The sequence below is a fragment of the Corythoichthys intestinalis genome, chromosome 21 (genome assembly GCF_030265065.1).
Source record: "Corythoichthys intestinalis isolate RoL2023-P3 chromosome 21, ASM3026506v1, whole genome shotgun sequence".
In the NCBI taxonomy this organism is placed as follows: Eukaryota; Metazoa; Chordata; class Actinopteri; order Syngnathiformes; family Syngnathidae; genus Corythoichthys; species Corythoichthys intestinalis.
Window position 1 is genome coordinate 8,652,682 of NC_080415.1, and position 116,726 is coordinate 8,769,407.

General features: G+C 39.1%; 3 protein-coding genes across 4 annotated transcripts; 1 reads left to right on the forward strand and 2 right to left on the reverse strand.

The window, feature by feature from the left end:
* Positions 1-18,311: 18,311 nt before the first annotated feature.
* si:dkey-191m6.4 (rho GTPase-activating protein 22) lies at positions 18,312-111,674 on the reverse strand. Of its 2 annotated transcripts, XM_057826270.1 has the most exons (10): positions 111,512-111,674; positions 77,015-77,214; positions 64,278-64,365; positions 34,847-34,975; positions 23,600-23,807; positions 23,372-23,504; positions 23,225-23,298; positions 23,031-23,152; positions 21,968-22,946; positions 18,312-19,765 (listed from the first exon to the last, which is right to left on the reverse strand). In XM_057826270.1, the coding sequence occupies exons 1-10, from the start codon at positions 111,552-111,554 to the stop codon at positions 19,543-19,545; spliced, it is 2,199 nt and encodes a 732-aa protein (XP_057682253.1). In that variant the 5' UTR covers positions 111,555-111,674; the 3' UTR covers positions 18,312-19,542. The 2 variants fall into 2 exon arrangements, with proteins under 2 accessions (XP_057682253.1, XP_057682254.1); XM_057826271.1 differs by lacking the exons at positions 64,278-64,365; positions 77,015-77,214; positions 111,512-111,674 and adding an exon at positions 46,007-46,982.
* Positions 55,076-57,315, forward strand: LOC130909596 (uncharacterized). The gene is made up of 3 exons (XM_057826272.1): positions 55,076-55,508; positions 55,790-55,999; positions 56,179-57,315. The coding sequence occupies exons 1-3, from the start codon at positions 55,255-55,257 to the stop codon at positions 56,336-56,338; spliced, it is 624 nt and encodes a 207-aa protein (XP_057682255.1). The 5' UTR covers positions 55,076-55,254; the 3' UTR covers positions 56,339-57,315.
* Positions 56,618-61,228, reverse strand: LOC130909594 (uncharacterized). The gene is made up of 9 exons (XM_057826269.1): positions 60,655-61,228; positions 60,135-60,245; positions 59,825-59,912; positions 58,394-59,139; positions 58,118-58,301; positions 57,791-58,048; positions 57,523-57,694; positions 57,217-57,365; positions 56,618-56,993 (listed from the first exon to the last, which is right to left on the reverse strand). The coding sequence occupies exons 1-9, from the start codon at positions 61,030-61,032 to the stop codon at positions 56,806-56,808; spliced, it is 2,274 nt and encodes a 757-aa protein (XP_057682252.1). The 5' UTR covers positions 61,033-61,228; the 3' UTR covers positions 56,618-56,805.
* Positions 111,675-116,726: the final 5,052 nt, after the last annotated feature.

Here is a 116,726-nt window from a genome sequence, read left to right on the forward strand (position 1 = left end):
AAACGTTTGACCTATGTAATTCTAAACAAAGGCTACTGTACCAGATACTAACATTGATTTTTCTCAATGTTCAAATACTTATTGGCAGCAGTTTAATACAAATAAATTGTTTTTTAAAAATCATACACTGTGAATTCTGGATTTTTTTCAGATATGCTCTCACAGTGACAAGCACCTACCATTAATATTTCAAACCCGCCCATCATTTCTAAGTGGGAGAACTTGCAAAATCGCAGGGTGTTCAAATACTTATTTTCCTCACTATATATATTTAAAAATAATATAAATAATAATAAACATATTGTTCATATAAGAGCTTTTTTTTTTTTTTAATGATTTTTAGAAAATGGGGTAAAGATTAAAATATAGGTAATGTCTATAAAAGCATCATGCATTCTAGCAATTTTTCTTCAGTTGGAGTTGGGGCCTTAAAATAATGTGGAGGAAACTGAACAGTTTTAAATGTCAGTGTTGGCACAAAACCTCCACTCAGCCTTATAATAGAACAAAAAAAGCACAATTCATCTCAGTCCAGTGTGTCTTAACATGGGTTGAAAGTCAGGAGTTTCGTGAGTAAGTCATAGGATTTTGGCTAAGGTTAAGACACACAGGGACCTTTTCTAATATGCTGACTAAAGGCAAAGTGTCGTTTTAGAGTAGATTTTGGACTGGTTTGCCCCAAATTTAAAGGATTTACTCCATTTCGTTCAACAGCTAGCCCTCTATTAGGGGGAGAAACTTATTTGCTCAGTGCAAGGTTGACAAAAACATTTGTCTCACATTTTATGCCATGAAAATAGTATGTGATGCAAGAATGCGAAATTAAAATGAGAATCGACACACATTCTAAAAACAAAAAAAGGAACAACGTGCAATGGAACGAGTTTCATTTAGCAACGTGAAAATCTATCTTCTTTGTGTTAAATTTGACATTTGAAGAAATTTGAACGGGAATTCACTTGGATATTAGCTTGGTAACTTGGTCATCGGTTTTGAATTTGAAAAGAAAAGATGCTTTTTTTTTTTGTTAAATTCTCTGAGGATTAGTACCTTTAGTGAGGCATAGACTTCACCATCAGTTGACACGACAGCTCACACGCTGCATTTGAATGCTGGATTTTGGTGGGAAAAGGACAAACGTTTTACTGCATACAAGCAGGCAGGAGTGTCTCCAAAGTGATTTGGTCAAGGATTCAAACTAATTATTATATGAAATAGCCCCATGCATCCACTTTGAAACGTTGTGAAAAAAAATGCATGGAAAAAACTTGCTCGATTTACGTAAAATGAATGATAACTGCCAGTGTTTTGCTTTTAACCAAGAATCTAGGCTGTTCTATGTTCATACCTATAAAAATTCAGGGATGTATACATTTAATTACAAAAGATTTCGACTTAAAAAGCTCCGTTTCGTGATAGCGGCCACATTGGATTTACACAATACCGTAATTTTAGCTCGAAATGTTTATGTAAAAGTATAATAACTAATAATTACCAATAATTTTTTTTTTTTTTTTTTTTTTTGCTTTTAACCAAGATTCTAGACTGTTCTATGTTCATATCTATAGAAATTGCAGTATGTACGCATTTATTTACAAGAAGGTTTAACTTAAAAACCTTTTGATTCGTGATGGCCGCCATGTTGTATCCATACACAGTAGTGTAAGTTTACATTTAAATGATTAGGTAATTTTCGGCCAACTGCCAATTTTTTGGCAAAATAAGTAGTAATTTAGACAGACATTGCTGCGTCCATACAAAAAAATCACTTTTTATGTGTTTTATTTTATGTAACTTTTAAATCTAAAAACGACGAAGGCCAGACGTGCCTCCATAGTGAGTCTATAGTAACATCAATATTCAACCTAAATAAGTTGTGATTGTATATAGAAAAATGCAACTTTTATTGAGTAAAATTAAGATGATTTTGCATGCTTTCCTCAAGTATTAAGTTTCTGATGTGAAAATTGATGTATTAGCTGTTGAAAGCTTGCGCTAAATTAAAAAAAAAAATAAAAAAAAAATGCTATTTTGTCGTGAAAATATAGGTGATTATCTCTGCATTTGGTGATTTTGTACATCTAGCGTGAAGTTTGAGAATTTTATAGCCGTTTTAAGTTTTGCTATACTTGTACAACCCCTGGGAAAAAGGAACGGAATCACCAGTCTCTGACGAGGACTCACTCAGACATTTTATCATGTAGAACAAACTTGGATAAAAAGCTTGAAAAAATAATGAATTAGTTCAAAAGTGCAACTCTTCAGCATTCAGAAACACTAAAAGAAATGAATAAAAAACATTGTGGTGGTCAGTAAATGTTAATTTTATAGAGCAAGTGCAGGGAAATATATATGGAATCACTCCATTCTGATGAAAAAAATATGATATCATGAGAAACAAACAAACAAATAACAATCAAAACACATCCGTCAAGAATCTGCATTGGACAAGGTGATGATGCTGGAACTTGTTTGGTGCTGTTCCAGTGAGATTTACAAAGATGACTTGCCTGAAGAAGACATCAAAATACCCTCAGTCCTTGGTGATATGGGGCTGCATGTCAGGCAAAGGCACTGGGGAGATGGCTGTGGTTAAATCTTCAATAAATGTAAAGTATCTAAAGTTTACATTGAAATTTTAGACAGCTTTTTTATCCCTTCAATTGAAAATATGTTTGTCATTTTCCAAGATGACAATGCATCATGCCACAGATGTAAAACTTTTGAAGCATTGCTTGGAAAAAGACTCATCCTGTCAATGTCATGGCCTGCAAATAGCCCAGCTCTCAACCCTCTTGATAACCTGTGGCGGAAATTGAAAAAAATGGTCCACAGCAAGGCTTCCACCTGCAAGGATGGTCTGGCAACTGCAATCAAAGAGAGTTGTCACAAAATGGATGAAGAATACTCATCAAGTCCATGCCTCAGAGACTGCAAGCTGTCATAAAAGCCAGAGGTGGTGCTACTAAATACTAGAGATGTGTTTTGACTGTTATTTCTTAGTTTGTTTCTCATGATTCCATATTTTTTTCCTCAGAATGGAGTGATTCCATATATATTTCCCTGCACTTGCTCTCTAGAATTAACATTTACTGACCACCACAATGCTTTTTATACTAGGGCTGTCAAACGATTAAAATTTTTAATCGAGTTAATAACAGATTAAAAATTAATTAATCGTAATTAATCGCAATTCAAACCATCTCTAAAATATGCCATATTTTTCTGTAAATTATTGTTGGAATGGAAAGATAAGACTGATATATACATTCAACATACTGTACATAAGTACTGTATTTGTTTATTATACCAATAAATCACCAAGATGGCATTAACATTATTAACATTCTTTCTGTGAAAGGAATCCACTGATAGAAAGACTTGTAATTCTTAAAGGATAAATGTGAGTTTGTATATTGTGACTAAATATTGTCATCTAGTGTATTTTTTGAGCTTTCAGTAAATGATACCGTAGCGACTTAATTGTTCTGCCCAAATGCATGATGGGAAGTAGTGCAACCATGACTGTGTGTGGTGGCTGCAAATGCTATCTCTGCGTTAGGTACAATACAGGGTGATAAGAAAAAGATCAACTCCTGTCATTCGTCCCCACGTCGCTTCCCACAATATAGTTGTTGTGGGAGAGATGTTAAAGCTTCTGCCAATTAAAAGCACGGCCCCAATGAATGCTTGTATTGTACTTGACACTCCCTCTTAGCTCTGTATATAAGTAAATCGGCACCATTATAGGCTATCTGCGGCAATGCGTGAGTGGGTTGTGCCGCGCGTGCGTTAATTGCGTTAAATATTTTAAAGTGATTAATTTAAAAAATTACTGCCCGTTAACGCGATAAATTTGACAGCCCTATTTTATTCATTTCTTTTAGTGTTTCTGAATGCTAAAGAGTTGCAGTTTTGAACTAATTCATTATTTTTTTCAAGCTTTTTATCTGAGTTTGTTCTACATTATAAAATTTCTGAGTGAGTGCTCATCCGAAACTGGTGGTTCCATACTTTTTGCTGGGAGTTGTATAAAAAAAAATATTAATCTTGATTTTATTAGGGAAAGACTTTGAATTTCTTGATGTCGCTGCTCATGGAGACTCATATATGCCTAAGTGAGGTGCCTGTTTTGGTTTTAGGTCGCTAGCGGCTTTGGTTTTGAAAATATTTGAATTTATAATGATAAGTTTTTGAAAATAGGCCCTCTACGGATCGGCCCCGAGCCCTGTGTCCTGTCAACAGAAAGTGAAGTCTATGAGTGAGGTTATGAACCACTGTCTGAGGCCATGTCTACACCTAGCAGGTTTTTTTTTTTTTTTTTCCAAAATGAGGATCCTGCCATAATACGTCAGAAAAAAATAAAGCTTCCACGGCCAACTGCATTCATTCATTTTTAAGTACATTCATGACCATGTGTGACAAATAATTGTCCATAATACCCCCATCCTTTGCATGACATTTTTTGTTCATTACCATTCAGAAGTCCTTAGTGTTGTGGTCAGTGGTATAATTGCTTAGCCCAGTTGGTTACTGTAATTTCACTAGTCACTAATTGCAAGTCTTTCAGTTTGAGTGGCGCAACCCAAGTTGAAGTTCACATTTCCTACAAGTAATCTTGCTGTCAAATCCAAGTCTGCTAGGCTTTTTTTGCTCCTTATCGCTTTAATATTTAATTTCAAGCAAGACAGCAATTGCATTTTCCCCCAAATTGCCTCCAAACTAAACAACATAATTTTAAAAGTGCTCTTAATTTCCCCTCACAGCTTTTAAGTGTAAATCCAATTGGGTTTCTGGTCTCCGCTTCATCCGGATCAATTATCTTTTGGCTTTGATGAACTACCTCACGCTGAATTTCTGACACTTCGCCGTCACTTGCCTGCATGACAAGACATGTGAATAACAGATTCCATTATTATTTATTTGACTGAGGAAAAAGGTATATTCTGTGTTGCGTTCAACAGATTTTGTACATAATGTAAAAATGACCTACTAGTGGAGGGGAATCCTGTGTATTTTCTTGTTGTTTTCAAACTTAATGTGCAATACCTTCACTTCAGCAAAGTTTGCTCTGTTAATGTTGCCTGAAGGTAATCAAAAGTGTTGGTACTGTCAATCCCCATTTTTGTTTTTGGTATGATTAAGATCTATTTTAAGTCTTCGGCTTTACCCGCCTAACAGATTTAAGGCTGCGGTAAGAACAATGATGTTAATAATAATAATCATATCATATGTATGGTGCTGGTTTGGACATGTTTGAAGAGTGATACCAGCCAAGAAAGCAAAGTAGTTCCAAGAATTCCCAAGTAGAAAAAGATGCACTGGGATCTCACGTTGCCTCCTCTACAACTCAATACAATGGAAGAACAAAACAATGTGTACTACGAATAAATGAATACACTTTGATCACTGGTTGTCTTTTTTCTCACCCCATTTACCCTATTATTTGCTATTTACACAAGAAATGTTGCTGATCTGATCAAATAATCGGAAATTGGGCCAGATAATTTTCAGAAGATCGGTTGATAAAGGTCGGGTTTTGAAAATGTATGTTTTTTTAAGTATTAACTCGGTGACTGCCATCAGTGTTGTTTTCGTCAACGAAAGTATTTCATCAACGAACAGTTTGTCATGATGAGTGTCATGTGCATTCATGTGCTAGCATATTGCATCACTCATGCATCACAAAGGTTTCCATCATAAGGACTGTGTGCTCCTTAATATAACACAAAGAACAACTGAGAACAGGTTAACAAGCTAAAAAAGTTATTTGGTAGACTAAAACATAGCGAGACAAATGCCAGTTTTCGTCTGACGAGAATGCATGGACAATGCACAATATTTTCCGTCACATGTTCACAATGACATTTTATGTGTAGTTAGCCTGCATTGTAGCAGTATCTGGTTGTGTCACTCGTGATGTGCTGCACCCTGCCCCTTTCCCGACTCGCCAGTGTGTCGTCTCCATGCAGGCTTGCACACACAGTAAGATCCTCAAGGACCGCCCACATTCTGGTTTCCAGCTGTTTGAACTGCTCCCCTCTGGGAGACGCTATAGGTGTTTAAAAGCAAGAACCAACAGACTGAGGAAAAGTTTCTTTGCTAAAGCCATCTCCACCCTGAACTGCCGTATGTAACACCACATAACCCATTGTCCAACATTCATTTACCTGCAATATTCTATGTGCAATACTTACTCACGTGCAATATTCAATGCCTTCACTGTCAAACTGCTGCTACTTCTATTCACACACACACACACACACACAAACACTACCGTTCCAAAGTTTGGAGTGACTTACACCCCAAACTTTGGAACGGTAGTGTATTCTATGTGCAATACGTACTTTCGTGCAATATTCAATGCCTTCACTGTCAAACTGCTGCTACTTCACTTCGATTAATTGCACTGGCTAAACATACACATTTAAATTTATATTCATTTAGACTTTATACTTTTATACTTGCAGGTCACTTTTGAGATTTTAACTTATCCTCCACTGTAAAGGCAAATGCTCCAAAATTTCATTGTACAACTGTATAATGACAATAACGGGCTATTCTATTCTACTTGTTTTGTTCGTTTAGCATAGCATTAGCCTAATGCGAATGCTAACGGCCAGCATCATGTAAAACTCTCGGACAACTTTTTTTTTTTTTTTACTTACAGTTCGTGGTGTTCAGGTGGGTGTAATTAATTGAAAATAATGTACTGTTTTCCTATTGAGTGTGTATTATCCCCAAGTTAGCATTGTCCTTGTAGACCAGGGGTCGGCAACCTATGACACGCGTGTCAGCGCTGGCACGCGATGGGTTAACCAGTGACACGCGAGCGCATGGCAAAATATTATTATCATTTTTTTTTTTTTTACCTGAAATTAAGACATTTTTAGTTGCACGCCCTGTTATTTAGGGCTTTACAGGAGCGTCCCTCCCGACCCCTCTGCCTATAGCGTTATTTGCAACAATTATGGATTTTGAGCACACTTCCAGCTCTTCAATTTCTCGATTCCTGCGCTCGTCGTTTTTTTCCCCCCTCTGCGCACTCAATTCTGCGCGCTCAGTTCAGCACCCGCTACTAACGTGTCACGAAGCCAACCAGTCAGAGAGCTGGCGGAAGTACACATTGTCACCAATCTGCACTTTTTAGTGCTGTTACTCCAAACCCCAGCGTGGAGGCCGGCGGGCTAGTAAGCGAGTAGACAGCCGGCGAATCGCCGGCGTCCGCGCCGGGCTTTGAATTGAGATCCCGATGTCACACACTCGCCCCGGCGCGGAGGCCGGTCGCTTAAGATACGGGACTGTACACCCCTGTCCCGGCGCATCGCAACACTCCGGTTGGACCCCGATTGCCAGCTGTCAGGTCAGGGCAGCGGGTGAAGCGATGCTTGCACTTTAGTATGGAGTGAACCGGCGATTAAAGTGGCTCGTTGCAGTCGATTCGTCCGGTGCTTACTTCGGAGAGGTGGCAATGTGTATAAAAACACTGTGACGCGTTGGATGGCGTTTTACTGGAGACTTTTATTAAACAAAACAAAAACCAGCGGGGGACACAGCCTCTTCTCTCCTTTTCACGGCGCTCTCCGCTCTCTCTCAACACCTTCCTTTGCTCCTCCCTCTCTTTTTCTCGCACAGACGCCCAATTCCTCTTCTACGCTTAACTAGTAAGCCGATCATATTGTAGGGGACAGCGGCTCCTTGGGGATACCGGTAACAACTGGTTGCCTGGTTACTTCCGGTAGCTCTTTTTGTGCATTATGCCTCGAGAGTGGTGTGTGTCGCACAACAAGTGTCAAACGCCACTACGAGACAAAACATGAAAATTCATAGAAAACAGGGCCAAGGAACACATTAAAGTGGGCATCTTTTATATGTGTAATATAAAATATAAAATTGTGCATATAATTCACTGTTTAAGCTAGTGAACAAGACAAAATGTAAGAGTCGGCTGTTCTGACTTTGAAGGCTCTCTGTACTGTGGGAGACCTGCACTGAGAATCACACCTGTTCCCCTTTGCGTGCTGGGGTGTGTGTGTGTGTGTGTGTGTGTGATATGTTTGCATAAAATGGTACAGCTGTACAGCTGTTATTACTGTTGCACTTATTTTCAAGTTTTGATATTTTCTACAATATGCATTAGTTTTTAGTTAATTGATGAAGACGAATGGTAGTTATACAAATTAAATGTATGTCCATGTTTTTTTTATTTGGAGTAAAATTACAGCTCTGCCGGATATAAAAATTCAGATGCGCGTCATTAATCTTGGGGTGGCACACTGATTGACAAGAAAATTTGAAAGTGGCACTCCACACCAAAAAGGTTGCTGACCCCTGTTGTAGACAGACGCTACAATATGTGCTCATCTGTCAATATTCATTCGAAATAGTTGGAAACTTTATTTTTGGAGGAAAATTTATTAATAATACCGACAAAAACATTTTTAGAAAACGTCGACTAAAACTAGTCGAACACATTTTGAGATGAATAAAATATGACTAACAGTAATACATATTATCGTCCAAAAGACTAAGACGAAAATTACTAGTAAATGGGCTCCCAAAAACATTGGCTGCCATTGACAGTGATAGACATCCAATCCAATTTGACTGGGAAGAACTTTTCATTCTCTTCTCCCAGTCAAAATGGATTGGATGTCTAATGCATCAATGCCAGTGAAAAATGATCACTCAATACCAGGCTTCCCAGTTCAAATAAATTTAACATCCATACTTATTCGTCTTTGTGATATTTAGTCATTTCACAATGTGTTCATCTTTGTCTAGTTTTTGTCAACAATTACTCAAAATATTTTCGTCTGTAAACATCAAAAGTTTTAGTCCATGATTAAATAAATAAAAGGTTTGCAAAAATTTTGAATGAAAGCATTGACAAACGAGTACATAATTGGAGTCTACAAGGACATCACCAACTTTGTAATGATAATACACACTCAGCAGGAAAACAGTACATTATTTTAATTAATTAAACTCACCTGGGCGCCACGAGCTGTAAAGTTTTCCAAGAGTTTAAGACGACTTTCCATGTTAATGCTAACGCTATAAGTTACTTTTTAGTGTGTGATGATTACTCAGCGCAGACCTTTAAAGGCTAAAGCAGCATTGCATATTCTCTCTTGCCAAAACAAGAAAAATATTTACCGTGTTTCCAAGCAAGTAAGATGGAGCGCAGACTAGCTTGAGACACATCCTAAACTCCGGTGAGAAGAGTGAGGTAGCGGTGCAGCACATCTCACATGAGTGACACAGCCCAAACACTGCTCCGATGCAAGCTGACGTACTCCACGTACAAAATGAAAATGTCACGCATTGTGAACATATGAGAGAAATTACAGTGGGGCAAATAAGTATGTAGTCAACCACCAATTGTGCAAGTTCTCCTACTTGAAAGGTTTAGAGAGGCCTGTAATTGTCAACATGGGTAAACCTCAACCACAAGAGAATGTGGAGAAAAAAAAACAATCACATTGTTGGATTTTTAAAGAATTTATTTCCAAATTAGAGTGGAAAATAAGTATTTGGTCACCAACGAACAAGCAAGATTTCTTGCTGTCAAAGAGGTCTAACTTCTAATGAGGTCTAACGAGCCTCCACTCGTTACTTGTATGAATGGCACCTGTTTTAACTCATCGGTATAAAAGACACCTGTCCACAACTTCAGTCAGTCACACTCCAAACTCCACTATGGCCAAGACCAAAGAGCTGTCGAAGGACACCAGAGACAAAATTGTAGACCTGCACCAGGCTGGGAAGACTGAATCTGCAATAGGTAAAACGCTTGGTATAAAGAAATCAACCGTGGGAGCAATTATTAGAAAATGGAAGACATACAAGACCACTGATAATCTCCCTCGATCTGGGGCTCCATGCAAGATCTCACCCCGTGGCGTCAAAATGATAAGTACGGTCAGCAAAAATCCCAGAAACACACGGGGGGACCTAGTGAATGACCTACAGAGAGCTGGGACCACAGTAAAAAAAGCTACTATCAGTAACACAATGCACCACCAGGGACTCAAATCCTGCACAGCCAGACTTGTCCCCCTGCTAAAGAAAGTACACGTCCAGGCCCGTCTGCATTTCGCTAGAGAGCATTTGGATGATCCAGAAGAGGACTGGGAGAATGTGTTATGGTCAGATGAAACCAAAAATAGAACTTTTTGATAGAAACACAGGTTCCCGTGTATGAATACTGAATTGCATCCGAAGAACACCATACCCACTGTGAAGCATGGGGGTGGAAACATGATGCTTTGGGGCTGTTTTTCTCCAAAGGAAAGAATGAATGAGGCCATGTATCGAGAAATTTTGAGTGAAGATCACCTTCCATCAGCAAGGGCATTGAAGATGAGACGTGGCTGGTTCTTTCAGCATGACAATGATCCCAAACACACAGTCAGGGCAACAAAGGAGTGGCTTCGTAAGAAGCATTTCAAGGTACTGGAGTGGCCTGGCCAAGAGCCCCAAAACATCATTGCTCTGGAGGAGATCTGCACGGAGGAATGGGCCAAAATACCAGCAACAGTGTGTGAAAAGCTTGTCAAGAGTTACAGAAAATGTTTGGCCTCCGTTATTGCCAACAAAGGGTACATAACAAAGTATTGAGATGAACTTTTGGTATTGACCAAATACTTATTTTCCACCATGATTTGCAAATATTCTTTAAAAATCAAACAATGTGATTTTCTGTTTTTTTTTTTTTTTTCCCACATTGTCTCTCATGGTTGAGGTTTACCCATGTTGACAATTACAGGCCTCTGTAATATTTTCAAGTGGGAGAACTTGCACAATAAGTGGTTGACTAAATACTTATTTGCCCCACTGCATTTCGCATTTTCATCTCATTGTTGGCTCATTAGACGAAAACTGGCATTCGTCTCGTTATGTTCTAGTATTCAAAGCCACCTTTTTAGCTCCTCATCGACATGAAAGAATTGTTCGTCGATGAAATATTTTCATTATCGTCATTGTTGATGAAACCAACACTGGGGCAGAGCCTCAAAATCAAGTGACTCGAACTCGGGTGCAAAAATATACTGGACTGTCTCAGAAAATTAGAATACACAATATTCTAATTTTCTGAGACAGTCCTATACATTAATCCACCATTTAAAGCAGGGGTGTCCAAACTTTTTGCAAAGGGGACCAGATTTGGCGTGGTAAAAATGTGGGGGGCCAACCTTGGCTGACGTCCTTTACATAGAACAATATACAGGACTGTCTCAGAAAATTAGAATATTGTGTATTCTAATTTTCTGAGACAGTCTAGTATTATCTCAACAACGCTAATTCACACTAATCAAACAAATCGACATTTTAGATTGTTTTCATCTTTATTCTCGTACATGTCCATTCTTTACAATCATGTATATCCTAATAAATAAAAAGCACCATTGATGACCCTTGAAGACATTTAGACTTAGGTGTTACATACCTGTACATACACTTACATACATACATACATAAGAGTGAAATAAATGTTTCTATTGGACTGCTGTGATAACTTGATGGTGCTTGGTAGTAAGTAGTCTTCCTACATCTGCTTAGAAAATGCAGTATATTTAAAATAATAAAGTATTAAAGCACATTTCTATTGTTGGGCCCTTTTGTTGAAGTCATTTTTCATCAGCATGCAGTTGCTCCATGAACAAATATGCACAAGATTTTTTTACTTCCTAAGAGAGTCAAAGACACAAAATGGAGGAAATGCTGACCAGTGCATTTCCTCTCAGGCTGGCTTCGTCAAACACCATTACATTCACTACAAGAAGAATAGACCCCCCCCCCATTCAAAATCACAAAATCACTTTCACAATAATTGGCACCTATATTGGTCATCAGCACTTTTGTCGACATATCAATAAATGCAACAACAGGTTACGTTCGTGGACCAGGCAAGCGATTGCTTTTTCATTTTAATATTCAAAAGGACTTCCTTAAAGGCACAAGCAGGAAATACCATTGTTTCTTTAAGGGCAGTGTTGAGCTTCAAGCGCCAAAGTCAGCATGGCCCCCAGGTAGGACGTACTTTGAACTGGTCGTCATGTAACCACAACACATATGCAGGAGAGACCTGGAAGTCATGTGACTGGAGAGGCACTGTGAGGGCCTAAGGGCAAATGCAGAAAAGGCCAGCTGACTGTCTAAACATGATACAACTGTGTCTCGTTTTCAAATTTCAGTTTTATCTTACTGACAACTTAGTACAATAGTCATTTTTTACCTTGAATGATAGTGTTTGAATTGTATATACGGTGGTATGAAAAAGTATTTGAGCTTTTTGGAATTTCTCAGATTTCTGCATACAATCACCATTAAATGTGCCATCTGATCTTTGTCAAAATCACACGGATGAAAAAACTGCTTTAACTGAAACCACCCAAACATTTATAGGTTTTCATATTTTAATGAGGATGTATGCAAACAACGAAAGAAGGGGGAAAATAAGTAAGTGAACCATAGCATTTAATATTTCGTGCCCCCCCCTTTGGCAGCAATAACTTCAACCAGAAACTTCCTGTAGCTGCAAATCAGTCTGGCATATCGATCAGGACTAATCTTGGCCCGTTCTTCTCTACAACACTGCTGTAGTTCAGTCAGTTTCTAGGGATGTCTGGCATGAATTGCTGTCTTTAGGTCATGCCACAGCATCTCAATGGTATTTGAAGGGAATTTTCTTGTAGTTACCATTTAACTGTATTAATCTAAAATCCTCAACATGATAAAAAGGCATTTAATCATAGCTGAGGGAAAAAAGCAGACTATATTTGACTGAACGTGGGCTGACAAAACAGCCCGATGCAGATGAGGAACAGTTGCAGGACATAACCTCACCCTGACCAGAGAAGATGGACATCAAGAACGTGGTGATACCTATGGCTGAATGGGCGAGATTAACACCGACGCGCGCTTCACACAGCAGAGGGCCGAACCCGCCACCTCGGTTGCCAAATTGAACATAGGGTTAGTTAGGGTTAGCGAACAACGAACTTTACCGCATAATCTGCAACAAAAGATTAACCTAAACACCCAGCCACATCTTTATTTTGGCCCACCGCCCACCTCACTGCAGCCTTTAAAAAGACTGAAAACTTAGCTAACAATTGTCGAATCTCGGGGACATTCCTGCGTGCTCGTTGCTGACCCTGGACGATGGAGTCCGGTGAGCCTCCTCGCCTAGGACGGTCGCTCTAGGTCTGTCTTTTGCTCTCTCTCTGTACTGTATGATTGCTGCCGACTTGGAATAAATTATCAAATTGTGTTTCGAACCCTCTTTCCAGCTTTTAAAATGGAGTCAGTACAACAGGTTAAAACTATGGTGAACGCGCAGTTTGGCCTTTTGGCTGGGTTGTCGGAATTTTGCCGGCTGGAATTGCGTCTATTATTATCATTAAGGTTATGCCGGTTCGGCTGGCGTGATTCTGGCAGTCTAGCCAAGAGGTCAGATTCTGAAACCATTCTGAAGTTGATTTACTTCTGTGTTTTGGATCATTGTCTTGTTGCAGCATCCATCCTCTTTTTAGCTTCAACTGTCTGACAGACGGCCTCGCTTCAACTGTCTGACAGACGGCCTCGGATTTTTTGGCAAAACTTTCTCATTCTTCCATTAATGATTGTAAGTTGTCCAGGCCATTAAGAAAACAGGCCAAATCATGATGTTTCCTCCACTATGCTTCACAGTGGGATGAGGTGTTGATGTTGGTGAGCTGTTCCATTTTCCCTCCACACATGACGTTTTGTGTTACTCCCATACAATTCAACCTTGGTTCCATCAGTCCACAACATTTTTTTGCCAAAAGTTCTGTGGAGTCTCCAAGTGCCTTTATGCGAACATTAAATGAGCAACAATGTTTTTTTTAGACAGCAGTGGCTTCCTCCGTGGAGTCCTCCCATGAACACCATTGTTGGCCATAGTTTTACATATATTTGATGTGTGCACAGAGATAATGGACTGTGCCAGTGACTTCTGTAAGTCTTTAGCAGACACTCTAGGGTTCATTTTTACCTCTCTGAGTATTCTGCCCTGAACTCTTGGCGTCATCTTTGGTGGACGGCCACTCCTTTGGAGAGAAGCAACAGTGCCAAACTCACTCCATTTGTAGACAACTTCTCTGACTGTCGATTGATGAACATCCACTTTTAGAGATGGTTTTGCATCACTTCCCAGCTTTATACAAATCAGCAATCCTTGATCGCAGGTCTTCAGACAGCTCTTTTGACCTAGCCATGATGTACATCAGACAATGTTTCTCATCAAGACAACTCTTACCAGGTGTGTTTTATAGTGGACAGGGCAGCTTTAAACCATTCATCGGTGATTGGGCACGCACCTGACTTAAATTGTTGGTAAAAATTGGTTTCAATTGCTCTTTAAGTTTCCTTAGGCAGAGGTTTCACTTACTTATTTTTCCCCCTTCTGTCATTGTTTGCATGCTATCCTCATTAAAATATGAAAACCTATAAATGTTTGGGTGGTTTTAGTTAAAGTAGTCACTGTTTTTACATCTGTGTGATTTTGACAAAGATCAGGTCACATTTCATGGTGATTTTATGCAGAAATATGAGAAATTCCAAAAGGTTCAGATACTTTTTCATACCACTGTACAGGTAATCCCTGGGTTACGACGTACACGACTTACGTGATTTTGGCTTTACAACGCCGTAGTCTCGTCCGCCATTTTGCCGTTTTTTCCCGTTTTTTTTTTTTTTTAAATTCTTAAATAATATTGACTTTTGTGTTGTGATGGTATTACTTCCGCACACGAGTGAGAGCGCATGTACACGCACAAAGAAGAGCGAATTTTCTCCCACGAAGAAGTGCAGCCGAGAGAGAGAGGGGAAAGATTACAGCTGCAAGTCTGCGCCCACATTTGTTGCTTGTGAAGCATCGACATAGGTAACACCTGTTTACATTTTCAACTGTGGTCGAATACTTGGGCTGTGTTTTATGTGATTATTTGCGATTATGTGCGGACGCTAACTGATACATGCTAATCTTTTGTGTGGATTGTTATTGCTGTATCAGCAGCTAGTTATAAATGCGAAATTTGAATTGCTGTTATTGAAGATGAAACTGGTTTAATTTCATTTTTATTTTAGTTTCATTTTTCAAGTGTTGATGTCACGGGCACCTGAATAAACTCAGCAAACCACACGGATGTCTGACATCGTCATTTCGGCGCTCATCTCGCTGTTTAGCTTGGATTTAGCTCCAACGTCATAATGACGTAGGACCGTAGAATGACGTATCATATAACCCCTAGCAAAAAGTATGAAATCACCATTCTTGGACAAGCACTCAGACATTTTATCCTGTAGAAAAAATAATGAACTAGTTCAGAACTCTTTAGTTTTCAGAAACACGAAAAGAAATGAATAAAAAACATTGTGGTGGTCAGTAAATATTACTTTCATAAAGCAAGTGGATGGAAATATGTATAGAATTACTCCATTCTGAGGAAAAAAATATGGAATCTTGAGAAACAAAAAAATAACAAAACACATCTCAAGTATATAGTAGCACCACTTCTGGCTTTTATGACAGCTTGCAGTCTCAGAGGCATGGACTTGATGAGTATTCTTCATCAATTTGGTGCCAATTCTCTTTGTTTGCAGTTGCCAGATCATCCTTGCAGGTGGGAGCCTTGCTGTGGACCATTTTTTGCCCTCCAATTTCCACCACAGGTTTTCAATAGGGTTGAGATCTGGGCTATTTGCAGGCCATGACATTGACTGGATGAGTCTTTCTCCAAGGAATGCTTTAACAGTTTTAGCTGTTATGGTATGATGTATTATTACAGTGCCCTACATAATTATTGGCACCCCTGAAAAAGATGTGTTTTTTTAGCTTCTAATATTTTTTTTAATTTAAATAATATGGGACCTTAATGGAAAAAAAGAGAAAAATCCAACCTTCAGTACAAGTGCATTCATTCAGTGGGGAAAAAAATCCCATATAAAGAAATAATTATTTGACATCAAATAATGTGTGTCACAATTATTAGCACCCCTGGTGTTAATACTTTGTACAACCCCCTTTTGCCAACAAAACAAGGTCTGAGGACTGAGATGGCCATGGGAGGAGCTTGATTTTGTGTCTGGTGAACCATTTCTGTGTAGATTTGGCCATATGTTTAGGGTCATTGTCTTGCTGAAAGACCCAGTGACGACCCATCTTCAGCTTTCGGGCAGAGGGCAACAGATTTTGATTTAAAATGTCCTGGTATTTCAAAGCATTCATGATGCCATCCACCCTAACAAGGTTCCCAGGGCCTTTGGAAGTGAAACAGCCCCACAGCATCACTAACCCACCCTCATAGTTCACAGTGGGTATGAGGTGCTTTTCAGCATGCGCATCTTTCGTGGCACGCCAGTATGGAGTCACAGGAGTGCCAAAATTAAAAATAAATGAATAAATAAATAAATATAAATATAAAGAGAAATAAATATATAAATAAATAAATGAACGAATAAAAAAATATAAAGAGAAATAAATATATAAATAAATACAAATATAACGGTATACTTTGTCATTGACATTTACTTTTGGTCATTAACAACCACAAACGGAAAAAACAATGACAATATTTTTCATTGACTTTTACTTTCTGTCATTGAACACAACAAACGGAAAAAACAATGACAATTGTATTTTTTGCCTTTGCCTTTTCTGTTTGGCTTTCACATTGTCATTGTCATTTGTGGATCGCCTTTCCTCTTTGGGAATGTAAATGGCAAATGTGCAGAGAAACAGTCTGTCAATCAAATGACGTTGGGAGGGGCTTTCCAACCAGGAATAGTAGTCGATAACTGATTATTCCTGGTTTAACTTTCTGCACATGCGCCGTACGGCTGCCCAAGTGCGACTGCGGCTGTTTAGTGTGACAGCACTACGCCACTTCCTCCAATGTCGTCATGATTATAAACACGAAGATTCGGACTTAGAAAATAATTATTCTTTGAATGGTCTGGCATGTGTGTCGAATAATATTCATTCATTTATTCATTTTCCATGCCGCTTCTCCTCACGAGGGTGGCGGAGGTGCTGGAGCCTATCCCAGCTAACTACGGGCAGTAGGCAGGGGACACCCTGAACTGGTTGCCAGCCAATCGCAGGGCACAAGCAGACATACAACCATTCACGCACACACTCATACCTACAGACAATTTAGAGTGTTCAATCAGCCTACCATGCATGTTTTTGGGATGTGGGAGGAAACCGGAGTTCCAGGAGGAAACCCACGAAGGCACGGGGAGAACATGCAAACTCCACACAGGAAGGCCGAAGCCCGGGATTGAACCCTTGATCTCAGAACTGTGAGGCCACCGTGCCACCTGTCGAATAATATATTTTATAATATATTTTTTTTCCGGTCTAGAAAAATGTATTTCTATCGTTGAATCTATCACGTAAAAAGTCTATCCATATCCATATCTATCCAGTCTATCCTATCCATAAAAACCGCACGTGCAACTCGATAACCGACGTCACTTTCCTTCAGGTAAACTAGGAATCATCAGTTATCGACTACTATTCGTGGTTGGAAAGCCCCGCCCAACGTCATTTGATTGACAGACCGTATCTCTGCGCATTTGCCGTTCACATTCCCGAAGAGGAAAGGCGATCGACAAATGACAATGACAATGCAAAAGCCAAACAGAAAAGGCAAAGGCAAAAAATACAATTGTCTTTGTTTTTACCGTTTGTGGTGTTCAATGACAGAAAGTAAAAGTCAATGAAAAATATTGTCATTGTTTTTTCCGTTTGTGGTTGTTAATGACCAAAAGTAAATGTCAATGACAAAGTATACCGTTATATTTTTATTTATTTATATATTTATTTCTCTTTATATTTATTTATTCGTTCATTTATTTACCTATTCATTTATTTATTTATTCATATATTTATTTCTCTTTATATTTATTTATTCATTCATTTATTTATTTATTCATTTATTTATTTATTTTTAATTTTGTCACTCCTGTGACTCCATATGCCAGACCCACTTAGAGTGTTTGTTGCCAAAAAGCTCAATCTTGGTCTCACACAAAAATACACACGGTCCCAGGCTTCAGCTGGGACTGTGTGCTTTGGTCAGATGAGACCCAAGATTGAGCTTTAATATAATATAATATAATGTAATGTAATGTAATGTAATAATTAATATAAAAATATTTTTTCTTTTTGTGGGATTTTTTCCCCACTGAATGAATGCACTTGTATTGAAGGTTGGATTCTTCTCTTTTTTTTTCCATTAAGGTCCCATATTATTTCAATAAAAAAAAACTATTAGAAGCTAAAAAACACATCTTTTTCAGGGGTGCCAATAATTATGGAGGGCACTGTATCTTGGAAAATGACAAACATATTTTCAATTGAAGGGATAAGAAAGTTGTCTAAAATTTCAATGTAAACCTGTGCATTTATTGAAGATTTAACCACAGCCATCTCCCCAGTGCCTTTGCCTGACATGCAGCCCCATATCATAAAGGACTGAAGGAATTTTGATGTTTTCTTCAGGCAGTCATCTTTGTAAATCTTACTGGAACAGCACCAAACAAAAGCATCATCACCTTGTCCAGTGCAAATTCTTGACTCTTGTCACCTTGTCCAGTGCAGATTCTTGACTGTTGACAAGGACTAATTCATTATTTTTTCAAGATTCAAAGTTTGTTCTACATAATAAAATGTCTCATTGAGTGCTCGTCTGAGACTGCTGATTCCTTACTTTTTGCTAGGGGGTGTACATGTTTGAGATTTAGGAGGTATTTTGGGGTATTTATTGGGTTAATTCCGATTAACGCGGAAATTCGGGTTACGTCGCCGGTGTAGGAACGTAACTCGTTCGTAACCCGGGCACTACCAGTATTTCAAACCAACGACAGTGAAGCTTCACATACATGTGCTTCACAGTTTATTTTCCTATTTGTGTTTGCTGAAAATTTGGGTATTTTTGTGCTCTTTCTTGCGCCAAAACCCTGGCTTTTAGTAAAGTAGTAATCAGTGTCAAAGGAAGTATGTCAAAGTGATGCAGCTCACCTTTTGTAAGATGTTGTCTGTTTTTATGGGGTTTGAAATGATAATGGTTTGGAATCATAGATGTGTGTTTACAGTGTAAGCTGACAGACAATTCTATACAATTTGGAGGGATGTTTGTTGCGTCAATTACTCTTCCACGACTCAGTCCCAATTCCCATCAAACAGCAGAGTTTCATGTATCCTAATATTTACCATACATGCGTCAACATGTGAAACAGCAGAGACATTGCATTCATTTATCGTACCTTGCTACAGTTTGGTCACATTGGTCAGTGCTCACTAGTAATGAGGAGTGACTGCATTCAGGTTCCATGTGAAGCATGCTCCACAGTACACCACTTTTCAGCTCAAAATCGGACTCCATTTCCTACTCCGAATCCGAAATTGTCTTCAATGCACACAAACATGGCCGAACGTCATGCTGCATGGAGGATGCCGTGAGCCCTTTTCAAAAAACAAATCCTGATGTCCTCCCATTAGTCAGGTCAAATATCGCTGGTCCTTGTACTCATGGTAAGATCTCCCAGGGTGGAAAAGAAGTCCTCCATCTCCTTCTCCAAAAGTTTGTTACGGTTCTCGGCATCCTCTCGAGCTCGCTCAGAGTTCCGAAGTTTGATCTCCAGCATACGCTGCCTCTTCTTCTCTTGCTCCATCTCCTGCTCCAAACGCTCCATGTGAGCACACAGAGCAGCACTGGAGTCTTCTAACCTGCAGATTGGCATACACAGGCACCGTCACATTTTGACATGTTACTTTTTGGTTACGTACTGATGGATTAAAGTTCTGTGTCATTGTGAAAGAAATCTGTCAGCAGTGGGTGCTGGTGGGTGGTATTGTTTTTGAATCCTGTCATGTTTTTTGTATATTAGGTTTGTTGTGCTGTCACAGCCTTCTGCTAGGTTTTAGCTGCACATGACCGCAACCGTCTACCTACTCCTTCCTTCCTACTGTAACTCCACCCAACAATGTAAAAAAAAAATAAAAATACGATACTGGATAATTTCTTGCGGCACCCCTGACGATCTCTCACGGCACCCCAAATGTTTTATCTCGGCAATATTTATACAGTAGGCTATTAAGTTTATTTTTATTTTTTTAAGTTTTTTAGTTCACTTACAGTGGGGCAAATAAGTATTTAGTCAACCACTAATTGTTCAAGTTCTCCCACTTGAAAATATTAGAGAGGCCTGTAATTGTCAACATGACAGACAGAATGTGGAAAAAGAAACAGAAAATCACATTGTTTGATTTTTAAAGAATTTATTCGCAAATCATGGTGGAAAATAAGTATTTGGTCAATACGAAATACTTATACTGTACATCTCAATACTTTGTTGTGTACCCTTCGTTGGCAATAACGGAGGCCAAACATTTTCTGTAACTCTTTACAAGCTTTTCACACACTGTTGCTGGTATTTTGGCCCATTCCTCCATGCAGATCTCCTCTAACCTCCTAGATCCTGGCATCCACTTATGTGGACATCACATTTTGGTTGTCAAGACTACAATTTGGTTGTCAAGACTACAATGTCAAGACTACAATGTTAAATTTTGTACTACAAGGGCCTGGCGTCCACTAATGAGGACGTTAAACTGCTTTCCTAATTAATAAAATTATTAAGTAGTAGTTAGTAATGACTTATTCCTAGTTACTAACTACTACTTAATTAATTAATTAGCTAATTAATTATTTGTTTTTACACTCATCAGGTCCCAATTAGCCTAAATATCAAAGAGAAAATTAAAAAAAGTGCCTTGCAAGAGTTCGGGTCTTAGGAGGCTAGAGCAGTGATGTTTTGGGGCTGTCGTTGGGCAACACGGACTTTCAACTCCCTCCACAGATTTTCTCTGGGGTTGGGATCTGGAGACTGCCTAGGCCACTTCAGGACCTTGAAATGCTTCTTACGAAACCACTCGTTTGTTGCCCTGGCTGTGTGTTTGGGATCATTGTCATGCTGAAAGACCCATCCACGTCTCATCTTCAATGCCCTTGCTGACGGAAGATTTTCACTTAAAATCTCTCGATACATAGCCCCATTCATTCTTTCCTTTACACGGATCAGTCGTCCTGGTCCCTTTGCAGAAAAACAGCCCCAAAGCATGATGTTTCCACCCCCATGCTTCACAGTGGGTATGGTATTCTTCGGATGCAATTCAGTATTCTTTCTCCTCCAAACACGAGAACCTGTGTTTTTACCAAAAAGTTCTATTTTGGTTTCATCCGACCATAACACATTCTCCCAGTCCTCTTCTGGATCATCCAAATGCTCTCTAGCGAACCGCAGACGGGCCTGGACGTGTACTGGCTTCAGCAGGGGGACACGTCTGGCAGTGCAGGATTTGAGTCCCTGGCGGCGCATTGTGTTACTGATATTAGCCTTTATTAGCCCACAGTTGATTTCTTTACACCAAGTGTTTAACCGATTGCAGATTTAGTCTTCCCAGCCTGGTGCAGGTCTACAATTTTGTCTCTGGTGTCCTTCAACAGCTCTTTGGTCTTGGCCATAGTAGAGTTTGGAGTCTGACTGACTGAGATTGTGGACAGGTGTCTTTTATACCGATCATGAGTTGAAACAGGTGCCATTAATACAGGTAACGAGTGGAGCCTCGTTAGACCTCGTTAAACCTCGTTAGAAGAAGTTAGACCGCTTTGACAGCCAGAAATCTTGCTTGTTTGTAGGTGACCAAATACTTATTTTCCACTCTAATTTGGAAATTAATTCTTTAAATATCAAACAATGTGATTTTCTGTGGGGTTTTTTTCACATTCTGTCTCTCATGGTTAAGGTTTACCCATGTTGACAATTACAGGCCTCTCTAATGTTTTCATGTAGGAGAACTTGCACAATTGGTGGTTGACTAAATACTTATTTGCCCCACTTTAAATTAATGCATACTAGCAATACTCACTTTTGGATCCTTGCCTCATAAGCCGTCTTCTGTTTCCTGAGCTCGTCCTTGAGGTCCTCTACCAGACTGCTCAGCGTGACATTTGTCGTGTCTCCTTCGTCAGACATGATGATGGATGGGACTCCGGCTATCACGCTCACGTTTCCATTCTCGCTGCAGGCTGCGCTGCTGCTGCACAACTCCATTGCCTCACAGCTGTCCTGTTCTGAGCTTGGATCTGTAGTTATTCCACCGTCTGGACATCTGTTGGCTTCCTGCTGACCCTCCGTCCACTCTGCCTTGTCCCCGACTTCCGCGCAGTTTCGGTGGGCCAATGGATCGCCGTTCCCAGAATCTGGAACTGAGATCTCACAGGAGGAGGTGGACCAAGGGGTGCTGCCTACACTCTGAACGCTGCCCATGCTGGAGGAGGAGGTGACATTGTCGTAGGTAGAGAGTCTTTGCGAGGAGCCGGTGGAGTCACGGTCTCGGGTAGACCTTTCGCCTGAGGAGGTGCGTCTGTGCCCTCTCAAGGAGGACAAACCATTCATTAGCCAGTTACTACTTCCTCCCCCACCAGAAGACACAGTATTGGGTTCCACCACCGAGCCACTCTGCTTGGGCTGCGGTTGAGAACGAGGCGTTGAGGAGCTTTTAAAAGAGTACTTCCACGACTGGATGCTCTTGGCTTGTTTACTCGGGCTCACCACTGTCTCCACCTTGGCTGACGAAGACCCCAGTTTTGGGCTAGGGGTCTGCGTAGGAGTGACGGCGGCGCACAGTTTGGCTTCAAGTGAGGAGGCACTGCTGTTCAGTTCTTGTTCTGGATTGGGGATGGGGAAGCTTTGCAGGTCCTCTTCAGAGATCCAGGCACCGAGGCTACGATTAATGAGCTGATGCTCCGTTTGGGGTACAGTGAGGCCTTCCTGGTCCCTCCCTGAGTACAAACACTTGTGTTCCCTGATAAGGACCGTCATTAGGTGCTGGACTAAAGATGTACCTTGAGAATATGAAACACATTTCATGTTTTCACCCTCAAATTATGAATGAAAATGAAATAATGATCATGCTTTATATTGTTTACCTTCCATGATAGTGACTGGGTCTTCCATTTTAGGTCGAAGGATATTAGGCCCAAACACCGTCGCGAGATTCTGGACGCTCATCTTGTTTTCATTACAGTGAGACTGGACTTCATCAAGGAATCTAGAAGGAATTAATAGACGATTCGTTGCAATGTTAGCATCCCAATAAAACTGCACAAGCTGATGAACTTACTTGCATATGTACTTGAGAAGATTGTAGTTCGGCAGAGGTAATATGTTAACCTGTTTTCCTAGCTCCTGAACCCCCTGTTGAATAGCAAACTTTTAAACAAACAGACGATATAAGGACAAAGACAAAAGCAGGGAAGTGCACACATACCTCCGCTTCATCTTTGGCCAAAAGCTGTGCGCATGTTAGGAAGTCTTCATATTTGCAGAAAGGAATGACAGGTTCAGGCAGCTCTCGCAGATACAACTTCAGTAAAGATGCCACAGTGTGCACGTCTGTGTTACTGCGGGGAATTCACAGTAATGTATGCAAATATCTTCAATCAGTGTCTCCCTCAAAACATTGCTCTGATATGTTTGAATCACTCGACATGCCTACCTATCAAAAAGAGGCTTGTCGCCACAGTCGAAGGCCTCCTGTAAATCTTTGACCAAGTTGGCTTGCCCTGGCATTCGAAAGAGACCCTCTTCGTCTAAGCCCCTCTCCCTGATGAAATCCACACACTGCTCTACCAGCAGGGGGGCCAGCCGCGGGCCAAACTTTTTCTCATACTGCACAGTGTCCTCTAACCGTTGGCCAAATATCCCTGGAGAAATGTAATGCACATTACATTGCACATATGTACAGTATATTGTAGTGCAGGGGTCCCCAAACTACGGCCCGCGGGCCGTATACGGCCCGCAGCCACATTTGGTCCGGCCCCCTGAACAACAAAAAAAAAAAAAAAATTGTAAAAAAAAAAAAAAAAAAATTATTTTTTTTTTTTTTTTTTTTTTTCAATAGAGTTATTTATGTCCTGGCTTTTTTCTGTGAAGAACTGAGCAATGGTTATTTGGTTATTATCTATTTAATTAATACAGTATTATTATATTATATTATATTACATGATATTATATTATATTATATTATATTCAGGGGTGCACATAAGTGGTCCGCACATGCGTACTGGACGTAGACAAACGCGCTGGCCCTCAACGGCTTCCATACGCTTTTGCGTACCGATGGCTGACCACTCTATTTGCGGCGGACACGAGAAAATAACTTCTCAAAATGTCGATGAGGCAGGCCACACTGAGTAATTACTTCCGTGTTCCCCCACCCCCGTCAAAAGACAGACAGACGACAGAGATGTCACCGGAGCTACCGAAAAAAAGGACTTTTGCTGAAAAGTGGCTACAGGAGGTACCATGGCTAGAAGCGAATGATGCTCGCACGGAAATGCGGTACAAAATGTGCCGTGAGAATCCCAATGTCGCCGATTAGAGCAACGCATTTTATGTAGGGTCAAAGAATTTCAGCCATCCAAACTTTGAAAAGCACGAAAAAAACAGAGAGCATGTGGCAATTAAGCAAACTATCGATGTCAAACAGGACCCCACTCGCCCTATGGACATGTGGCGGAATAGGGCGGAATAAAGGTAATGAACAGCGACATGCACTGACAAACGTGTTTTTGCTTGCATTTTACAAAGCTAAACATGCACGTTCAATGAGGTCTTATGAGGAGGACATCCCACTTTTAAAAAGGCTTGGAGTTAATGTGGGAGCCGCATAATGCCCTTTATTTTGAATTGGTGCTTTTATGTTTATTTCTTTACATTTCACTTCAAAGTAATGGCAATTTTGTTGTGCCAGTTGATGTTAATCAAGCATTAACTGTTAATATAATTAATCAAAGTTAATTGGCTCTAAGTAAAGCTTGTCATAAATTTATCGCATCAGGTGGGTCGGCTCTCAAGCTCAATGAGGACCAAGTCACATCTCCAGGTCCTCCTCTGAGAACCTGGGCAAAAAAATTATGTGCACCCCTGATTATATTATATTATATTATATTATATTATATTATATTATATCATATTATATTATATTATATTATATTATATTATATTATATTATATTATATTATATTATATTATATTATATTAAGGGCTGTCAAAGTTATCGCGTTAACGGGCGGTAATTAATTTTTTTCATTAATCACGTTAAAATATTTGACGCAATTAACGCATATGCCCCGCTCAAACAGATTAAAATGACAGCAGTGTCATGTCCACTTGTTACTTGTGTTTTTTGTCTCCCTCTGCTGGCGCTTGGGTGCGGCTGATTTTATGCACCATGAGCATTGTGTAATTCTTGACATCAACAATGGTGAGCTACTAGTTAATTTTTTTGATTGAAAATTTTACCAATTTTATTAAAACGAAAACATTAAGAGGGGTTTTAACATAAAATTTCTATAATTTGTACTAAAATCTATCTTTTAAGAACTACAAGTCTTTCTATCCAGGGATTGCTTTGACAGAATATTAATGTTAATGCCATCTTTTTGATTTATTGTTATAATAAACAAATACAGTACTTATGTACAGTATGTTGAATGTATATATCCGTCTTGTGTCTTATCTTTCCATTCCAACAATAATTTACAGAAAAATAAGGCATATTTTAGAGATGTTTGAATTGCGATTAAATCGATTAATTTTTAAGCTGTGATTAACTCGCTTAAAAATTTTAATCGTTTGACAGCCCTATTTATATTATATTATATTATACTATATTATATTATATCATTTTTATTTTATGTACTTTGCTTCCGTGAAGAATCCAGAAAGGGTTATTTGATTGTGGCTTTCTGAAAAACAATACCTTTTTACATTTAGGCACTCCTGCAATCGTCACACTTTTTCTGTTACAAACTGACCCCGGCCCCTCATCAGAGAAGAGAAGGGTTATGTGGCCCTCACAGGAAAAAGTTTGGGGACCCCTGTTGTAGTGTGACATACACATTCATCCACCATAAATGAATCTCTTCATTGTAGTAAAAAACTAGAGGTCGACCGATACGGGATTAAAAAAAAAAAAAAAAAATCGCCGATTGCCAAGATCCAAAGCTGACTTTGCAAGCCGATATTTTGTGCCGATAGACTTTTTTTTAAAGCACGTAGATTAAAAAGGCTTTTTTTTTTAAATGCTTCAACAGCTTCAAATTTACAATGATTATTATCATTCGATAGTTCTGTGGCAAGCTCTGTAATTCACCGCCAAGCCACTAGAGGGGTGTGGCGTTGTGTTTGTACGTTTTGGGGGACTCTTCTTGACTTCCTCTAGTTTTCTTCCGGTTAACCAACAATGCCAACAGAGATGGAACGCTTGAATCTTCAGGTCATCAACATTGAACAACAAATGTTGATCATACTGAAATGTCCGTAACTAAGCGCCGGTCCTTTAAGAGGCAATCAGACTGGGGAGCGGTGACGTAGCGGAAAGCGAGTGGAAAGAACAGGAGAAAGCGAAAGTTAGCGGCCACATGTTGCAGCAGCCCACTATTATTTTGTTATTGATTTTATTGCCACAATAAAGTTGGGAAAGCCATCATCGACTCCTCTGCTTCTTCCCCCCATCTGGGGCTATTACAATACAAATGTTGAGGGACAGGCGGCGCAGAAGACAGTTGCCTGAGGTGGTTTGTCCGACTGTTGATTCTGCACAAAGACTGGCAGGTTACGAATTCTAGCATCGGGTAGAACCCAGCAAGCTGTGCTGTGTCCTACAACCAGCCAGTGGGAAGCCATAGCAGATTTCTGGCTGCTCTGGAACTTCCCAAACTGTGTTAGAAGCCTTGATAGTAAACACGTTATCTCAATCAGTGATGATGTGTCAAGTGTGTGAACTGTCTGTAGTTGAAAATTAAACATCAAAACAAATCTTTTGACACCAAACCTTTGATTTATTCTTCATACCTGTATACTTGAAGTGTAAAAAGTAAATAAGTCACAGACTTACAACAAACAGATGCCTGACTAAAATCCTTTTTTCATTGACTTATTATTATTATTATTTTTTCGTTAATCAGCTGATGGCCGATGCTGGAAAAAAGTCCGTATACCGGTCGACCTCCATTAAAAAAACTAAAGTCTCCCAAAATCCAATGAACCCTTGGATAATTTTCAGCCACTTCTTGCATAGGGTCAAATTAAGAGATGTGATTCTCTAGTTTATCAAAACAAAATTTAGATGGCCACTTGTAATCCGATTTTTTTAATGTATTAAAAATGTTATATATACTGTAGTATATCATAGCATTTAGTTTTGTTGTAAGACTTTAGATTCAACAGTGCCCCACAAAAGAAACAAGTCCATGTGAAGATGTCCAAAATGTGCCAAATTTTAAATTGTGACAATGGTGTTCAACCATTACAAGTTTTCTGCTTTACTGGCCATATGTTAAGACACCTCCAGACTCACAGGGTGTGGCCGACTTGTCTGTCCAAAATAAATCTGTCACCGACCTCAGGAGCTGTCATTAACAGAAGCGCTAAAAAGTCTGCTCACATTCCCCCTGTGCAGTCAGCTGCTCTTCCGTCTGTCAGCAGGACACACTACTTTCTGCTTCTTGGTTTTAAGTGCTTGCAGCAGAACCAGCGGTCTCAAATGGCAGAACTTGAATGGATTATCATGGTAAAAATTTGGCTTGGTGATTGATGTATGAGGAACACTCGCTGTGGTTGTGTGGCCAGTGTTCTGTCACGTACCACGATTACTGCTAGTAGCTGCCAGGTAACAATAATGGATCTGTCAGCTAGTTCAAACATGATCCAACTGATTTAATTTCTAATGTTTGATCTTGTTTTTCTTTATTATTGGAGAAGAAAGTGATTTAATTGCATGCAAACAACAAAAATGAACATTGTTTTACTCATTAAACCAAATATTTCAACAAAAATGCAAATTCTAACTGATGAAAAAGTTAGGCCACCCTACCACCTAATAGCTAGTCTTACCCCCTTTGGCTGAAATAACTTCAATGAGACGCTTTTAGTAGCCATCTACCAGTCTTTGATGTCGGTCTGAAGAAATTTTTCCCCACTCCTCAACGCAGAATACTTCAGCTGTGAGATGTTTGAGGGGTTTCTGCATGTACAGCCCTTTTCAAGTCACCCCGCAGCATCTCAGTGGGATTAAGATCTGGGCTTTGACTTCGCCATTCCAGGACTCTCCATTTCTTCCTTTTCAGCCCGTCCTTAGTGGATTTACTGCTATGTTTTGGGTCATTGCCATGTTGCATGGTCCAGTTTAGTCTCAGCTTTAATTTTTTCACAGATGATATCACATGTTCCTCAAACTCCCTCTGATACACGATAGAATTCATGTTGGATTCTATGACGGTGAGCTGGCCAGGTCCTGCTGTAGCAAAGCATCCCCAAACCATAACACTTCCACCTCCATGCTTCACAGTTGGTATGAGGTTCTTTTCTTGGAATGCTGTATTGGGTTTATGCCAAACATGTCCTCTCTTCTGGTGTCCAAATCATTCAATTTTAGATTCATCTGTCCAAATAACATTATTCCAAAAGTCCTGGTCTTTTTCTTCATTTACTCTGACAAACTTCAGTCTGGCCTTCATGTTCTTCTTGGAGAGCAAAGGTTTCTTCCTTGCGCACCTTTCACGAAGGTTAAACTTGTGAAGTCTCTTTATGATTGCAAAGGCATGCACTTTCACATCAACAGTAGCAAGAGCCTGCTGTATGATGACATTTTAGGGTTCTTGGAGACTTCTTTTAGCATCTTGCGGTCTGCTCTCGAGGGGAACTTGCTTGGGCGGCCAGACCTGGGCATGTTGGCAGTTGTTTTGAATGTCCTCCACTATTTTCTGGACATTGGAATGGCTGATTTTATATTCTTTTGAGGGCTTTTGAAATCCCTTACCAGGCTCATAAGCGTCTACAATCTTCTTTCTGAGGGCCTCAGACAGCTCCTTTGATGTCACCATGGTGTTTTCTCTTACTTCAACAGTCAGGGGCACACCAAACTAAATGTGAGGTTTAAACAAGGCAAGGCCTTCAAAACACTGTATAATGATATTTTACTCGTGCACCTGATGTGATACACTTGTGTGTGATTTTAGGCATTTCAAGTGGGATTGAATGTCAAGAGTGCCCTATTTTCAACAGAAATTGCATTTATTTAAAATTACATTCTACAGAAAGTTATAAAAAATATATTTTTTTCAGTTTGAATTGTTTAGTTCTGTTGCTTGATATTGAATATCCATTAGACCAAATATGTTAGAAAACACACAGGCTTCCAGAGGGTGTCCTAATTTTATCACATGACTGTAACTGCTGTTTAGCTATTGAAAACCAAACATCAATCATTTGTGTGTGTGTGTTTTTTTTTTTTTTTTTTTTTGCACTATTGCTTTTCTAATTCAAATGAAAAGACAGTACTAGTGATTGATTGTTTTGGCTTTGTTTTTTGTTCAGATAAATTAACTGATCCATCCACCCAAAACAAGATTTATAATTTTTGGTGGATTCCTTTATGCAGTGGAAAAACACCACTTTTGTCCCAATATAACTCCTCAGTATTACTATATCATATACTTCTTCAGCATGAAGATGTCACAAGATGGAAAAATATCACAAATAATAACATAGCATAGCATAGGCTAGGTCTGAACCACAAATGAGTGATTGCATCAAAACCAGACACTTGGGTCAAACCTTGAAAAATTAGGTTTTTGGCTATCCTTGTGATCCAAAACTGCAAACATTTACTGTAATAGCACCTTAAAGGGAACCTTGGACTTAAAGACTTGTAGGCTCTATTAAGCCACAATTGTTGTCTTTTACAAAAATATGTTAATAGAAACACAGGAAAATATTATCATTGATTTAAAAATCTATAATATTTATGTTTTGACCTACGAAGGGTGTCATGTTTTATGGACGCTCGGGGTGATTACGTAGATTGTCACTGTCACTCAGTGGCGAGACATCCAACACATGCGCACATCGGTTAAAGCATACTTACTATTTCTGTTTTTATTAGGGCTGTGAAACGATTAAAAATTTTAATCGAGTTAATCACAGCTTAAAAATTCATTAATCGTAATTAATCGGAATTCAAACCATCTCTAAAATATGCCATATTTTTCTGTAAATTATTGTTGGAATGGAAAGATAATACAAGACGGATTTATACATTCAACATACTGTAAATAAGTACTGTATTTGTTTATTATAACAATAAATCCACAAGATGGCATTAACATTATAAACATTCTTTCTGTGAAACGGATCCACGGATAGAAAGACTTGTAATTCTTAAAAGATAAATGTGAGTACAAGTTATAGTAATTTTGATCGTTTGTATATTGTGACTAAATATTGCCATCTAGTGTACTTTTTGAGCTAAACCAAATGTTTGAAAAGAGTTTGACCAAAGTCTGGGTATTATTTTGCATAGCTATTTTGATTGGGGATGCCAGTTCTCTTTGCATTGAGCACTTTTTTTTTTTTTTGGAAGAGATGCCAAAGCTTATAGACCCTACCCACGTGACGTCACAACTCCGCCCTCCTGACTGGTGCCGCCCAATTGTCCGTTAACACATCGTGTTTGCCTGTTACGGCTACCTACATTCCTCCTATTTACGGCGTGTTTTTCTGCTCGTTAACATTAATAATCAAAATGGTGAAGGCGTGTGTGGCGGTCGGTTGCAATAACAGAGAAGATAGACGGAGAGACTTGAAGTTCTACCAGATTCCGAGAGACCCGGAGAGGAGAGAGCGAGATGGGCTGCTGCAATTCGACGAGAAAACTGGGCTCCAAACGATTACCACAGATTACGTAGTAGTCATTTTATATCTGGTAAGATGCATTTAATATATATTTAGAGGGTTTTGGGCTGACAACCACAATTGAGATCATTGCTAATGAACGAATGTATGTAGTGAGAGTGCTATCGCTAAACCATATAAACATTAAAAGCCCTAGCTCCATTGACAAATGACATGAAATACATTAGACTTGACAGTGGATGTTAGCAAGAACAAAAGATTTTGAATTGAAAATTTCGTAACTCACCTTTCCAAGCACAAGATAGATTCCTGCCGAATTTTCGTGGACGAGGACCTGTTTCACCCAACCAGCAACGAAGTATTTATAAGCCTCCAAGCTCTTAAAGTTTTTCAAACTTTCGTGAGAATAGGCTGATTTTGTGTGGACAAGATAGTTGTACATATCAGGGTAGCTAGCAGATGTCAGGCAAATACGGCGGAGACAGCGGGTCAAAAAACATCGATTTAGGCATCAAATATGGATCTGGCGAATGGATAAACTGAAGCTTTTCCACATAACGCCTTTTCTGCAACGCATCAAGTGAGTTTACGGCATCCGAAAGCACCGGGTCTTCCATGAAATGCATTATAAATTGCTCGATCAATTGAGACCATTGATAATACAGACACAAAATGACGGACAAGGGGGCGGAACAATACAGCGATCACGTGATTTTGTGACGTCGGTGGGTAGGGTCTATACCAAGAAATAGCGCGGCTCTAATGAATGCCTGTGTCCACTCCACTTGCTTGTCTCTGCCTCTTAACTCTCAATATACAAAAAAAACGGCACCATTGGAGTCTGTACGCAGCAATGCATGCGTTAAACATTTTAACGTGATTAATTAAAAAAATTAATTACCGCCCGTTAACGCGATAATTTTGACAGTCCTAGTTTTTATTGAATCTTTTATTACATTTTCATTGCTTCAAAATATTTTTGCATGTGTTGCCCTCTCATACATCTAAGCAGAGTGTTTTCGTGTGGTAGCTTTAAAACAGATTGTTGATCTGTTGACCACATTAGTAATGTAGCATATTTAAACCACCCTTAATTTAAAATTACTGCGTTTGAGTATTTTCATAAGGCATCTTTAGTATGTTCTGTCTGTATGCATCTAAAGTAACAAAACAAGCTGAAAGCGCCCGGTAGTACTTTGAGGGTCAAATTTCACTGGTTTAACACATTTTGGTAGAGCTACTCTCGTTACGTCTCATCCCGTCTTTCCTGTTCATTTTGCTTTTGCTGTTCGTTGTGTGAAATATCGACAGTGCTGTCATGCTCATTAATGTTACTCTCGGGTTAAAATTGAAAGTGTTGAACCGATGACATGTTTATGTCGCTAGAGTTATACTCTGGAAGCCCGGCAGAGTAACCATGTGACGTCACCGCCCTGCGAAGTCAACAACAATGGCGACCTACTAGTTAAACTATCGTATTGGCCCGAATATAAGACGGTGTTTTTTGCATTGAAATAAGACTGAAAAAGTGGGGGTCGTCTTATATTCAGGGTCTAGACATTATACACATTCACGACGCTAGATGGCGCTAGATATCACTGAAGCGAATACTGAACTTGAGGAGTAATGTTCTGTCATGACAGATCTCAGCTACTCTCAAGTTTAACCAGTTTGCATTATTTTATTGCAATGTTTTTCCGTATTCAGATTTGTTTCAAGACTACAGTTACAGTGAGACCTCACTTTGATGGTTAATGCAGTTATTGCAATTTTGTTGTTTTATAACAATAGATTTGTTCATTTTCATTTCAAAAACCAGAAGCCATTCATTTACGAATGTGATTGCACACTCAGTCATTTCTGAATATTTTTTCACTTTCAACCACTCAAAATGTTCAGTGGCATCAGACCTATCTACACATATATAGTTTTTTATATTTTTTATTTTTTAATGCCCCCTATGGACAATAATAGCAGCATTATCCTAATAGCAAAAGTAACTATGCTGTATATATATAAAAAACAAAAGTCTAATTTGAATATTCCATATGACATAGTTAGAGGCTTGAATAAGTCCACAAGTCGTAACAACCAAATTTTTTATGCATGCCCAGTTTTTACACAATTGCAGTTTTCTCATTTACTCTAAACCCTTGTGATTTTGTCCAAAAATGGCTTTTCCTTTGAAGTGTGATAACTAAGTCATTTCTGAATATTTTTTCACTTTCAACCACTCACAATATTCAGTGGCATCAGACCTATCTACACATATAAAGTTGTTTTTTTTTTGCCTCCTATGGACAATAATAGCAGCATTATCCTAATAGCAAAACTAACTATGCTATATAGGGTATACATAAATCAAACTAAAGTATTTTATATTACATAATTACATCATTGGATAAGTAAAAGTCGTAACAATAGATTTTTTAAGAACAAGACTGTGACAAAGTGACAACAACTGATTTGATGATAGAATTTATGTTAACAATTTTACAAAACATATATACAATATAACAGTTAACATAATAATAATATACAGAATTCATGATGTGCACTTTGAGATTTGTTTTTTAAATGTAAAGTGCGTTATAAATAAAATGTATTATTATTTATTATTATGTTCGAAGCCCGAAGTGGCTTTGTGCAAAGGCCACATTGTTTGGACGGGGGTCCAGCTCGCTGCTCTCCCAAGCCTTCGGCAAAAGGCGGTGGTTCCCGTTTTAGAACTTCTGGCCGAATTAGAGCCTTGCCAAGTTCCTCAAGAAATAGTCGGCGCTTGTAGCTTTTCTTCACCTTCCACTCAGGGTAGATCTCCGTGAACAGCACAAATGCGCTGAAGAACGAAAAGTCCAGCATGTGAAAAAACTCACACATTGGCCACCTGAGTGCGCGCCGGCGCCAACCGTTTTTATCGCATTAATTTTTTACTAATCTGTATTGAGTTTCGCAAGCAAATTCATATATTGGCCTATGGCTCCAACTAGTGACTTTTGGGTGACAACACACAAATTCCTCTTTTTGCATGTTTTTGACTCGCCAAAGAAGCGATTGCATCAATAATCACGGAAAATGCATTATAACACATCAGGTTTACAGCATATCAAAAATCATGATTTATAATGGGAGTCAATGAGCCAAAAAATGGCAAAATAACAAGAGTTTAGTGCAAATCTTCCCAGCCTGTTTGCAATAAGTTAGAAATTCCCGGATGGTGCCATTTTGAACTTCTACACAATTTAGTATCCTGCAGGAAATATCAGCTCCCTAGTGTATTTTTTCATATGCTTTTTTTCCTTTTAAACACAGAAAAAAACGAAAAAAGCCAAAAAATGGACAAATAACACCCAGGGGTATTAAGATATTAAGATTTGAATGTGGCAAAATAACATGCTTTTTCTCTCAATATATTGTTATAACCATTTGTTTCAGATGTACTTAGATGTAATTATTTTCTGTATAAAAATTAATTTGGTGTTCAAAAAGTCTTTTTTCAAACTTGAGTCTTGAAAAAGAGGTGGTCGCCTTATAATCTGGGCCATTTTATATTCGGGCAAATACGGTAATTTTACAAGTTGTAGAGAAACGAAAACATCAAGAGGGGTTTCAATATCACATTATTTTAACTCATGATAATGTTTATCTTTTAAGAACTACAAGTCTTTCTTTCCGTGGATCCCTTTAAAAACACCTCTTCTGTCACTATTGGAATCAGAGTGACAGTCCCAGTCATATTCAATATATATATATATATTTTTCCCCAGCTGATCCCACTGTTCCGGTTCACACTCAGACAGTCTGAAGATAACCACCTGGGTAACCATCAAGTGCACTTGTGAAAAATGTGTAACTTTCCAACAGGCCTCTACAAGAAATTAAATTACCATACATCAGAAATAGAGCGCTGGCAATTTTTGGCCTTTGTACACTATGTGGTAAATTATGTTAACATATTTCTGAACACACAAAATTTGAATGGATAACTCTACACTCTAATGATTTCTATTGATTTATGAATGAGACCTGCATTCAGTTTTGGCTTTACCTCCTCCAAACGGTGCCCAAATGACCCTCCGTATGGCTTTGACCCAGTCATCCATATCCGTCTGGGAATTAGCCATGAGGAGGAATGATTCATGGCTAATTGGTGCACGGTCCTTCTCCCCTGTTCCACCTGAAAACACATACAGAAAGTAGGTTAATCTGAAAAAAAGTATTATTGAAAACTGATGCTAAATTAGGGTTTTTGTATTTTTAGATTAAAAAAAAAGATTCACTTTCTTGTGTGTTAGTACTGTCATACTAGAAATTCTGTAACAGCATATTCTCTGGCTGTGTCACATTTTGGTTTCAAAATGAATAAATACATTCAACAAAGTCAGACTATGTGCAGAATAATCAATATAAAGCGTTTGAATAGTGTGTATCTGAATGTCTCTAAAACTGATTTGTGTTTTCTACCACTAGATGGCACCATAGCTCAATTAGAATAAATACTGGATTCCTTTTTAACCTACCGATAGAAATGGAGCAGAATGTGCCACATGAACCTGTGCTAAGGTAATTTCAAGAGTAAAAAATATCATAACGTTGCTTAACTGATCAATTTTAAAATGAAAAGAACCTGACAGTACAAACAAACCCGGTATTGGACAGCTTATTCATCTATTTAATTTCAAGCAACAGATAATAGTGATTGACCAGAGTTGGTCATTGTGTTCACAGTCATTTAGCTGTGAGAGGAGAGTCCAAATATAAACAGTGGTGCCATAAAACTAAATGCTATTGTCACCCAGCTTTGCAAACTCACACCAACATGATGAACACACCGGTCTTCCTTTTGATGTGCACTTGAAATGGTCAAATAATATGGAGTTTTTGTCCAAAGATTACAAATAATAACGTGAAATGAATTTGCATGGCAAACAGCCTGTGGGTAAGTCATGAACAATAACTGAGTTACTGCAATATACTCCAGTAGGCAGTAGTACACATATTTTGTTTCCACTCCACAGAATAATCTCCTGATAAGACACACAAGTGCACCCACAGACAGAGATACACAAAATCAATGCAGACACCAAAAACCCACTACAGCATCTCAGCCTGGAGTGAATGGATATAAAGTACAATGATCCCCGTCGGAGCTAATTAAGATAACACTGACAAGAGGCTTTGCAGACATATTTTCCTAGATAGCTTCTTCTTTAAGTGATGAAAATGACTGTGGTGTGTCTACCTGGCGTCAGACAGACATTGACATTTGAGCATGCGGGAAGGCTGAATGATAACGGAGTGTGTAAGGCTGTAGCATTTGAGTGTTTATTGATGATACATCTTCATTTATAACTTTACTTTTGGCCAGACAGTACACTTATAGGCGGTGCTGGCGGGAAGCAGGAAGGCACTATAATGTTTTCTATGCCGGAAATTGGCTCATAATGATCATGAAAAAAAAAAAAAAAAGATTTTGCCAGGAGAGAGGGCAGGGCCGTCACTACCCGGATAGAAAAATAAAACCCCTAGCAAAAAGTATGGAATAACCAGTCTCGGACAAGCACTCACTCAGACATTTTATCATGTAGAACAAACTCAGATAAAAAGCTTGAAAAAATAATGAATTAGTTCAAAAGTGCAATTCTTTAGCATTCAGAAACACTGAAAGAAATGAATAAAAAAACATTGTGGTGGTCAGTAAATGTTACTTTTATAGAGCAAGTGCAGGGAAATATGTATGGAATCACTCCATTCTGAGGAAAAAAATATGGAATCATGAGAAACACAAAGAAATAACAATCAAAACACATATATATATATACATATATATTTAGTAGCACCACCTCTGGCTTTTATGACAGCTTGCAGTCTCTGAGGCATGGACTTGATGAGTATTCATCATCAATTTGGTGCCAACACTCTTTGATTGCAGTTTGATTGTATCACCTTGTCAATAGAGTCAAGAATCTGCATTGGACAAGGTGTCAAGAGTCAATAATCTGCATTGAACAAGGTGATGATGCTGGAACTTTGGTTAGGTGCTGTTCCAGTGAGTTTTACAAAAATAACTGCCTTTTTTATTAATTTCTTTTAGTGTTTCTGAATGCTAAAGAATTGCACTTTTGAACTAATCAGTTTTACAAGCTATTAATCTGAGTTTGTTCTACATGATAAAATGTCTGAGTCAGTGCTCGTCCGAGATTGGTGATTCAATACTTTTTGCTAGGGGTTGTATTTTTCTATCCGGGTAGTGACGCCCTGCACTCTCCCCTTGCAAAATCTTTTTTTTTTTTTTTTGTCAAGATCATTATGAGCTGACAGACATCAAAATTCCCTCAGTCCTTGAAGGTAATTTTGATGTTTTCTTCAGGCAGTCATTTTTGTAAATCTCACTGGAACAGCACCTAACCAAAGTTAGGTGCATCATCACCTAGTTCAATGCAGATTCTTGACTCTTGACAAGGTGATGATGCTGGAATTTTTGTTTGGTGCTGTTCCAGTGAGATTTACAAAGATGACTGCGTGAAGAAGACATCCAAATTACCTCAGTCCTTGATGACATGGGGCTGCATGTAAGGTAAAGGCACTGGGGAGATGGCTGTGGTTAAATCTTCAATAAATGCACAAGTTAACATTGAAATTTTAGACAGCTTTCTTGTCCCTTCAATTGAAAATATGTTTGTCATTTTCCAAGATGACAATGCATCATGCCACTAGAGCAAAAACTGTTAAAGCATTCCTTGGAGAAAGACTCATCCAGTCAAAGTCATGGCCTGCAAATTGCCCAGATCTCAACCCTATTGAAAACCTGTGGTGGAAATTGAAAAAAAAAAAGGTCCACAGCAAGGCTCAGACCTGCAACTGCAATCAAAGAGAGTTGCCACCAAATTGATGTAGAATACTCATCAAGTCCATGTCTCAGAGACTGCAAGCTGTCATAAAAGCCAGAGGTGGTGCTACTAAATACTAGAGATGTGTTTTGATTGTTATTTCTTTGTTTGTTTCTCAAGATTCCACACTCGATGATGGTAAGCTACTACAGTGTTATGAAAAAGTATCTGAAACCTTTTGGAATTTCTCACATTTCTGCATAAAATCACCATCAAATGATCTAGGTCAAAATCACACAGATGAAAAAATAGTGTCTGCTTTCACTAAAACCACCCACACATTTATAGGTTTTCGTATTTTAATGACGATAGTATGCAAACACTGACAGGAGGGGGGAAATGAGTAAATGAACCATCGCAGTTTATATTATGTGCCCCCCCCCCAGCAGCAATAATTTCATTAGACACTTCCTGTAGCTGCAGATCAGTCTGGCACATCCATCAAGACTAATCTTGGCCCATTCTTCTCTACAAAACTGCTGTAGTTCAGTTAGATTCCTGGGATTTCTGGCATGAATCGCTGTCTTTAGGTCATGCCGCAGCATCTCAATGGGGTTCAAGTCTGGACTCTGAAACAATTCTGAAGTTGATTTACTGCTGTGTTTTCGATCATTGTCTTGTTGCAGCATCAATCCTCTTTTTAGCTTCAACTGTCTGACAGACGGCCTCAGATTTTCCTGCAAAACTTCCTGATGAACATTTGAATTCATTCTTCCATTAATGTTGTCACAAGTTGTCCAGGCCCTTAGAAAACAAAGCAGCCCCAAATCATGATGCTCCCTCCACCATGCTTTACGGTGGGGATTGGTGAGCTGTTCCATTTTTCCTCCACACATGACGTTGTGTGTTACTCCCAAACAATTCAACTTTGGTTTCATCAGTCCACAAAATATTTTGCCAAAACTTCTGTGGAGTGTCCAAGTGCCTTTTTGCAAACATTAAACAAGCAACAATGTTTTTTTTTTTTTTGACAGCAGTGGCTTCCTCCGTGTTGTCCTCCCATGAACACCATTCTTGGCCATTGTTTTACTTATAGTATATTTGTGCACAGAGCTATTGGACTGTGCCAGTGATTTCTGTAAGTCTTAAGCAGACACTCTAGGTAGGCTTGCCACCCATCCCTTGAAATAAGGAATCATTTCGAATTTTGAATTAAAATTTGCGTTCCGTATTGAACCAATACGGAATATATACAGTATAGATATATTTCTATGCATTTTACGAGTTTTGGGGATGTCCCTTTTTTATTTCGCCTGTACAGCATTGGGCGTTAAGGGGGCGTCCCGGTATGTGTTTTATGGTGGGCAGGGTAGCTTTAAACCACACGGCACCAGTGATTGGACACACACCTGACTCAAATTCATTGTCAAAAGTCATTGTTTGCATGCTATCCTCATTAAAATATGAAAAAGTATAAAGGTCTGTGTGGTTTCAGTTAGTACAAATCAACAATACTTGATCGCAGGTCTTCAGACAGCTCTTTTGACTGAGCCATGATGCACATCAGGCAATGCTTCTCATCAAGACATTACTTACCAGGTGTGTGTTTTATAGTGGGCAGGGCAGCTTTAAACCACTCATCAGTAGTGATTGGACACACACCTGACTTCAAATGTTTGGTAACAATGGGTTTCAATTGCTCTTTAAGTCTCCTTAGGCACTTACTTATTTTCCCCCCTTCTATCATTGTTTGCATGCTATCCTCATTAAAATATGAAAACCTATAAATGTTTGGGTGGTTTTCGTCAAAGCAGGTGTATTTTCATCTGTGTGATTTTGACAAAGGCCAGACCACATTTGATGGTGATTTTATGCAGAAATGTGAGAAATTCCAAAGGGCTCAGATACTTTTTCATACCACTGTATTATTAGCACAGCTGCACTGACTGGGGCAGTCTGACAGAAGTGAGGCAGCCAATTTGCACCATTGGCCCTTCTGACCACAATCAACCACTCATTCTCACACTACTTTTACACGGGCATGTAGGGTTCAGTATCTTGCCCAAAGATCTAACAGCGGGCACAAGTGGGAGCTGGATTCGAACCCTCGGCCCTTTCAATCAGTGCATGGCCTGCGTCGCCACCGCCTCCAGCCCCAGTTAACATAGACACTATTCTCGTAGAAACTAAGCTTTGGTAGCAACCTGGTTCTTTATCAAACAGTGAAAGTGATTTTTTTCGGTGGGAGCATACCAATAAACTATGGGGTACAAAGTATAACGATATATCACCATATCAATACATTGTCACACGCTAGCCTATCAAGCTGTCAGTGACAAATTTTTCTGCAATGTGAAAATTTACATCAACTATGAACCACGTTGCAATGTCATGACATGTCAAACCCTGCAATCAATATTATGTTTTCAGATACTGATATCTGTTTTATGGTGAAAGCTTCTAAAACAACATTGTTTTCTCAACGTTAATGGATCAGCTTCCTAAAACATACTCGAATGCAATTTTAATATCATGACCTGAAAGGGTGAGGGATTATTCACAAAAAAAGTCCCATCAACATTTGGGAATAGAATACACATATTTCCTCCAGAGTGATGCATATCTCATCTAGACACTATGTGAGATGTGATATGTAACACCTCACAATGCCCCCCCCCCACGTCTATTTGTCACATTAGAGGGAGAGATTGTATGATGGTCAATTGCCAAGTGTGCGTGTGTGAGCCATTGTATCTGTAGCCCCCCCGCACCCAAATAAATGGACAAAATTTACAACTGTCAAAATTCAGTTACACAAAATTGAAAATGAACTTGATATACAGCATTAATCTCAACAATATTGCTATCATGAATGTGTTATACACTATGTACACAGTACATGAATATATGAATTCATCTCCAACCAGCATAACTTGTTGTGGACACAAATTCCTGAAAATATTTCTGCTTTAAAAGGACAAACTAGACTGCGCTGTATACAGTGACATGAAAAAGTATCTGAACCTTTTGGAATTTCTGACATTTCAGCATAAATCACCATCAAATGTGATCCGATCTTTGTTAAAATCACACAGATGAAAATATATCTCCTTTAACAAAAACCACCCAAACATTCATAGGTTTTCATATTTTAATGAGGATTGCATGCAAACAACAACAGAAGTGGGAAAAAATAAGTAAGTACCTAAGGAGACTTAAAGTGCTTGTGACACGAAAAAGCATGTTTATTTCATAATACACGCGGTATTTTATGCTCCTGAATGATATGGACCGCTTGGATGTGTGTGGAAGCGATCGCTATATTTATTTAGTTTTTTGAATCCCGCGCCAGGAAAATGAGTGACTTCCGGCTTCGGTCTCGCATTGAGGAGGAGGGCGCTGTGACGTGTACGGTAGAAGACGTCCTCTTCACGCTACAGTGTACTGTTGTGTATGAGGACGAAGGATTCAGCTGATTTTGCGGATTAATACTTTTATTTTTTGCATCAAGCCAGCCAAACGGCTGCAGAAAAATCATTCTGTATGCGGGTTAGGCGTATGCGCCTTTTTGGAGTTTCAAAAGGTTCCCATTCACCGTGGATATTTACTGTGGGACCATTGGACTTACAAGGAAGTGAGTAAACATCTTGTTTTGTATTATGTCAAATACGAATACAGTGATTACAAAGTAAACACTATAAAATTCCTTTAAATAAAGGACTACTTACGTTTGATCATTGATAGGCATGTAAAAAGCTATCCTCACGCTCATTAGCAGTTAGCTATTAGCACGTTAGCTACACAACAATTCCAGCCACCCTCCTCCAGGGAACGAACTGTAAATTGCTCTCCGCCGGGCGGTTTGCCGATCCGCAAAGAAACTCGACAACCGGGTCGTCATGTCAAATAATCCAGGCTAGTTATGTGTGATTTTCCACTTTGAAGACTTTGAAACATCCCTCGGTTCGGGTTAGCATGTCGGCTAGCTGTCACTCCTTCTGGTCTGTTTACATTCTCCGAAGCCGGGGAAGGGAAATGACATATGTCCGATTTAGGTGTCATAAAATATCGTTCGGCAGGTGTGACAGTAAAGGTAAAGTCGACTGTTTTGACCATTATGGAGTAATTTTGCCATGTCGTCTTGAATAAATGGATTTTTATTATTTTATATTCCATTTAGCACAAGTTATTTGTCATGACCATGCCATTTATTTAGCAATTGGGGAAAGTACTTGGGTAAAAAGAATATCCTGTAAAAATATTGAAGTAAAGAGACAGAAACAATGACATTTTGCCGCTCTCTTCGTCGCGTTTTCCTCATTGTGAATAGTTCCCCCTCGACGGGCTGACTGGTCCTTCTCAAGCCATTTATATAGCTATTGGGGAAAATACTTGGATAAAAAGAATATCCTGTAAAAATATTGGGAGTAGAGAGACTGAAACAATGACATTTTGCAGCTCTCTTCGTCTCGTTTTCCTCGTTCTGAACAATTCCCCATCAATGGGCTGAATAGTAAAACCAATGAGCCTAGTCTACCGCTGACGTCATCCACCTGTTGGGGACGCTAAAGCCCTATAATTGTAGGCGTGGCTAACCGGCAGATTAAAAGACTAATTTCTCGTCATCTGTGCTTTGCTAAATTGTTGTATATGGTCGAATCGTCTCAAAATATGATTCTAATTCACATAATAATGCCATTTAAGACTTTTTTTCTGGTGTCGTATGCTCTTTAAAGAGCAATTGAAACCCATTGTTACCAAACATTTTAAGTCAGGTGTGTGCCCAATCACTTAAGAGTTGTTTAAGCTGCCCTGCCCACCATAATACACACACCTAGTAAGAAATGTCTTGATGAGAAACATTGTCTGATGTGCATCATGGCTCAGTCAAAAGTCTGTCTGAAGACCTGCGATCAAATACTGTTGATTTGTATAAAGCTGGGAAAGGATACAAAACCATCTCTAAAAGTCTGGATGTTCATCAATCGACAGTGAGAGAAGTCGGCGACAAAAGGAGAGAGTTTGGCACTGTTGCTTCTGTCCCAAGGATTGGCCGTCCACCAAAGATGATGCCAAGAATTCAACGCAGAATACTCAGGTAAAAAAGAACCCTAGAGTGACTGCTAAAGACTTACAGAAGTCACTGGGACAATCCAATATCTCTGTGCACACATCAACTTTATGTAAAACTATGGCCATTAATGGTGTTCATGGGAGGACTCCATGGAGGAAGCCACTGCTGTCTAAAAAAATACATTGTTGCTTGTTTAATGTTCGCAAAAAGGCACTTGGATACTCCACAAAAGTTGTGGCAAAATATTTTTTGGATTGATAAAACCAAAGTTGAATTGTTTGGGAGTAACACACAACGTCATGTGTGGAGGAAAAATGAAACAGCTTACGAGCATCAACACCTCATCCCCACTGTGAAGCATGGTGGAGGGAGCATCATGATTTGGGGCTGTTTGCTGCATCAGGGCCTGGAACACTTGCATTCATTAATGGAAGAATGAATTCAAAAGTTCATCAGAATATGTTGCAGGAAAACCTGAGGCCGTCTGTCAGACAGTTAATGCTAAAAAGAGGATGGGTGCTGCAACAAGACAATGATCCAAAACACAGAAGTAAATCAACTTCAGAATGGTTTCAGAAGGACAAAATAAACGTTCTGGAGTGACCAAGTCAAAGTACAGACTTGAACCCCATTGAGATGCTGTGACATGACCTGAAGAAATCCCAGGAATCTCACTGAACTACAGCAGTTTTGGAGCGAAGAATGGTCCAAAATTAGTCCTGATTGATATTCCACATTGAGCTGCAGCTACAGGAAGCGTCTGGTTCTTAGTTCTCCCTTTTCTGTCATTGTTTGCATACCATCCTCATTAAAATATGAACATTTATAAATGTTTGGATGGTTTTAGTTAAAGCACACAGTTTTTTTTTTTATCTGTGTGATTTTGAAAAAGAACACATCACATTTGATGGTAATTTTACTCAGAAATGTGAGAAATTCCAAAAGGTTCAGATATTTTTTCATAGCACTGTATACAGTGTATCACAAAAGTGAGTACACCCCTCGCATTGCTGCAGATATTTAACTATATATTTTTATGGGACAACACTGACAAAATGACACTTTGAAACAATGAAAAGTAGTCTTTGTGCAGCTTATATAATAGAGTTGATTTATTTTCCCCTTAAAATAACTCAAAACATAGCCATCAATGTCTAAACCCCTGGCAACAAAAGTGAGTACACCCCTTAGTGAAAGTTGTCTATATTAACATACAACATGTCAACTGTCAATATTTTGTGTGGCCACCATAGTTATCCAGTACTGCCTTTACTCTCCTGGGCATGGAGTTGACCAGAGCATCTCAGGTTGCCACTGGAATGCTCTTCCACTCCTCCATGACGACGTTGCGGAGCTGCCGGATATTTGAGACTTTGCACACCTCCACCTTCCGCTTGAGGATCCCCCCAAGATGTTCTATTGGGTTCAAGTCTGGAGACATGCTTGGCCAGTCCATCCCCTTTACCTTCAGCCTCTTCAGTAAAGCAGTGGTCATCTTGGAGGTGTGTTTGGGGTCATTGTCATGCTGGAACACTGCCCTGCGACCCAGTTTCTGGAGGGAGGGGATCATGCTCTGCTGCAGTATTACACAATACATTTTGGAGTTCATGTTTCCCTCAATGGAATGTAACTCTCCAACACCTGCAGCACTCATGCAGCCATGACATTCCCACCACCATGCTTGACTATAGGCATGACACACTTATCTTTGTACTCCTCACCTTGTCGCCGCCACACATGCTTGAGACCATCGGAACCAAACAAATTAATCTTCGTCTCATCAGACCATAGGACATGGTTCCAGTAATCCATGTGCTTTGTTGACATTTCTTCAGCAAACTGTTTGCGGGCTTTCTTGTGTACTGTCTTCAAGGCAAGGCAAGGCAAATTTATTTATATAGCACAATTCAACACAAGGCAATTCAAAGTGCTTTACAGAAGACGCTTCCTCCTGGGGTGACAGCCATGCACACCAATTTGATGTACAATGCGGCGTATGGTCTGAGCACTAACAGGCCAACCCCCCACCTCTTCAATCTCTGCAGCAATGCTGACAGCACTCCTGCGACGATCTTTCAAAGAAAGCATTTGGACGTGACGCTCAGCACGTGCGCTCAGCTTCTTTGGACGACCAACCCGAGACCTGTTCTGAGTGGACCCTGCTCTTTTAAAACACTGGATGATTTTAGCCACTGTGCTGCAGCTCAGTTTCAGGGTGTTGGCAATCTTCTTGTAGCCTTGGCCGTCTTCATGTAGCACAACAATATATCTTTTAAGATCCTCAGGGAGTTCTTTGCCATGTGGCGCCATGTTGGAACTTTCAGTGACCAGAGTGTGAGCGCTGCACTACAAATTTGAACACACCTGCTCCCTATGCACACCTGGACCTAGTAACACTAACGAGTCACATGACATTTTGGAGGGAAAATGACAAGCAGTACTCAATTTGGGCATTTAGGGATGTCGTTTCTAAGGGGTGTACTCTATTTTTTTGCAAGGGGTTTGGATATTAATAGCTACATTTTGAGTTATTTTGAGGGGAAAATAAATTAAGTCTATTATATAAGCTGCACACAGACTACTTTTCATTGTGTCAAAGTGTCATTTTGTCAGTGTTGTTCCATGAAAAGATATACTTAAATATCTGCAGAAATGCGAGGGGTGTACTCACTTTTGTGATGCACTGTACCTTTTAATAGAATTATCGGCTGACATTATCGGTTATTGGCTGAAAGGAAAAGGTAATTATTATATATTATTATTATCGTGCATTACTAAAAATATCAAAGATAATCACTTGCGCTATAAAGTCTTAAGACACACAGGGACCGGTTTTGATACGCTGACTAAAGTGTCATTTTAGACTAGTTTTTGGACTGGTTTGCCCCAGATTTACAAGCTATTTTCCATTTTGTTCAACTGCGAGTCCTCTATCTAATGGGAGGAGAAACTGGTTTGCTCAGTGGAAGGTTGACAAAAAACATTTGCATTAACCCTATTTTATGCCATTAAAATAGTATGCGATGTAGTGTTGTTTTTGGCAGCCCTTTTTGTCTTAGTCTTAGTTGCTTAAAGTGTTAACTTTTGACTAGCTGTCAACTATAGTGATCACTGTCCCTGAAAGAGTTAAATTTCTATCAGCAACAACATATCAACATACTTTAATGCAACCAAGAACAAGAGTTAGTTCTTCTCTACTATGTGACCAGGGTGCAAGTTACTTTACATATAGTGAACAGCCCTAATGCCTCTCTCGCCTCTTTACTACTCCAGTTAAAAAGCTCCAGCATCTGCTTCCTGTTACCTTGGTGATGTTGCTTCTTCAGTATATCGGCCGGCTTGCAGCAGACCGGGCCCATGTCTGGGCGAACGGTTCAGACCGGGACTTCTGGTCCTGTTGGCGTGAGATCAGTATGCATGTAGCCCTAATGGCTCGAAGCCGGCAATGATGCCAAACACGAGCAGAATCCATCAAACAAGTCGGACTCCTATAAGCATGTATTCCCTTTTCTAGCCCGGTTTCTTCCCGTCTCGGCCATTGAGCAGTGTAGGCAGTAGGTCCTTTCCCTCAGGCCTCCTGGGAAAAAGTAAATCCCTGCGGAGGAGTGTGACGAGTCTCTCTCTCTCGCTCACTCTCTCTCACTTGTGTGTACGCTCACTGAAAGATGGGTTGCCCTAAAATTTTCGCCAATTAACTTTTATACACACACTAAAGAAAAACAAACAATAGCAGTCAATTTCTATGAGCTACAGTCTGCACGGACATTTGCATATTTGGGTGGACAACATATGCATTTTTCAATACTATTAAGATGAAAGAATCTGTCATTTAAAGGCATAAAGTCAATAAGTAGATTCAGTGTGTAGTTGGACTGCTTAATTTATTGTATCCAGCTTTTCTAACTGCTTCACGCCATCACATCAGAACTTTCCACCCTGAGTCAGCTGTTATTAAATCAAAAAAATTCCAGTAATTCCCGACTTTCCTGTACGCCTCCGGGCTTTAATACAAACAAGTTGAGTCCGAAATTAGCCACATGACTAAAGAATCGGCTTTGTTTAGCTCCTGGGCTTGCTGCAAGCACAGCATATACTGGTAAACAGAAAAAAATGCATTTGTTTTTCTGAAATACCTTAAAGATTTCTTCCCCAGACATGAACTATAATTTGAAAACTTTGTTCTATTATTATGTCTTGGGTCTTATGAGCAATGGTGGATGAAGGACTCAACATTTTTTGTACTTAACTAAAAGTTCAAATACAGGTGCAAAAAATTAAAAGTACAAGTATCTAAGAAAAAAATAATGAAGTAAAAGTACAAAGTACTTGCTGTAAAAATTACCTTACAATGTAATATACGTATATATACAGTGGTATGAAAAAGTATCTGAACCTTTTGAAATTTCTAACATTTCTGCATAAAATCATCATCAAATGTGATCTGATCTTTGTCAAAATCACACAGAGGAAAAAACAGTGTCTTCTTTAACTGAAACAACCTAAACTTTTATATGTTTTCATATTTTAATGATGATAGCATGCAAACAATGACAGAAGGGGGAAAATAAATAAGTTAAACCTCTGCCAAAGGACACTTAAAGATCAATTGAAACCATTTTTTACCAAACAATTTAAGTCAGGTGTGTGCCCAATCACTGATGAGTGGCTTAAAGCTGCGCTGTCCACTATAAAACACACACCTGGTAAGAATTGTCTTGATGAGAAGCATTGTCTAATGTGCATCATGGCTCGGTCAAAAGAACTGCGATCAATAATTGTTGATTATATAAAGATGGGAAGGGATACAAAACCATCTCTTAAAGTCTGGATGTTCATCAATTGACAGTGAGAGAAGTTGTCTACAAATGGAGAGAGTTTGGCACTGTTGCTTCTCTCCCAAGGAGTGGCCGTCTACCAAAGATGACGCCAAGAGTTCAGTGCAGAATACTCAGAGAGGTAAAGAAGAACCCTAGAGTATCTGCTTAAGACTCACAGAAATCACTGGAACAGTCCAATATCTCTGACCTGAAGACAGTGATTCATGCCAGACATCCCAGGAATCTGACTGATCTACAGCAGTTTTGTAGAGGAGAATGGGCCAAGATTAGTCCTGATCGATGTGCCAGACTGATCTGCAGCTACAGGAAGCGTCTGGTTGAAGTTATTGCTGCCAAAGGGGGCCCAAAAAATGTTAAATGTGATTGTTCAGTTACTTTTTTCCCCATTCTTTCATTGTTTGCATACTATCCTCATTAAAATATGAAGACCTATAAATGTTTGGGTGGTTTTAATTAAGGTAGACACTGTTTTTTCATCTGTGTGATTTTGACAAAGATCAGATCACATTTGATGGTGATTTTATGCACAAATTTCAGAAATTACAAAAAGGTTCAGATACTTTTTCATACCACATTTTAAGTAAATATTCAAAGATAGAACCAGAAAATTCATTGACTGCTCAGTTTTATTCAAAACTGCTGAATTGGGAAAAAAAAAACAACAACAACAATAAAATTCACTGCAGAAGCTTATCGAGCTCAAACACTCCAAAACCTAGCTTAATAGCTGATTGCATGCTACTATCAGTTGCATACCACGACCTACTGTACTATAGTGTGGTGTTTTTTTTATTGATCAATATCTTGTTCACTTCCCTAATTTTGCTCGTACTCGTGTTGCTGCCTCTAGTGCTCAGATATGGTATAATTGCACAGGGTTTATTGATTGAGCTGGACGCATGAAAACAAAGCATTAATTCACAATGAGAAAAAACCCCAAACAAAAGTAACGTGTAACACAGGCGGTAATTACAGTAATTTTTGCACTACAAGGCGCACCTGACTATAAGCCGCCACCCACCAAATTTGACACGAAAACGGCATTTGTTCATAGATAAGCTGCACTGGACTATAAGCCACAGCTGCCCTCACTGTATTATGGGATATTTGCACCAACAGATATTAACCGGTAACAACTTTATTTAACAGCGGCAACATAAAACTGTCATAAGAACAAATGAACCACTTTGAATTGCTTGAAGAAGCTTCATTTGGCCATCACTGTTCTCTTGGGGGAAACATTCCACCTCTGCTGCCACCTGCAGTCAACACTGCTGTCGTCCAACATGCCTCCTAGCATGCATTGCAGCGCTACAGAAATATATAATCAAAATTCATGTTCTGTGCTAATTATTTCTTCAATTACTGTCCTAGTTATTTCATTAACTTCTAGTTATGGAATTTGATAACACTTTATTTGACAGTGGTGCCATAAGACTGTCATAAGACCATCATAATCATGTCATGACACTGCCATGAGCATTAATGAATGCTTATGACAGACATTATTCTGTGTCATAAAAATTATCTCACTTTTGAATGGATGTAAAAGATCCGAGCTGGACATAAATGGAGTTAGTGACATTATTTGCCGGACGACACTTAATGATATCTGTCATAAGTATCCATTAATGCCCATGATAATGTCATATCATAATTATGATGGTCTTATGGCAGTTTTATGACGCCGCTGTCAATTAAAGTGTTACCCATTAACCCAAATAAATAAACAAATAAGACGCTAAGGACTATAAACCGCAGGATTCAAAAAACGAGGGATAAAAGTAGAGACTTATAGTCCAGAAATCAAGGTAATCAAAAGTACAGATACCTGCTGTAAAATGTAGTGAATTAAAAGTAAAAAGTACTATTTCAGGTTTGTATGATGCAAAACAATATTTTTAACTCATTTCAGTGTGGATTTCGGCCACAACACAGCACCGGGACCGTGCTTATCAAAGTCCAAATTCAGGGGTGGCCAAATCCGGTCCTCAAGAGCCCCTATCCCGCTTGTTTTCCATGTCTCCCTCTTTGAACACACCTGAATCAAATGATCAGCTCATCAACAAGCTCTGCAGGAGCCTGATAATGATCCTGATTATTTGAGTCAGGTGTGTTGGAGGAGGGAGAAATGGAAAACAAGCTGGGTAGGGGCTCTCGAGGACTGGACTTGAGCACCCCTGTCCTAAATGATAGTATTCGGAATACCTATGCAGGCAAATCGTCTGTTCTGCTACTATTGGATCTCAGCGCCGCATTCGACACGGTTGATCACAACATACTACTCAGCAGATTGAAACAGTGGGTAGGGCTTACTGACACTGTTCTTCAGTGGTTCACATCTTATTTACATGATAGGGATTTCTTTGTGTCAATCGAAAACCATCAGTCAGAACGGACCAAATTCACGTGTAGAGTCCCTCAAGGGTCAATTCTTGGACCACTCTTATTTAACATCTATATGCTTCCCCTAGCTCAGATTATGGAACAGTATGACATTTTCTGTGACACCTATGCAGATGACACACAACTCTACATTTCTGTGTCCCCACATGATTATAGTCTGTTAGACTCCCTGAGTAAATGCATTCATCAAATCAATGAATGGATGTGCCAGAATTTTTTCCAGTTAAATGTGGAGAAGACAGAAGTGATAATTTTTGGGCCAAAAAAGGAAAAGTCAAAGATAATCAGGCACCTTAGCACAATGTCACGGCTACAAATCAAGTCACAAATCTTGGCGTAATTATTGACTTAGACCTTAAATTTGATAGCCATCTAAAGTCCGTCACTAAATCTGTTTATTACCATGTAAAAAATATAGCCAGAATTAAGGGGCTTCTGACTGAACAAGACATGGAAAAACTTATGCGTGCATTCATTTTCAGCAGATTGGACTATTGCAATGGTATATTTACTGGACTTGATAAAAAAATCAGTCAGGAAGCTGCAGCTAGTACAGAATGCTGCAGCCAGAGTCCTCACATATACAAGGAAACTGGACCACATTACACCGGTTTTGAAATTGTTACACTGGCTTCCAGTGAGTCAAAGGATAGACTATAAAATACTATTGCTCGTCTACAAAACACTTAATGGCCTTGGACCAAAAAACATGCTTGATTTGTTAGATTCCTATGAAACATTCTAGACCCTTAAGGTCGTCAGAATCGGTCTCCTGTATGTTCCAAGAACAAGAACCAAGCAGGGTGAGGCAGCATTTAGTTATTATGCCCCTCACCTCTGGACAAGTTACCTGAAGGTCTGAAGTTTGCTCAAACGGTAAGGTCCTTTAAATCAAGGCTAAAAACGCTTTTGTTTAGCACAGCATATCCATAACTGTCTGTATATTTCAATCTATTTGCTTTCTATTCCTCTTGTGATTTATCTCCATTGCTGATTTCAATTATTATTATTAGCAGTAGTATTTTTTTAATTTATTTTTTTATTCTGTTCGTGATTAAATGCGATTTTTATGTATAATTATATTTCCTGTTTCGATTGTCTTTGTTTTTACGTTCAATTGATTCAATGCAATTTTTATGATCTTCATGCGATGTAAAGCACTTTGAATTGCTTTGTGTTGAATTGTGCTATATGAATAAATTTGCCTTGCATTGCCTTCATGTTTGTACTCAAGTATTGTACAGATACACAAAAACGTACTTAAATACAGTAACAAAGTACTTTTACTTCGCTACATTCCACCACTGTTTATGAGGAAGACATTTCGTGGTCCTCTAGGTTCACGGAAGGTCAGTTTTCACACAGATACTTGATAAAATGACAATGACCTTGGAAAGGTACAAACAGGGAGTACAAATAGACAAATGCAATAGAATACATAAACAGACACATGTCAAGGTCACTCTGCTTCTTTGGGAAAAAATCCTCCTCTCCCATCTGCTCCTCATATCATTAATCCATTATCCATTGTCGATTTAGCTTCAGAACATAATTTTACGTTAATTCCATTGGTGACAAATTTTTATTGCAAAAGTAGCTAAAGAGTGTCTCACGACCACATAACCGCAAATTGCTTCATGCATAAACAAACACAACTAAACCATGAACAACAAGCGTATACCATAAATCACAACTCATCCTCAGGAGGCCAGCAAATGGACTGTCTTGTATCGAGTTTCTCTTCTCTTTATGTGCCCCGATTGCTCTAAGATTTACAAGCTAAAATTGAGCAATAATTTAATATTTGACAAATGGTGACCTAGAGATCCATCTGCTTTTAATGAGGCTGTTTAAAACTATTTGTTTGAAAGACGTAAACCATGACCCTGGCATAACACCATTTTTGAAAAAGGGTGAAATTGGTCACAGATGGTGTGGTACTGAATTGAACAATGTTTTGCCTTTGTCATAAATTACTATATTTTAACTGTTAGACCCATGCTGAGCCATTAATTTACTGTAATACAGATATATTGCATTTTAGTAAATCTTAGCTCCTTCCTTCTGGACGGAGCATTATAGTTCCAATAGATAACCGCCTTTCACAATCATTCTCTGCCTAATGACTTTCCACTGGCCTGAGTGCCAATGGTAAGAGGATCATTGAAGTTCCCACCCTTCTGCAATGTTGACCAGCCATAAACAAGACACACAAGACACTCACAAGTTGATCGTCCACTTTAAACACAAGGAGAAATCCTTAAGCAAATACTCTTTGGAGTAAGTGTGGCACAGGGGGCAAGAATGTAAGGAGACATATCCAAGTGCTCTGAAACAAGAACGCATCCTGTGACTGTAAATCACTTAAAAAGCATACAACAGGGTTAAAAAAAGTCTTAAATAGCATTATTATATGAATTAGAATCATATTTTGAGACAATTCGACTATATGCAACAATTTGGCAAAGCGCAGATGACGTGAAATTAGTCTTTGAATCTGCCGGTTAGCCACGCCTACCATTATAGGGCTCTAGCGTCCCCAACAGGTGGATGACGTTGGCAGGAGAATGGTTTCATCTGTTTACTATTCAGCCTTTTGAGAGGGAATTATTCAGAACGAGGAAAATACGACGAAGGGAACCGCTAAATGTAATTGTTTCAGTCTCTCTACTCCAATATTTTTACAGGATATTCTTTTTATCCAAATATTTTTCCGCAATAGCTAAATAAATGACATGGTCATGACAAATAACAGTCTTGTGCTAAATGGAATATGAAATAATTAAAATGCATTTATTCAGTGCTACACAGCAAAATTACTCCATAATGGTCAAAACTGTCGACTTTACCTTTACTGTCGCACCTCCCGAATGATATTTTATGCCACAGTAGTTAGTCATGCTTTTGTCATTTCCCTGCCGGCTTTGACAGCTAGCCGACATGCTAACCCAAACCGAGTGATGTTTCAAAGTCTTCGAAGTGGAAAATCACACAAATCTAGCCCGGGTCATTTCACACGGCGGCGGGCTTGTCGATAGTCTTCACCGATCGGCAACCCGCCCGGCGGCGAGGAAGTTAGAGCTCGTCGTTCCCGTGCTGAGGGCTGAGGACTCTTTTGTGGCGAAGCAGCTGGACAATGACCGCCGGTCAAACCGGCCGACGTCGGAGGAACGTTTAGCTGCCAAATGGTTAACACGAATATGGCAAAATAATGCTTTACTACACGGCGAAGACGTAAACAGCGAGAGAGTCATAAGGAGAGAAGCTGCAGTTGTTATGCAGCTAACATGACAGAATGTGTCTGGCAGTGAGCTTTTCTACATGCCCATCCATGATCGAACGTAAGTAAATTGTCCTTTATTTAAAGAAAGTTTGTATTTTTTACTTTGTAATCGCTGTATTCGCAGCCATTTTTAACACAAAGTTGCAATTTCTGATCGGGTGGAAAATTTGACAGAACACCGGGCACATGGTGAGGGCAATAAACCAAGTATAGTGCTCTCCCGGCAGGGGGATGTGCGACAAGCCGCCGGTCGTCGGCCGAGTGGACAAGGAGCATGTCAGCATTAATGTTATCAGCATTAAAATGATCCCAGTATTTGACATAATACAAAACACAATGTTTACTCACTTGCTCGTGGTCCCACAGCAGTAGGGATTGTTTCGGCCAATATCCGCCGGTGAATGGGAACCCTTTGAAACCCCAAAAAGGCTCACAAACCTCTCCCTAGTGCAGCAACATTTTTCTGCAGCCGTTTGGCTGGAGTGATGCGAAAAATATACGAATTAATCCGCAAAATCAGCTGAATCTGCAGTCCATCTGCATACTATAAAGCAATGCTGTATTTGAACCCGCTGACCCGGGTGACGTCACGTTCGCATTCATCCTAAACACGAGACTGGAGACGGATGTCACTCATTTTCATGGCTTGGGATTCAAAAATTGAATATATAAAACGATTGTTTCCACACACATCCAAGCGGTCCATTTTTTTCAGGAGCATAAAACACTGTGTGGAATATGAAATAAACATGTTTTTTGGTGTCATATGCACTTTAAGTCATACAGCAGTTGTATTGTATCACTAAATGGAGCTTCTGGTGCACAGTTATGATTTTTTTTCTTACATTGTTTGTTTTTATTACGTTCATTTATAAGACATGGGTCTCAAACTTACACTTATCTGGCCAAAAGTATTGGCACCCCTTCGATTCTGTCAGATAATGCTCAATTTCTCGAAGAAATTGATTGCAATTACAAATGCTTTGGTAGTAATATCTTCATTTATTTTGCTTGCAATGAAAAAATGCAATAGAGAATGGACAAAAAAATCATTATCATTTTACACATGAATCCAAAAATGGGCCGGACAAAAGTATTGGCATCCTCAGCCTAATACTTGGTAGCACAACCAATAGACAAAATAACTGCCAACAACCGCTTCCATTATTCATCAGTGAGTTTCTTTCAATGCTCTGCTGGAATTTAAGACCATTCTTCTTTGGCCAATTACTCCAAGTCTCTGAAATTTGAAGGGTGCCTTCTCCAAACTGAAATTTTCAGATCTCTCCACAGGTGTTCTGTGCGATTCAGGTCTGGACTGATTGCTGGACACTTAAGAAGTCTCCAGTGCTTTCTCTCAAACTGTTTTCTAGTGCTTTTTGAAGTATGTTTTGGGCAAGGGTGCAGGTTTGGGTTCAACATTGGTAGGGACAATATAACAGCACAACATGCATGTAGACTTTTTGCTGGGGACGGGGCATTTATAAGACCAAACAGATTGGTTAAACGGGGGTCAGGGCTACATTTCTCACGAATTTGAACCTAATTAATTGATAGGCTAACTGATCATTGCAAAATAAATCTGTATTGAGTTATAAGAGTGCTTCTCAATTGTTTTCTGTTACGCCCCTCATAGGAAGACACTGCGCTAATGCGCTGGTCCTCATGGGAAACGCAGTCCTAAAAAAACTACCACTTTTGTCCACCAGCGTCGCTAAAATCGACCAAAACTGAAAGGTTACCAAGTGTTGCATTAAGACCACATAAACAAAACAAAAATGAAAATTGGGCAGAAGGGGGTAAACCTCTGTTCACTACATTTCTCACAGTTTAGTTAACATTAAAGAGCATATGACACGAGAAAAAAAGTCTTAAATAGCATTATTGTGTGAATTAGAATCATATTTTGAGACGATTCGACTATATACAGCAAATTTGCAAAGCACAGATAACGAGAAATTAGACTTTTAATGTGCTGTTAGGCCCCTCCTCCTGTTAAAGCCCGCTGGCGCCGCCATCTTGCTGATGACGTCAGCGGTAGAACGATTTCAGGCAGCTTTAGCATTGAGCCCAATGGAGGAGGAAACATTTTCCAGCGATTCTGGTTCAAGTTTGGAATTTTCAAACATAATTGGCGATCCAGAGGAAGTATGTGCCATACAGCCATATAGGTTTGAGCCATATTTGGAGGAAAAAGATATGGAATCAGAAAGCAGCGACACAGACGAGACTGAGCCAAACTCCCAGGATGACCACAGCAGACTGGGCAACACTGCATGGTGAGTGGCTGAAAATTAAATCGGTTTTGGTATATTCTGTTTTATTCACATACACAGTGGGGAGAACAAGTATTTGAGACACTGCTAATAGGAAAACCCATTGGCAGTGTCTCAAATACTTGTTCTCCCCACTGTATCTGTTCATTTTTTTATAGTGACATTTTCATTGTTATTAGTTTTAATTTGTGGAGACCTGAGAAAATACATTTTTCTTGCAAGGAGTCTTTCACTACAATCCATGTTCTGCATTTAGATTTAAAATTTCATTTATTTTTCTGAAGGTGTTCATGTGAATGCTGTGCAGTGATGCCCACAGTAGATGAGTGCGTTTGCTGTGGTGAACAGGAGCGAGTCAGGGAGAAGATGGAGGGGGCTGGGGTCCAATGTATTACCCAGCACCCTGGATTTCAGCCCGTGTGCCTGAACGTAGACGTCCTTCAGACAGCCTATTATGCCTACAGGCAAAATTATGAGGACCAGTCAGGAAACAAGTATGTGTCATATTTATGCACTGATCAGAATTTCATAAACCAACCTTTTTTGTGATCGGCAGTGACTTAGGCTAGTTAGCATTGTCTCACAAATTACAATGTAAAATAACGGTTTGCATTACTGTGTTGGTTTTCAAATGGAAAAGGAAATGAATGACCCCATCCTATTGTGCTTTCAGCTGGAAACGTTACACGGCGTATCGCCAGTTTGTGCGCTGGGTGTACGAGTTCCTGGGGCGGAGGATCAGGGTTCCTCTACCAGCCTGTGTGGTCGCGCAGATCAGGACAAGCTTCCCATCACCGGAGTTTGTTGGATACCAACCTTGTAATCCTCCCTAAAACTCCAAGTTGAATAAAATATTGTAATCGTTTCATTATACAGTCATCCTGATGTGATTTTTAAAAGAATATCTCTACTTCAATATTTTTGCAAGCCTCAGTGGTTAGTCTTATTACATATTTGCTAAGTGCAATACAAAAATTATATTTCCATGACAAAGTATTGTACTGAATGGAATATGGAAATATGACAAATGCAAGGACGTTATAAGATACTTATTTCTGACATGCTGATACAAGTAAAAAACAATTGCTACTGTATCAAGCTCAAGACAATGATTTGGAAAAATACACAAAATGGTTTTATTCACCGGAATTTAAGTGTGCCATTATATTTTATATATACCAACATATTTACACAGGGCTCGAACCAATAATACCTTATAAATTCAAAAAACTAGCTCACATTTTCAAAAGATGACAACGAAAGAACTGGGGAACACAATTATACAAAATTAAAGGTTCAATCATGGCACATTAAAACGTGTGACATGATCCCGGACCGCCTGTTCTTTGTCAGGTCGCTGAAAGCTGCTGCTGAGGGATAACCTCCCGGCCTCGGGCACAGCCGGTATCGCCTCCAATTCATCCGGCTCTACATCACTCGCGTCCTGCACAAGCCTCTCCACCGCCGACATCAGCTCGCTAACATACTCTGATAACAAGGGAAGCAAATGGTACTGACAAATGCACAGAGATAATTCCACATGAAATCCATTCCATTTATCTTGCAAATATCAAGCAAAAATGGGACAGATTCTAAAAACACACTTGACACTGTATCCAGTAATAAAGTGTCCAAAGGTTTGTACATTACGATGACACCCAATAATTTACAACAATGAGTTCAATTGACAGGATTAGTAATGCGTACTTACCAAATGTAGGGTTCTCCAAAACTTTGCGCACAACATGGCCGCCTTGTTTTGATTTTGGAAAGTGGATGCTATAAATCCCCACTCCGTCTCGGGTTAAGCTGTGGGCTCTATGGGCGTTTTCATTGAAGTGAAGAGCAGCCACAATCGTCCTTAAAAAAAAAAAAAAAAACATGGATGGAATAGTATTTCCATATTAATATTCATATTGAAAATGTCTTAATCGATCAGATTGTGATTGGGACAACAAAAAACAAAGACATGAGATAATATACTGGATAAATCAGCAGAAAATTGTTACAATAATACCTGCTGAGCATCCCCTCGTAAGAAAAGGCGAACATTTTGGGTGTAAAATGGTTCACCAGACTGTGGAAGGCTTCCAGGTGGGAAGTCTGGTAGACTGGAGACAGCCGGCGAATGTCAGCCAACAGTTTGGAGCCACAGATCAGCTTCTCCAGCTCATTGGTCAACTTGGTGTCTGCAAAATACCAGACAGAATCAAATTTGTACTTGAACAGAGAAGCATTTTGCGAAATAGTATAAGTGTGCTTATTGTAATGGAATGCAAACTTACGAGGCGTGAGCCAAGGCTTTTTCCGTTCCCGACCTTCCAAAGGACCATGGCTGCACCTGGGGAAACTGCCTTTGAAGCCCGAGTGATCATTCTGAACATGGCTCAGTACTGACTCCCACTTGTCGAGGATGAGTCTGGGGTCCCCAGGTCGCGTTGACGCCACGGACCAATATAAATGGTTGATGATACTGCCAATCCAGGGTTTTAGGGCTTCACATCCACGCAGCTTAGAGAGGTTCTGCAACTTTTTCTTCAAACCTTGGAAAGACAATTATGTAGGTGTGTAAAATATGCTATAAATAAAGCTGTGATAATGAATCTTATTACCTTTGCCAATATGCCAGATGTCAAAAAGATGCTCAATGTGTGGGAACTGTTCTCGGACGAGCTTGTTGACAGTCACATGTCGATCTGTCACCAGAGTTCCCACACGCACAAACTCCTCGAGCACACGCAGTGACCGAACCAGTCCTTCGGGCTCCATGTGGTAGCTACCTCCTACCTCGTTACTCTGAGATTTGGGAAAAAACAAAGCAACATACAGTATGATATATAAAGAATTAGGCTTATATCGAACATCTTTTGTTCACAAGTTTAATTTACCTGCACAATCTGCACATCCAAGATGGTTAGCTTCCGCAGTTCCATCATCGTGTAAGTCCCGTATTTTGCACTGTGACCGGGTGAGTCAGCTCGTCCGTCGCCACCACAAACAATTTCCTCTCCCTCAGCTTGTAGATGGCTCAACAGCCAGATTTGCCGCTCGCGCCACACGCTTTTGATGGCTTGGTGAAGGTAGCGTTCTTGATGGCGAAAGTACGACCGAGTGGAGTAAACAGCTACACCCATGTGAGATAACACACGCAGAACTTTGCCCACAGTTGCACCAGCAAATAAAATGGCTGCAGAAAGAAATATGTTTCCAGCAGCAATTCTGCCGACATATGGTTGGGAGTTCCATGTTCCGGTGTGACCACATCCAGGCTCAGCACACTTCAAGGCCAGCACCAACATGGTACCGACCTCAGAAGGGACCCAGTTGACCTTCTTGCAGGCACACGCAGGACAACTGACCCACTGGCTAATGAGCTGAATGAGGGCGACCCAGTAGATTAGATATACCCGGCTGGGAACTGGCGCAGGGTCGGCCGCAGCCATATCAGGACAATCGGACTCGCTGGACTCGCAGTCAGAAGGTGCGGTGGGTAGGTCATACTCAGAATCAGCCTCGCACACCAACATTTCTTCATCCGAGTCCCAGCTGTCGATGGTAACATTCAGCTCTGAGTGAACAACGCAGGTTTGGGTACCCACAGTCATCATGAGGGGCCCGGATGTTGTCTGGACACCTGAAAGATACACACAATAGATCACAATCTTCTTCCCCCTATTGCTATAACATGTTGATGATTGTGTGAGAAACCCAATAAAAATTTTCATTTTAACCGCAGTAGAGTTTAGATTTTATGTAAGCCTGTCAAACAAATGAATTAGAAAACAATCAGACTTGAAAATTATATTATTATTTTTTATTTTATATTACAAAAAATAAAATAAAATAATCAGAGAAAAGGGTGGCTACTTTGAAGATACTAGAATATTATATGTTTTAGTTATATTTCACATTTTTTGGCTGAGTACATAATTGCACATAGTTTTATTACCTTTAGTGAGAATTTACAATGTAAATAGTGACAAAAATAAAGAAAACGCACTAATGAGAGACGGTGTGTCCAAACATTTGGCCTGTGATGTATTTTGGAAGGCAGCTATGACAATGAAAAACTTACACTGGATAAGTTCCAACCTATTATAGGTTAATCATTTAAACATTATAATGATAGTAAACACTTTGCCCTTACTCGGTATTTTATATATATATATATATATATATATTAAAAAAAAAAATGTTTCTTTAATCTGTATTATATTAATTCAATAAACACAAGTCAAATGGATGTTTTGAAAGTTTGTTAATAGCAACGATAGGTAATTCCTTAAATTAGAAGCAACTGAAAATGTACTTCGAATTACCTTTATGTCGTCTTTGAGGTTGCAAAGCAGCACTAACAGCAACAGTCTGACTTGGTGGCAAAAGACAAACCTGACAGGACTCGTCGACCTATGGGTACACAGACAACATCAAGTTTATAGTTATTCATTAGCCTCAAATGTATTGACTATGTAATCATATTTTGATAACTAGATGGCAAAATAAGAATTTTCCCCAAAACCAAAGACAGAAAGGTTTAGGGAATGTTATTATGACACATACACCAGGTGTCAAAAGTCATATTTTGAGTGGAAATGTTTTATAACATTTTGTAAAACACATTACACGTACCGATTTAGGAGCTGGCCCAGCGGCAAATTCTTCCAACTCAGGATTATCCGCGTCTGGATTAACACTTTCGCACTGTGTCTTTGAATGGGCCTGGTATTCTTGTATCATCGACTGAAAAGAAAAGGACACAATTCAATCACTCGAATAAACGCCGCGCGATTACAATTGTAGGAGACGGGCTGCTAGCGCTAGCTAGCGCTAGCTAGCGCTAGTAGCCCGCAGCTAGCGCTAGCGCTAGTAGCCCGCAGCTAGCGCTAGCTAGCGCTAGCAGCCCGCAAAATTCACAAAACGTGATGAGAGAAATCATTTAAAGCATGAAATGAGGTACCATAACCACTAGCCTCTGAGGTCAACAAGACGAATTGTTTGATAGTAAAGCGCGAATAATTCAGCAAATAATTACAGCAGCAACAAATGTGATTTTTTTGTTTGATGGTTTTTAATTAAAGCTAATTTATTGGCAGCACACTGAAATGGGTTTACAGTATTTTACATTATATAAAACACAACGCTTACTTACTTCAACTGCAGCCTTTTTCGTCCGCTTATCAATGGCAGCGGACTTCCTCTTCAGAGATTTGTGAGCGCTTTGCCCACTGCCGCTAGCTCCATGTTGAGGACGGGGGAAAATTGTTGGCACAGCTGTGTCAAGTAGGGTTCTGGCATGTTGCACTGAAAGTCCCATCTCAACTTTCCGCAGAGGAACAGGGTCGAAACAGTCTTCAGTAAAATGATCCGAACACAACGCTGAGGATTTGGATGGTGACCAATTGTCCCTCGTTCGTTGTACTTGCTTTACCCATGCTTCCCGGCGAACGGGATCTCTTGGGAACCGAAAAAGGCTCACATCACTCCCCGTGCCGTTGGAACAAAAGCCTGCAACGCATCGTTTCGGCATGGTGCGAAAAATAAAGGAAATACTCTGCTAAATTAGACGAATCCGCAGTCCTTCTCACACAACAGCACGGGTAGCTAGCGAAGAGGTCTTCTACCGTACACGTCACATCCGCCTTCTTCCTAAATCCGAGATCACAGCCGGAAGTCTGTCATTTTCGTAGCGCGGGATTCAAAAAACTGAATAAATATAACGATCGCTTCCACACACATCCAAGCGGTCTGTTTCATCCAGGAGCATAAAATACCGCGGAAAGTATGAAATAAACATGCTTTTTGGTGTCATGGGCACTTTAACAGCAGAAAATATATACAGAATTGGAGGACACTTCTCTCTAAGGAGCTTCCTACTTGAGTTTTGCAGGTTAGCAAATTCACACAGTTTAATGTTATGCAAACTCTGATGCAGGTTGTAGCAAAATTGTGTTCCCACCTCCATATTACTGATCTTTTTACATTACTTACAGGGGCTGCTGCTGGCTGAAAAAAAACTTCTAATATCCCTGTCTTTGAAGGGGGGGATGAGGCGGCATGTTGGCGACATGTTGTATTTTCGTCGGGTCAGTGCGTGTGTGTGTGTGTGGGGGGGTCAATTCAACAGCCAATCAAATGTGAGTTTGAGGGGGAAAAATGGACTAGCACATTCAGCAAGAGAATAAGGGGTAGTCTAATAAGTCTGAAGACAATGAAAATAATTCACTTAATAATGGTAGGGTCAATTATATCCTTACAACATATTGGAAGGCAATCTAAATTACCTATATAACAGAACTCATTATAAATGGCAAAAAAGGGTGCTTAAAAGGTGGTGGGAAAAATTTGAGCATCCTGAAAAGTTGCTAGTGTTATGTCCCTACCGTCCCTATGCAAACCTACGCGCTTGGTTTTGGGTCATTGTCCTGTTGGAAGACCCATGACCTCTGAGGGACACCCAGCTTTCTCACACTGGGACCGACATTATGCTGCAAAATTTGTTGGTAGTCTTCAGACTTCATAATGCCATGCACACGGTCAAGCAGTCCAGTGCCAGAGGTAGCAAAGCAACCCCAAAACATCAGGGAACATCCGCCACATTTGACTGTGTGTTTTCTTTGAAGGCCTCGTTTTTTTCCTGTAAACTCTATGTTGATGCCTTTTCCCAAAAAGCTCTACTTTTGTCTTATCTGACCAGATAACATTCTCCTAAAACGTTTTTGGCTTTCTTAGGTACGTTTTGGCAAACTCCAGCCTGGCTTTTTTATGTCTCTGGGTCAGAAGTGGGGTCTTCCTGGGTATGCTACCATAGAGTCCCTTTCCCACTGGCCAAAAAACCCATGTCAACCCACTAACAATCGGCTTTTGGTGGCAGTGGGAAAGGTGTGGCGACCTGCCTCGACCCGTGTCAATCAACCCGCCAAGCAACCCGCGTTAAAATCACCTCGGCTCTGATCGTCATGCAGTGTGAAAGCAGAAACCCGGGTCAACAGTCAACACCCTAATCTACGTGGTGATGTAGGTTCTTACGTGATGCGTCATAACAAATTCGACCATTTTGAGGGCAGTAAAAAGCATGAAAACAGAGAACACAAACGGAAAGGAGACTTCCATGTTGCTCTGCATTGTTTACTTCCTTGAACTGAATGAATTCGGTCGCACTTGTGTCGACGCGCATCTAGGCATGGTGACGTCACGTAAACTTACACACAGCTGAGGAGGGGTTGGGGGTTAGACGGGTGAAAAAAAAACAAAAAAAAAGACACGGCTTTTTTTTTGTCAATGGGAAAGGTGCCAAATGCCAATTGCTAGTGGGTTGCATCGGCTTGGAAAAAACGCGCTTTGACCCACTAGTTTCAGCGGGAAAGGGGCAATAGAGTCTCTTTTCATTCAGACGCCGACGGATAGTATGGGTCGACGCTGTTGACACTGTTGCCTCGGACTGCAGGACAGCTTGAACTTGTTAGGATGTTAGTCGAGGTTCTTTATCCACCATTCGCACATTCTTTCGTTGAAATCTATCGTCAATTTTTTTTTTCTCCATCCACGCCAAGGGAGGTTAGCCATAGTGCAATGGGCTTTACACTTATTGATGACACTGCGTACGGTAGAAACAGGAACATTCAGGTCTTTGGAGATTGCCCATGCTTCCTCACAATTTTGCTTCTCAAGTCCTCAGATCGTTCTTTGGTCTTTTTTTTTTCTCCATGCTCAATATAGTACACACAATGACACAGGACAGACGTTGAGTCAACTTTAATCCATTTTGACCGGCTGCAAGTGTGATTTAGTTATCGCGACCACCTGTTATGTGCCACAGGTAAGTAACAGGTGCTGTTAATTACACAAATTAGAGAAGCATCACATGATTTTTCTAAGGGTGCCAATACTTTTGTCCGGCCCATTTTTGGAGTTTTGTGTAAAATGATAATGACTTCATTTTTTTCCTCATTCTCTTTTGTGTTTTTTTCTTTGCAAGCAAAATGAATGAAGATATTACTACTAATGTAAATTTGTAATTGCAGTCATTTTCTGGGAGAAATTGAGCATTATCTGACAGAATTGCAGGGATGCCAATACTTTTGGCCAGCAGCGTACATCCCATTGGCCAATTGTGGCCAGCGGGACCTTTCTCGGGAATTAATAAAGGACATGTTAGACTTATCAGAACACGCTGACGCAGAAAATTTTGACCCTGAGCACATGGCTTACAAAATACAGCAGGTTATCGCGAGAGAGAGCTCATGCAGAACCTCAGCACTCGCTGCCACACTGCCATGTTGGGAAGAAAGGAGCACTAGCTTGACTCCAGAGCCATGTAGCTTGACTTGCTCAACTCAAACCCCGACTCGTTCACGCCCGAGTTTGATGAGCCAATGACGAATACAATTATTTCATTCGGTCCAAGGGAACACGAGTGCAAGAATGAAATAAATAAATAGTGAAATAAATACATTTTGAAATAAATAAAAGAAATAAATGAATAATGAAATAAATTTTAAAAAATGAAATAAACAAATATATAGGAATAAATAAATGTTGAAATAAATAATATAAATGGAAATAAATGTTGAAATAATTAAATATAAATTGCAATAAATAAATACATACTGAAATAAATAATGACACATATAATAATTTATTTGTGTATTTATTTATTTAATTTTGGCACTCCTGGTCCTCCATAGTCATGAGGCATGAAATTTAGAGGTTAACCTGCTAAACAGTGCCTCCTGCTGTTTACGTCACCGCGATCATTCAAGAGCTATTTTTTACCTGGTACAATTTCAAAGAGGTGTCTTCCTGGTTCATCAGGGTTGGCTGTTAACTCATTCACCTGACATCCTAGCAGAGGTATACAGCCCTGAAATACACACAAGAAAACAAAATTAACAATAAACGTTTGTCCTCAATTTTGCTTTGTTTGAGATTTCCTGAACAGGTTATTGTAAAGCTGTTCCTTTTAGGTTTATAAGGAAATTAGTAGGTTGAGTATTCATAGTTTTCATCTACCCCTCCAACTCCTCCTTTTGTTACATCCTGTGTAACTGTAAGAACCTTGTCCTTGTAATTAAGTGGAGACCCAGATTATCAGAATACATTTTCAAAATCAATACCCATTTAGCGCCGACAACTAAGAACAAGTCAGCTGTGAAGAGATGCCAGTGTCTTCTCGGTCGTCCCCGTTAATCTGCTGACTGGCATCCTTCATCAAACAGGCAGCCGAGTCTGCCAGATCGCAAGCCAACATTAGTAGCCATGGCAACAAATGGAAGAGGCGGAGGCTGTGGCTGGTTGAAGCAGGGGAAGCGTTGGAGCCAGGGGGATTGAAGGTTCGGAGGTTGGGGGTGATCCCTAGTGTGTTATGTGCTCAAAACAACACAGGCAGCAGGGGATGAATGATTTACAAAGGGCGTCACGTAACCTCAGATCACATATCATGCCGTTAGAAGAGTACAGACGGTATGAAGCTATCAAAAGTATCATATTTGTAGCTTGTAACAGAATGACACGATAGCATAACATCTAGTTAATGCTGAAAATGAAACCTAGTTATCTTCTTGATTTTCCCGAAATCTGCCTGAGAACATGTTTTAACATCACATAAGCTCTATCTTTTTAATAAAACCTTTACAGCGCTCAGTTACCATGACACTGGAGGCACAGCTCCAACTAGCTGATGTAGACACACCCATCCTAATCAGGTTTGCCTATAAATGCCTATCATCATTCTCTATAGGAAAATCAATTGGGCCCCCCGAAGATTAATTCCCACTTTCCTGTCAAAGGCATCTTTTTTACGCTGTGGCAAAGTAGACACATAGACACTGTTGCACACTGACGTTATGCACTGATAACATTGAACAGTTAATAAGGAGTGTTCACGCAGTCAGAAACTAAAATGCTAAGTGGCGAGACCTTCATTAAAATGCAAAAGTTGAAATTTATTCTAGTCCTATTTGTTGTGACTCGGGTTTGTCCTTTCAGGGGTCACCACAGCTTTTTGATAGTGAGCTGAAATCACATACTGTTTATGTTAGATTTTTTTTTTAGGATGGGTTGGATAGGGGGTTAGAGCAGTACTTCTTAAATAGTAGGACATGCCCTCCCCCAGAGGAGCACAGAGCGATGCCGGGGGTGGCAAATGTGACCTCAGGGAACATACTTTTTTTGCCGTTCTAGAATAAAGAATAAACTGAATTGCACATCCACTCAGCAGGTGGCAATGGTGCTCTCATTTTCAGAGTGTGTGCAGTATTTTTTTAACCAAACAGAAGCACACAGCAAAGAGCATTACTCTGTCCTAACAGTTATTAGTACAGTATCTTGTTATAAGAATAAAGTTATAGAATAAGAATAAGAGAATAAGTTCTAAAAACATATTTATATACACTTTATTTGCATCTACGTGTGTACACTTACACATATGTATCATATGAGATGAGTGAATGAATGTACAGTACATATTATTTATATTTATACATTATTTTATGTATATTATTTATGATAATATTTTATGTACATGTTTCAAACTTTTCTTGAATAATCTAATGATAACATATAACACCTGAATTTTATTTATTTAACATGTGACACAACATACTGTATAAGACATTTATAGAGTTTTATACACGATATTACAGTGATCCCTCATTTTTCGTCGTTAATGGGGACCACAACCTGCCGCGATAAGTGAAAAAAAAAATCAGATTTAGCATTGGAAAGACATACATATAAGACATGTTTTTCACTTTTTTCCCCTAAAATATAATTTAGGAAAAAAACAAAACAAAAAAACAAAAACAAAAACAAAAAAAAAAACAACAAAAGAATAACTGGCTAACTTACATAGTAAAAGTCCGCTAGCTTAAATGCTATAAAATGCTTTTTTTTGTTGTTTTTTTTTTTGTTTTGTTTTGGACAATGCTCTTAACAAATGGTTGAGACACATATTCCCACAAAAAATGGCTTAATATACCTATAAACTAAATTACCAATGCATTAAAAAACATTAGCTCAAACAAAAACTTAGCTTATGTTGGTCTTAACAGGGAGCAGCTGGATTCAGCCATGTGAAATGAGGCAGACTAGAGGGCAGTATATCCACCCAAATCAATAAAACTAAATGCGAACACTTTCAAAACAAACCATTACAACACCACTTTAATTAAACAAATACTCGAAGCATCAAATTTTGATTTGAATCTTTTTTTTTAATTGAATACTCGAGTTAATCGATTAATTGTTGCAGCACTAATGATAAGTTTTAAACATGTTATGTCCCACCGAATTATTTTTAAAAAAGAATAAAGTTGTAGGAAAATGCTTGGCCTTATTAAAGGCTTAATTGTGAGTCTACTCAAATCCTCTCAAGCTGCTCACTTACACACAATGAGTTGCCACAGCAACTGTCTAACGAGTTAAACGATGATTGACGCATGTGGCGCTTTTGAAGTCCGTGGCTCTGGCAAGATCAAACACAAACATCTGTCAACATCGTTGACTTTAATAAACAACTCCAGTGCAGTACCTGACGAACAAAGAGCAGGGAGAGGGTGGAAGGGAGCAAGAGTGAGACTACGCAATCGGCTCTGGATAGCTCATCTGTATTTTGTTGTTTTTGTTTTTTAAATTGAAAAAACAAAAAAAAAAATCCGCGATGGACTGTGGCCGTGAAGTCTGAAGCACAAAGTAGCAAGGGATCACTGTATATGTACACACAAAAAAAAACACTACAGTGGTATGAAAATGTCTGAACCTTTTGGAATTTCTCACATTTCTGCATAAAATCACCATCAAATGTGATCTGATCTTTGTCAAAATTGCACAGATGACAAAACAGTGTCTGCTTTAAAACCACCCAAACATTTATAGTTTTTCATCTTTTAACGAGGATAGCATGCAAACAATGACAAAATGGGGAAAAATAAGTAAGTGAACCCTCTGCCCAAAGAGACTTAAAGGGCAATTGAAACCAATTTTTACCAAATATTTTTTGGCCAGGTGTGTGCCCAATCACTGATGAGTGGTTTAAAGCTGCCCTGCCCACTATAAAACACACACCTGATAAGAATTGTCTTGATGAGAAGCATTGTCTGATATGCGTCATGTCTCGGTCAAAAGAGCTGTCTGAATACCTGCGATCAAGGATTGTTGATTTGTATAAAACTGGGAAAGGATACAAAACCATCTCTAAAGGTCTGGATGTTGAATTCAATTCAACATCAGTCGACAGTCAGAAAAGTTGTCTACGAATGGAGAGAGTTTGGCACTGTTACTTCTCTCCCAAGGAGTGGCCATTCACCATAAAATGACGCCAAGAGTTCAGAGGTAAAAAAGAACCCTAGAGTGTCTGGTAAAGAAAGAAATCACTGGCACAGTCCAATATCTCTGTGCAAGCATCAACTATATGTAAAACTATGGCCAAGAATGGTGGTCATGAGGATTTCACGGAGGAAGCCACTGGTGTCTAAAAAAAAAACTGTTGCTCATTTAATGTTCACAAAAAGGCACTTGGACACGCCACAGAAGTTTTGGAAAAATATTTTCTAGACTGATGAAACCAAAGTTGAATTGTTTGCGAGTGACACACAACGTCATGTGTGGAGGAAAAATGGAACAGCTCACCAACACCTCATCCCCACCATGAAGCACCTTGGAGGAAGCATCGTGATTCGGGGCTGTTTTGCTGCCTCAGGGCCTGGGCGACTTGCAATCATTTATGGAAGAATGAATTCAAAAGTTTATCAGAATATTTTGCTGGAAAACCTGTGGCCGTCGAGAGATGGGAATTGAGAACCGGTTCTTAAAGAGAACCGGATCCGTGTGTTTCAATTCCATGGAATCGTTTGGCAGTTTATCTAACAATTCTCTTATCAATTCCAACCAGCACGAATTACGTCACGTAACTTATCCATTGCTGGAGACACCATAAGTCCAGAAAGATCACGTATCCTTAAAAACAAATCCTGAAAAACAGACATGCTTATTTTTCTGCAAAAGAGTTGTTAAATTTGCACATTTGCACTATGTACTGTTCTGTTTATTTATCTATTTTTCTTTTTTTTATTAATATTTTTGAGTGCTATCAGCTTATATGTCCTTTTAAAAACGAGTATTTTTTATTTTTATTAGAAAAATAAATAAAATGTTACACAGTCTTGTGTATTTGCCACAGTTACATAATGCCAGAGTTAACATTGAGGCTTTGGGCCTCTTTTGACCTTGTCGTGAGTTTGTAAGGTTGTGACTTCTGATTAAACAAACTCGATGCCAATCCAAATGTTTGTTCTTCTTTTCCCCCAAATTATAATTGATAAGAGAATCAATAAAGAATCGAATCGTTCAGCAATATGGAAGCGAAATCGTAAAAATCATATCAATTCCCATCCCTATGGCCATCTGTCAGACAGTTGAAGCTAAAAAGAGGATGGATGCTGCAACAAGACAATGATCCAAAACAAAGAGGTAAATGAACTTCAGAATGTATTCAGAAGAACAAAATACACGTTCTGAAGTGGCCAAGTCAAAGTCCAGACTTGAACCCCATTGAGATGCTGTGGCATAACCTAAAGACGGTGATTCATGCCAGACATCCCAGGAATCTGACTGAACTACAGCAGTTTTGTAAAAAAGAATGGGCCAGGATTAGTCATGATCGATGTGCCAGACTGATCTGCAGCTAAAGGAAGTGTTTGGTTGAAGTTATTGCTGCCAAAGGGGGGGTCCACAAAATACTAACTGTTAAAGTTAAAGTTAAAGCAGACAGTTTTTTCATCTGTGTGATTTTGACCAAAATCACATCATATTTGATGGTGAGTTCATGCACAAATGTGAGAAATTCCAAAAGATTCAGATTCTATTTCATACCAATGTACTTTGTGGTTTTTCACTTGTTTACGCGGTTGGTTCTGGTCCCCATTAAGAGCGATAAGTGAGGGATCACAGTATTCTTATTGCCAGTATTGCCTTTTCTTTCATTACATCATCTTTGTAAGGGGTTATTGTCGCAATAAGCTTACTTGTCCCCCTCCTCCACAGAGCACCACTCCCAGTTTCAAATATCCAATCGATTGGAAGATGTGAGAGAGAATGAAGGCGGCATGACACGTTCTCACACATCCTGTCTTCAGAGGGGGAAGTTGTGTATATGTATGATTGTTCATTTCCCTAAGTACCTGTGAGCATATGCCTATTTAAGTCTTGTGTGCGAAAGGCCTGAACGCATCAGGATTTGCAAATCAATATAGCCGGGATGAGTATTGGCACGGCTTGATTAAAGGCAGTCTTTGGATGCTCTCGGTCATTTGTTCCCTAGCGAATTGGGATTGCAATGAGCTGAAGATGTCACCCAATTTGGTTGCTGTGTGTGTTTTGTGTACGTGTGTGAGCCGAAAGACAGTGACGGCAGATGGCAGCCATTAAATAAACAGCAGTCATCCAGAGTGAAGCCTTGAAAAAAAATCAATACAAGTGTCAAGGTTTCAGTCAGGAAGACTCAGTGATGATTATTGTGTTTCAAATGTGTGTGATGAAGATGGACCTGCTGCCTGTTTTGGTTTTTGGATTACATCACCTCTTCTTCAGCCTATTTAGCTAACCGACTACCAACCCCCTACATGAGGAAGTTCTAGCCCAGTGCCACACCCACTCCATTACTTGTAAGTGGTTAGTAAAGAGGGAAAGGATGAGTAAGCACACAGCCACAAAAGGTGTCTTAAATCGAGGAGGGAATTGAATCAATTAAGCATTTCCGTGCAAATATTTTTAGGTAGATGCACTAATGGAGGAAGAAGCCAAGTGCTGTGTTGTGCGTATACTACAGTATAAACAATTAGATTAAGTCTCTTGGTCATGGAGCCATTATCATAGTGTTAAATCTCATTCATAAGACACTTTATTTAGTGGTGATTGATAATTTTATCGTAGAATTTATTGCAAAAGTTTAACAAGATCATGCGTGTGGTCCATTGGGCTCTCGAAAGCACATTTTTACTTTTCGGTTGGCAGCCATGTTTGATCGTCTATTTTTTTAATTTATAACAAAAAAAAAAAAAGATTGCTCTAGCGTGTTATCTTATGACTAGCCTGCATTTCGTGGTTGTGTTCGTAAATTGATCTGGTTCAACACAGTTTGGATTACAAATAGAGATCGACCGATATGGGATTTTCAAATGCCGATACCAATATAAAAAAAAAAAAAAAAAAGTTTCTGCCGATTGCCGATATCCAAAGCCAATTTTATAAGCCGATATTTAAGGCCAGTATGCTTTTTTTCCCAGAGCACCTAGAGGATTATACACACTCAGCAAAAACAGTACAATATTTTCAAATACAGTATCTAAAACACCAGGACGTCATGACCAGTGTTGTTAATCTTACTTTAAAAAATAATTAATTACAGTTACAAATTACTTCTCCCAAAAAGTAATTCAGTTAGTAACTCAGTGACCTGCATATAAGAGTAATTGGTTACTTGGCAAAGTAACTGGTGTTACCTTTCATGTTTTTATTTTCCATTCCAAAAAAAACCATAGTAACCTTTGCCATGCTTGGAAGTCATTTAATGTTGTGAATCAACCGTTCAAGTTGTTAAAATTGTTCCCGTTATTGCATTACTTCCCTTCTGTCTACTTTAGACATGTGAAAGTTTTAAAACTGTTGCATCATTTAAAGATAGATTCAAGCCAAAATTTTGCCGATTTATGAGTAATTTAGATAAAAAGTTACTTAGGTTCGCTAGGAAGGTTCTCTACAACAGAGCCTTCCTGAGATGTCTACTGCTTTAAGATGGCGGCTGTTTACTAATGCCGGCGAGTCTATCATTTCGCTATACATGTGCAAACACCGCCGTGTCTGTCATTTCGCAGTCAGTTCTATATACATGTGATATCTACCGTAGTGTCATGTGGGCGTAGTTTGTAGGCTATCGGTTACAGTCAGATATTACTGGAGCCACCTAGCATTGCGTTTGTAATGACATCACAACTCCCTTCCCTACTCCCCACTCCCGCTCTGCTCTCTTGTCTCCGTGAGTTCGTGTCTTTGACTTATCTCGCTTCATTCAAACAACGTAATAATGCATAGTAACGCACGCCTTTACATCCTCAGTAACGGTAATGGCGCTGCCAAGATGAGAAAAGTAATTAATTAGATTACTCACTACTGAAAAAAATAACGCCGTTATACTCTAACGCTGTTATTAACAACACTGGTCACGACAAAATGTAAACAAGTAAGAGTGGATGTTGAAGAGGATGCTCATCATGCTAAAGGTAATGCTAACGCGAAGCTACGAGATACATTTAGAGTGTAAGGATCATTCAGTTAACACTTTAAAAGGCTAAAGCAACATTGCATATTCTCTCATGCGAGATTAAAAAAAAAAAAAAAAAAAACCTCTTACAATTTTTATAAAATTATTCAGCTGATGGCTGATGTCCATATAGACCCTACTCACCAACGTCACAGAATGAAGTGTCGCTGTATCCGGCCGCCATATTGTCCGTCATTATTTATCCGTATTCTTAATGGTTTCAATTTGTCGTGCAATTTATAGTGCAATTCATGGAAGCCCCGGTGCTTTCAGATGCTGTAAACTCATTGGATGCGTTTTATAAAAGGCGTTATGTGGAAAAGCTTCAGTCTATCCATTCGCCAGATCCATATCTGATGCCTAAATTGATATTTTTCGACCCGTGTCTTCGCCCTCTCTTCCTGACATCTGCTACCCTGATATCTACAACTATCTTGTCCACACAAAATCAGCCTTTTCTCACGAAAGTTAGAAAAACTTTAAGAGCAGCACTCTAAGCAACATTACCCAGTGTGACCCTTTACTTCCAATTTTCTAAAATGGCGACAATCAATAAAAAAAAAAAAAAGTTGACTGCGATGGCCGACGCGTCAAGGATAGGTGGATATTGGACTATTTCTTCAATAAAACACGCAACAACTGTGTCTGCCTCATTTGCAAAGAGACAGTCGCTGTTTTCAAAGAGTTCGATGTGACGCGATAATGATATTACTGAACAAGACACGCTGACATGTACGACAACATTACAGGGAAGATACGCAGCGAGAAATTACAGCAACTTGAAGCTAGTTTAATTTTACTGCAGCAGTATTTCGCAAGAGCCCGAGTGTCGAAAGAGAACGCCACAAAGACGAGACTGTTGAAATTATGAATTTAAAAAAATAATAAAGCAAATGTGACACACAGAAGGGCTTGCTAAAATTTGTTTAAATATGTTCTATGTAAATCAGCCAAGGTAGCCCCTGCATTTTTACCACACCAAATCTGGCCCCCTTTGGAAAAGGTTTGGACACACCTGTTTAACTGATGATCCCTAGATGAGGCCAGCTTCTTTCACTTGGTACCAGCTAAATATTATTCAAAATGTAATGATGGTGGAAGAAATAGGCATCTTGAATTTGAAACTGTATGTTGTCGGCGATTAGCCTCGCAATGATCTTAATTGTGGTTGTCAGCCCAAAACCCTCTAAATATATATTAAATGCATCTTACCAGATATAAAATGACTACTACATAATCTGTGGTAATTGTTTGGAGCCCAGTTTTCTCGTCGAATTGCCGAAGTTCATCTTGCTCTCCTCTCCGGGTCTATCGGAATACGGTAGAACTTCAAGTCTCTCCGTCTATCTTCTCTGTTATTGCAACCAACCGCCACACACGCCTTCACCATTTTGATTATTAATGTTAACGAGCAGAAAAACACGCCATAATAGGAGGAATTTACGTAGCGGTAATGCGTCAACACGACGAGTTGACGGACAATATGGCGCGGAGGCGTGGTTGTGACGTCATGTGAGTAGGGTCTATACATATAAAAATGTCCATATATCGGCCCGATATATTGGCTAGCCTATATATCGGTCAATCTCTAATTATAAGATTTTATCATTATATAATATGGATTTTATTCTTGTCAAAGTAAAACTAAGCAGAATGTTTTAGCTTGATCTCATTACATTATAAATGAATGAATGAATGAATGAATGAATGAATGAATGAATGAATGAATGAATGAATGAATGAATGAATGAATGAATGAATGAATCATTGTCGACAGAGGCTGTGGGCTTATGGGCCACTTTAAAGCGCCTCATTATTTTATTGTTGTAGGCAGGGAACAATGAATGTGGATAAAAAATAAAAATAATCTTGGATAAAAAATTATAGGATTATACGTTTTGAAAAAAAAAAAAAAAAATTTAAACCCACGTTTTGGTGCGAACGGTCTTTTTTTTTTGGGGGGGGGTCATTCGATTACGGTCATTTCGGTACTTAAATGGTGTCAACTGTCCAGACAGTTTGGGCTGTGTGGCGCGCTGAAGAAACGCCATTAATTAAAACAAAACAAAAAATGAATAACATAGATGTTTGCTTTTGCATTACATGCAAAGCTACTATGGCTGATCGAAATTGGAAAAACTGACACTGCGATTTTTTTTGGGGGGGGGGGGGGTGTTGCGATATATTGCGATGTACAGTATATTGCGATATTAAAACTAGAAGAATTTACACCAGACTTGAATTGCCCTGTTTTGGAAGACTTTGGTTGACTCGTGAGATATCCCATCTGATCACATGATTGGAAATCGGGCCAATCTCGCCATTTCTCAGGGGATTAGAATAATAAAAGGATTGGGATTTTAATTTAAAAAATATATTTAGGTTTTTTTGCTTCATACTCATACAGCCTCTTATGCTCGCTCCTGAAAAGCAGTGCGACTAAACTGTTTTTCTTGCTCACCAGTGCAGCTGGTGTTTGGTACTTAAATTTAACGATGATTGACAGGTTTTTAGCTTTGATCTGGCCAGAGACGCCCCGGTAGCTCTACGATCAAAGGTACAAATGTGTTAACCATCGTTAAGCTTGGTACACAGTCTGAAGTGTGCTGTGGCAACTCATTCATTTTGTAAGTGAGAGGTTGTTTATGGCAGCGTAAAGCCTGAGTTATACTCCTGCGTTGCCGTGACGGCGAAGTGATTACGGCGTCAATGAGCATTCGATAGTTCTGCAGTGAGGGAACGCGTTGCTCTGTAATTCACCGCTAACCCACTAGAGGGGTGTGGCGTTATGTTTGTACAGTTTTGGGGCATGCTTGTTGACTTCCGCTAGTCTAGTTTAACGGAGAAAAAATAAACAATGCCAAATGGAACGCTTGAATGTAAATCTTCTGCTCATCAACATTGAATAAATGTTGATCATATAAATGTTGATGGCAGGCGCCGCAGAAGACTGTTTCAAGGTGGTCTGGCCGACTTTTGATGCCGCACAGAGAGTTCTAGACTCGGGTTGAGACAGCTAGCTGTGGCGGCTAGCTTCAAACAGGCGTCGAGCACTGCTTCCTGCGTTCTGCAAAGCCCTCCAGCCCGATTTGTTTGCCGTGTCCTACAACTAGTGGGAAGCCATAGTAGATTTCTGGCGTCTATGGAACTTCCCAAACTGCGTTGGGAGCCTTGATTTTAACGTTATCATAAAAAGCACCGAGGCACTCTCAATCAGTGATGTTGTATCGTGTGTGAACTGTCTATTATTGAAAATTAAAGATCAAAACAACTCTTTTGACACCAAACCTGTGCTTTTTTCTTCATATACTTGAAGTGTGACACGTAAATAAGTCACAGACTCACAGCAAACATATGTACACAATAAATGATGAAGGGCACCAACCAAAAAATATGACATAAAGTGATAAAACGTTGGCAGTTTTTGACCGACTGGGTCACCGCTTCGTGTGGCCACTCGATTCCGAACACACACGTCTCGGTGGTTCTTCCATTTTTTTTTTTTTCGATCGCCGACCTTGCCATTTGGCAATCATAATAATGTCTTGACGAGACTTGCTCTTCGATGATAGCCCCGTCGACTTGGTGCAGTTTTGCGTGTAGAAAAATAATGTTCACAATGGCGGTGATTTCGCGCCGAACCGGAAACAACAGTCCGAGCGAACCAATCACAGTCCATTTCCCCCACGTCGTATACGTTGACGTGACACTAGGCTGATGCTAGGGTTTGAAAAATCAATAGACCCTACCCACCGACGTCACAAAATCACGTGATCGCTGTATTGTTCCGCCCCATTGTCCGTCATTTTGTGTCTGTATTATCAATGGTCTCAATTGATCGAGCAATTTATAATGCATTTCATGGAAGACCCGGTTCTTTCGGATGCCGTAAACTCACTGGATGCGTTGCATAAAAGGCGTTATGTGGAAAAGCTTCAGTTTATCCATTCGCCAGATCCATATTTCATGCCTAAATCGATGTTTTTCGACCCGCTGTCTTCGCCGTCTTTGCCTGACCCTGATATTTACAACTATCTTGTCCACACAAAATCAGCCTATTCTCACGAAAGTTTGAAAAACTTTAAGAGCTTGGAGGCTTATAAATGCTACGTTGCTGGTTGGGTGAAACAGGTCCTCGTACACGAAAATTCGGCAGGAATCTTGTGCTCGGGAAGGTGAGTTACGAAATTTTCAATTCAAAATCTTTTGTTCTTGCTAACATCCACTGTCAAGTCTAATGTATTTCATGTCATTTGTCAATGGAGCTAGGGCTTTTAATGTTTATATGGTTTAGCGATAGCACTCTCACTACATACATACGTGTATGTTGTCGGCGATTAGCCTAGCAATGATCTTAATTGTGGTTGTCAGCCCAAAACCCTCTAAATATATATTAAATGCATCTTACCAGATATAAAATGACTACTACATAATCTCTGGTAATCGTTTGGAGCCCAGTTTTCTCGTCGAATTGCAGCAGCCAATCTCGCTCTCCTCTCCGGGTCTCTCGGAATCCGGTAGAACTTCAAGTCTCTCCGTCTATCTTCTCTGTTATTGCAACCGACCGCCACACACGCCTTCACCATTTTGATTATTAATGTTAACGAGCAGAAAAACACGCCGTAAATAGGAGGAATGTACGTAGCCGTAACAGGTAAACACGATGTGTTGACGGACAATTGGGCGGCACCAGTCAGGAGGGCGGAGTTGTGACGTCACATGGGTAGGGTCTACAGGAGCGCGTCAGGCTACGGCACAGGGTTGTAAATCGGGTCTTCCTTGACGGCACAGGTCTGACGCGGAAGTATAACTCGGCCTTAAGTGTCAAACCCCCCCCTCCAAAAAAACCAAAAAACTTTTTTCAGTATCTGATCGGGACTCGGTATCGGTAGATTCTCAAAATTAATGTACTTGGGTGCAAAAATATGTGACTGGGACATCCCTTGTATCCATAAAATATCAATAAATCCAGGCTGAAGGGGTTTGATTTATCTGTGAATGATGAAGATTGGTGAGTATAAAAGGCACAATTTGCACTGTTGCTGCTTTTATGGAGAAAAACTAAATGAAGAAAAATCAAAGTTTAAAAAAAAAAAAAAAATTGCACGTCCTGCGATGGGACTATTGCGCATGTGGATATTGTGATGGTGATATTCAAACGACATATTGTGTAGGCCTAAAAGCTACCTTTAATTACCTGTGGTTTGGTTTCCTCCTCGTCCTTGTAGAAGTCGAGCTGCTCTGACCGTAGCACAAACCATCTTAGTTGCCAGTTCTTCATGATGCTGCGCTGCTTCTTCAGCCAGCCGGCCTTCAGTGCCCCCTCCTGGAGACTCGGTGAAGCCGGCTGGCACGAGCCCCGAGTCATTTCGCCCATCACCATGCTCTTTGACCTGGCTGCACACACGCACACACATAAGATGCATTATTTTTTTTCCATATTGATCACGTAGCAAAATACATCATCCACAGCACAGATATGGTAAAAGTCACACCTTAAAAAAACACCATTAGAAGTTGTACAACGTTACATCCAGCAACTGGCGCCTCCTGAATACAGACTAGTCAATAATTGAGTTGACAAAGGCTGGACTACTCCATTATCCCTTTTGGCCTCGTGCCATGTTTTTTTTTTCTTTTTCATCCTATAGCTTTCATTTTGTATGCTGTTCATCACTCTGGAACACACACACGCCAGCCCCGGGCTAAAACACCTCAAGATGAGATACAGCGGGGCAGCAGGCTCAAATAAGAAAATAACACAGATAATGTCAAGACAGTAATAGGGTCCACACAACACACACACACTCCTATAGCCTGGGGTGACAAGGATTGTACGCCCCTCATCTCGTCACCTACCTCGCATTTGGAAGGTCTTTGGGAGAGACTTATTGTCTCGCCACAAGCCAAAAGAAAGGCAAACAGCTTTAGCTTGCGATAATAGGACCACATGGGACTGACTGAATCATTCTCAACAAATGTGTGAAACCTGAGCTCAGTCAAGGGCCATTTCAAACCAAAGGCACTGGCAGAACATCTATGACTTACTGCTGGGTGAGAGTGGGACTCATTTTCAGCCCTGGAGTTTTGTGCCACAGAACAGCCCACTTTATATCATGACCTACCGTATTAAAATAATGAAAGTATAATCGTGCTGTTTAAGCGATTAAGATTTTTAAACACGATTAATCGCATGTTGTCAAGAGTTAACCCGCAATTAATCGCATGCTGTCCATGGTTAACTTGGCTAACTTAATGGCATTTTGTTTTAATGCAAAACATAGACTTCATATTGATATCGATGGGACACAGGGTGCGGGGCCGATTAATAGTGGGCCGGCATTGTTGGCGTGGCCGTCAAAGCTGAACGAGTGGAATCACAGACAAAGAGCTTTTTTCGTTGAAAATTCTTGTGAATAAATGCTTAAATCCCTGAATTCTTTATAGATATGGACGCAAAACAGTCTCGATTCTTGGTTAAAAGCAAAAAAAAAAAAAAAACATGCAGTTAGCATTTTATTTTACGTAAATATGTCGAAGTATGATGCTAGTCTGTTAGTCAATGTGGCGGCTGCCATCTGTAAAACAGAGCTTTTCCGGTGAAGTTTCTTGTGAATAAATGCTTAAATCCTGGAATTCTTTATAGATATGGACGCAAAACTGTCTCAATTCCTGGTTAAAAGCAAAAAAAAAGTGCTGTTAGCTTTCATTTTACGAAAATATGTCGAAGAATGATGCTAGTCTGTTAGCCATTGTGGCAGCCCCTTTATCACAACAAAGAGCTTTTCCGGTGAAAATTCTTGTGAATAAATGCTTAAATCCCCGAATTCTTTATAGATATGAACGTAAAACAGTCTCGATTCTTTTTTAAAAGAGCAAAAAACCTGGCAGTTAGCATTTATTTTACAAAAATATGTCGAAGAATGATGCTAGTCCGTAGCGGTTAATTTTTCCCATTGATTTTTTTCACTTTTCAAAATGCATGCATGGTACGAACAATAGAATCCTCGAACAAATCACTCCTGAGACAATCCTTCCTGTTTTTATGCAGTACCGCTTTTGTACTTTTTCAACCTAAATCCGGCACCCAACATGAATGCGTTGAGCAGTGGCTGACGGATGTGACCTGTCAATACAATTACGAAGTCTATGTGCATAAAAATATTATATACAGTGAAAAATATGATTTTTAAAAACAATTTATTCGTATTATACTGCTGCAAATAAGCGTTTGAACACCTGTCTATTAGCTAAAATTGTGAGCCAGAAATATCCATTAGTCGCCTTTAAAAAGTCCAACGAATAAGTATAGCAGGGCTAGACTTTTTGAGTCTGACTTTTTGACCTGTTTGAGGCGGTTAGCTGCATAAAAACATCTGTCCACCCCATACAATCAGGAAAACTCCAATAACTAACATGGGCAAGACCAAAGAGCTGTTCAAAGACACCAGAGACAGAATTGTAGACCTCTACAAGGCTGGAAAGGGTTACGGGGAAATTGCCAAGCAGCTTGGAGATATAAGATCCACTGTCGGAGCAATTATTAGAAAATAGAAGAAGCCAAACATGACGGTTAAACTCCCTCAGACTGGGGCTCCATGCTAGATCTACCTCTTAGGGCAGGGGTGGGCAAACTATTCCACAAAGGGCCGCAGTGGGTGCGGGTTTTTGTTGCAACCGATTAAGAGGACACCTTTTCACCAATCTGCTGTTTTACAAGTGCAATCAGTCAAGTGCAGTCAGGTCAGGTGCTTCTCATTTCTGCTGAAATCTCATTGGTTCAACTATCTGTGCTTGGTCAGTTGGAACAAAGACCAGGACCCACTGCGGCCCTCGAGGACCGGTTTGCCCACCCCTGTCTTAGGGTCTCAGTGATCTAAGAATGGTGAGGAATCAGCCTAGAACTACACAGTAGGAGCTGCTCAATGACCTGAAAGGAGCTGGGACCACCATTTCCAAGGTTATTGTTGATCATACACTAAGACGTCAGGTTTAAAACATGCATGGAACGGAAAATTCCCCTGCTTAAACCAGCACATGTCCTGACCCATTTTAGGTTTGCCATTGATCATTTGGATGATCCAGAGGAGTCATGAGGGAAATTCATGTGGTCATATGAGATTAAAATAAAAATTTTTTGGTCTTAATTTCACTCATAGTGTTTGGAGGAAGAAGAATTATGAGTACCATCCCAGGAACACCATCCCTACTGTGAAGCATGGGGCTGGTAGCATCATACTTTGGGGGTGTTCTTCTGCACATGGGACTGGACAACTGCACTGTATTAAGGAGAGGATAACCAGGCCCATGTATTGTGAGATTTTGGGCAATAACCTCCTTCCCTCAGTTAAAGCATTGAAAATGGGCCTTGAGTGGGTCTTCCAACATGTCAATGGCCTGCAGCAGACAGCCAGTATTACCAAGAAGTGGCTTCGTAAAAAGCATATCAAGCTTCTGGAGGGGCCAAGCCAGTCTCCAGATCTAAACCAAATAGAAAATCTTGTTGTTTGTTTTATTGCTTTACAACTTTTAGAGACAGCATTTTAACGGCTAAGTCTTTATTTCAAAGGGGAAGTTCAGAATTTTTTACATTAGGCTTTATATTGGAGTCAGCGGGGGTTTAATTAGTCGTTGGAGTTGATTTAAACAAATTTTGTGCAGTTTGTCAGGTATTTGTTAGTTTTAGGGCTCCGGAATGGCTAAGCTAGGGCGAGTCAATGGTGGTCGACTTATTAAACCCCTGCTAACTCAAAGATTAAGCCTTATGTGAAAAGCTCAATTACACGCGATGACACTTTTCTGTTATTTTTATGTTGAGGCAGCAAAAGGAAAAAAATTGGTATAAAGTAACTGATAAGTTACTTTTAAAGTAACTTAGTTACTTTGATAATAAAGTAATCAGTAAAGTAAGTAGATTACTTTTTTGAGGTATAATCAGTAATTAAATTATTTTTTTAAGTAATCCGTGACAACACTGCAAAGCGCTTATACAATTCATCAGTGCATTTCAGGGGCGACCACAACTGTCAATCCACCTTAGAGTGCTATATTTTGGGTTAAAATGCCAAAGTAATTTATCCCAATGAACGTGGATTTCCCCCTAATCCTCCGTGTCTTTGTGCCCAAAAATAGTGAGCATCAGGCAGCCGCGACAAAAGCGTGAAGTGCCTGGAGCCTCCAAGCTGGAGGTTCTCGTGGTGCTCAAAAATGTTTACATTATTTCATTCATTCACAGTGTACCTGTGCACTGCAGCTCAATAAATGACAATAAATGCCACAAACTGCCTATTGCCACCTTTTGGTCCGCGCCGTTTTGAATTCCAAACTACGGGCTGCGGGAACGGCCATAGTTTATCACGTGTTAAAAAAATTAACAATGATAAAGGGGGTTGAGTTAATGCTGTTACTAGTGCGTTTAACTGACAGCTTGTATATTAAAATGTAACGGGATTTGTCCCGGTCCTTCCGATTAGCCATGGACCGAGCTCAGTGTCACATCAGGCTTTTTCCAACCGAGATAACGCACGTCTTCCTTATCTGGAAACAAGTTCACTATAGCCTGTTAAAGGCCACTTTATACGAGGGAAGCAGGGGTTAAACCAGTAAAGTTTCATCCGTAGTGTGCTCAAATCACAAAAAGCATCCAAGCACCTCACCCAGTCACAATAATATTTTGCTGCCAATTCATATTGATTTATTGTACGCAGGTATGAACTCATGGCCCGTATGCTAACAAGGCTATGCAATTTAATGATCATGAATTATTTATCAAATTCAACTGCGCAGACATCCTCCCTGCTTGTGTGCACATGCAAAGATATGATCAACGTTGCATGAAGAGTATGGGCATGGGGAAATGAGCAAAGAAAATCAATTATTTTTCATTGTCTCATTTCCTTTTTATTTATTTATATATTTATTTATTGTACAGCCCGCATGTATAGCTAGGAGGTTTATGTTTTATTCATGCTAACTACTGATAAAAAAAATAAAATAAAAATAAGTGTTGATCCTCAGAGCGGGATGATGAATGTGAAATCCGTTAGTATCTCTTTGACCTTGTCTCCATGGTGGGAAGTATTTGATGTATTCTGTCACTGTCCAATGGCCACCCAGTTGAAATACGCATGATTGAATACAACAACTGCTTTTACAAATGAAAAATACTCACAGCAGAACGGTGTTAAATCAATTCTATGAATTTTTTTTTTTTTTAGTTTGTAGCCGTATATCTGCGCTGCATCACAAAGGTGTTTTAAACAGTTTGCGGTTTGGTAAAATCAGACCACTGATGTCCAATGTACACGTGTCGCAATGAAGAATGCATTAAGAATGCTTGGCATGAATCTTTAAAGAGCAGGCTCACTTGTTGGGAGGTTAAAAGGGTGGGGATGAGAGAGGGGAACTCAACGGGAGCATTTGATCACCTGATTATTTGCTCAGTGGACATTTCAGGCCCTTAGGTATTTAGCTTGAGAGTAACACTGGAATTACTTGGGTGGTATTTTTGGTCAAGTGAGACAGACATTATACTTTCTGCTTTGGTCTTCATAGCAATTGTCAGAGTTACGCTGTCTAACTTTGTCTACTTTAGCCACTAACCTGACCTCCTGCAGGCCAGGCAGCTGATACTGTATATGCTGGTTTGAGATTTCGTGAGCTGTTTCCATAGACTTCATAATATATTGAAGGGACATAGGGTGCAGGGCCGATTAATAGGGGGTCAAAGCTGACTGAGCGGAAATACAGACAATGAGCTTTTTACGTTGAAAATTCTTGTGAATAAATGCTTAAATCCCTGAATTCTTATTAAGAACGATATGATATGGACGCAAAACAGTCTCGATTCTTGGTTAAAAGCAACAACAACAACAACAAAAAAACAGGCAGTTAGCATTGATTTTACGTAAACATGTCGAATGTGCTGCTAGTCTTGAAGCCACTGTGGCGGCGCCGTATCACCACAAAGAGTTTTTTATGTTGAAAATTCTTGTGAATAAATGCTTAAATCCCTGAATTCTTATTAAGGACGATATGATATGGACGTAAAACAGTCTCCATTCTTGGTTGAAAGCAAAAGAAATGGGCAGTTAGTATTTATTTTATGTAAATATGTCAAATGTGCTGCTAGTCTTGAAGCCACTGTGCCGCCGCCTTATCACCACAAATAGCTTTTTACAGGTGGGCAAATAAGTATTTAGTCAACCACTAATTGTGAAAGTTCTCTCAGTTGAAAATATTAGAGAGGCCTGTAATTATCAACATGGGTAAACCTCAACCATGAGAGACAGAATGTGGAAAAAAAAACAGAAAATCACATTGTTTGATTTTTTTAAAAGAATTTATTTGCAAATCATGGTGTAAATAAGTATTTGGTCATTACCAAAAGTTCATTTCAAAACTTTGTTATGTACCCTTTGTTTGGCAATAACGGAGGCCAAATGTTTTCTGTAACTCTTCACAAGCTTTTCACACATTGTTGCTGGTATTATGGCCCATTCCTCCATGCATCTTGCCATTCCAACAACAATTTACAGAAAAATATGGCATATTTTAGAAACGGTTTGTCATTAATTAATTTTCAAACTGCGATTAACTCGATTAAAAATTTTAATCGTTTGACAGCCCTAGTTTTGTAGTGGACTTTTCTGACTACTCACACACACAAAACTATGCAGTTTTACTGTACCAATATTTAGAAAATTTAATTAAAAGTCCTACATGTGTACTTTGATCAGGTTACAGTTCCCTAATTAATGGTTTACTTATATTAGTTTACTGTATCAATGACCTGTTTGCATTAAAATCACTACACAATTTTTAATTGTTTTACTGTAGGCTAATTAAGGGCTCAGGTTATTGTCTGCTATATGATTATTGTCCAAAACAAATGCTGTTTTTTTTTTCTTCTTATAAAGATACGGGTACATGTACTTGTGTTTCCGGTTGGATGGTTTCCAAGACCGTCCATGAAGTGAGCCAGTCTTTCAATGACTATTGGACTACACCCCACACAGTCCACCCCTGATAGCTGGCAGCAATCTTGGGTTGGGTGATCGTGGGTTGGAAACTAGATCTCGAAGAGTACAATTCTTGCATTATCGACACGTTATTTCTTCGCACTCCCCGATACACGGATACTCTCATTGCAGTACAGCGATCCCTCACTACTTCATGCTTCAAACTTCGTGCCCTCAGTCCATCGCGGATATTTTGTCAATAAAAAAAAAAAAAAAAAATACAGATGAGCTGTCCCAAGCCGATCGCATAGTCTCACTCTCGGTCCCTCCATCCCTCTCCCTGCTCTTTGTTCATCAGCCCCTTTACTGGAGTTGCTTATTAAAGTTAACAACGTTGACAAATGTTTGTGTTTGATCTTGCCAGAGCCTTGGGCTTCAAAAGCACCGCATGTGTCAATCATCAAATAACTTGTTAAACAGTTGCTGTGGCAACTCATTTTGTGCAAGGGAGCAGTTTGGGTGGACTCTCTCAATGAAGCATTAAATAAAGCCAAGCATTTTTCTACTACAGTTCAGTACTTTATTCTTGTTTAAAAAATAATTCGGTGGGACAGTAACATGTTTAAAATTTATCATAATTATTACATTTGAAGTGTTTAAAAACCATTTATTAAAATTTTAAATTCTTCTTTGGGTGGGGTGACAAAACATGTCTTATGTGTATCTCTTTCCGATGCTAAATCTGAATAAATACTTTGAACACACAAGTAGCGCTACTTCGCAGTTGTTCAATTATCGCGGCGGGTTCTGATCCCCATTAACCGTGGAAAACCAGGGATCACTGTACTGTATCTGTAACAATAAGTTATCATTTTAGTGCCGTTTCGGTACCGGTTTTGATATTGATCCAACGCTACTTATAAGGCACAACATAGCAATGATGATGATTCACGTCATTGTAAATTAAGTGTACTGTGTGTACCTTGAAAATGTGTATTTTCCAATATTTTTATGTTACTGTATTCAGTTTTTGATGTTTGTCTGGGAAACCAATCTTCACTAAAGGACATTGCTCAAGTCTACATCAAGAACTGAGTTGTAATCAATTCACTCTGGCGGAATGTCAGCTGGTGTCGTATTATATGAACATCAATTCTGTCTGTCATGATATATGTAAATGATTATTTAGGCAGATGTCAGCACCTCATTAAAACACATTGCTTATTTGACTGGCTGCATAATACATAGCTTCAAGGAAGGCATGCAGGCATTGAAACTGTGAATGAAAGCTCTGTAGTGTTGTGACAGATAAATTGACACCATTATTGCTTAGTTGTGAATTGAAAAATAACCTTCAGGCTAGTGTGTTTCCCATGCATTTTGACCAGGGGTGAAAATGGTTGGAATTTCTTGCCGGAACTCCCCGACGTGAAGGTCGTCACAGAGCAAGAAATTGCATTTATTTATTTATATTTTTGGGGGGTTGGGGGGGTGAAAACTACTAAAATGCTAAGGAAACTGTTTTGATCAGTTATTTCTATAACTGATTTCCATTCAAAATTACATTTTTTCAATGATTTGCAAAATAAAAGTTAACAAAAACAGCTATAACTACAACCTCTATCTCCTAATTTTTATTTTCCCTCATTTCCTCACAAACTAAATGCCAAATCTCAATTTTAACTACTTAAGAACATGGGATGTATATTAAAATTGAAGATAATGTAAACATTTACTTATAGTATTTTTTAATAATAAAGATATAAGTAACATACTTAACATACAAATACTTATATTATGCAGAGTGAAATGGAATATATTTTGAAGATCACGCAAACATTGACTTTTTTAAATCAAAAGGAAATGAATTAGAAGCCTAACATAAATGAACAAATATAAGTCCAAAGTGCACATTGACAGCTAAGATGTTCTGAACCTACCCATCAGAGCAAATAAAACTAAATATGATAAATAAGCCTCCCTAACTCTTTGCTTGCGCTGAAAGATTTGATCCATTTTCTGTTGCATTGCCCCCCCCACCCCTTTAAAAATTTTTTTTTTTATTGCTGTTTCAGAAAACATGCACATTTGAACCAATCAGAGCTAACTATCTCTGGTGATCACATGTCAGTATGTCAGCCAATTGAACGGATAAATTAGTCCAGGCGTTTTGCTTTGCTGCGTGCATTCGCATATTGATGTGAGTCGTCATCATCAGACTCGGACACCTGCAGCAGCTGGGTAAACCTCCATGCCATCCGTGGAATAAAATAAATAATATATATTAGTGGAAACGGATTACGCTACATAAGCACTTTGTTACGCTTGTTGTTAACACTTGTGTATGTACAATCTGATGTTGGTAGATTGTTTCCCTCTTGGAGATGAAATGCATACGTGGCAGCATTGTATTTTTTTTACATGGCGTTTTGACAGTTACCGTCATATTTTCGGAATCAAAGCACCGTATACAGGAACAGCGTTCCGGCCCTGAATCTTAAACCGGAACTGCTTTCCTGACCGTTCTGGCCCTGATTTTGACTCAGTCAAATGATCAGATTAAGAACAGACCTCTAAATACAAATTTGTCTCAATCGTCCAAAAGTTTCCTTTTAACGTTGTTAAAATATCCTGTTTCAAACTCTTTAGTTTTCAAACATAAAGGATTCATCAATGAATATTCCAAACCAGTGTTGTTTTTGGCAGCCCTTTTAATTTTTGTTTTAGTCTTAGTCTTTTGGATAAAAAATACTTTTAGTCTTATGCCCCTTTCCCACTGAAACTACCCCCCACCCCTCCTCAGCGGTGCGTAAGATTACGTGACGTCACCAAGGTAAGATGCGCTTCGAAAAGTGCAACCAAATTCATTCAGTTCAAGGAAGTAAACAATGCAGAGCAACATGGAAGCCTCCTTTCCGCTTGTGTTCTCTGTTTTCAAGCTTTTTATTGCCCTCAAAATGGTCGAAATGTAGCAAAGGATCAACACTCTGCTTGTGCTGAGGTAACGTAGGCGACGTAAATTCTTCTTCTACTAGCTTTGTTATGAGCATCGACGTAACTACGGTTGTGCGTGTTAAATGGGAGGCGACTGGCATGCTGTTATGATGCATCACGTAAGAGCCTACGTCACCACGTAGATTAGGGTGTTGACTGTTGACCCGGGGTTTTGCTTTCACACTGCATGACGATCAGAGCCGAGGTGATTTTAACGCTGGTCGCTTGGCGGGTTGATTGACACGGGTCGAGGCACCTTTCCCACTGCCACCAAAAGCCGATTGTTAGTGGGTTGACATGGGTTTTTTGGCCAGTGGGAAAGGGGTATTAGTAATGTTTTAGTCATCTCAAAATGTGTTTGTCTTCCTCTAGTTCTTGTTGATGAAAATTCAAGACTAATTTTGTCTAGTTTTAGTCAAGGTTTATTAATATTTTCCTGTGTAAAATAAAAAAAAAAAAATACTCCAAAAATAAATTTAAAAAAGGTTTTCCAGCTATTTCAAACGAACATTGACAGACGAGCACATATTGTAGCGTCTCTCTTCAAGGACAATGCACACTTGGTGATAATACACACTCAGCAGGAAAGCAATGCATTATTTTCAATTGATTATACCCACTTGGACGCCATGAACTGCAAGTAAAAATAGCTGACTGAGAGTTTACGAGAAAGCTTGCCGTTAGCATTAGCCTAATGCTAAACCGAATGCTATGCTAATGCTACGAGTTACATTTAGTGTGTGATGATTACTGATTGATGATTATTAGCACAGACCTTTAAAGATGAAGGGAAAAGTATCTTTTCTCATATTTATGTTTGACTGTTTGTATTACTCTAACACACCCAATATAAAATAAATAACATTTATATCATGGTTTAAGAAAAACAAGCAGAATATATTAGGGCTGTCAAACGATTAAATTTTTAATCGAGTTAATTACAGCTTAAAAATTAATTAATCGTAATTAATCGCAATTCAAACCATCTATAAAATATGCCATATTTTTCTGTAAATTAGTGTTGGAATGGAAAGATAAGACACAAGATGGATATATACATTCAATATACGGTACATAAGTACTGTATTTGTTTGTTATAACAATAAATCAACAAGATGGCATTAACATTGTTAACATTGTTAAAGCGATCCATGGATAGAAAGACTTGTAGTTCTTAAAAGATAAATGTTAGTACAAGTTATAGAAATGTTATATTAAAACCCCTCTTAATGTTTTCGTTTTAATAAAATTTGTAAAATGTTCAATCAAAAAATAAACTAAAAAGCTGCCATTGTTGATGTCAATAATTACACACTGCTAATGGGTGCTTAATAGGGGTGTAACGGTACACAAAAATCACGTTCGGTTCATTTTCGGAACAGTAAGAAAACAAAATGCAAAATATAAATGTGCTAGTTGTTTATTACACACTTTTGTGCTTTCAACAATAGGAACATTAGCCCAGGCCCGGAGTGACTAATCGGGAGCTTCTGGACGATTCCAGAAGGGCCGGCCGGCCAGATGGGCCGGTCCGCGTTTTATTAAAAAAAAAAAAAAAAAATTACACTGTTATCATTTTTTGTTTGGTATTTATTTATGACAGTGTCACTGAGTATAACTTACATTCTGTTACCGCTGTCCCTGTGGGCCGTCTTAAAAAAAAAAAAAAAAACAGTATTATTTTTTTTTTCCAGACTCATCCTCACGTGTGCAGACGAAAAATACAGCATGCAGCTCCGCCCCCTAATTGTAGTCTGTATTGAGCCAAATTAGCTGCTATCTCGGTGCTCGGATGGATAAAAAGAGCAAGGGTGGCGCTGAAAAATAAGAATTAAAAAGAGAAAAGCACTCGTGAAAGAATCGGCAAAATGCGCGAAAATAGCTAATTTTTTTCATGCAACGACCTTGCTGCCTCAAACTACAGAGGATTACAACGAAAGTGGTAAGGCCAGATGGCGAATAAAATGCAACTTGCACCGTGTGATACGACAATATGTAATTGTGGAAACTTTGGCTTCTTGTAGCACCTCACAAGGGATATGTAGCAGCAAGCATTAGCCATAATGAACACACCACAGGTGCAGAGCTGGAAGGTAGGATTGCCATGTCGTTCAGCGAGTGAACATTAGAATTAATATAATCAATTACGTGGCGTTTTTAAAGTGGAAATGGAAAATGGATAATAGTATCATTAGAAGTTGTTACAATGTGCAATACGTATTCTTTATTTTTCATATTGTTATGTTGCTATGTTTGTTTTATCTGTAAGCACTCATTTTGTTAATATTTGATGTTGCAGAAAAGGTCTTATTTATTCATTTATTTTGGGGCTGCCAAAATTATCGCGTTAACGGGCGGTAATTAATTTTTTTAATGAATCACGTTAAAATATTTGACGCAATTAACGCACATGCCCTGCTCAGACAGATTTAAATGACAGTACAATGACATGCCCACTTGTTAATTGTGCTTTATGGAGTTTTGCCGCCCTCCGCTGGCGTTTGGGTGCGACTGATTTTATAGGCTTCAGCACCCATGAGCATTGTGTAAGTAATTATTGACATCAACAATGGCGGGCTACTAGTTTATTTTTTGATTGAAAATTTTACAAATTTTATTAAAACGAAAACATTAAGAGGGGTTTTAATATAAAATTTCTATGACTTGTACTAACATTTATCTTTTAAGAACTACAAGTCTTTCTATCCATGGATCGCTTTAACAGAATGTTAATAATGTTAATGCCATCTTGTTGATTTATTGTTATAATAAACAAATACAGTCCTTATGTACCTTATGTTGAATGTATATATCCATCTTGTGTCTCATCTTTCCATTCCAACAATAATTTACAGAAAAATATGGCATATTTTATAGATGGTTTGAATTGCGATTAATTACAATTAATTTTTAAGCTGTAATTAACTCGATCAAAAATTTTAATCATTTGACAGGCCTAATTTATTTTTCAAATGTATCATTTAATATAGTTTTTTTTTAAATCCATTTTTAAATTTGTTCAAAATATGTTGTGTTGCACTTGTTAAAATAAAGCCACCTTGTTAAACAACCATGACCTGCACTGAATTGGAATACACAGAATTACAGTACACGGCTTTAGAGAACACTGAACTTAACACGTGTATGCATAATGACATAATTTTAAATGAGTGGGCCGGTCTGAGGCATGAAATTCCAGGGCCGAAAATGAGTCCCACTCCGGCCCTGCATTAGCCTATATAAAGCTAGAATTCTGCTCAAAAAGCAGGTATTTAAAGATAATCCAACAACAATTTGCCTTTCAGACCCCGCGTATTGGTCAGCTTTCTTTCTGAAAGAAAGAAGAAAAAAGAAGTCCTGTGCTAAAGAGAAAAGCAATCCCAGTGACAAAGATTTTAATATGTATTTTACAAATGCAATGCCTCAATGAAATATTTTTTTTCTTATGAACGGTTTTCAAAAGCTTTATTGGTGGATTTTTTCAAGTTAAAGCGCCACACAGAAATTAATAAATTTAATTGTGTAAGCAGGATGTGTGTATTATATTTTTTAATTACAGGTGTTTTAGCTCATTTCAATTTATTTTATTTAAATGGGCTATTATATATTTTACTATGTGTTTGTATTTTACAAATGTGATGTAGTATTCATTTATATTGTATATTTTATGTTGTATAACTTTAGTTCCTATGTGAATATTAGTTCCTACTTGTTTTGTTGTGGTAGGAGGATTTTGTATTGAACACGGGGCCGTGTTGGTTATTATTATAGCAAAGAAGACAGCAGTAAATCAACGAAGACAAGTCAACTGTGCCCCAATCTACCACTCAAGAGATCTGATGGACTCAAAAAGTAGGTTACGATTCCATATTAGTTTTAAAATCGACCAGATCCACCGTATTTTTACACGAGTGACTTCCGGCCCGATCCTAGCTACCGGTAGTAGTATTGACGCAAGAGGGCCGCGCCTCACGTCAAATAATCAACTCTGCTGTTCTCGTGCGCCGCGTTGAGCCGCTTCTGGGACGCGTCTAACACGCGGCCGCACTGCAACTGGTGTGCATTGGCTAATTGACTTTAACGCCCGCGTTTCACTGCGTTCTCGCGGCGGCCATGTTGTCGCGCGGTTGACGTTTCTTAACTGTTCTTCCGTGTTGGTCCTCATTATAGTAGAGAAGACGGAGTAAATATAATCTACACAAAGAAACTGTAACCCGATCGACGCACATCCTCGAAAAATAAGGGTTACATTACGTTAGAAACCCGTTCGGTACACCTCCGTTCCGAACCGTGGACCCCGAACCGAAAAGGTTCAATACAAATACATGTACCGTTACACCCTTAGTGCTTAAGCCCATAAAATCTGTCGCACCCAACCGCCAACAAGTAACAAGTTGGCATTGCACTGTGTTGTCATTTTAATCTGTTTGAGTGGGGCATGTGTGTTAATTGCGTCAAATATTTTAACGTGATTAATTTAAAAAATTGTATACCGCCTGTTAACTCGATAATTTTGACAGCCCTAGAATATATGTGATATTATGAACAGTTGGACTTGAAATGATTAGAGTTTGCAGCGCCGCGACATGGGCAATACAGTAAAGGCAGAACAGATACAGGAAACCTTCTGACCACGGAAGTCCAATGCGCGCGTCATGCAGCTGACTGAGCAAGAGTGACGCTGACAAGCAGGTGATAGGCAAGACATCTACAAGCCCACATTTGCACCACCAAATCCCGCAATCAGGGTTTCTGGACAGTCCAGAACAAATGGTGGGACATCTTGGAGGAACCCGCGATTGAGAAGATGACACACAGCACTCACATGATGGTGAGGTGGTAAAATCCTCAACTCTCGTTGCCCTGACAACAGTAACGCCCGAAACCCTTGTGCCCAATCCACACAGAGAATAATCTTAAACAACGCCCAAACACACCCTTTTTCCAGACCACAGCCCGCCTCACCAGAGCCTTTAAAAATAAAAGACTGAATGTTTAACTAATCATTGTCATTTTTCTCAGGAATCTTTTGTTGACTTGTGAGATGGTGACCCTGGATCCAGTTTGCCTCCTCGCATTGGTTTCTCTATGCCAGACATGTCCAAAGTCCGGCCCGGGGGCCAAATGCGCCCAGTGGTCAAATTTCATTCGGCCCCCAGCCTCTGTCATTAAATAAATAACGTCTGGCCTGCACACAGACTTAATAAATTGGTCAGCAGTAATACTAACGGCTTACACGTTAAATTCTGCTCATCATTTACCCACTAAAAGGCGGCAGCATTCTAAGCAACATTACCCTGTGTGACCCTTTACTCCCAATATTCTAAGATGGCGACAATCAACAAAAAAAAAAAGACAGTTGACTGCAACGGCAGACGCTTCATGGATAGGTGGAAATTGGACTATTGCTTCACTAAAATACGCAACAACTGTGTCTGCCTCATTTGCAAAGAGACAGTCGGTGTTTTTAAAAAGTTCAATGTGAGGCGATATTACCAAACAAGACATGCTGACATGTATAGTACAAGATTAGAGGGAAGATACTTAGCTAGAAATTGAAACAACTTGAAGCTAGTTTAATTTTACAGCAGCAGTATTTCACAGGAGCCCGAGAGTCGAAAGAGAACGTCACAAAGGCTAGTTCCGATATTGTTGAAAATATTAATTGAAAAAAAAAATAAAGAAAATGTGACACACAGAATCGCTTGTTAAAATTTGCCTAAATATATTGTTCTATGTAAAGGACGTTAGCCAAGTTCGGCCCCCCACATTTTTACCACACAGAATATGGCCCCCTTTGCAAAAAGTTTGGACAACCCTGCTCTATGCTGTATAAATGCTGACGACTTGGAATAAATTGTCAACTTCTGTTTCGAAGTCTTTTTCCAGCTTTTAAAATAGAGTCAGTACAAAAGGGTTAGACAAAGGTGAACGTGCGTATTTTGGCCTTTTGGCTGGGTTGTAGGACTTCCGCTGGCCCGGGTTGTCGGACTTCCGCCGGCCCGGGTCGTTGGAATTGCGCTAGCGTGGTTCCGGCGGTTCTACTGGCGTGATACTGGCAATCTGAGTAAAAGGTGAGCTTCCTTCAAAGGCTAAAGCAACATTTAATATTCTCTCTGGCCAATAAAATAAATCTTAGCGGGTGTGCAAGACTGCATGGAGACTAGAGACGACACACTGGTTGTTCGGGAAGGGGGTCGGGGGTGCAGCACGTCAAGGATGACACATCCAGACAATGCTCGATGCAGGCTAACTATGAATAAAATGGCACACATTTTGAATATGGCAAATTTTCGTTTCGTTCTCGTCTCGTCAGACGAAAACTTTCATTCGTCTCGTTATGATTTAGCCTCCCAAAACACGTTTTAGCTCATTTTTGTCTCGTCATCGTCATAAAAAAGTGTTTGTTGACTAAATATTTTCATTGTCATCGTTGATGAAAACAACACTGTTCCAAAGTACTGTACTTATTGATTTAGATCTGCTCCGTGTCTATTATTTAATCCTCTGGATCTAACCCTAATACGTAAAGTATTTTCATTTGTCTTATTCTTGCCAGCATTTACATGAAAGCGTTCCACTCTTTAACACTTGAGATGTCTGTGATTCACGCTTGAGTCACAGAATTTTTTTTCTGGGTCGTGCCAGAGTTCCAATTTGAACACTGGTGATTCAAATCCTCCTTGACTGGTGGGAGCTGATTCAAAAATGAATCTTTGCTTTGTGCATAGAAAACAGAACAGAAAAAAAGGCAATTGTTTAGCTAAAATCCTATTTTAGAGGGAAAACATAAAAAGGTGAAGCCTAACGTTTGCCAGGAGTTTCTGAACCCTAATATACAATATTCATTAATAAACCTATGAATGAATCATTATCGGGCTCTTAAGTAACAGTTTTACCAACTGTAAAAGCCAAGTAGACAAAAACAGCAGACACTTCCCATTTTTTTTTTTCCCCCAAACTATTATCCCATTCCTGCGTGCATACTATGTGTTTATATGATCTTATACTGTATGCATAGGTTCCTCATGGGTCCTCTTAAGCATAAGTAAGACAACACTGCATCAGCCAGCACACATCCAAAAATTGATGTGATTGACTGTACCGTAAATGGATGAAACACATAAGTCATCCAGTCAGTTTCCAAGTGCCTGTCCTTGTCAAAATATTGTGTTGGCCTGTCTATCAGGTGTGAATGTTGATGAATACAGTGGTAAGAAAAAGTATATGAACCTTTTGGAATTTCTCACATTTCTGCATTAAATCACCAACATATGTGATCTGATCTTTTTCAAAATCACACAGATGAAAAAAAACAGTGTCTGCTTTAACTAAAACCACTCAAACATTTATTTGTTTTTTATATTTTAATGAGGATAGTATGCAAACAATGACACAAGGGGGAAAATAAGTAAGTGAACCATCATATTTAATATTTTGTGTCCCTCGTCTTTGGCAGCAATAACTTCAACCAGATGCTTCCTGTAGCTGCAGATCAGTCTGGACTAATCTTGGCCCATTCTTCTCTACAAAACTGCTGTAGTTCAGTCAGATTCCTGAGATGTCTGGCATGAATCGCTGTCTTTATGTCATGCCACAGCATCTCAATTGGGTTAAAGCCTGGACTTTGACTTGGCCACTCCAAAACGTGTATTTTGTTCTTCTGAAACCGTTCTGAAGTTGAGTTCTCCCATGAACACCAGTCTTAGCCATAGTTTTACTTATAGTTGATGTGTGCAGAGGTATTGAACTGTGCCAGTGATTTCTGTAAGTCTCTAGCAGACACTCTAGGGTTCTTTTTTTTAACCTCTCTGAGTATTCTGCGCTGAACTCTTGGCGTCATCTTTGGTGGACGTCCACTCCTTGGGAGAGAAGCAACAGTGCCAAATTCTCTCCATTTGTAGACAACTTTTCTGACTATCGATTGATGAACATCCAAACTTTTAGAGATGGTTTTGTGTCCTTTCCCAGCTTTATACAAATCAACAATCCTTGATTGCAGGTCTTCAGACACCTCTTTTGACTGAGCCATGATGCACATCAGACAATGCTTCTCACCAAGACAATTCTTACCAGGTGTGTGTTTTACAGTGGGCAGGGCAGCTTTAAACCACTCATCAGTGATTGGGCATACACCCGACTAAAATTGTTGGGTAAAAATTGGTTTCAATTGCCCTTTAAGTCTCTTTTGGCAGACGGTTCACTTACTTATTTTCCCCCCTTCTGTCATTGTTTGCATGCTATCCTCATTAAAATATGAAAAACTATATATGTTTGGGTGGTTTAAGTTAAAGCAGTCACTGTATTTTCATATGTGCAGTTTTGACAAAGATCAGATCACATTTTATGGGGATTTTATGCAGAAATGTGAGAAATTCCAAAAGGTTCAGATACTTTTTAATACCACTGAACTGATATCTGTATTCTAAATCATGGGGTGTTTTTCATAGAATGTCCATCTGTTTATGAGCAAGATGCTTTCTCCTACATGTAACATTGTAAGTATGGGCAGAAATCCATTCAAATTCTGGTGGATGGCTAGTACAATTGATCAGAGGTGAATTTAGTAAAGTAAGAGTAGCGTTACTTCTAAATAATATTACTCAAGTAAAAGTAAAAGTCACCCAAAATTTTACTCAAGTACAAGTAAAAAAGTATTAGTTGAAAATAATACTCAAGTAATGAGTAACATGTGAGTAATTGCTTACAATGTTTGATACAAAAAATGTAATAATGGTATATTTTTTTCTCAGCACAACTTCATCCACTGTATATGAACTGTTATTATTATACTGTACTATAACCGATGACATGAACATATTAGGTCAAAAATCTTCACAAATCTGCTCGAGTACAAGTAAAAAGTTACGTGTGGTAAAATTACTCGTAGAAGAACATTTTTCTCAAAAAGTTACTTATGTAAATGTAACGGAGTAAAGCAGTATGACCCACCTCTTCAATTGATAATACAGGTGGTCCCCGGGTTACGAACGAGTTCCTAGGCTGGTGATGTAAACCGAATTTCCGCTTAAGATGGAATGAACCCTTTAAGTACCTCAAAATAACTATCCGAAAAGTCCAAATGTACAGTGATCCCTCGCTACTTCGTGCTTCAAACTTCGCGCCCTCAGTCCATCGCGGATTTTTTTTTTCCAATTTAAAAAAAATATATATATATATATATATATTGATCTTGCCACAGACTCGACCTTCAAAGGGCCGCATGTGTCAATCATCGTTTAACTTGTTAAAGGGCAACTGAAGAGCTTTTCAGATTCCGCTCTTAAGCGTTTGACTCAGTTGAATTGTATTAAATGCGTCATTCGCTCTCTCAAAAAGTCACATAAAAAAAAAAATAATAATAATTGACTGCGTAGTTTTTGAGTTATGGCCATAGCAACACCATAGCAACGAGGGACGCGCCGTCCTGCCGACCCCTATCTCATTACGTAACTTCCAGGAAGCCTTGCCACCACTCTGAACGCGGAAATATAGCACCACGATATCCTCGCCATATATTGCATACATTTTCTGGGTTTTACTCGCGGGATTCGTCATGCCATCTCGATGTGTAGCGATGAATTACAGGAAGATTCGAGACTCTAGGAGTGGTCCCAAAAAAACTCCTGCAAAGGTTTGGACCGTTTTTGTTAGCATGCATACAGGTCCCCAATCGGCTCATTGTTTTCATCATTTCAGCCACGACAGCTTTGAAAACCTACAACAATGCAACCTTGGTTTTGCAAAGACGTAAGTAGAACATTAATGGCTTTTTTTGATAAACGAGGGGGACTCCTACTGGTTGTTTGTTGAAGTGCGACATTTTTTTTTTTTTGCCGTTGGCCTGTCATAAGTAGATAGGTTGGCTGACGTCGTCTACTCGTGTGATTTTATTACTATATCAATAGATGTTATGTAAATTCAAATGTCCCCAGCACCAAATAGGTCCTTGGCTCGTTTTTTATACTTTAACATCAAGGTCTGCCTATTTGAAGAGGGAACAATAGCATCAAATAGATGCTGCTATGACTGGGGCATTATTATTTGATCACCAAGAAATTATTAAATTAAAATTAGGATTCATCCAATATTTTCATGCTGCTGTGATTTTTTTTTTTCTCCAGGAAGCCAAACATAAAAAATTAAGTGGCGGAAACCCTCAACACGATGAAAAAAGCGTTGCAAGTCAGTTGCCACCCAGTTTCCCAAAATCAAGAGAGAGTGGGTCGAGTCATATGATGACCGAAGTGATGCGGTGTCCAGCGATGACGACTGAAGAGATCCTATGAGGCCTGCCAGATGCTGAATTTCTTCCGTCAGCGACATCAGATGACGATGATTTAGGAGAAATAAATGTAGCAAATTTTGATGACATGAAATCATAAACTAGTCATATATACAGTACACATTTTTTAAAAGAAAAATCAAGTTACCTTCATATTTTAATGATAATGCATTATCTTTGTATAGAGAACACTTCATGCTACAGAAAAGAGTAAATACATATACATAAATCTGGTATCATTTATTATTGTGGCCTATTAAATATTTTTTCAGAATGTAATATAATTACAATATATTATATACCAATAGAATACATTAAACAGTCAACAAAATGTGTCAATGTTGTTAACAATTTATGGTTTTATTTTTTTAATGTAATTCATGCCCCTGTCAGTGCTTCAGCCTCCTCAAGTTTGGCTCCCACGTCTGGGATCTCCTGATGACACAGGCATACTCTTGGAAGGTTTTACTTGACGGTTTACAGCAACACCTGGAAAATAAAATGGTTTTGTCATTTATTTTGAAATATCAATAACATATCATTCATTTAGCCACATTTGGGCTAGCTTTATCATATTTAGATCGGTAGGAGCTGTCCCATTACCTAATATCCAGCTTTAGCTATGTGTAGAGCATTCATTTAGCCACATTTGGGCTAGCTTTATCATATTTAGATCGGTAGGAGCTGTCCCATTACCTAATATCCAGTTTTAGCTATGTGTAGAGCATTCATTTAGCCACATTTGGGCTAGCTTGATCATATTTAGATCGGTAGGAGCTGTCCCATTACCTAATATCCAGTTTTAGCTATGTGTAGCGCATTCATTTAGCCACATTTGGGCTAGCTTTATCATATTTAGATCGGTAGGAGCTGTCCCATTACCTAATATCCAGTTTTAGCTATGTGTAGAGCATGGAAAAAATATACAACCATGTAATCGCATTCTGATAAAAAAATCACGATGCTGGACTTACCACTCACTCTCCCGTTCGTGAAGTGTCGAGCTTTCAATTGGCGTCATGACACCATCTGCTGTGTCAAGTAAATCGCCGTCATCTGACGCCTCAGGTTCAAACATGTAGGGATTAATTGTAGTTCATCTTTCCTGGGAGCCTTTGCCATTGGTAGCGTCACGAAAGAGCGATCCTGAATGGTTACCTTTGGTGGAAATATCACTGACATCGTTGTTGCTGCTATACTAGCTGTGGGTAGTCTTCTGTTGCCTACGTCACACTTCCGGGTTTGCGAAGGGACCATTAACGGAGTGCAAAAAAACTAAAAAAAAAACGCAAATTATCCTTACAATTACATGTTGATAATGTCATGGTTGTTTTGATGAACTTGTCCCAAGTTTATATTCATAAAATTACACCAAAATCCGGAAAGGTCTTCAGTTGCCCTTTAAACACTTGCTGTGGCAAGTCATTGTGTGTAAGTGTGCAGCTGGAGCGGATTTGAGTGGACACTCAATGAAGCATTCAAGAAAACAAGATTTTATTTTTTTTTTTTTAACTTTTATTTAATGGATTGGGCGTCTACTTTTTTTCTTAATTAAAAATAATTCTGTGGGACAGTAACATGCTTAAAACTTAATATAATTATTACATTTAAAGTACTTAAAAATCATTCATTGAAATATGTACCAGTATATGCATAAAAGTATTTTTTGATTCTACTTCGGGGAAAAAGGTAAAAAAAAACAAACATATCTTATATGTATCATTTTCCAACGATAGAGCTGAATAAAAACATTAAAAAAAAAAATGGGGGGGGGGTGCGCTACTTCCCGGTTTTTCACTTATCGCGGCGGGTTCTGGTCCCCATTATCCGCGAAAAACGAGGGATCCCTGTATTCTATTTTGTTTAATGATGGAGGATACACTGCCTTCTAGTGGTAGCATTTGGTCTGGCTGGACTGTCGCCTAATGACTGTGGCGCAGACTTTCGTCTGACATGGATAAAGCATAGCTGCACTCTGATTTGGCCCACATAACTGTAAGTTGTTTCAGCTAATATATGTGTATGAATTTGTAATTAAGTTTACAGCGACAGTTTTTGGAGTACGTGAGAGCGATTTGCTTTGAGAATTGTAAATATGTTAGCATTCGTATCATTTAAGCAAGTGGATTTTTGTTAAGCAAATTAGGCTAATTTAGTCTATTAAATTTACATATTGATCAAACTAGATGGACATTTGAACACAAATTGTTTTGGGTCTAGTGTTTTATTGTTAAAATGCCTGTCCTTTTGAACACAAGTGTACATATGTGTGTTACAGCTTTACAAAATGTAAAAAGTGAAGGAAGTAAAAAGCTTCAAAAAGCAAACTGTTAATATCTGTAAAGCTAAACAACTTCACGTTTAAATAAGGTACTGTTTATGCGGATAAAAAAAAACGGCAGACAACACTCCGGCGTCAAGTCAAAATTGGGCAAGTCGAGTACATCGTAACGCGGGAACTACCTGTATTGTGCCTAATGTGTATGATTGGGTGAATGTGAGCACCTGTAAAGCACTTTGGGCACTGCGATGGTGTAGATAAAACACTATACTAGTACAAGATCACACAATGCTTTTTTGAAACAGTACTGTATTACTCAATTAAATGGAATATAAAGAATTTAAAGTGTTTCAAACATCTCTTGCTTTGTTTCAATCTGCCTTGACCACCAGTAGGCACTCTAACACAGAAATAAGTAGTAATAAGTTGCACATCTATTTCACCAGGCTGAAGCAATATTTGCATGTTAGCCTTTATTTTCTGTCGCCTCTTGGTTCGTGTTCAAATATCTATTTCTTGAAAGGTGAAACCAATGCAACTGCAACACCAATGCTATTCACAATGCACATCTAATGTTTTTCATTGTTTGTGAAAATTAAGTTGGTATGAATAATTTATGGTATTTTTGGCAAATTATCAGAAAAAAAAAACCCATCAATCCTGTGATTCCTTTCCGTTTTGTGCATTCTTATCACCAGATATAGATTTATTTTACACGGGAGAAAGTACCCGTTGTTAGGCTTAAGGTACAGTGCCTTGCAAAAGTATTCGGCCCCCTTGAACCTTGCAACCTTTCGCCACATTTCAGGCTTCAAACATAAAGATATAAAATTTAAATTTTTTGTCAAGAATCAACAACAAGTGGGACACAATCGTGAAGTGGAACAAAATTTATTGGATAATTTAAACTTTTTTAACAAATAAAAAACTGAAAAGTGGGGCGTGCAATATTATTCGGCCCCCTTGCGTTAATACTTCGTAGCGCCACCTTTTGCTCCAATTACAGCTGCAAGTCGCTTGGGGTATGGTTCTATCAGTTTTGCACATCGAGAGACAGACATTCTTGCCCATTCTTCCTTGCAAAACAGCTCGAGCTCAGTGAGATTGGATGGAGAATGTTTGTGAACAGCAGTCTTCAGCTCTTTCCACAGATTCTCGATTGGATTCAGGTCTGGACTTTGACTTGGCCATTCTAACACCTGGATACGTTTATTTTTGAACCATTCCATTGTAGATTTGGCTTTATGTTTTGGATCATTGTCCTGTTGGAAGATAAATCTCCGTCCCAGTCTCAGGTCTTGTGCAGATACCAACAGGTTTTCTTCCAGAATGTTCCTGTATTTGGCTGCATCCATCTTCCCGTCAATTTTAACCATCTTCCCTGTCCCTGCTGAAGAAAAGCAGGCCCAAACCATGATGCTGCCACCACCATGTTTGACAGTGGGGATGGTGTGTTCAGGGTGATGAGCTGTGTTGCTTTTACGCCAAACATATCGCTTTGCATTGTGGCCAAAAAGTTCAATTTTGGTTTCATCTGACCAGAGCACCTTCTTCCGCATGTTTGGTGTGTCTCCCAGGTGGCTTGTGGCAAACTTTAAACAAGACTTTTTATGGATATCTTTGAGAAATGGCGTTCTTCTTGCCACTCTTCCATAAAGGCCAGATTTGTGCAGTGTACGACTGATTGTTGTCCTATGGACAGACTCTCCCACCTCAGCTGTAGATATCTGCAGTTCATCCAGAGTGATCATGGGCCTCTTGGCTGCATCTCTGATCAGTTTTCTCCTTGTTTGAGAAGAAAGTTTGGAAGGACGGCCGGGTCTTGGCAGATTTGCAGTGGTCTGATGCTCCTTCCATTTCAGTATGATGGCTTGCACAGTGCTCCTTGAGATGTTTAAAGCTTGGGAAATCTTTTTGTATCCAAATCCGGCTTTAAACTTCTCCACAACAGTATCTCGGACCTGCCTGGTGTGTTCCTTGGTTTTCATAATGCTCTCTGCACTTTAAACAGAAGCCTGAGACTATCACAGAGCAGGTGCATTTATACGGAGACTTGATTACACACCGGTGGATTCTATTTATCATCATCGGTCATTTAGGACAACATTGGATCATTCAGAGATCCTCACTGAACTTCTGGAGTGAGTTTGCTGCATTGTAAGTAAAGGGGCCGAATAATATTGCACGCCCCACTTTTCAATTTTTTATTTGTTAAAAAAGTTGAAATTATCCAATAAATGTTGTTCCACTTCACGATTGTGTCCCAATTGTTGTTGATTCTTGACAAAAAAATTAAATTTCATATCTTTATGTTTGAAGCCTGAAATGTGGCGAAAGGTTGCAAGATTCAAGGGGGCCGAATACTTTTGCAAGGCACTGTAAATATTTGCCACCGTCAAATCCATTTTAACTGTGAGTGCTGTCATTGAATGATCACAGTTGCCAGCCTCAGAGTTAAAATGGATTTGACATATCACCATCACTAGCATTCAAAGAACATACCAATAGAATAAACCAGGCTCGTGCATGGGGAGGGGAAGGTGTTTTATTTATTTATTTATTTTTAATAATATGTAATTTTCTTATATATAGTTTTCTCCTTTAATAATTAATTATGGCTAAACATGGCTATTTTGATCCATGGGTAAACACATTTGTCCGTTCTCTTCACAACGTTATCAAGAAAAGTACACTTTAAGTTTTCGTTTTAATCTAAATTGAATATTCCTATGAATCTTAATGTGATAATTTGTTAATTCCATTTCTATGTATTTTGTATTTTATTTTTGTATTGTTCCCGCTAGCCACCCTTGTTAAGTGTTCTGTCTTTTCTCTCTCTCCACAATGATATTGAGAGAGAAACAAATTAAGAAAGCTTCAAAAATAAAAGCCACCGGGAGTCAGATTTTTTTAATTTAAGATTTATATGTCATTCTGTAGATATGCTTCGTAAGGAGAGGAGGTTGAGGGATAAAAAAAAGGAGCTGGATGAGGCTGCTAAAGGCAGTGGATCCCTCATCAGCTGAGTGAAGAGCACAATAGGTAAGAATAACACAGTTTGCAAGGATATTCAGGTAAAAAAATCCAACAAATATAAATACTGTACATTTACAATGTAATTGTTCTATAATATTTTATATCATTACTTTATCAATTATTAGGTGCTAGAGTTGTGAAATATGGATAATAATGAAATAATAGTTTTTGGGAAAAATAACTGTGCTGATGGTGGCTCAGTGAACATCTGATGTGCTTTGTTCTCAGATGAACAACAATTTGGGGAAGAAAGTTTTGATATAGAGGTTGAAGGAAGAAAATAGGCGAAGACTGACTGAGTCACAGCCAGAAAGTGTTGATGACAGTGTTGATTTCTATTCACTATTTCCCCCTCCCAATTAAAGTCTGTCGAAGTCACAGCAAATTATACTGTAAAGCTGGTTAAACTGGAAGTTATGTTGTTATAAGGTGTGTTAAATTGTTGTTCATGTGCCCCTTTTGATCTATGAGCTCCTGCCCCTCCATTAATCCCTGCACAGCCCTGGAATAAATATAGAGTTCACAGTACCTTCCTGTCCTTTAATGTAGCTAAATATGTTGACCAAAATAAGACCTTTCCTACAGTGGAATGTTTTTGGGTGACTCAAGCACAAAATGCTTCTGATACATCAAGTCCAGAAAAAAACACTACACAGTTTGCCTTCCTTTTATAGCACTCATTAATGCAGTTTGGAGCGACACTCTGTTTTTACTATGTCTGACACATACCATCAAGCTATACATGCATTTCATTACACACGCATACACAGGGATGCCCAGGCATGCTGACACAATTTAATTCCATTAATCTAGTCGTTGGGTGGTGATTTATGGTAGGCAGAGTTACAGGTGCGTCAGCGCGGAACTCACAGTTTGCCTACCGCTAATGATAAATGACCTAACCAGTTTTGTGTGCACGTGTGTTCAAATTTGTGTTTAAATCTACACATTAACAGGCGGCGGAGGTGTGGCAGATCGTATACAGCCTTCTATGTGCGTCCTGCAGTGGAGTAGAACTGATGCAGCAGTTCGATCTGTTATTCATACAGAAATGCAGAATGCCAGAGAGTTGGCTCCTTGCGTGACTTTGATCGTAAAACCATGGCAACGCATATCAAAAAGATGCTGCAAGAGACTGAAGCAGCTGATATGCAGGCAATTAAAATAGTGACAGAATCTCTGGTGCCGACTAAAGGAAAAATGTAGCCGGAAACATTTGCATTTTCCGTAGCAGAAAATGTCAGATATTTGCTGTCAAAGCTACAAAACGAAACGGGAATTTGTTATGGATGAAACACTCCTCTTCATTTGCTTATCGGGTTGTAAAGGAAGTGAGATATCACGTGAATAACTTTGCAATGTGAGAAATAACATTAGCCACTAACTATAATTCCAATGAAGGTGGGGTAACCTTTTCTGAACCACTTGTCAGGTTCATGATCTGAAACTGCTTCGAAAAAGTAACACATTTTAAAACATAATGGTGATTTTTATTCTGAAGCTAAAATATTAATGTGAAATCTGGTCCTGCTGAATTGAACATAAGCTATGACTGACTCTATTGCAGTACTTCTCAAATAGTGGGACGCGACCCCCCAGGGGGGGCACAGAGCGATGCTGGGGTGTAGCATGTGACCTCAGGGAACATACTTTTTTGCAGTACTAGAATAAAGTGTAATTGCACATCCACTCAGTGGTGGGCTCTCATTTTCAGATTGTGCGCAGTATTTTTGAACCAAACAAGAGCACTGGAGATATGATGAGCTAAAACGAGGAAATATGACGAAGCGTATGTAGCTTTTGGCTTTGATTTTTAATAGAGTCGGAGACGAGGGAAGACCAGTCTGTTTACTGGGTCAAAAAGTGTTTGCAGTCGACAGCAGGAAGCCAAATCAATTAAGACCTCACTTCCCTTTAACACCGAATGTGTCGGCGGCGACAAAATTACACGTATCATCTTTGAAGCCTCATCACTCTGTAATTACATCACCACCTGGTTGGTCTCATTTGAATGTGAGGAAGTTGAGGTCCACGCGAGTTTTTACTTAAAGTCAATCGACCAAGTAAAACGGGGGATAATTGTAATTTGAGTTTTTAAAACGCTGCATGGCCCATGTATTTCCATCATTTCTTGTCCTTTTTCAAAACCGAAAGCACCATGAAAAACTACATATTGTCATTGTGCGGTCACAAAGAATGGACGTAATGTAAACACTTTTAATAAATTGCCGAGCAAGGCACCACTGAGTGAATGGGAGGCGAGGTAGCGAGCGACGGCTGCTTGGATTGAGTGAGCGACTTTCAAACGTGCGGAATAAATCAAAAACTAAATTTAGCGAAAGCTAATGCATTATTTCATTAACTCAAGGAAGAGGATGGACCAAATTCGTCATTGTTTTCTTCAGATGAGTCGGCGAGTTGAAATGAGTGACAGGCTAACAGCAGAAACCGCGGAAGAGTGGGTTGTGTGACGTAGTTGTCATATCATGTAATTTGCTGTTTTATTTTGAAGGCTTCACCCTCCTCGTGTCTGTGTACTTTCCCTTCCTCATTTTGCCTAATCGCCTATAGACCCCAATCACGTGACGTCACAACTCGCCTAGTAAACGAACCCAAAAACCTTCCTGGCAATGGTTAACATTGATTAATCAAAATGGTGAAGGCATGTGTGGCGGTTGGTTGCAGTAACAGAGAAGATAAACGGTCATTTTAGTAGTTTCTGTATGCCCATTGTTAAAAAGGCAAATCTCGAAAGCAGCACGGTTTGTTTATCTTGGTCCATGATGCGTTTGTGTCGACAGCCATTAGACAGGGGCGAAAACATTAATATAATGCCTACATGTTCGCAGACATCATCAGACGGACACTACGAAGCTCGTCGCCACGGTCGCACAGCAAGAAGGTGAGCGCGACAACAGGTGTTGTGCCGAAAAATAGCCGCCCTGCATGAAATGTCCCCCTTGACGGGAGTGGCCACACGGAAACGACTTTCTTGTACCGTGAATATGTATTATTTTACTCTGCTTGAACTAATTAATGTCATACCTGTGTGATTGTCATTGGGATATGGTCGTGAAAACCTGTAGACTAATACATTTCGGTTCAAAGATGGTTATGTGGCCCAGTCCACGGTTTGTTACTAATATACAGTACTAGTATTTTGTGTAATTTAATGATTTAAAACTGATCTTACTGCCGTAAATACATTACTGTAATACGTCCATTAAAACATTTGATGTTTTCACGTCAATAAAGCGTTATAACTAAGCGGGACATTTCATGTGGGGCAACTATTTTTTGGCACACACCAGCCCGTTGTCGATCAAGTTTCATTTTACAATCGTGACAACGGTGACGCTCAGCTGACCAAATGTCGGTTTATATTCGGGCCGGTGCCGATTTTGGGTACCCGACTCCTCATCGTGACATAAACTGGAGTATGATTGGAAATTTTGTGGTCTCAGGACGAGCTCTCACGCACGGGATGGGACCGGACGGGAGAAAACATCGGTTTGGGCATCAAAAATGGATCTGGCGACTGGATCGACCGAAGCTTTTCCAACGGCTTTTATGCAACTCATCCAATGAGTTTACAGCATTTGAAAGCACTGGGGCTTCCATAATTTGCAAGTGAATCCACCTTTAGAAACTACGATCAATGACAATACGGACACACAATGACGGACAATATGGTGGCACAATACAGCGATCATGTGATTGTGTGACGTTGGTGATTGGGGTCTATTGTTTCCACCATGTTCCCCATTCCCTTGTCTTGTGCAGAAGTATCTTACTACCCATGTTGTTCACGATAGTTGTCTAGATGTTATCCTCCATTTGGAGTGCTTTGTGTTTGAATTTTTTATCTTAGTTGTCTTGGCTTTTTCCTCCATTTAGAGCATTTTATGTTTGTACTTTTCCTCATCCTCGCATGCCAGCGGAAGAACCTTTGTTTTCTTAATAAAGTTTTTGTTGCCAGAACTCCGCAGCTGAGTCCGCCTCGTTATCTCAGCCTGACAGTAGAGTATGACGTAGTTGTATTGTTCAAGGGGGACGGGAGTGGCATGCCTGAAAAAAATTGAACTTGAACTTGAAAAAATTTTAGTTTATTGTCAATATTTTTGAAAATTATAATTTGGATTGCAATTTTATATTTGATTTTTTTTTTCACTATCAATCTTTTCAATTTGTATATAGATGTGTGTGTTCGAGAAGCTTTATTGCATGTATACATATACTTTTGATAAGGTGATGGGTGCTATAACTAATCTCACAAAGAGATATCCTCCAAAGCCGTTTAGTATACATATATACATTATATACATATATACATTATATATATATATATATATATATATATATATATATATATATATATATATATATATATAAATATATATACAGTGGGAAGAACAAGTATTTGATACACTGCCAATGGGAAAACCCATTGGCAGTGTATCAAATACTCGTAATATATATATATACATATATATATATATAGTCTTTATAGATTCTTTTGGAATTTCTCACATTTCTCCATAAAATCACCATCAAATGTGATCTGATCTTTGTCAAGATCACACAGATGAAACTCCAGTGTCTACTTTAACTAAAACCACCCAAAGATTTATACTTTTTCATATTTTAATGAGGATAGCATGCAAACAATGAAAGAAGGGGGAAAAACAAGTAAGTGAACCCTCTGCCTAAGGAGACTTAAAGAGCAATTGAAACCCATTGTTACCAAACATTTAAGTCAGGTGTCTGCCCATTCACTGATGCGTGGTTTAAAACTGCACCGACCCCTATAAAACACACACCTGGGGAAAAAAAAAAAAAAAATTCTTGATGAGAAGCATTGTCTGAAGTGCATCATGGCTCGGTCAAAAGAGCTGTCTAAAGACCTGCAATAAAGTATTGTTGATTTGTATAAAGCTAGGAAAGGATACAAAACCATCTCTAAAAGTCTGTATGTTCATCAATTGACAGTCAGAAAAGTTGTCTACAAATGGAGAGAGTGTGGCACTGTTGCTTCTCTCCCAAGGAGTGGCCGTCCACCACAGATGAAGCCAAGAGTTCAGCGCAGAATACACAGAGAGGTAAAAAAAGAACCCTAGAGTGTCTGCTAAAGACTTACAGAAATCACTGGCACAGTTCAATATCTCTGTGCACACATCAACTATTTGTAAAACGATGGCAAAGGATGGTGTTCACAGGAGGACTCCATGGAGGAAGCCACTGCTGTCTAAATAAAATTGCCGCTCGTTTAATGTTCGCAAAAAAGGCACTTGGACAATCCACAGAAGTTTCAGCAAAATATTTTGTGGCCTGATGAAACCAAAGGTGAATTGTTTGGGAGTAACACTCAATGCTCACCAACATCAACACCTCTTCCCCACCGTGAACCATGGTGGAGGGAGCATTATGATTTTGGGCTTTTTGCTGCCTCAGGGTCTGGACAACTTGTAATCATTCATGGAAGAATGAATTCAAAATTTTATCAGGATGTTTTGCAGGAAAACTTGAGGCCATCTTTCAGACAGTTGAAGTTAAAACAAGGATGGATGCTGCAACAAGACAATGATACAAAACACAGAAATAGATTAACTTCAGAATGCCTTCAGAAGAACAAAATACACATTTTGGAGTGGGCAAGTCAAAGTCCAGACTTGAACCCCATTGAGATGTTGTGGCATGACCTAAAGACAGCGATTCATGCCAGACATCCCAGGAATATGACTGAACTACAGCAGTTTTGTAGAGAAGAATGGGCCAAGATTAGTCCTGATCGATGTGCCAGACTGATCTGCAGCTACAGGAAGCGTCTAGTTGAAGTTATTGGTGCCAAAGGGGGGGTGGGGGGTGGGGGGGCACAAAATATTAAATGTGATGGTTGACTTACTTATTTTTCCCCCTTCTGTCATTGTTTGCATACATAATATGAAAACCTTTAAATGTTGAGTAGTTAAAGCAGACAGTTTTTTCACCTGTGTGATTTTGACAAAGATCAGATCACATTTGATGGTTACTTCATGCAGAAATGTGAGAAATTCCAAAATGTTCATATACTTTTTCATACCACTGTACATGCGCTCTTACTCGCATGTGGAAATACTACCCACTCTCCGCTTCCTGCACCAAAATAAATGCATGAATCACAAAACAAAAGTCAAGACTGGAGTCAAAATGGCAGACGAGACTCCGACGTCATAAAGTCGAAATCACCTCAGGTCGGGTAAGTCATAACCCAGGGACTACCTGTACTTTATTGTACGTTGAGCCATTTTCCTTTTTTTCTTTAACATTAAAAAAGACACAATGATTTGCAGAGGTGTACTTTTAATAATTTTACAGACTAATGATACTATTTACAGTGGAGAAAGAGTTGGGAGGCGTGGAATTTTACGTCTTCCTGGGTGGGGGGCGTAACAGAAAATTATTGAGAAGCACTACTTAATTGTATGAATTATCCACATGTACAGCAAATTACGCTCGCTAATAAGAGAAAATTGAATTATTCTGCCCTGAGAATATGTAACTGGAATAAAGATGTTCATTAGCGGTGGCTGTTCTGACTCGGACATGTTGTGCAAATTTGTGGAATGAACTCAGAGCTTGAATAGGTTTAGGGAGACACACCACAAAGTAATAATTTTGCATTCATATCAGTGACTGACAAATCAGCAGTATTTTTTTTTCATCATTTCAAACCTGATTCAGAATTAATTCTTGACAGACAAAAAAATACATAATTCATTCATTTCAGTAAATTTATCTGATAACCATCCAACAATAACAGCGCACACCCAAGTAATATACTGTTTACATGTCCCTGATGTTATCATAAACACATTTCTCATACTTGGTGTATATTTGTTTGGAGCTTTTGAGCTCTGTGATTGTGTCTTGTTCAGGTTTTCCATAATTTGACCAAAAATAGTCATTTGCCCTTTTAAGGGTCAAAGGTCTTAAGTGTTAACTTTTAAATAGCTGTCCACTGTAGTGATCACAGTCCCTGAAAGGGTTAAGTTTGTTCATTTATGAGTGAATACAACTCCTAGCAAAAAATATAGAATCACCAGTCTCGGACGAGCACTCACTTAGACATTTTATCATGTAGAACAAACTTTGATAAAAAGCTTGAAAAAATAAGGAATTAGTTCAAAACTGCAACCCTTTAGCATTCAGAAACACTAAAAGAAATGAATAAAAAACATTGTGGTGGTCCGTAAATGTTACTTTTATAGAGCAAGTGCAGGCAAATATATATGGAATCACTCCATTCTGAGGAAAAAAATATGGAATCTTGCGAAAAAACAAATAACAATCAAAACACATCTCTAGTATTTAGTAGCACCACCTCTGGCTTTTAGGACAGCTTGCAGTCTGTGAGGCATGGACCTGATGAGTATTCTTCATCAATCTGGTGCCAACTCTCTTTGATTGCAGTTGCCAGATCATCCTTGCAGGTCAGAGCCTTCCTGTGGACCATTTTTTTTCCACCACAGGTTTTCAATAGGGTTGAGATCTAGGCTATTTGCAGGCCATGACATTGACTGGATGAGTCTTTCTCCAAGGAATGCTTTAACAGTTTTAGCTCTGTGGCATGATGCACTGTCATCTTGGAAAATGACAATATTTTCTTTTCAATTGAAGGGATAAAAAAGATGCCTAAATATCAATGTAAACTTGTGCATTTATTGAAGATTTAACCACAGTCTTCTCCCCAGTGCCTTTGCCTGACATGCAGCCCCATATTATTAAGGACTGAGGGAATTTGGATGTTTTCATCAGGCAATCATCTTTGTAAATCTCACTGGAACAGCACCAAACAAAAGTTCCAGCATCATCACCTTGTCAAGAGTCAAGAATATGGAATATATTGGAAAAGGTGTCAAGAGTCAAGATTCTGCATTGGACAAGGTGATGATGGTGTCATAAAAGCCAGAGGTGGTGCTACTAAATACAAGAGATGTGTTTTGATTGTTATTTATTTGTTTGTTTCTCATGATTCCATATTTTTTTCCTCAGAATGGAGTGATTCTATATTTATTTCCCTGCACTTGTTCTATTAAAGTAACATTTACTGACCACCGCAATGTTTTTTTTGGTTTTTTTTTTTATTAATTTTTTTAGTGTTTCAGAATTCTAAAGAGTTGCACTTTTAAACTAATTCATTATTTTTGCAAGTTTTTTATCTGAGTTTGTTCTAAATGATAAAATGTCTGAGTGAGTGCTCGTCCTAGACCAATGATTCCATACTTTTTTGCTAGGGGTTGTATATAGGACATTTTTCTATATTCATACTTTTTAACACGTTATTTTCGTGGTCAGCTTTGTGATTTTGCTAAATTATGAAGCTAAACAACAAATGCTCTTTGTCAGCTGTTCCCTTTCATTCATTTTCAGTTTTAAAAATTTAACAGCAATTTGGCAAAAATGAAAACCTGGTAAATCTTGATCAATTAGGATTTTTTATTTATTTATTTATTGTTTTTGACAGATATACCGGTAATCTTTATAAACCTGATGCAAGCTGGTAATGTTGCAATTCATACAAAACACACAAAACACACATGACCAATGCCTATTGTCTGATAATATATGCAAATGCACATTGAATCCTCTTAAAGAGCAATTTCACACAGCTCCAGGAGAGGATTTCCACATCCCACTCCCATTATCGCCAGCTATTCATTACATCTTAATCACAGCCAGATGAATAATTGGAGTAAGGATGGAAGGAAGGACACGTGGACCTGGACACACATGAGCTTATTAACGCATCCTTTTACGAGTACACACACACGCAGCAGCACCAGCTGACGGCAGGCTGCAAGTCGTGATGAAACTAGAGATGTAATTGGTTCCAATCAGATTTTACACTGTTGTTGTGGTGCATTTGAATTGAGCATTAGTGCCTTTCCATTAAAAAAAAAAAAAAAAAAAAAAAAAAAGACCATCATAGTAGAGTGAAAGCGAGCAAGCATGTTTGAATGGAAGAGAAAAAAAAGCATTTTGAATGTGTAACACTGCACGACAGTCACAATAAAACGTCATTTCTGGAAGCTGTCAGTGAAAATAATGATGCTTGAAAGTTGAGCATATAAATGAGGTAAATGCAAAAAAGTGTCTTACCTCGTCTGGTCTGTCTGATCTTGGGACTCAGCATGGTTGTCATGGCTTGTCCGCACGCTCTCCTCTTGGCATGTTCGTGTACATCCAAGCACCCCACCCTTGCCTGTCTCTTCCTCAGCCTCCTTTTCCTCTCCCTCTCCTCTCTCTGACCTTCTGCAGTGCGGCCGCCAGCTGGGGGTTGGGAACACGGGGGAGGAGAACGCTACCAGAAAAGGAGGAGGGACTGGATGAGAAGGAACTACCCCTCTGTTTTTCCCCCCCTCTCTTTCCATGCACACGCCCAGTGGCCTCCACCTCTCCCTATTACATTATTCATTGCGGTGCATCCGCCTCCAAGATTATTTATACCTGATCACATTTAATCCTGAATTTAGGTTCCAGTTTAACAAGTTTATATGATTTCAAAGTGAATTTAGTTACCGTAATTTTCGCACTATAAGGCGCACCTGACTATAAGCCACCACCCACCAAATTTGTCACGAAAACAACATTTGTTCACAGATAAGCCATGCTGGACTATTAGCTGTAGCTGTCCTCACTGTATTATGGGATATTTGCACCAAAAGATATTAACATTTTATTTGACAGCGGCATTATACGACTGTCACAAGACCAAATAAACCATGAAGCTTTGAACCAATTGGGAGAAAAGATTCATTGCTTCAAAAAGCTTCATTTGGCCATCACTGCACCCTTGAGGAAGACAGTTAACCTCTGCTGCCACCTGCTGTAAACACAGTTGTTGTCCAACATGCCTCCTAGCATGCATTGCAGTGCTACGGATGCAAATAACAATCAAAATTCATGTTCTGTGCAAAATATTTTGTCAGTTACTGTTCCAATTGTTTCATTAATTGCTAGTTATGGTATTCTGTAAACTGTCAAAAGACCATCATGACTATGACATGACACCGCCATGAGCATTATTGAAGGACAGTACAGGGGAGTATCCAAAAACATCTATTATATGTCATTGTACTGTCCTCACCAAGACGGTGGAGGTAAGTCCTAGCTAGGCAGCGAGCTAAGCTCCGAAATGACACTATCAGATGTCCGTGTGATTTGCTGGCATTATTCAGCTGCTCATCACTTCAAACTAAAATAAAAATTAAACTAAATCCGTTTAATCTTCAATAACAGCAATTCAAATTTACGTTTACAACAAGCTGCAATAACAGTCCACAGACTTTATTTGACAGCGGCATCATACGACTGTCATAAGACCAAATGAACCACCATGAAGCTTTGAACCAATTGGCAGCTAAGCTTCATTGCTTCAAGAAGCTTCATTTGGTCATCACTGCTCCCTTGGGGTAGACAGTCAACCTCTGCCACCTGCTGAAAATGCGGTTGTTGTCCAACATGCCTCCTAGCATGCATTGCAGCGCTACGGACAATCAAAATTAATGTTCTGTGCAAACTATTTCTTCAGTTACCTGTTTCAGTTGTTTCATTAATTGCTAGTTATGGTATTTGGAAATACTTTATTTCACAGTGGCACCATAAGATTGTCATTATACAATCTTAATTATGACATGACACTGTCACTGTCATTAATGAATTATTATAACAGATGTAATTTCGTGTTATCCAGCAAATTATCTCACTTTTGAATGGATGTAAAAGATCCGAGCTGGACATCAATAGACTTTAACAGTTACCATACTTTTCGGACTATAAGGCGCACCTGATTTTCGGCCGTCACCCATCAAATTTGACACGAAAACTACATTTTTTCATTCATAGATAAGCCGCACTGGACTATAAGCCTGTCCTCACTGCATTATGAGATATTTACACTGAAAGATATTAACCACTAACGCTTTATTTGACAGTGGCATCATCACACTGTCATAAGACCAAATGAACCACCATGAAGCTTTGAACCAATTGGTAGCAAAGCGTCATTGCTTCAAGAAGCTTCATTTGGTCATCACTGCTCCCTTGGGGTAGACAGTCAACCTCTGCTGCCACCTGCTGTAAACGCTTTTGTTGTCCAACATGCCTCCTAGCATGCATTGCAGCGCTACGGATGCAAATAGCAATCAAAATTCATGTTCTGTGCAAATTATTTCTTCAGTTACTGTTCCATTTGTTTCATTAATTGGTAGTTATGGTATTCTGTAACACTTTATTTGACGGTGGCACCATAAAACTGTCACAAGACGATCATGATTATTTCATGACACTGCCATGAGCATTAATGAATGCTTATGACAGATGTCATTTTGTGTCATCCGGCAAATTATCTCACTTTTGAATAGATGTAAAAGCTCTGAGCTGGACTTATAAGTTTGTGACATAATTTGCCAGATGATACTAAATGAAATCTGTAATAAGCATTCATTAATGTCCATGATACTGTCATGTCACAATTAAGACAGTCTTTTGGCAGTCTCATGATGCCGCTGTCAAATAAAGAATTACCTATTATCGCAGATAAATCAACATTTAAGCAGCACCAGACTATAAGCCGCAGGATTCAAAATAAAGGAAAAAAGTAGAGGCTTATAGCCTGAAAGTTACAGTATCCAAAAACATCTATTATATGTCATTGTACTGTCCTCACCAAGATGGTGGAGCTAAGTCCTAGCTAGGCAGTGAGCTAAGCTCCGAAATGACAATATTAGATGTCTGTGTGATTTGCCGACTTTATTCAGCTGCTCATGACATCAACACTTGTAGAATGAAACTAAAATAAAAATTAAACTAAATCCATTTAATCTTCAATAACAGCAATTCAAATTTATGTTTACAACTAGCTGCAATAACAGTCCACACACTTTATTTGACAGCGGCATCATATGACTGTCATAAGACCAAATGAAGCACCATGAAGTTTTGAACCAATTGGCAGCTAAGCTTAATTGCTTCAAGAAGCTTCATTTGGTCATCACTGCATATTGCTTATGTGTTGGGAAGCAAAATATCATGATTTATCACCATGTCGAGATATTGTCACAAGCCTAGATGGGAAGCAAACACATGCATGCTAATAACGACAACCTAATAATTTGCACTACAGTTGAGCTTCAAATGTAAATTTCGACAATAATGAGAAAAATGTTCTTTGAATGTTAAATGTATATTATGGGCATGGATCTGTCATCATGTCTACCTTGGAGTAGACAGTCAACCTCTGCTGCCACCTGCTGTAAACGCTTTTGTTGTCCAACATGCCTCCCAGCATGCATTTCAGTGGTGCAGATGCAAATAACAGCCAAAATTCATGTTCTGTGCTAATTATTTCTTCAGTTTCTGTTCCAGTTGTTTCATTAATTGCTAGTAATGGTAATGGTAACACTTTATTTGAAAGTAACACCATATGACTGTCATTATACAATCATAATTATGACATAACACTGTCATTACCATTTATGAATGATTATAACAGATGTCATTTAGTGTTATCTGGCAAATTATCTCACTTTTGAATGGATGTAAAAGATCTTAGCTGGACATAAATGGACTTAGTGACATAATTTGCCCGAGACACTTAATGACATTGGTCATAAGCATTCCCATGATAGTGTCATGTCATGATTATGACGGTCTTATGACGCCGCAGTCAAATTGTTCCTATTAACCCAAATAAATCAACAATTAACCCGCACTGCACTGTAAAATGAAAGATTCAAAATGAAGGAAAAAAGTAGTGGCTTATAGTCCAAAAAAACAAACGTACTGTAATTTCTGGACTATAAGGCTCACCCTTAAAAAAAAAAAAAAAAAAAAAAAAAAAAAAAAAAGCAAACTTCTTGCCCTAGAAAATGCCATTTATGCCACTTACATTAATTACATGCAATTTAGTTGATTATTTTAAGTTTTAAGGACTCAAATTAACCTTAATAATTGGATTATAGTAAATTTTGTTTTTGAGTTTGCAGTACTCAAATTAACTTGAATAAATTTGATTACGTAATTTATTTATTGTGAGCTTCCAGTACTCATAATAACTTGAATTAATTAGATTATTCATTGTGTGCTGTTCTTTTGCCTCATACAGCGCACGACCCCAAGAAACAACACACTTTACAGAACACAACCCTAACCCTAACCCTAACCCTATAACCCTACACATAACAACAGCAATCGCTACCTATCATCCATTGCGGTGGAACAGATAAATAACAGTCGCTACAATATTTTACTGTTTTATAAACTGTCGCGTCATAACAGTTGATAAAAGAGTAAAATATTTACCAAATCGATGTAAAGTACTGTATTTTCCGCACTATAGGGCGCATCGGAGTATGAGGCACACCTTCAATTAATGGCCTATTTTAAAACTGTTTTCATATATAGGGTGCACCGTATTATAAGGTGCAGTACAACTTGTAGTAGTAGTAGTTGGGGTTGCGTTAGCCATCCACAAGATGGAGCTGCGCTAAAGAAAATAGCATGTCCTGATTAACCAAAATTAATCCATATACAGTAATGTGAAAAAATTAAGACACCCTATGGAACCCTGTGTGTTTTCTTACATATTTGTTCCTATGGATATTCAATATCAATTTTAACAATCTTGAGAGATTCAAGTTATAGAACTAAACAATTAAAACTGAAAAAAAGATGTATTTATTTTATTATAACTTTCTGTAAAATGTAATTTTAAATAAATGCAATTTCATTTGAGGAATAAATTAGGACACTCCCACATTCAATCCAACTTAAAATGGCTAAATCACACACAGGGGTATCACATCCGGTGCACATGATTAGAAAATCATTACCCAGTGTTTTGAAGGAGGATTGCCTCATTTAAACCTCACATTTAGTTTTGTGTGCCCCTGACTGTTGAAGTGAGAGAAAACACCAAGGTGAGATCAAAGGAGCTCTCTAAGGCCTTAAGAAAGAAGGTAAGGGATTTCAAAAGACCTCAAAAGAATATAAAATCAGCCATTCCACTGTCCGGATAATAGCATACAAGTGGAAGACATTCAATTTAACTGCCAACATGCCCAGGTCTGGCCGTCCAAGCAAGTTCACTCTGAGAGCAGACCGCAAGATGCTAAAAGAAGTCTCCAAAAACCCTAAAATGTCATCACGGGACCTACAGCTAGCTCTTGTTTATGTTGTTTATGTGAAAGTGCATGCCTCTACAATCAGAAAGAGACTTCACAAGTTTAACCTTCATGGGAGGTGTGCAAGGAGGAAACCTTTGCTCTCCAAGAACAACATAAAGGCCAGACTGAAGTTTGTCAGAGTGAATGTA

What these genes read in the sequence shown, in the direction of transcription:
- LOC130909594 (XM_057826269.1), bottom strand. Translation starts at nt 61,032, where the DNA reads ATGCCGAAACGATGCGTTGCAGGCTTTTGTTCCAACGGCACGGGGAGT. An exon ending in CATCTGGCATATTGGCAAAG is followed by an intron (nt 58,049 to 58,117) that starts GTAATAAGATTC and finishes TGTCTTTCCAAG; the next exon opens with GTTTGAAGAAAAAGTTGCAG. An exon ending in TTTGGAGAACCCTACATTTG is followed by an intron (nt 56,994 to 57,216) that starts GTAAGTACGCAT and finishes CCTTGTTATCAG; the next exon opens with AGTATGTTAGCGAGCTGATG.
- si:dkey-191m6.4 (XM_057826270.1), bottom strand. Translation starts at nt 111,554, where the DNA reads ATGACAACCATGCTGAGTCCCAAGATCAGACAGACCAGACGAG. An exon ending in TTGGGCACCGTTTGGAGGAG is followed by an intron (nt 23,808 to 34,846) that starts GTAAAGCCAAAA and finishes ACATTTCTCCAG; the next exon opens with GGATATTTGGCCAACGGTTA. An exon ending in TGGCCAAAGATGAAGCGGAG is followed by an intron (nt 23,299 to 23,371) that starts GTATGTGTGCAC and finishes GCTATTCAACAG; the next exon opens with GGGGTTCAGGAGCTAGGAAA.
- LOC130909596 (XM_057826272.1), top strand. Translation starts at nt 55,255, where the DNA reads ATGACGTCAGCGGTAGAACGATTTCAGGCAGCTTTAGCATTGAGCCCA. An exon ending in AGACTGGGCAACACTGCATG is followed by an intron (nt 55,509 to 55,789) that starts GTGAGTGGCTGA and finishes ATTTTTCTGAAG; the next exon opens with GTGTTCATGTGAATGCTGTG. An exon ending in GAGGACCAGTCAGGAAACAA is followed by an intron (nt 56,000 to 56,178) that starts GTATGTGTCATA and finishes TTGTGCTTTCAG; the next exon opens with CTGGAAACGTTACACGGCGT.